Source organism: Tachypleus tridentatus, chromosome 10 (assembly GCF_004210375.1).
Source record: "Tachypleus tridentatus isolate NWPU-2018 chromosome 10, ASM421037v1, whole genome shotgun sequence".
Classification (NCBI taxonomy): domain Eukaryota; kingdom Metazoa; phylum Arthropoda; class Merostomata; order Xiphosura; family Limulidae; genus Tachypleus; species Tachypleus tridentatus.
In genome coordinates, this window is record NC_134834.1 from 51,076,421 (window position 1) to 51,194,243 (window position 117,823).

A 117,823-nucleotide genomic window follows, 5' to 3' on the forward strand; every position below is an offset into this window, starting at 1 on the left:
ATTTCCATCATTTACTTTTTCAGATAAAATATAATACGCAAATAAAGCAAGTCGCAAAATATTTCCGAAAGAGAAAATTGAAAAATATTGATATTCCGTAAAAAAACGACAAAACACAGGATAGTGAATAACACAACAGCATAACAGAAGGAACCGTTTGGTCAGTTTAAGATGTCCTGTCTAGTAAACAAACTAAATCCAAAAAACAAAACACCTCATCCTTCAATGTTTATCAAACTTCCCCTTAAATTAATTGGATCCAGCTCATCTGAAAACAACCTGTTCCATAGGTCCACCACTGTGTTAGAAAAATAAAGGTATCTTAGCTCAAGGTGATTTATTCGATGCCGAAACTTACATTCGTGTTTCTTAGTCTTACCATTCTTATCATTAAATGTGGAAAACAAAATAATAATGTATCTACTCTGTCAGTTTCTTAAACAAACCGTAGGAAAATGAACCATCAAATCCTATATTACTCAATACTTTTACCTTTAAATATCAATAAAACCTAATATTTTTAAGAATCGTAAAAAACGATAGATTGAAAAAAGACACGGTTATCATTAAACAACAAACCAAAACGGGCAGAGAATTTTTAAAAAAATGTAACAAGAAACTTTATGCTTTTTTAATATCAAATATAAAGGAGAAACTACAGTTATATTTTTCGTAGGGCATTACTTAAAGCTATTGATTTTTTATTTAGTTTCTTAGAGCTTTCTAGAATTAGAAAAGTGAACGTGAATACTATTCCAACCACACTATATCTGTTTATACTTTATCGACGACGCGTTTTACTCAGTCCAGAGATTTTCAGGCCGGCCTAATACTAATGAAGTATTAGAAACATAACTGTTGTCAATATTTGCTGTGTTGCAAAAGGCGTTCACACCATATCAATTGAAGAGAAGCTTCCACTTTACTAAACTAATAAAACAATATTGAAAAGGAAAACTCTTTCCTTTAAGTTTATTCAGTGATAATAGTAGTTATGTAAAGATAAGCTGCTATCTCCGAAATAATAACAAAGTGAAAAGAAACTTTTTTTCAGCGATAATATTAAAAGTATAAACTATATTAATTTACTTCTGTGGTACATACTGAAGTCTTGACTCGTAATCCGAGTGTCGCGGGTTCGAATCCCTGTTGCACCAAACATACTCACCCTTCTAGCTGTGAAGGCGTTATAATGTGATGTTCAATCTCACTATTCGTTGGTAAAAGAGTAGCCCAAGAGTTGGCAGTGGGTGGTGATGACTAGCTGCCTTCCCTCTAGTCTTACACTGCTAAATTAGGGACGGCTAGCGCAGAATGCCCTCGAGTAGCTTTGCGCGAAATTCAAAAACATACATATTTATTCTAGAAATAAACGTCCTTATAAGAATCAAACCTAGTTTTTAAAGTTAGTTAAATGAAAAAGAAAATCGACAATTATAATAGGTAGTATAAGGTTGAGTTAAAAAAAACTACATTTTTTATGTTTAAGAATAGCACAAAGAAAGGAAAAAACATTTATACTTAATAATAACTAAATCCTAAACAGTAGCAACAGTATAGATAAGAGAAGCTATAATCTTCGACCCAACTACTAAAATACAAATAAAATTTTATTTTCCAAAATAGCAGCAACTACGAAAGGAAAACTATTTCTTTGAAGTTAACCACAAGTCTAAGCAATGGGCTATCTGTGCTTTGCCAACCACGAATACTAAAACCCGGTTTCTAACATTTTAAGTCCACAGACATACACCATTACGCCTGTGGGGAGCGAGGAAAACTGAAACTATTAACTTTACTAGTTACAACGACAATGAAAACGTTTTTTAATTAGAACAACAACGATGAAAAGACCAATCATTATTTGAGAAACTGATATCTTTTTTATAGTAATATCAACAGAACAGAAAACCAGTCATACTCACTAAATCCGAGTGATGAATCAATGTATTCTAATCGCCGTAAATAGGAAGGGACATACTATTAGTTGTATGGATTACTTGGTTAGTTTTTAGTTTGATCTATACAGGTAGTTCGCTTTAATCAGAAATTAATAATTGAGACAACAGTTGAAAATGGCAATATGATTTTATTAATAAAATAAAATGATATGTTCAATAATAATTATAAATTTAATGATAGATACAAACATACGACAGAAATCTTTATCTTGTTTAAAACCAACATTGGAGAGAGAGAAGCAGTAACTTTAATAAACAGCAACATGGGCGAAAAAAAAATCTGTCGTTTTCAAGAAAGGAAACGAATACGAAAGAAAAAAACTTTGGTTGTTATTGCCACATTGACTCCGAACGACACATTTAGTAGAACTGCCATAATTGTGAGGGATTGACATTTAAGGTTTTATTAACCTTACAACTGAAAATGTAATCTTCAGATGTGTATTATTTTCCACCCTAACATTTTTAGATCCATAATCCGGTAAGCTGAGCTCTCACCACGCCTGATCCCAAACTTTTAATTTCAGTAATAAAATAAGTAAAAAGAGGAACTGCTCTGCTCACCACGGGTATCCAAACCCGATATCTGGTGGTGTGAGTTCGCAGATATACCGTTGTGCCCCTGGGATAAAAACAACAAAACTTAGCAAGTAAAGTATTGTTTTCAAGTATAGCCCTAAAAATTAATTAACAAGAATTGAAATTTCCGGCAAAGCCACATCAAGGATTACACGCACAGACGTTCATGAACTTAAACTGATAATTTTGAGAAAAGGCAGCTAGTAAACAGTAACTACTGCTTACTCATGGGCTACTCTTGTCTGATCGTATATGTTAATTTGACTGTTACACTTATAGTGATAACTGCTACAAGAAGTCACAAACCACGAATCTTCATATTTACAATTCCAGTTTGTCCTGAAGCAGAAAGTTACGTCTTTCGAAAGCACTAGTGTTATACGTTTTTTGTAATCATTTTGCATCAAGACTTCTTGAATTTACGTGATTTTCTTATATAATAAATGCTTTTTATACAAAATGTTTCTTGCAATGTTCCAAATGTTAATTTTGACACTTGTAGAATATTAACATAGAACTTAGATTTTAATTGGTTGCCCTCGAGTTATGGATCTATCAAGAAGATAGAATACCTTTTAAAGAAAGCAAAAATCTAAAGAAGTGAATGCTGTAGTTTTGAGAGCTAAAACTATCCTCACATTCTATTCTTTCAAGGTGAATTATATAATTACAATATAGCCGAGAAACATAATTTTCCCATTTAATTGAGATTACTGCAAAGGTTATTCATAAAAGTATTGGAACTTGAGGTATTTAGATGTTGATATAATCTTGTTCAACATGGTGTAAATAAATATAAATATATATATATACTCTTCAAAACAAGAAACGCAAAAGGGATATTTTTGTTATTTTAAAGAGAAATATATGTAATAACGTTACAAGCTCAGAGTATGTGATGTTACACGTCTTAAGGCACTGATTTTCAGACCAAAATGACAATAAAAGTTGTGCACTTTGAAAACGGAGGAAAACATCGGATTTTTCGCCAAAATGCATGCGTGTTCAATAAATTTGTTTGAGAGATCTGCATGTTCTGCAACTGCAACATGTGCAAAATCCCTATAAAAGTGACGGGTTCTCGGTTTCCATAGCTCAGTGTTAAGCCACCGACACGCAATACAGTTATGCCAAGACTGACTGAAGCACAACGCAACAACGCCATTGGTCGCTTGGAAGTAGGCTAATCTCGATCAGATGTTGCCAGAGCTGTGAATGTCCACCCAAGCACCATCACAAGGCTATGGAATCGTCACCAACAACATGGATCAACTCGTGACTGTCCACGATCTGGCAGACCTCGTGTGACCACGCCCGCACAAAATCGCAACATCCGGTTACGTCACCTTCGGGATAGGCCACCACTGCGACGTCTACCGCCTCAACCATACCAGGGCTGCGTAGGATTTCCGATTAGACCGTATGCAACCGTCGACGTTATTCTTAGGCCCCGTGTGCAACCCATCATGTTGAACGTCGTTGACGTTTTTCAACATGACAACGCCAGTTCTCACACAGCCCAGCTCACCACTGTCTTCTTGAGACACCACAACATCAACGCTTTTCCCTGGCTCTCTAGATCACCAGATTTAAACCCCATCGAACATCCTTGGGACGAGTTGGACCGACGTCTGCGACGGCGACAACATCAACCGCAGACTCTACCTCAGCTTGCAGCAGCTTTGCAGGCTGAGTGGACAGCCATTTTACAGGATGTGATTCGTCATCTCATTGCTTCCATGGGCAGGAGATGCCAAGCAGTTATTGATGATCACGGGGGGCATACTCGTTATTGACGTTGAGTGACGTTAAACTTCACCTAGTGAGCGTGGACTTCGCCTTTATAGACTTTGGATGTTCAGCAGTGAATGTACAAAGTTTCACACATGTCATACAGAACTACCCGGAATATACTTGTTAACAATTTGTCTCATATTTTGCCTTTTGCGTTTCTTTTTTTTTTTGAATATATATATATATATATATGTATGTATTTTATAGTACGAATTGCTAAATCACTGCAATACAAAAACATGGTATTTCATGAGGAACTCAAGTGCAAAATCGTTTTTAATGACAAAAATTCCAATAGAATAAAGAAGATTTCAATTTTTGAATAAAAAATCGCTTTAAAAATTATTTCCACGTTGAAGTAAAACGTACAGTTGGAAAAGGAATTTTGAGATACAGTACTACTGAACAAAATAAATATATTTTCAGTCGTGATAAAGTAAACTGTTTGTGTATTTATTGTGTAACAAAAACAGGTCCATTTCGGATCAAATGTTTTTAAAAGGTGTTCAGTCTGAAGCAATTATCAAGTTCTTACAAACAAGTAAAAATGTTTTGAAAGTTTGTGCAGGCTCACGTGAAAGATACATTATCTTATATAACCTGTTGCTTTAAAACTAAACCGCCTTTAGCTTCAGTGTAGAAATTCAAATGATCTGGATTGAAAAGCTGGAAAATCGAATTTTTTTTAACTCTTTTTCTGTGTCTGGGACGTGTATTTCTCAGTGCACATGGGCTCTCACACTGAAATTGGGACACGCGTTTCCCTTTTTCATTCAAAATGGCCGCAGGTCATGTATGGAAGTGAAATGAGTTGGAAAGTATTTATTGGCATCCTACCAAGTACTGATACATGGTTTACTTTAATGTTTTCCACTCAACCTTTGAGTAACCAACATGATGCTTATGTGGATTGTGCCACAACTGCGTACCAGCCGAGCCCACAGCCGATCGGCGAGCAGTAATCCTAATTACCATATAAATATGCCTGTTGCGCCTGACCCAGATAGCTCATAAAATAAGTGAAAGTGAGTCAAGTAATGTTCACATGTGTGAAGATGAAACGTCAGTGATAAAGAAGGATGCTAGCTATATGTCTAGTGATAATAATGAAGATGATGAATCTGGACACGGAAGGAAAAGGCGTAAGCAGAGTCAACAGTAGGGAACATTTGTCCCAGCGCTGTGTGAGGGATGACTCCCTGGGAAATATACGTCCCAACTGTAGTGAATTATTATTTTTTAAACATCGCACAAAATTGCACAAGGGTTATCTGTGCTATCTGCCCCTAATTTAGTAGCGAAAGACGAAAGGAAAGGCTGCTAGTCATCGTCGCCTACCACCAACTTTTGGTATTGACCGTCATATCATAACGCCCCAACAACTGAAAGGGTAAGCATGTTTAGTGTTACGAGGGATTTGAACCCACTACTTTTAGAATGCGAGTCTTGTGAATAAATTAAAACTTGCGTACGCCAAGTAGTATTTTAAAACACTCATATTGTTGTTATTCTAAGTCATTGGTTGTCTTTAATATGGTAATCTGGAATATGTTAGTGCTGGACAAAAAAGAAAAATACTGAATATTTGATAATTTGTGATCATTCCAAATTTTATGTGTAGTAGCCACGTGTACAATCAAACCATTATTTTACATTTCCAATATACTTACTGCCTGTAAAATAAAAAAAAAATCATTATATTAGTGTTGTTTCTATTACTGTTATTTACATACATGTAGTTAAATTATTTTTTATAGTTATCTAAATACTTTTTACTTCGGAAAGCTAAACTTCTTTTTGCTTATTTTCTTCTATGTATATAAACAAATAATTTTAAATGGATTTCGTATTAAAAAAGGTTTCTAGAAAAAAGGGAATATATATAAAAATACGTTTGATATTGTCTGTTTTAGATGTTAATAAAGTTTCGTTATGTTGCATTTTTCGTTTTGGTATATGGAATTAATTTTATAAGAAAACGACTCAAGTTAATGATGGTTAGTAGTTATCTCAATTTGTCACAAAGATATGCAAGAGGCTTGGTTTGTTTTGAATTTCGCGCAATGTTACACGAGGACTATTTGCGCTAGCCGTCCTTAATTTAATAGTGTAAGACTAGAGCTAGTCATCACCATTCACCGCCAACTCTTGGGCTACTCTTTTATCAACAAATAGTGGAATTGACTAAACATTATTGCATCCCCACGTCTGAAAGGACGAGCATGTTTGGTGTGACGGAGATCCGAACCCCCGACCCTCAGATTACGAGTCGAGTGCTTTAGCTACCTGGTCATGCTGGGCCACAAAGGGCTTTGAGGTTAAGAAAAGAGGAAGTCAAAGCACACTTTCTTTAAATTTTATAAATGCTTTATTTTATATTTTAAATTTTTGTTTGACTTTCGAGAAATTAGTACTTTACTGGGCTTTTCACGAATAGATATTTTTGATCCACCTTTTAAGATTATTAATCCCCTTTTATTTTTGACGTAGAAATCAGTATTCAGATTTCAGACTAGAATTTTGGCAAAAAACTAATTTTTATAAATGATGCAGTTTCCTTTATTTACTTGAACCGTTTTATTTTAATTGTGTCTTTGGTTTCTAACTACGAACACAGAAATATCTGTGAGCACACATTGTTTTTTATGGACTGTTCTTCTGTGGAAGGAAGATGGAGTACTCAGCATAATTAGTGAGGTAATTAACATTTTTAACCTTATGCGACACGAAAGGTAGCAGCCTGTCAGACTTAATTTCAAATTATTGACCAAAGAGAGGGCAACCAATTAGCAGCACTCACAATCACTGAAACTCTGAAATGAATAGCGTAATTGACTGTCACCTTTATAACATGTTTAACAAGTTCGCTGCCACGTGTCCCACTGATGGGTCGCAATTTGCTTTTAGTTATGGAGCGATTGGTACGCTATGGGGGGGATACAGTCAATCATGTTGCAAAAACAAATTTCTCTTGTGGCATATGAGTTTGGAACATTGTGACTGCTCCCTGAATGATAAATGTTTTATACTTAAGGTATTGTGTGACAGAGAGCATTTAAGGTTAAACAATACGATGAATGTTCAGCGGCGTCTCAACGTGATATTTATACTTTCGGATATACTGCTTAGTATTATAAGAATTAAGCCACAGCCAGTTCACTGATAAAAAATCAATATATGTTTCTGCAGACATCTCAGATTTCGCACAGGCTTAATTCAGAACCTCCCAACCCCTAAAAATACGAAATTAATTTTCGTTACAGTTCGATAAAAATAATTAAATTTTCTTAAGTAACTCGTGCGTTTGTCAACAATATTTCGTTTCAGCTTTATAACTAAGAAGGCTTAAAACAAACATAGATACTAAAGATTGCGTGAAGATGACAAAAATATAAGACTAGTTTTGAAGTAAAGACTGACTTGAGATAAGGGTATATTCCGTCGTCATGCGTGTTTAACAGTGTTGTAAACTAGGTTCTGTCTGTTGTGAACCAAGAAATCCCGTAGAAAGAAGATGTAGAAGTGGAAGATACCACGGTGTGAGATTTAGAGTATGCAGCTTATATATTATTTCTTTTAGTATTTACCATAGTATTAGCCACTTTCTCGTTAGTTCACTTTTAAAGCTAAGATATTCGGTTTAAAACTAAGTTCGCCGTTGTCAAAGTGGACGAATATTACGAGGAATAAGATAGATGAGGAGGAGAGATTGAAATTTGAAAATGAAAGGATTTGAAAAATTAAAACAGTTTTGTGTACTTAGAATGTGAGGTAAGATAAAACACGAAGATGGTAGTGATTCAAAATGGTGGTTGGCAGGAGCAGGAGTTGCGTATAATAACTTGAGTGAGGTATACTGCGTATAACTTATAGACCCAGATCATAGTACATAAAATTACCTAAATATTATAGGAGCTTTAGGGAGATGAAAGCTGTACATAAATAAAATAGCAGATTGGGTGGTTTTGGTGATAGGTGCTAAGACAAATTTTATGAAGAAACTGACAAAAAAGAATGACAAAGGAAGAGATATGAAGAATGAGTGGATAAATGAGATTGGATGAACTGCTACAGAAAAAAAGTGGTAAGGACATGCAACGATAGGCGGAAAAATGACAATTATATAGAAAGTGGTCATGAGGAAGACTAAGAAAGAGATGAAAAGATGCTATGGATATGGCGAGAAATAAATTAACAAGGACAAGACTACTCAGAGACGAAAACGTACCACCAAACCATTGGAAGCGTACAAATAAGAATCATGAACAGCACCAAACTTTATCGTAGGAAGAGTCATAAGAGCATGGTAATTTATACAACAAACACAGTTCTTAGAATGCTCTAATTTTGGAATTTAGATTTCGCTGACTCAAAGAGTGGTATAAACACCACAAATCAAAACAGTATTTAGTTTAACATGTGCTTTCAAAATAGTTGTGTTTACAAAAAAAATCATGTTGCATGCCAGTGCTTCGTTAATAATAATCTAAAGCGCTGATTTTCAAATGCATGTAAGGAGCTGTTGATTTTTTGATCACATTTTGATTCAAGCTCAATACTTTTCTAATATTCTGATGCTATGATTAACTAACGTGATGCGAGACTACCTGCAATCGATATTTGTTTGTAAAAATCCTGCCAACAGAAGATCAAATTACGAACAGTTATTAGCATACGTACAATTCTGGGTTTTCATGATCTCATCATTCTTCTTGATATTGGTTAGATAAACTAGTATGTTTCTATGGCAAATTCTACGTCATTAATACATGTTCTGACGTTACTTATAGCAGCTATTCTCTGTGCAACTATGGGTCGCAATAAGTAATAGGGTGGGTCACTAAATAAGACATATTCAAATATAAACAAATTTTTAAAATTATTTGTCTAATATCCTAAAAAAAATTATGAAGAGCAAAACAAAAATATAGATTTTATTAAAATATTTTATAAATGAAAGTACGACCCCGCAAAGTTTCCGATTTCTTGATAGTACATGGCATGGCTTGATTGCCAGGATGCTCGACTCGCAACCTGCAGATTGCTAGCTCGCATCCTTTCACCAAATATGTTCGCTCAAGAGTTAGTTGTGGGTGGTGTTGACTAGCTGCTTTCTTTCTAGTTTATCACTTCTAAATTAGAAACAGTTAATGCAGATGAATAGGAAAAGCTTGGTGACTCCTGATCTATAGTAGCAAATATCTTTGATAATTCTTTATTCTTTTAGAGTTTCGGTGAAAGAAAATATAAATTAACATACAGTTTTCTTTTTAAGGATGATTTGATTTCGTTCACTGAGAATTTTGTATTTTGGGAGATCTGAGATTTATTTTTTTTCTGTGTATATTTATGTAAAATTAAGAAAAAGAGTTGATTATTCTTAATTTATATGAATTTTTGGTTGGTTTTGGTAAAATTTAAGGTCCGGATATGAGTAGTTAAAATTTAGTGAAACAGGTAGTTTATGTTTGGAACTTTTATATGTATTTAACAAATCAGGAAGGTAGGTGCGTTTAAAATAGGACTTCTGTCAGGTCTTATCGGCTGAGGTTAATCAAAATAAGTAAGGAGATAGCAAGGTGGGTAGGAAGACAGGTAACATTTAACATGAGATTTCTTTAAGTGTTTATCAGCTGAGGTTAACCCAGACAAACAGGAAGGTACGTATATTTAATATGGAATCTCTGTAACTGTTTAACAGCTGGGGTAAACCAAGAGCAGCAGGTAGGTAGATAACATTTAATACAAGCTAAGTATCCGTCCTTTGTCCGGGTTATGAACTTTACAAAATGTCGGGATGGATGCTATGATAAATAACACAAAAATCCGAATTTAACATAATTTATTTATAACATACCACATTATTACAGTTTTCATTATTACCTCACCAAAGTTTGAAGAACTTAATATGCATATACTTAAACACATGGTATTCACTGTGCGATGTTCAGGGTGACTTTGTATGAAGAAGTAGCTGAAAAATAAGTGTTGTTGAAAGTGGGTAATAGTATGATTAATTAACTGACGATCATTAGCAACAGAAGCGTCTTACGGGCCGAAATTAAAAGGTCACAGGTTAAAATATAAGTCAATATAAGTGAATATAAGTCAAATAACGGCTCTCCGAAACAGCTGCTATTGTGACTGTTGGAATAAAAGTTCAGCTGAGTTTATGTATTATTACAATAGTGTCGGCTATTTTTTTACTGCGATCCTCCATAGAGAGTACTAGTGCATTGTCTGAGATATATAAGACGTTTGTGTGGCTCTCACACTCTGTATGTATATCGTGCTGTATATAGAAAATTTAATTGTGTTTTGTACGTGTGTTTAAGGATGTAGCGCCACCTATGAATGCAGTTAATGTTAACTTATGTCAAAGATAATAAATGCTCAATAGCAGTAATAATACGGAATGGAAAGGTGTGTAAGCCACCATTAACCTGCCCTTTTTTTGTTTCAAACTATCATTCCACAAAGTTTGGATGAGATGGGCTCAACGACCTAAGAATAGTTGGATTACAAACAGACAGACACCCACACAGAGATATTTGTGGTTTATGTATGGGATTTCTGAAAGTGTTTATGAGCCGAGTTTATTCAAGACAAACAGAAAAGTAGGTATATTTTATGAGATTTCTGTAAGTGTTCATCAGCTGAAAGTAACAAAGAAAAGCAAACACTGCAGTGAGCTTCTATACCAGTTTGTAACCTAAGGAAAATATGAGCCAATATTTAATGACTGGTGATTTTAAAGTAATGCATGAATATAAATAATATTTCTTCCTTTATATCAGATTACATCAATATAAATCAAGATTGCTGATTGGTGAAGCAGTCTAGATTATTTAAGAAAAGAATAAACACTTAATTTAGTCATATTAAGGTCTTTACGAACTGATGGATTTAGTGTATAGAACAAGTAATTTGAGATAGCAACAATGTTAGAATAAGTCAAACGCTTAGTTTTATAATTTTTCTATAGATTGAAAATTTTACACAATGAGTTATGTTAATGTAACTATTTATTGGTGTTTCTTTTACAATTCAGCTATGTTCTGTAGTCGTTACTTGTATTGAAATTTCATCATTATTGATAAGTTAATGTGGTACTTGAGTGTCTACTAAATACTGCAATGAATTTTTGCAAATAAGTATTCTATCCCAGAATAAACTATTACTTGCGACGTTTATTAACGACTTCCTCTCTATGTACAAAGTTTTTATACACTGATATTAACTGAGTTTTGAGAAACTGACATGAATGCGATTCATCTCATATGATTTTGCTCTTTATTCTAGTTTTTAGAATCTTGAAAAATCCTCTGCTTATACCTTTACGAACGTATTCTTGTATGTCATTTAAGTGCCATCAAACCACATATCAATCACATTAAAATTAAATTACTGCTTAATAATAATCGACTTAATTCATTAAAACTATGCAAAACTTTCCCTTAACCCTGTTTTTAGCCTTTTCCAGTTATCTTAAACAGACTAAGCTACTAGAGATGCAAATTCTAAACTATAATGATTAACAGATAACTGAATTATGGTTAGAAGAAAAACGTAAATCATGATTCATACTTTCTGAGTTGTAAGATCTTAAAGAAACAGAAAATATTGTTTTTAATTTCGGATGCCGAAACCAACCAGTCAGCAATTTTCTAGATGAATAGAATCCCCTTTCCTGTTATTACGTGTAATGGAAATCTGCTTAAGTTAGGTTTGTAACAGATACTAAGTTATAACCTTAGTTGATATTATTCATATCAACTTTCCAGTGGCTGACTGCTCGTGGGAGCTCTTCAGGTGTTTGATAGGTTGAAACAGTGAGACACATTCTTATGAAGAATATTTAATGAGAAGAATAGACGGTTATTTACTACGACACGCAACAATTGTCTTAAATAACGGAGATCAAGCCATACTTATGTGACCTGCATATGTAGGAGAGAAACGTGTAACCAGAAAGTGTATATTTTCTATAACACTGTAATGTCAGTAACTAAGTGTTAATGTATTAGTTTGTATTCAATACTTTCAAATTCGTGACAAAATGAACATGAACTTTAACCGCTGTAGAATGTTCTAATGCCATATTATTTAAAGTAACAATAACTCTCGCAGTTGTTTCATCACCACCAATATTTCTTTGCTACATCATACGAGTTATTGCCCTATATCATTAATCTATATTCCATCTAGAGCATTTCTAACTTGGAAAGCCTCCACGTATAAGTGTTTAGGCTGTTCACAAAACAATAATTTTTTTAGCCATATTATTAACATTCGTTAAACCCAGAATGTTTACAATAAAAACACTATTCTTTTTTTTTCAGCAGTATCCACAAAAATATACGGAAATTACTTTTATAAATCATTATCTTCCATTAAATCTAAGACTTTTCAAATCATGAAAGGTTTTTCAAGTACAAGCGTTCCTACTTTCCACACAAATTTCAAATATATTCTCATTTACATCATTAACCTTTCATAAAATTAAGAATATTCCTAATACTTATAAACTATCTTGCATGTAATTCACAAAAGAAAAGTATTTTTTTCTTTCCAGAGGGCGTTAACTTTAGTCAAATTTAGGATATGTATGATTAGTAAAGTTTTCCTAAAGTAAATCGACATTTTGTTGTTCTCACACACAAATATAAAAGAAGTACATTAGTTTCCAGGACTATTATTCTGCCATCAAATACAGGACTTGTATGTCATTGACATCCTTTTACATGGAAATTCATGTTTAGTCTACAGAATCGAAGAAATTCACTCTCTTCTCAGATTGTTACCCTTCGTCACGTCGAAAACGTTCCACACCAGATATATCGTTCTCGAATAATATTTTTGTTTAACGACAAAAGCAGAGACGTCATTGAGAAAGTAAATATTAATTGGTGATCGATCTTCTAATAGTTTTTTTTTTCTTCCAGCTAATACAGAAAGTTTTCGTTCATTAATTCTAGTTAAACGTGTGTAAGCATGCGCACACGTTTCTATTGCTGGTAATTTTAACGTATATAAAAAACAATTCCAGTGGTGTCCGACCACAGAAACTTTCATGGTAAAAATGCGTCGAGTGTAACACAGTAAATTAACAGTAAAGCTATAAATTGACGTTTCAGTGTTGATATCCCCATATTGGGGCGAGCATTTTATACACCCAAAAATATTGTAAAATACAAAATAAATAAAAAAATGGAAATTTAAAGACAAGGAAACAAGACTGAAGATATCGCAAATATTATTTACTCAAACTACAAATTCCTATTTTGGCCCCATGTTTGGCTATAATTATATTTAGTGTAGTCCAATTAGGAACTTATGGTTTGGGCAAATAACTTCTACAGTATCTCCAGCCTTGTTTTCTTACTTTTTGATTATGCTTATTTACAGGTTTTTAATTTTTTCCGTTTTTTATTTATCTAGTTTGCTAGCTTTTTTTAAAACTAAGAGCAAAGGATTACTTGATATAGTAGCTAATTTTATACACTGGAATAATAAGAAATATAACTAGTAGACAGTTAGTGCTGTTCATGATGATTTACTATAGCTATTGACTATTTGACCTCATTAGTTTGAGATTAAAAATGTTAAACTGCAGCTGAAAAGTGTAATGGAGGTTTGTCTGAAAGTATAGTTAGCATTTACATTTCTGCGTTACGATACTGTGTGTATATATATATATAATGCATACTATGGACAAATATATGCCAAGACTAAGACTCAAATCTAACTTAGGGCGTGTAAAAGTTTACTATTAGAAAAACATCGTTTTCAAATGAAACATAGCTTGAAATACAGCTTCGTGTCTTTTAAGGTAATTATTTTACAAGTATGTATAATAAAATTTAATATGTGTATTGATTTCTTTCACTCCTTCATTCCACGTATAATAAAGGGGATGGCTCCCTGAAGTCATCGATTGTATAATGTACAAAGCATTAAGTATTTACATGTCACATTCATTAATGTTCATCTATTATTGACTGGTAGTTTCTATTTCACCTTGTATTTATCCTTTCAAAAGAAACATTAGATGTTTGTAAAAAAGCCAACTTCAAGGGGTAATGATAACATCGTTTACACAAGAATTATGATGTGTTTTTTTTCAGCTTACGCAAAATATAGAAGAAAAAAATAGACAAATATGCTATTTAGTATTTCAGAAAAGATTTTGGGGCGATATAGTGAGTCGTTTTTGCTGTAATCTCGCAAGAGAATAATAATAAAAAGGAAAATTACAAACGGGCTGTTTTAAGCGGGTTTTCTTCTCTTTGTAAGTCTAAGAGGCGTGCATTTTTATATGTGTTTAGTCTTGGCAGTCAATTCTAAGGATTTTAAAGAGTTGTTTATATTGAATCTTTACTGCTTAAGGTGGATTTAGGGTTTCGTGTTATTCCTTGCAATTCCTATTATGAACCAATATCATTGTTCATGATAAATAAAGCCACAATTATAGATTAATATCGTGAACGCAAAAAAAGGTTTTATATCACGTATTACTTTTGACGAGTAGTCTAATTAAACTTCATAAAAGTTGTTGCATGTCAATAACATGAAGTCGGAATGCGATTAAAAAACGGGATTTTCCTGTACATTCTAATACTGTTTCATATCAGTTCTTTTATTTTTTATTCTTTTGCATATACCAATGGGCCCGGGATGGCCAAGCGTGTTAAGGCGTGCGACTCGTAATCTGAGGGTCGCGGGTTCGCATCCCCGTCGCGCCAAACATGCTCGCCCTTTCAGCCGTGGGGGCGTTATAATGTAACGGTCAATCCAACTATTCGTTGGTAAAAGAGTAGCCCAAGAGTTGGCGGTGGGTGGTGATGACTTGTTGCCTTCCCTCTAGTCTTACACTGCTAAATTAGGGACGGCTAGCGCAGATAGCCATTGAGTAGTTTTTTGCTAAATTCAAAAACCAAACCAAACCAAGTACCTTCTGTTGCCAATCAGATCGCCTGTCGTATACTGCTTTAAAAAGCAAAGTATTTTTTCTCGAAAACAATAAGGACTAACAATTAAATCCGGATATTTACAGACATTTGATTCTTACATTTGTCGAAAATGAGTAAGTTTACCTGTTAAAATAAATGATTGTAATTATTGTGCAGTTTTAAAGTATGACTGATTAAACTATTTAAAACAGGACTGTAATAATAACAAAACAAAATTTTTGCTTGCTCAAGAACATGTTACAAGTCTGATAAAATACGTAAAACTAAAACACGAAATGCTCCTTCTGCCACACAATTCTTTTGATTCTTACATATTAACGATATGCAAAAATAAAGTATTTTCGCTGAAAAAAATAAAAAAGCCATACCTGTTATAACGTTTAAAACTCCTTTCTGGCAAAAAATGAGGAATGTTTCTTGTTTTTGATATAACTCACTGCACGTGGGAAATTAAAAGATGAATCCAGTGCTCTTTATATAGTTACATCTTTCTCCAACTTGATATAATAAAACATAGCTTGAACTTGGCATTGTTTCTAAGTAAAATCAATATAACCAGATACAATTTTGAACCTAAAATTATGTCATGTGAGCACCGTTAGGTGTGAAGTCTAACATAGCGTTATTCCAAAGGTTAAATGTCTCAGCAGTATGAACACTTTTAGCTAAAGTCTCAACCTTATCAACAGTATCGTATAAAGTTTAAAATCAGAATTAATTCTAAGGTTGCATTGATACTTCGAACAAATATGCATAAGATTGTAATGTTTGCGTTTGGCAAATTTTGGGTTTGGCAAAATCATTCTATCGGATATAAATAAGAGACATAAAAGCACAAAACTTCGGTTGTTTCTATGGTTGCATTTCATTCAGTGTATACATAAGAATAGAAGCCTAAATCAAACATTGCTTCTATATTTACATTTCTATAGAAAAAAATATTTTTCATATTTGAATGCTACTTTTACAACTTTCATTGACGCACATCTACCTATAGTGATTCCTTTTCTTTTCAAGTTGTTTTTTTTTGCGACGGCTACTCGTGATTATTTCCTAAAATGGAAAATCAGTTGTGCTGCAATCTAGTCCTACGTCTTAACCTTACAGAATTGAGAAGTCAACCGTTGTTGCTATTCTATTTTCTCAGAAATTAGACTGAAGAACGACTTGTTCCCAGGCGTACTACAAGAGCATCCGGTTTCTACAGCTTATAACATTTTCTAATAAATAAAACATATAGCAGAGGAGGCCGTTCATCCGGGCAACCTATTTTTTGTTTTGCCTGTGTATGAGCGATAGTTCAGATAAGTGATTTATGTACTGAGTCTGTGGGACAAGAGCTTTCTTAGGCGTATTAATGAATTATTCACAGTGATCTACGCAACGTGTACCACGCAGTTTATTTCTTTTTTGATATCTGGTTTGCTTCCTCTCAATGCTCCTTTGATATTGTAGTTTCTATCATTTGTACAAATATGGAAATTGTTTTTACACGTATGGCTTCAGTTTTTCTTACTTAAAGTATATGATACTTTTTGTCCAAGTTTAGTGGGAAGTGTAGGTTGCTCGAATATTACATATGAAGTGTAAACACTTTGTTGTTCAGCCAATCACTATACAAATGTTTCCGATGATCAAAGAAATGTCATATGTACCACTTTCCGCTAGGTGGTAGAGACAGCACGCATGCTCGTGCGTGAGTGGACCAAGAGAACCGCATGCTAGCTGCTGCGGCATGCACACACCAGGACATGGTACTGGCTGGTATCGTGCGTGGGCGAAACTGGGATGAGCTTATTAGCTCCCTTTTGACCTCTCTAGAAAAACCCTAAAGTTATTAGCTGCATAATTCCCAAGATATAAAGAACAAATGAACGATAAACGAGAAATAAATTTTGTTCTTTTGATAAATTAGCAAAACTTTTTATCTCAGACGACCACACCACACAATTTTGAGTTCGGCACTAAGAGTATAAATAAACTGAACTCAGTAGAACAAATTCTTAAGTCCAGCGCATCCTAAATCTTCCAACCCTGATCTTAGCTTTCTTCACCTGTGGTTGTCCGATTGACGCAGGCGCACTAGCATCAGCCTTCAGCACCTGCCAGTAGAAGCGGGACGTGGTATGTTTCATTGACAAACGGACGCCTGTGTCGGCCGTAGCGTGCACAGAGCAAAGCTTACAAACCGTAAGTATTCGACAGTGTTTCAATAACCAGCCAGATGAGGAGAGCGTCACTATGGGCAATCTGTCCGTCGCTGCTGCTGATACTCGCTCTGAGACCAAGCAAGGCTGAGCATTCTACTGTTGACCTCAGTCGGACTCGAACTAACCTCCCTTCATCTGTCAGACAAGAGCGCAGGAGCCTCCAACCATTTCTGGGGCCATGGCAGACTGAACAAGTTTCTCACCCTTGGTTTCCACATAATGTTGGCTACAGACAACGGAGAAAATCAAATGATAAACTCTTTATCAGAGATAGACGAGAGTCTCGACAGTACGACGTACCGCAGATTGGTGAGTATACGCAAGTCGAGTATTTTTTGTTATAGATTAAATAAAGTACACCCTGAATATACTTCTATAATTGTCTGTGCAGTGAATGAAAAGTAATATTAAACATGAAGATGATTGTTAGTTTCTCCCTGTAAAAGTGTTGTTTCCCTATAGCTATGTATTTCTACAAAGTAGCCTATTTTTATATATATATATTGGAAAACTACTGTAGCTATACTTAGCTATTTAGTTACGCTTTTCTTACATTTACAAGCAGTAGGGCTCACTTGTAATTAATTCTCTATGTATGAATAACGTTTACACAATCAAAGTAAAAGTTTGATGCTGGGGTCACAGTAACATAGAAACGTTTGTCTATTGCGTGTTATTCATTAAAACTATCTTATTGATGTTGCAGTAAGATAAACCGCGGTTTTCTCTCGTCTCATTTTCTGTACAAACACTTACGTTATACCACAACAATGATAATGCATTTTTCAGTACACACACACATTCGCTGCATTTATATTACGATGCTTGCTTCTCAACCAGTTAACTAAAAACATACACTTTACGATGTTTGCTTCTCAACCAGCTAACTAGAAACATACACTTTACGATGTTTGCTTCTCAACCAGCTAACTAGAAACATACACTTTACGATGTTTGCTTCTCAACCAGCTAACTAGAAATATACACTTTACGATGTTTGCTTCTCAACCAGCTAACTAGAAACATACACTTTACGATGCTTGCTTCTCAACCAGCTAACTAGAAACATACACTTTACGATGCTTGCTTTTCAACCAGCTAACTAGAAACATACACTTTACGATGCTTGCTTCTCAACCAGCTAACTAGAAACATACACTTTAATACATAACAGTACGATATGCTGTTTCTAACACTTAATGTGGAAGAAAGTTCAACAAAGCAGAATGTTTCAGTATTATAAATATAATTTTTTTTGGGATAATATCCAGCTTATTGGCGTTATTAGAAAAATATCCTATTGTTTTACTTTAATAATCAATGCGTGTGTTACATGGCTTCTATCCTGATACGTGTAATATACAACTATCCTCTATCAAGCCTTAGACCATTAAAACAGCAACCATATTGTGAACAGCAGAATGACGTTTTCCATTATTATTAAATTAAACTTCATACTAAAGAGCAATTATTGATGTTTCTATCCGACGTAAACAATTAAACGTAACTCGAGATCTAAAGTGTAATATTTTTGGTCTTTACTCTCATAACTAGGTATCCGGTAAAGTTCTAGAAAAAAGAGAGATAGAAATGTGCTTAACGATAATATCAACTGTACGTATTTATACTTTTATTGCTAATGTTTTTAAACAGCTAAAAACTGTTGATTTTGTAAACAGTTGATAACTTCAAAACAAAGTAAAGGTGCTGTTGTTCCTGTTCATTTACAAACTGGGCTAAGTTTCAGAATACCTGCTGTGAAAGAAGAGAATAACTTATTTCAGAAACGAACGTTTCGAATCTCTCAATGTCTTCTTCACTTGAGCTAAAATGTGAATACAAAGGGTAATGATAAATTTATAAATCCGGGTACTTACGTTTATATGTGCACGCTTAGCACAACTGGTAAAGTCAGGAGGTATTTATTTCAACACATTATACTTTCTCGTCATTTTATTGAGATGTGACGTCGTTAAGGTTTGAAACTGACATCAAAAATCTATATGGTTACATAAAACGCGCAAAATATTTGGTCTATTGAAGCTACGTGTTATTTATAACCTTGCTTTGCAACCTATAAGCACCTAAAAACTAAATTATTGTATTCAACGTCTGTTTTAAGGCTGCTCTATGACACGTTGTCATTAAAATCTTAAGTATCTGATAACATCGCTGGCTCACTGCTTATATACAGCGAATCTATAGAGGAAAAACTAGCGCTTTTTCTAGCATACTGAAAGTTATTGTCTAAGCACTACTGTATAACACAGTAGCTGGAAACAGCAATTCACTTACGACACAGTTATTACTATACTGCTACTATTAAATATGATTTTATGAAACAAAACACCCTTACTGCGTGTTGTTACTACCTAACTAATGTTATAGAACATTCTTTTGCGGCCAGGTGGTTAGGGCGCTCGACTCGCAATATAAGGACCACGGGGTCGAATCTCCATCACGTCAAACATGCTCGCCTTTCAGCTGTGGAGGCGTTATAATAACGGTCAATCCCACTATTCGTTGACAAAAGAGTATCCCAAGAGTTGGCGGTGGGTGGTGATGACTAGCTGCTTTCCCTCTAGTCTAAATTAGGGACGGCTAGCGCAGATAGCCCTCGTGTCGCTTTACGCGAAATTCAAAAACAAACAATTCTTGTTTATAATAAGTTAGTTGAAACACTTATATTTCTAATTATTTAGCATACGTTACTTCCTTCGCGCTTGTCACAAAGTTGTATCAATTATAGAAGTGCCACTAAATTCACACACACATATATCTTTGTTACTACTATTTAACTGATATTGTGAATCAATTAATTTAAACTTTCTAACACTTCTTGGGTAGCTACAAATCAACCCGCTAAGTGCCGCACTACAACAACAACCAAAGCATGAATAACGTACTTATAGTAAAAGAGATATAAGCGTGAAAAGAGACACAGACGGTTTGTATGCTTGGATAGTTCAGTTGATAGAGCAAAGCCGTATTAGTCAAAGATCCGGAGTTCAAGCCAGAGTTTATTTTCACTTATCGGTTTTTTAGCTTAATATTGATAGGAAATGGCTTATTTCATATAGTTAGTACTATTGTGTTACCATAAAACATTATTGTTTATAGAAAGTCACCTAACAAATATATCTACTACTCTAGCGTTATTATGAGACATTACAGAAAGTCACCTACCCTATACAGTTACGAAAACTACACAACTTACAATGCAACGTTAATTGAAAGTCGTCTATTATATACAATTACTATCTCAGCACTGCTAGAAAACATTATTACTCTAGTGCTAATATAATCATTATTACTTATAAGAACTTGCCGAGTCACTACAATTACTACATTGGCGCTTCAATAAAAAGTTAAGGTTTAATGGGAAGTTACCTATCATATCTTGTCACCATCTTAGTGTACTATAGAACATTACTGTTTATAAGAAGTCACCTATCACAGGACGCTACTAGCTTAATCTTAATATAGACATTATTATTCGTGTAAAGTAACCTATTTCATAATGTTACCATCTTAGCGCAACAACAGAATATTAATGTTCATAGAAAATCGTCTACTCTATATACTTTGTACATTATCGCTGCTATAAAACCTTACAGTCGACAGAAAGTCACAACCACATATTCTAACTACTTTGGCACTACTATAGAACATTATTGTTGATAGGAAGTCACCTACCACAAACAATTATTGCTATAACGCTGGCTTATAACATTAGTACCAACAGAAAGATATTGTAGCGCAATCAGAGCTTTGTTGCTTGCAGGAAGTCACGTATATCTACAGTTACCGGCGATACGCCACTCTTAAAAAAATGCTATTGATAGGAAGTTATCTAGTACTATAGTTGTAATCCTTGTGATACAACAGAACGTTACTGTTCATAGAAAATAAACTATTATATACACTATTAACTTCATGCTGCTAATAATATTGCTATTGATAGGAAGTCATTTATTACTCACATATTCTACTGCAAAACATTAAAGTTTACAGAAGTTCGCTTATCACATATAGTTACTGTCTTAGAGCTGTTACAGAATATTACTCCTGATAGAAGTTCACTTATCACATATAGTTACTGTCTTTGAGCTGTTACAGAATATTACTCCTGATAGAAGTTCACTTATCGCATATAGTTACTGTTTTAGAGCTGTTACAGAATATTACTCCTGATAGAAGTTCACTTACCGCATATAATTACCGTCTTAGAGCTGCTATAGAATATTATCGTTTATTGAAAGACGTAGAAAATGCAGTTACTGCCAAAGCGCTACAACAGAATGTTACTGTTGACAGAAAGTCGCTTACTTCACTCAATTAATACTTTAGAGCTACTATAGAACTATACTTTTGATACAAAATCACCTATCATTTGTAGTTATTAGTTTAACTATTGAATATTACTGTTTTTTGAAAATATACTCCCACATATAGTTACTAGTTCAACTATTGAATATTACAGTTTATTGAAAGCCTACTCCCATAGATAGTTTATTACTGTTTATTGAAAGTCTTCTCCCATATATAGTTATCAGTTCAACTTTTGAACATTACCGTTAAGAAGTGTCTATCAGATACATTAACTACATTGCGTACTCTTGAAAATTATTGTTATGAGCTGTGTGATACATACAGTTACTATGGTACTCTTGAGTATTACTGTTATAAAGTGTCTACAACATACAGTTACTAGCTTATCCTTGAACATTACTGTTAGAAAGTGCTCACTCGATACAGTTACAATCTTAGTTAGCGCTGCTAGAGTACATAAGTGTTGGTAAAAGTAATCTCCTACATTCAACTAGTAACTCCGCGCTACTCTAAGTCATTACTACTAATAGGAAGTCAACTACTTCGTATAGTTACTACTTAAGCGTTTCTATGGAACATTAATGCTGAAACGAAGTCACTTACCACATGCAATTACTAGTTAATGCTACAGTAGGTCACCACTGTTAAAAGAAAGTTCCTACTTATTGTAACAAGCTTGTTGAGTGCTACTTCACGAGCATCTTAGTGTTATCAGTCTGGGATTTTGTTTCGTGAACAGAGTTACAGTCACAATTACCCTAAATAATTCACATTTATCATAGCCATTATAGTTGAATTGTCACTTGTACTAACAAGCATGCACACCTTTTATACTGTAAACTTACTAAAAAAAATAAACGAATATGTAAGCCTTTTATTTATCATTACACAATACACACCTATCAGTCCGTCTAAGTGCCTGCTTTCTTATACAAGGATATATGTAACTGTTTGTGTGTTTTAATACTTTTCTCTCTGTGCAGTAGGTATCACTTTATATTTGTTGTGTGGTTTATTAAGTACGAAACAAATTAGCCAGAAAGCCGTCATTCTGTCAATGTTCAAGGAACGTTTACTTTTCTTTGAGCAGCTGACTCTAACAGAAAGAGGTATATTTTCTAATAAGTAACAAATATTTTTCGTCTTTCTGAGTGTCATGTGAATCAGTTTTCTAAAAATATCAGATAACAAGGTAATTTAAAGTAAGCAGACGGTTTGTGTAGGGTAAGTCTCGAAAAATAATTAACAACGACAGAACGTTTTCTACTTGTAGAACGCAATAAAACTGTAGTTTATTGGTATCTTTCAAATTAATTTCAAACTTAATTTTCAGCTATATCTACCTTTCAGAAACATCAAATTGATTAATCTAAGAGAAAAAAAAATCCAGAAAAATCAAGATACAGGTACAACTAAAAGAATAACGCGTATAGTAAGTAATACAGTGACTAGATAATTTGATCACATTGATATATGACATTTAAGTGCTTCAATAAAGCGATGTTGTTTATTCAACATGAATACAACGTCAACGTTTGATACCATAATCACACCGTCAAAACTATATAAAATTGTAGTCAAAGTTTAGCACAATAATTCCAATTATCCGACCAACACTAAAAATAGTTAAATTTTAAACTCAGTATTCCAGTTGTGCAACTAAATAAACTCATAACAAAGGCTTAACAAAATAATACAATTGCTTATCCGACAGATCTAAATTTTTCAGCGATGATATAGTTTTATTTGAAATTAACAATGAGTAAATGTTGAAAGCAGTAATCCTATTGTCAAGTTGAACAAATCGTGAATTTCAACACTTTAGTCCACTTGCTTATCGAAGGTAAACACATAAATAGTGTTTAACACAACGATCTTGCAAAATGAATACTTGGTTGTCTATCCAAGATCGTTAGTGTTTAATGTGACAAAACAGTTGCCTGTTGAACATGCAACAATTTTCAGTGTTTACACAATTATCATATGGTCTGTTCACAAGAATAAAAAACCGTCTGTAACACATTTTTATTCATTCTGTCCGAGCAAGTAGTTAATACAATAATTCAGTTTTTTTTCTCCGAAATAAACAGAGTCTAGGTTATGACTGGTACAGTTATCAAGTCGTTTATTCATAACGGACCCATAGTACTATATTATACACTAACAAGAAAGCTTAATAGTTTTTAATGTGATGATTCTGTAGTTTTCCCAACATGGACGCATCAATGTTTAAAACAATAATTGCTAGTCTATAGAACATTAATGCGTAGTTATTTTATGAGACAATGCTCCAACAATCTGTTAAAAATTAATTTCTACCCAATGTTTAATCGAGATTTAGTCTTTTGATAATCATAACTGCATGAGGAATGTTTAACACAAAAATCTAGTTATTTTTACAACACTAATATGTTGGTAGTGTTTAAGACGTTGATTTAGTTGTCTCTTCAATGTGAAGTTTAATTACCATTCAACACAGTGGTGCAGCTGTTAATGTACAATGAACACATATTAAATGTTCAAAAAATGTTCTTTTCTGCCCAACGATAATGTGTAGCCCACGTTTCATGATATATTGTTGTATTATATATCAATTATGAAAAAAACAACAATGTCTGTTTAACACGAGGGTTAAATTGTTTATCCATTGCGAATATATCAGCAGTAGTTTTAGCAGAGTAATTCAATAACATTTTAAATTAATTCTGCTATAATTGAATAGTTTTTGTTTTGTTTGGTTTGGTTTGGTTTTGAATTTCACGAGGGCTATCTGCGCTAGCCGTCCCTAATTTTGAAGTGTAAGACTAGAGGAAAGATAGTTAGTCATCACCACTGCTAACTCTTTGGCTACTCTTTTACCAATAAAAAATGGGATTGACCGTCACATTATAACGCTGAAAGGGCGAGTATGTTTGGTATGAGGGGATTCAAACCCGTGATCCTCAGATTACGAATCGAGCGCCTTAACCACCTGGCCATGCTGAGCCATAACTGAGTGAAATATTAGTTTTTATAAGCTATTAAATCGCATAAGATGTCCTTCTTCCTTCCTGGCAAATATATATATAAGTTTTAGTGATCTATAAAAACTATATTAACCAGTCTTATCAAACTGCTTTTTTAGTTTATAATAACTATTAATCAACAGAATTTTACCTATGACTTCTCATCTATAGTTAAATTCAATAACCCTCAGACATTTTCATTATGATATCAATTTATAAATGGAAAATTGAGATAATAGAAAAAGAAACTGATGCTCATCAGTAATGATCTTACGTATGAAGAACTTGAACTAAGAATAAGCGAGATGTAGATTAAAACTTTAAAGTAAAATAAACGAAGTAACTGTTTTACAGCATCAAAGTCAATGAAGAAGAAAAAACGCAAAGCTAGTACTCAAACCCATTAAAAGTGCGTTACAGTATTAATGTATATGTGTGTTTTTCAAAGACCACCGACGGGAATCGAGCCCTTGATTTCAGCGTTGTAAATATGTAGACTTACCGCTATACCAGCAGGGGACCAGTATTAAAGTTAAATAAACTAGGAAATCGATCCTAAACCATAATTGGGCTGTCTGAACATTAGCCGTCGTTAATTTTGGGCTGATGGGCTACACAGGACGCGGCTAGTTATCATCACTCATCACCAGCTTTTGAGTTGTCCTTTTCTGACCTACTAGATTTGACAGTATTTCCAATATGTGGAACGCGTTTTTGCTGCAATGGATCGCGAACCATATAGCCTCAGATTCATAATCTAATCACTCTACCAATGGACTGAGTTCAATCTACGAACATCCAAATAAAATCAACAAGATGTTATATTGTTTAGCTACCATAAACATAGAAGTTTTTTACAGTAATTATGATGAAAGGAGTAATTATTTCTAACGGAAAAACATACATTTCCCTATCTTCACTGATAATATGTTGTGTTTTAGCTAATTTTCTCTAAAACATCTTGGGGAAGCTGATTACAACGGAAAATATTCACCCTAACATCCTTTTCTTTTGAACATATAACTTTAAATGGCCAAACTGTATTATATAGCAGTCAGTCAATAGAAAGATGTTCGTAATCAGTATTGCCGTCTTTTTTGGCCCCTGTGGATAATGTCGTATAGTATTGACATGTGATTGCTATGTAGCGAGCGTTCATAGCGAGCGAACACGTTCATTTCATTCATGGGCGACATCTTCTGACGTCAGAAGCAAGCCAAAAAAAGAAAAAGTAAGGATGTTAGGAAGCTAGTAAGTGACTGGGGAGTTTTGTTATTTAGTTGTAAAAGTTGGTAAAAGAAGTTCACGAAAAAGATGGAGTCTCTAAAAAGTAAAGCATACCGTCAGAATACGTAGTTGGAATAGTAGTTCTAGCTATTTGCGGTCTCCCGCTAGTACAGCGGTAAGTCTACGAATTTTTAACGCTATAATCAGGGGTTCGATTCCCCTCGGTGGACTCAGCAGATAGCCTGATGCGGATTTGCTATAAGAAAACACATCTATTTTTGTTTGGCAACATCGGTATATCTAGACTTAATACGTAGACTTAAACGTATATTTGAATACGTTAAATAAATTTATAAAATGAATAAGTTGTTTAATTGCAATACAAAGTATTGCTATGAAAGCTACTTTTTCAATAAAACAGTATTTGTTTGTGATTTTGCAGCAACCAATAGCTATATCTTAAGAATAGGACTGAAATCTATAAGAAATCACTTTAAAAACTTATGTTTACTTTGAACTGCTACACGCTTATGTAAGCTTGAAACGTCGTTGAGATTAAATATTCTACTATGAAGCTTTGAAATTTTACACCAAGTTAGCTATTATTTTTAATAGCAACATTATATTAATCGTTTTCAATAGTCTGCTTTAAAATATTAGAAAAACCCACATTATTATAATAAAGGTCAAATAGAAAACGAAACAAAAGATTATTGTCCTCGTCAAAATCTGATGAATAAAAATTGTTAAATACTGTAATATATAAATATTTGGTCACCTTTATATCTATATATTATATTCTGAATGAAATGTTGCTATAATAACAATTATGCTCAGTCTTTCAACGATACTGCTGCAAAAATAACCATGATGACTTATAACAACGGTGTTACGTAGAATGTTATATCAATAGAGTTACAATATCATACTATAATGGAACTCTTGCTTATATAATACTAGAAAAACTTATTTATTACGCAGTGTGCAGCCCCCAACTTTGCGAAATTTTTATTCTGTTGAATATAGATTTGCAATAGTGGTCACGATTTTCCCATTTTGCCTCCGTTTCTCGTCACGGAGAACATTATTTTTCTTAATTCTAAGGTGCAGATTGACGTCATGAATACGTCACACGCGGATCTAATGCACTGGCACCACGAGTAATTAAAAATAGTCTTTCTAATATGAAATAGTAGAACTGATCTTCCAAATAATAGCTTCTAGACTAAATAGGTAAGCCTAGAAACGCCATTACGACTAATTGAAACTCACCCTTACAAAAAATGTGAAGGTTTTGAATCCAAAACAAACATTATTTTCTTTTATTATGTAATTAGAAACACGTAAATCTTCTCGTAGTAATAGCACTACATGTTAGTTGACTATATACTTCTGGTAAGGTTGCTCAATCAGATATCAGCCTTGTTCTCTTAATGTGACAACATTCTTATATACTATCGAAACAATAGTGATACAAATAAATTCACGGTGAATTGTTTTACAAAAATGCTACTAAAATATTTACAAAAGTCCATTGTTGATTGTACATAGTGAAATAGTATTATTTTATTAAATTCTACGCGCTAAAACTACGATGAAAAATAAAATAAAAGGAAATATATTGTTAAGATCAAAGTTGCACAGCAGACTTTCTGTTTTCCGACGTTACAAGTGTTATGTACTATAATTTAGTACATAAATTATAAATTTATAACTTATAACCATAATAACAATACTATGGTTCCAATAACAATAAATATGTACTATATAAATAAATTATGTACTATAATTTAGTACATAAATTATAAATTTATAATTTATAACCATAATAACAATACTATGGTTCCAATAACAATAAATATATTGTTAAGATCAAAGTTGCACAGCAGACTTTCTGTTTTCCGACGTTACAATATAATTTATTTTGGACAAGTCTCCAATTTATTACGTTATTACGTTTACACATTACTACTTCAAATAACCAAAATTTTAACTTGAAATTAGTAGTTAATCAAATGTTAATATGTATGAAATTATGTTATTAGTCAACAAGACTGATACTCACAATTTCCTTTTTTAACACAAATGTATTTTAATACACTAACATAAAACAACACTATTTAAAATAACAGTTATTACTAATAGTTATTACAAATAATGTTTTATATGTAAGAGTTTTACAAACTACACTGTATCTTCTCTCTAGTTTACAACTGCGGGTTTTGTCGATGATTTGAGTTCACGCCGAGCGAATTAATTTCGAACTGATATTGTTGTACCTCGCTTAACCCAGCTAGGTTTGACTGGCCTCACATCACTATAAGTTTACTTCTTACTGATAAAGATATTTAACGTTCTCGTAGAAATACTAACGTTCAAAGTTATTCGCTGAAGTTGAACGGTTTGTAATGTTCGAAATCTATAACATTTCTGGTCAAATTTTGTAGTTTTCCGATTAATAGTTGTTAATCACAATTATAGCTTCCTAGTGTACAGACTGTAGCTGTCCAATAATATTCTCCTTTACTGTCTTGTGGCTGGCTGCTTTTTATACAAGTCACGCGAGACTCTAGAACCTTCACCTCGCGACAATACTGTCAATAACTAGTGTTACATACACATCTAGTACATTGTTGATTCTTACGTACACGAACATTCTACAACTTTTGGGAACAGACAGATCTTGCGCAACACATACACAAGAATATAACATCACATACAAAAAAAAAACTATACAGAAGCAAGCTTGGGTACTAAATTGAGTAAATTCGTTATATAAGCTATGTTATCTACTGGATCAAATAGCTGGTGTGTGTTATTAAACTCAAAGATGCACAAAAAGGCTATCTGTGCTTTTTTCACCAGGAGTATCGAAACCTGGTTTATAGAGATATAACTCCTCAGACATACTGCTGTGCCACTTCGGAGCAAAGAGGCAAGTAAAAATATATAACTAAATTATTAATTTACTAGTTTTTAAACAAATTTGGTTATTATTATTTGGAATTAAGCACAAAGCAACACAATGGGCTATCTGTGCTTTGCTCACCACGAGTATCGAAACCCGGTTTTTAGATATACCGCTGTGCCACTAATAAAACACATTTTGGGATAAAATAAAAATCAATCCGAAAACAAATGGATCATTTAACACTAAGAGGAAGATTGTAATTATTTCCGCATTTATTACAATTATTAAAATTCTAGAGTTATACTATATACACAACATGTTTTATAGCATACGGAGAACATGATTATTTTTTTATAAACAGCTAGTGAGAAACATTAGATAAAATAACACAGTTATTGTGAGAAATGGCTGGACAGAGTTGCTGATGGGAACATCGTTTTTAGTTTATGCATCATATGAACAATTATTAATGGGTGTATCATAAGAGGCACATTCTAATAGATTTTTCATCTCCTACAAAGCAAATATCAAAGTTATTCACAAGCTCTTAACATTAGTTTTTTATTCCTAAACACAAATGGAGAAAATAATTATTCTTTTAAAGAAATTTCATGAAACAACGATGCTACAAACAAAATTGTTATGGATTTAAAGTCATTCTTCTCGTGTGTTTTTTAATCACTCAAGAACTTATTTGACTGAAAACATAGTGTTAATACTAAACTATATAAAAGAATGTATAATCACTTAAATCACGTGTGAGCTTGTTTTTAAAGCCCAGAAATCGTGCTAATCATTTGTTCAGAAAAAGTATTTACTTTGGCATTTTCTCTTACTATGATTACAGAACATCTCTGGTTCCTTCTTTATACGATTATGACTTACGTAATGCTGTTGTAATCGCTTTCTTTAACTTAACAAGCAAGTACTAACTTAAATAAGTTATGCTATCATTAGTTTGTTGTTTTTTTTGTAGCATGTGTGTATATTTCTTATAGCAAAGTTACATTGCGCTCTCTGCAGTGTCTACCGAGGGGAATCGAACCCCTTATTGCAATATTGTAGACTTACCGCTGTACTAGCGGGGATTCTTTGAAGTACCTCGTTAAAACGGAATTGTTTAGCAAATACTGTAGATATGAAAATAATTATTGTTTAAACAGGTACTGTTGTCTACCTAGTACTGTGGTTCCGAAGAGGTATTGTATAGTCATGAAAATAATTATTGTTTAAACAAGTACTGTTGTCTACCTAGTACTGTGGTTCCGAAGAAGTATTGTATAGTCATGAAAATAATTATTGTTTAAACAAGTACTGTTGTCTAACTAGTGCTGTGGTTCCTAATAAGTATTGTTTAGCAAGTACTGTAGTTATGAAAATAATTATTGTTTAAATAAGTACAGTTGTCTAGCTAGTACTGTGACTCCGAAGAAGTATTGTTTAGCAAGTACTGATATTTTAAACGATATATTATATGTATGGTGTTTACAGATCGGGCTTCACATTTATTGTTAAAAAATAATTAGAAATAATATTTTACAGAGTGCTGTAAATACACACCTGATAATAATTAACTAGGGGGAAATCTCATGCTTCGAATAAAAAAAATGTTTTTGATTGTGATATTTTCTATGTGAATGCACAGAGTTTACGAAATGTAAAGACAGTGCTATGTATTTAAAGTAATTAAAGCTGTTAAGCGACTTGTCCGTAATACTCACGTAAAGGATTAAATATTTACAATTATAAATAAATCTGATGATCCCAAAAGGTGTTTCAATGACTGCAAAGTAAACCTAAGTATAGCCTACTATTTCACAAAACGTGACAGCCACCAAAAACCTCTAATACAAAAAAACATTTTGTGCTGATTGGTTTGATAAAAAAATACAAACTGATCAACTTATCTAGTAAGAAACATTGATCTAGCAACACTTTCAAACCCTGGGTATCGGGGCAAGCACTGAAACTCAACAGGATGAAGATTGTTTTTTTTTTAATTTCGCTCTAAGTTACATAAGGGCTATCTGTGATAGCTGTTCCTAATTTGGTAGTGTAAGACTAGATGAAAGGCAGCTACATGATCATCATCACCAACTCTTTTACCATCGAATAGTGGGATTGGCCGTGAGTTTATAACGCCTTTACGGCTGAAAAAGCGAGCATGTTTGGTGAGACGAAGATTCGAACCCCCGACCCTGACATTGCGAGTCGACTGCCTTAATCACCTGGACATGTTAAGTCCCAGGGTGAAGGTACTGGTACTCTAAAGTGTTTATTAACAAACAAAGAAGTTCACACATAAACACTTCCTCTGAGATGGAAGCTCTGAGGAATGACAGATCTGTTACTCAAGTACCTTTCCTATAGCATTACATAGTACTATTTACACATGTGGTGACGTCATCTGTCCTTCTCTATTCCTATTTTTACTTTTGCACAGTTTAATGAACTTTAAAAAGACTTCCATGCTCGCAAGTTACTCTCTTACTTATAAAGAAATTATTACTAGGCGTGTTATAATTTTACCACTACTTTTCATTAAAAGGCATTTATGCTTCATAATAAAACAGAATAAAGTTCTGCTATAATAAAATTAAAATTTGTTGCCATAGACACCTATATCTGAATAAAAACCAACATTTTTAAGCCATCTCTTTCGTAATCATCTTTTTCAGGATAACAAGTTAGTTACTCCTTTAAATATTACTAATTGTTCAGAAGGAGTACAATCCTTTTCTGTTTCGTGCAATATATTTTGTTTTCTACACCAATCCAAGATTTAAACGTGTAATTTGTAAGCGAAGAGCATTATTTTATGTGGAAAGTTAAATTCCACCCAAGTCAAGGTGGTACAAAGAAGTTAGTGTGTAGTTTCGTTGTAAGTGTAAAACTAAGACCACTTTAGATACGTTAAAGTCATACTTCTAGAAAGAAAGGTGTTAAAAGTTTAGTAGTAATACTAACTTTATTAATTCTTTTCCATACAAATACAAACCAGACAGAATTAGATAGAGTGTATATCATAAGTACAGTAATACTTATAGTAGGAATGGGCGAGATGTGGAATATGTGCAATACACATTAAAATTCCAAACACATTGGAAACAGCATGTAAACAAAAGCACTTTATAAACACTTTATACACACTACTGAGCAGTAAAGAAACCAACTGCATGGTAACAAGTCAAGAAAGCACTTGAAAAAGGCGGTAGAATAAAAAATATAAAACCACAAATTTGTTAACCTGACTATCTGTATGACTGACTGACTAATGTTATTGAAAATGCGCAACTGTATTCTGCCTTCGCCTTATGCAAAACTAAATGCACATGATTGAATTAAGCTATCTTGGATAAAAGCATTTATCGTAGTTTTACTTATAATCTTGGTATTAACAAGTACTAAGAATAACTATTTTGCAACACTATTTACAACCTCATTCACACTTATAGCCATATTCTATGATTATGAGTTTGCTCTGTGAGTTGCCAAGTAACGACCCGCCCTTATGTCACTTGCAAGTGAACAATTTCTCACGCGCATACGCTACGTGATCAGCCTGCAGTTGCATGAGATAGATTAAAAAAACACTTGAACTACTTAGGTTCTCTAGATCTAATTTCTATCTATGATATAACCTGTGAAAACAAAGTTTTCAGTTCTATACACCTAATTTGAGGGTTCTATGTTAAGTAAAGCAATTTTATTATAGCAGCTAATACCTAAGACGTAAATCTATTAAGTGAGGACGAACGTTACCACTGCCGAAGTCTGGCACAGCTTTACTCAAATAATCTGGACTGAAAATAAGAACGATAAGTTGTATAATTTAGTTTCGCATTGTTTTCAAATTAAGTTTCACCTAGTAACATCTGAAGTTATACTTGAAACAGTGTGATTTCTAAAATATGCCTTTTAAGGAAACAAAATGAGAGAAAATAAAAAAATGTTATATTGATAATCTTGAAAAGGGAACAATACTACTAGAATAAAGATAATGTTATAAACATTATATATATATATACCTTTCATTTAGTTTGAACTAAAAATTATCGTGTTAAAAAACACTTAAAGTAGAAACGGGCTGAACGAGGGCCACATTCGCTTTTATGTTGTACCATGTCATTAACCGCTAGGTGTTTTAATGTTATCCCCTCATTCCTACCAGGTTTTGTTATGTTGCACCATGTCATTAACCGCTAGATGTTTTAATGTTATCCCCTCATTCCTACAAGGTTTTGTTACTTTTGTTACTCCCATTCCTACTTTCTAATTTTTTTTATTTAAACATTGTTTATTATTCTTACTTGCACATTGTTTCACATTCCCCTAATATGCTCTTCCGAATGCTGAAATATATGTACACTGTGTTCTCTCCCTCTCTTAACACGCTCTCCTCGTGATTAACTAAACATAAGGGCGTTTTCACTCAACTCTCTTTCCTAATTAATGACATTTAAAAAATTTCTCTTTTCCTTTATATATATACACTATTCTCCTACCTGATCTCTTTTATTCTTTTCTATCATATGTTCCTGAATGAAAGCATTAGTTTTAATTAGATTAGTTTCAGAACAGCTCATTCGTTTTACGAACTGGTTATTAAGTGTTCATCAACTCCCATCTCCTTCCTTTTATTGTAGAAAAAATATTTTATTGAACTTAAAAGCGGTAGACTCACGACATAAGCTTGTAGAATAACTGTGTTAGCGAAAACTTTCGCTTAGTAACAGCAATATTTAAGTTTACTCGCGTTTTTCTACACACAAAAATACATAGATGTGAACATGTTTACGTACAATCACCCAGATATACTAATCGGTTCATTGAACTTCAATAACAGCATATAGAATCATACGAACAAGAGAAAATCCATTTGGAAGGCACGTATCGTTAGAAGATTTACATGGTAAATATACAGATGGAGTTTCAGTATAACCATTTCTTATTCCAAACGAGAAACAGTATTTCCACTTTATTCGAGAATTTATAATAATAAATAGATTTAGACTTGCAATAAATATTTGAATTTTAACAATGAAGTAAAAACCTAAACACATTTATTCAAAAATAAAGAAATGAGAAGATAAAACATAACTCATCCTGATCAGTTAGAATCCATAAAAACTCAACACAAAGAAATCCTCATTTGAACAAATATGAAGTTACAGTCACTTCGCGAGAGTTTTGGACAAAAATCATCTCCGTGAAAACAAATAGAAAACATCTTTTAAAAGATAAAAGTTATTGATGTAGATGTTATATTAGTTGGCTGATTAAACATCTTTTCAATAGACAAACCAAATATCAACGAAAACCACACTTAATCCAAACATAACTTTCAAATAAATTTTGTTTAGTACATACGTACTTGCATGTTAGTTGTTTCAGCATTAGATGTCTCATAATATGGAGTTTTGTTTTTTGTACTTGCTTAAATTGATACAATTTTTGTTCTAATCCAGTAAGCGCATTCAAACACACACACATATATATATATGATTTCTTGCTATTACATTTTAAGCTGTATTTTTAAATGCGTTCATTATTCATGTAAAGTGTGTATTCGAGGACCTGATATATTTAAATACACATTACATTTGTATAAATGTTTTTACTGTTTACCAAATATGATATTTTAGGATACACATTAGCATTTTCTATATTATAGCTTTTTACGTTCAGCTTTGTAGACGTTTCTGTTTGCATTATACAGGGTGTTTAAGAAGTCTGGACTTACAGGAAAATTAGACGTTATATACTTAAAGTTAATAAAACAACAACAGATTTCTAATGTCAGTTGTATATATATTTCAAGAAAGAAAATACTCTGATGGCACAGTATACCAAAAAGTGATATATGTTTAGCTGTCAATGGCATGAAATTCCAATAATAAATAAATTACAAATAAATTGTGTATTTTTACCTATGGGTCCAGACTTCTGGGACACTCTCTAATGTATATATTTATGTTCATAGTTTTCTTAATAACAAATTTCAGCGTAAAATTTGCAAATAAGTTTGACGTATTTGTAATATTTATCTCATTTTCTCAGGGCCCGGCATGGCCAGGTGATTAAGGCATTAGATTCGTAATCCGAGGGTCGCGGGTTCGAATCCACGTCACATGAAACATGCTCGTCCTTTCAGCCGTGGGGGCGTTATAATGTTACGGTCAATCACACTATGCGTTGGTAAAAGAGTAGCCCAAGAGTGGGCGGTGGGTGGTGATGACTAGCTGCCTTCCTTCTAGTCTTACACTGCAAAACTAGGGACGGCTAGCGTAGATAGCCCTGGTCTTGCTTTGCAAAATTCAAACTAAACTTAAACGTAATTATAAAGCATTGTTATTGATAGAAACTCAGATATAACATTCAGTTACTACCAAAACGATACTAAGGAACATTAATACTGAAAAACAAACAAACAAATGCTTCAAACATTTACAACTGAAACATTATTATTGAATACTGCTGTTATAACTGAGCATAGAGGAGATTTCCCATCAAGAGCGATGCTGTGAGTAGCGATATTGTAGTAATTATAAGTAGCGTGTGATTTCTTAGCAGCAGTAATGTTTCATAGTAAAGTGGAGTTATTAACTCTATTTAAAAGGGTGAGTTTTACCAACACTTGTTTCTTTGATGGTGCTAAGGTAGTAAAGAAATGTGGTGAGGGACTTCTTGGAAACAGTAAAGTTTTATAGTATCAATAAGATAACAACTACGTGTTGTAGTAACTTCTCATCAACAGTAATGTTCGCTTAAAAACTTTACTAAATTAATATAATAATACCTTGGCTGACAATCACGGAATTATTTAGTGTAATTGTGACTGTAACTGTTCATTAAACAAAATCCCAGTCTGAACGACACTAAGATGCGCATAAAGTGACACTCGACACTCAATATCTCTACTAACTGAATACAGTAATACCTTGGCTAACATTCACAGCATGTAACATGCTTGATTAAAACTATTACTTTAAGACAAACGACATCATCCAATATTATATAATTTTGCTATTAAATCAACCAGGATTATGAGTTGATCAATTATTGACAGAAATACTAACGTCAATGATAGGAACCACCGATAGCACTCTTCAATTGGCATACACGTAGTCTAATTTGGGTCTCTGGTCACGATGCTCGTGACGTGAACTAAGACTTAATAAACGCTGGTAATACAGCCACGTCTACAACATTTATCTATCTTTTTGACATATATAACCGTAATGAATAGAATATAATTTTGAATCAATATATTATAAAAGTTTGGTAGAAAGCGAGAAGTAATAAAATGCATTGCGGATTTCCAGTCAGAGTTGCGTCAAAATAGTATTTCAGGTCTGTGAATGCTTGGCACAAGGCACTGCATAAAAGACACATCTACAATTACCTACCTATTTAATGTAATAGAGCCATAATTTATGAGCGCTTCTCTCAGAATCAATATATTACAATCAGTATATTACAAATCAACATATTACATTCAATATTTTTACTGCTATTTACTCTGCTATTTTTACTCATAATAGTAAACTATACACAGGAACTATACCTAACCAAAGTACAGTTTCCAAGGCAATTATTAAATTTGTTGAAAATTCAGCTTTAACATGCTATCGTTCTTTATTTTTAGTTATACTTAAAATAGTGCTCCAGATATTAAAAATATTAAATTATATTTATTATGTCAATTATCAAGAGAATATTTATAAAATTTTAATTGCTACCCGTTTAATTAACAGTAAAAAACAGAAATAATTATAACAATAAACAATCTTCTTGTAAATTGATTTAACAAAAAAGATGAGAAAAAATAGCAGAGTAATATATTACAATCAACATATTACACTCAATATATAACAAAAAAGATGAGTAAAAATAGCAGAGTAATATATTACAATCAACATATTACACTCAATATATAACAAAAAAGATGAGTAAAAATAGCAGAGTAATATATTACAATCAACATATTACACTCAATATATTACTCTGCTATTTTTACTCATCTTTTTTGTTAAATCAATTAACAAGAAGATTGTTTATTGTTATAATTATTTCTGTTTTTTACTGTTAATTAAACGGGTAGCAATTAAAATTTTATAAATATTCTCTTGATAATTGACATAATAAATATAATTTAATATTTTTAATATCTGGAGCACTATTTTAAGTATAACTAAAAATAAAGAACGATAGCATGTTAAAGCTGAATTTTCAACAAATTTAATAATTGCCTTGGAAACTGTACTTTGGTTAGGTATAGTTCCTGTGTGGTTGCCATATTTTTAAACACTTTAGTTTTTGAGTAAAAAATTAAACAAAATATGCGGGTCCTCGAATTCAGTTTCTTCTCGGTCGTTTGGCTGTTTCCGTGACGTTTTACAACTATGACGTAATAGTTGCCAAACAAGCTTCGTTGCACGCCGACCATTTTATTCCTTTCAGTGCTGGTGTTTTATGTAAATTTATTGGTGCTTTTATCGGATTACATACTTTTAATCAGTTTGACACCTTGTCGTATGAGAGACAACAAACGCACTCTCTCCTGGTTGGCATCTGCTTGCATAAACCACACCTACACCTTGCACAAACATACGGATATGTCATATAAATTATACATTTATGGTAAATATTAAATTAGCTATTCAGACCGCTACATCTAGTTTGATTTTATAGACAGAATTATGATGTATAATTGAAATTCATTTTGTTACGAGTCATAAATACCCGGTACAATGATTGTGGAAGGGCCGAGTATTAGTTAGCATAGTCGGCAAAGTATAAACAAATAAAATCCAGTCTGTGATACCAATAATTTATAAACACCAGACAGATTTCGAGATGCTTAAAATTGCACGTGAAATAATACAGACCATATTTGTTGTCATGAATTAGGCTTACCATTCTTCCACTGGAGGTTTGACCGACTCACAACAGGCCTGGGCGCTATCAGTATCACTCACAGTTTCGCTACTCTCGCTCGTGGAACTGTCCTCATCACTAGAACTTGTCAGATCTGTGTCAAAAGTAACTGTTCTAGGTTCGTTCAGAGTAGGTTCGAATTGATATGGTGCTACTCGACACTGTTCAGAACACAAAGTCAAAACAGACTCTGCCTCTGTTTCTCCGTATGCACTGGCCATATTTATTTACATTCAACGCACTGGCGTTGGAGGTTTGTTTGGCAACTATTACGTCACAGTACTTTTCTAGCGGCAAACATAGAAACTAAAACGTTCGGATTGCCGCTCGGAAAGGGCTCTTTCTGCACCAAGTTCTGTTTCATTTATTGGTACATATTTTTTATAAAAAATGTGAACCTGCAAAATTAATCAGTATGAGTAGTTCTTTTTACTGCAAAGTTTTCTTTTTCTGTAAAATTCTCTTTAACGTTTTATATATAAAGGATAAAACTAATACACATCATTTACAAGAAATGAAATAATTCAATACATTATTTTGTTTCTTCTAATTTAAGCACTAAATTACACAATGGGCTACCTGTGCTAGGGGAGGGACAATACGTTATTAGTCTCTGCGTGTGTGTGTGTGTGTTTTTTTATAGTAAGGCTACATTGGTCTATCTGCGGAGTCCATCGAGCTGAATCGAACCCCTGATTTTAGCGTTGTAAATCCGTAGACTTACCTCTTTACCAGTGGAAGATATACGTTATTAGAAGGCACTTATAAAACTATTATTTATCTTTCTGTTTTAGGGCTATTGATTTTATTTTTCTATGGGTTTTATTTAAAGCAAATAAATAGATAGTATGAGACGACATAATTAGTTCATAATAATGTAAGAATTATAAATTAATTATTCATTCCTGTTCGTGTAGTACTTATTAGATAAAAAAATTTAAATAGTTAGAGATAATGAAATTTATTTTCGAGAGTATTTGACATATTTCCAGTTTTAATGTTTGATTTCTGATACAGATTAAGCTTACTTGCTGAATATTACAATAATATTAAAATCACCAAATGTAATTGCTAAAAACAAACAGCTGACCAAGATGCTAATAACTTTACATTAACACCTCCTTCATCTCTAGTTATTAAGGCTTCTAGTTTATTCATACGAGAAAGTAAAGTTCTTTTTCTTGAGGGTTTGAGCTTGCTCGTTTCTTGTAGTTTCTTTGGGTTGCGGGGTAAGCTGCTGCTCTCTTTCACTTTTAGGCCCGGCATGGTCAGGTGGGTTAAGGCGTTCGACTCGTAATCTGAGGGTCGTGGGTTTGAATCCAGGTCGCACCAAACATGCTCGCCCTTTCAGCCGTGGGGGCGTTATAATGTAACGGTCAATCCCACTATTCACTGGTAAAAGAGTAGCCCAAGAGTTGGCGGTGGGTGGTGATGACTAGCTGCCTTCCCTCTAGTCTTACACTGCTAAATTAGGGACGGCTAGCGCAGATAGCCATTGAGTAGCTTTGCGCGAAATAAAAAAAAAAAAAAAAACTTTCGCTTTTGCAACATTTTTCGGGAAAAGGTGTTGTTTTATTGACTACTTGTGTCATCCGGGTTACGTTAAATTCAGCCCATGCTCATCGATCATTCACATGTAATATAAATTTTATTTTTAATATATTTAAAAGGTGTGACGATAGAGCAACTTTTTTGCTTCTCTTTCACTCTTCACATAATTTATATATATCTTACAGTAATCCAAAACAAAATAAAATAACGCTGAAGGAGTTTGTTAGTTTTAGGTTTTGTAAAAAGCGTAATATAGTTTTAAGAAAATTCATTTGTTTTACTGTGAATTCAATAATGTAGCGCCTTCACTGGTAGACTCATGACTAAGGATACGAAAGAAACTCCTATAACTCCCTGAAAAAGTAATTGTATCGAAGCCAACACCTTACAAACTTTAAGCAAGAACTAAAAATTATTGGCTTCTTTCATGAGAAAGAATTACGAATAATCTGGAATAATAATTATTACATTCGACCACTTATGCCAAGAAGTCTCTCGCCATAGTCTAAGACTCTTGACTTTAGAATATGAGACTAGTTTACAGCAGAAGGTCTACGGTAAGTTTGTTACGATCAAAACCTGAGTAATGGGAGCTATAACAGTTGCTACCAGAATGAACACAATCGACAATGAAACGTAATGGGAGTAGACGTGTTGTCCTTAACCGACAGCTTTAACAGATTCCTTGATTTATGCAAAGGAATTTGACGTCATTACATTGTTTATATTTCATTACTGTTTTAGCAGTCATATATACTATGGACCGAGTTTAGTTCAGCTGTTATTTAGCTTGCCAATTGTTCGCGTCTCTTTATCACAGAAAATGATCGCGTTACGCGCTTTGGGTTGTGGGTGCATTATAATAGTGACAGTTAATTCTCTCTATTCGTCAGGCAAGAGCAGCCCCAAATTTGGCGTCAGGTGCTTTGGCTAATTGTCTTTCCTTTAGTATACTTTTCAAAAGTAGAGAATGCTAACATACATGGATCTTAAGTAGTTTTGTACAAGTACTCAAAAACAAACCATACGTTGTTTGAAAAAGAAAATTTATTGATTCGTTAGAAATATTTTATGACGATGTTTTAGCCACAGTTTCTGAGTTTGTATTGTGTCTTGAAATGCACGTGTGCGTTTGTTTTTAGGCTGTATTTACAGAAAGATTATTTTTGCTTACTTATAGAGTGAAATAAATTTGTAATTCTAGCGTTTTTATATAATGCCGTTATCAGGGGAAACAAATCAATACTATTGTGTTTATAGAAGTTTAATTATAAATACTCGATGAAACTATCCCAACTTTTACTAAACTTTATTTATGTTGTTTTCCATTATTATTCAGGTAGAAGTGTTTGTTTGTTTGTCTTTTGTCAGACAATCTACTTACCGCGAGTGCTGAAACCCAATTTTTAGTGCTATGAGCCCTTAGACTTATCTGTCAGTCACTGGAGGGTGGGAAAAATGTTACAACTTTGTACTGAAAGTTGTTTTTTATTATGATCTACAACTACATTATTACTTTAACTATTAATACTCAAGAAAGAATACCTCAACCATAAACTAAACGTTCTTTCAATTACTATCCATTACTGTTGATAAACGAATGTCACAACTTTAGATTAAACGTTCTTTTTATTACTATTCATTAATACTCAAGAACGAAGCTCACGAGTTTAAACTAAGCCTTTCATCTATTACTACTTAAGAACGAGTGTCACGACTTTATAGTAAACGTTCTTTTTATTACTAGTCAAAATTATTCATGAATAACTAAGGAAAAATTAAAAGAGGAAGGGAAATAAAATATTGAAAGTAAACCTTAAAGTTAGAGTTGGGTGAGCCGTTGTTGTTAAGAAAAAAACTGCACAAAAGTCTATCTGTGCTCTGCCCACCACGGTTTCTTGCCGTAGAAGTCTGAACACTTACCACTGTGCCACTGGAGGGCGGGGCTAATGTATGAGAAACAGTTAAGTTTTTTACTTAAAAAGTTAAAGAAGTTAATTTATTCCATGTTTAACTTTAGTCATGATTATTCAAAATGATTTTGCAATATATGATTTGACGTAAAGTATTTAGAATGATATCTCTGTAGACTTTTCACATCACATTATATCAAATCTGAAATCCGAATTAAAAAACAGAACTAAGTGAATTTACCACTCACGAATAGCAGAAACAATAAATTATTTAAAATTTCATTTAAATATTCATAGTATACATTTGTTGTTAACTCATTTGCTGGAGCAACCCTCTCAATTACATCTGTTTAAGTTAGCTTATAAAATGAAACAACAATATTATATCTGTAAAGTTCAAGTTAGGTGACGATGTTTATAATTTTTATGGAGTTTTTACTGTAATACTTGGAATTCAAAGCTAAGGATTTTAAGATGTTCAATAGAAACTTTGCAGGGTTATAAAGTGGGAATCCAATGTAATTAGTGATTGTAGAAAAAATGTGTGAGGCTTTTGAATATTTTGATAAACCATAAAATTGTGAGGGAATGAATGGCTGGATATCTGCTCATACTGCAGTATCGTATTTTCTTTTTGGTGTTTAGCCCTTAAAATACTAAAATCAGGTGTTCGATTCCCCTCGGTGGGCTGAGCAGATAGCCCGATGTGGCTTTGCTATAAGAAAAAACACAAACACAAAACACAAACCCTTAAAATAATTTATTCAGTTGTTTCTCTATAACTGCAGTAAGATCTTTCCTAAAGAAACAAAAGGAGTTTTATCAAATATTATTTTACTTTATTTTCATAGTCCGATCTGTTCATTATTACTTTACTATTATTTTTATCTGACAGAATAATAATAATAGGAATGTCTCCAAGAAGAGTTCTAATTACCTTTTATGTTGTTATGCAATTGTTAAGCTTTATGTTGTTTATTTCTTAAATTTGTTTAAAATATCTTGTTTCTCAAGACAAATAATTAACATTGTCTTCATTTAACTTGCTGGCCACTAACTGAATGGTAGTACTCATTGTCTTCATTTAACTTGCTGGCCACTAATTGAATGGTAATACTCATGTAAGAATCTGTTGTTGTTTTTTAATTTAAAAAAAAACATATTATATTTTCAGCCAAGCGATAATAGGTACTGTTTAGATCGAGTCAATAATTTATCACATAGTATTATAACAGCTTCTTTATCATTATGAATTTCACTATGTTTTGCCACTCGTTACATTTCTTGCAATAGATTATTAAAATTGCTTTTGTTTGGTAGTGTCAAATTAATACCAGCTGTAATACTCAAGATATCTTGAACGCTTTTATTGTCAGGAAAAGAAGAAGTAGAACTAAAAATTCGCTTAACTTCAGATATGTTTACTGAAGATTGTTTGTTTTCTTGAAATTATTAGAGTGTATGTGTGTTTTATTTACAGCAAAGCTGCACTGGGCTATCCGCTGTGTCCACCAAAGGGAATCGAGCTTCTGATTTTATCGTTGTAAATCCGTATACTTGCCGCTGTCCCAGCAGAGAATGAATTGATTAGAAACATATTCTATTAGAATATAATTTTTTGCATGTTTTTTTTTAATATTTAGGCACCAGTATGATTAAATTTCCCCTTCGACTGATCATAATCTACACGGGCTCCTCGCTTTACAACATTACAAAATTTCTTTCGAATATCTTAAATCCTACAGCACACAATTCCAAGTAATATATCGAAAAATCCCTGAATTTTATAGATATTTTCACAATTTAAACTTGAAAGAGTTTAACCAGCTTTAATACCATCTCGTTGTTACAAATATCGTTGTGAGAGAAAGTACAGATATCCAATATTTGTGTCTTAATATTACTAACATTAACGCAGTTCTGTAATCAATATCAAAGTTTTTCTTATATTTGGACTAGCTTACTAACAAATTTTAAAAGGCGATACTTTCATCTTCTTAAAGAAAAAAATCAAATTATATAGCTATGATACCATCCTATGTAAATCATCAATTAGTATTGACAAGAGTTTCCGAACTTTTACCCTTTATTAGATTATAGTTTCTTTTCCAACGACTATTACTTGGTTACTATTGCAAATATCTCAAAATACAATTTTTAAAACATCATAAAATCATCCAGATCTGTGAGTCAGTTATCCAGAAGACAACATTGTATGGACGTATAGTCTATCAAAATTTGAAGCCTTTATTAAATATTTTTTATTTTGTCTCCGCAAAGACCACATTCACAGAATGAGTATTATAATTGATTATTGATCAATGATGTTCTAATTGTGAAGTAAAAACCTATGAACGTCGTATTAGATATTATCAGCTGTATACTTTATTATATTAAATACTTGTTTTATTTTTAATTACGGGCAAAGCTACACAAAGGCTGTCTACACTAGCCGTAGGATGTTTAGCAGCACAGCATGGTTAGGTGGTTAAGGCACTCGATGTGCAATCCGAGGGTCGCGGGTTCGAATCCCTGCCACACATAACGCCCCCTCACCTTTTCAGCTGGAGTGCGTTATAATGGTGCGATTAATCCCACTATGCGTTGGTAAAAGAGTGGCCGAAGAGTTAACAGTGGGTGGTGATGACAAGCTGCTTTCCCTCCAGTTTTACACTGCTAAAGTATAGACAGCTAACGCAGATAGCCTTCGTGTAGCTTTGCGCGAAATTAAACGCAAACAAACAGACCAAACCCTAACCTAGCAGTGTAAGACTAGAAGGAAAGTAGCTAGTCATCACTACCCACCGCCAAATCTTGGGCTACTCTTTTACCAACGCATAGTGGGATTGGCTGTCACATTATAATGCCCCTACGGCTGAAAGGGTGGGCATGTTTGGTGTGACGGGGATTCGAACTCGTGACCCTCGGATTACGAGTCGAGTGCCTTAACCACCTGGTTATGCCGGGCCACTAAATACTTACTTGAGCTTTGCGCGAAAGCTCAAAACAAACCAAATCAATACTAAATAGTTGCTCGCTTTATTGTGTACAAATACTTAATAATTTCTACATTGTTAAAGTGGAAAAAATATTTATCGAGCAACAACTACTGTTAATTCCAGGAAAAATATTTTCCAAATTTGTAACTTTTGAATTTCCAACTAGAAAACAACAACAAAAAAACAGTAAACTTGGTTAGGCATTCATAACGCGTAATGTAAAACTCAATCGAATGACATTAATTTAAATAAATTATTGATTTTGTTTTATTTTTCAATTTACCAAATATTGATTAAGTATAGCGCGTTTTCAATTTTTGGTAAGTTAACTATAATATACTTTAAAATTTTAATTTTTACACAGTCACTATAAGAATGGTCAAATGGCATGGCTTTAAGATTTGATTAAACTGAAACTTCTTGCATTTAAAAGTTTTCGTAAGTAGGCAAAAACTTCAAAGTTTTGTATTAATTTGTTAAATACCTTTATATTGGCCCGGCATGGCCAGGTTGGTTAAGGCGTTCGACTCGTAATTTGCGGGTCGCGGATTCGAATCCTCATCTCACCAAACATGCTCGCCCTTTCAGCCGTGGAGGTGTTATAATGTAACGATCAATCCTACTATTCCTTGGCAAATGAGTAGTCCAGGAGTTGGCGATGGGTGGTGATAACTAGCTACCTTCCCTCCAGTCTTACACTGCTAAATTAGGGATGGCTAGAGCAGATAGCTCTCTAGTAGTTTCGCGAGATATTTAAAAACAAACAAAACTTTTATACTTTTGTAGAAAGAAGTTTGTTTATATTAAGGTATAATAATATATGAGAAAAGCTTTCGATAAATATAAGTATTTTTTATCTGTAACATTTTTCTGTTCTTCAATATCACAAATAGGTGTAACAAACTTTAATTTAAAATTAGTCTTACGTTGTTACTAAAATAATAAGCGATGAGCACAAGCCAGGGACTAAAATCTTTTCATTTATTTAAAACAACCAAGAGATGGCGCTTGTATGCTAATTGAATGTAACTGACCTTGCATTTTGGTTTGAATTCACATAATTTGTGAATCTTCCAGTAAATCAAACACTCAACTGTGGTTGTCACTGGTTGTTTCGGAGGAGGAATCTCACAGCTTATTTGGTGAGAAGTCTTTCTAACATCAGAATCGTTAAACAGAATAAGCATTATATGTGGTAAAATGTTTGCAAAGAATATGTCTTGATATTATCAAAATTAAAACAGTTCATTAGGTAATATCAATGTCTTGCTCCACTAATACTTTGAATAGTTTATCAGTACTTTTTGATGTGTGATATTTTCATCTTCTTGCAAACATTAAGTAGTTTTATTTAATTGGTTGCTCAATAATATGAATATTACTTATTATTTCAAAACGTAATTTAGAATAGCTCTTGTAACAGTATCAGTTACATAATCAAAAAATGTAATAAATTACATAATACAATGAGAGCGAGAAATTATTTCTATCTATTTCATGTAAAAGGAATTAAATACCTTAATATTTTCCTTTTTAATATTTTCTAATGCATAATCTCTGAAGAAAAAAAACGCTAAAAGAATGCCCATAAACTAACAGTGTTTTTAACCATCATCTTAAAAAGCTTCATAGTTGAAAGGGTGCATATGTTTGGCGACAGGTATCAATCTCGCGACCAGTTGATTGTGAGTCAAGCACAATAACCACTAGAGCCATTGTTAATTTAACACTAGTCTTAATTTACTCGGAACGATATGCACAAATATTGCTAATTCTAGAGTAATTAAAAGCACGGTGTAATGCAGTTAAGAACATTTGTACTTAATTCTAAACAGCAACGAAATTACTTATTAAAAGGAATATAACCTACACAGGGTCCGGTATGGTCGAATGGTTAGGGCGCTCGACTCGTAATCTGAGGGTTGCGGGTTTGCTTCCCCTTCAACTCATGTAAAACATGCTCGTCCCCTCAGCTGTAAGCGTGTTATAATGTTACAGTCAATCCCATTATTCATTAACAAAACAGTAACTCAAGTGTTGGCGATGGGCGGTGATGACCAGCTGCCTTTTCTCTAGTCTTACGCTGCTAAATTAGGGACGGTGAGCGCAGATAGCCCTCTTGTAACTTTGCGCTTCTCCAGTTTGGTGCTTTTATGTCGACGTAAAACGATGATTTTTCTATTTTGTTTTGTAAATAACTTACTTATACCGAAGATAAGAAACTGTCCTGGTATTTAATTGACCAGAACCTAGGTTAGTATTTTAGCGATTACCTTCAAAAATAATGTGATTTACATTTTAAAACGCCCTTTAGTGATGGGTGAACTTGTAACATGTTTGTACTTTTATTTAAGTAATATCTATTTTGTTTGTGAAAACATTTATTTTTAGTGTTGGGCCCGGCATGACCAAGTGTGTTAAGGCGTTTGACTCGTAATCCGAGAGTCGCGGGTTCGAATCCAGGTCGCACCAAACATGCTCGCCCTCCCAGCCGTGGAGGCGTTATAATGTGACGGTCAATCCCACTATTCGGTGGTAAAAGAGTAGTCCAAGAGTTGGCGGTGGGTGGTGATGACTAGCTGCCTTCCCTCTAGTCTTCCACTGCTAAATTAGGGACGACTAGCACAGATAGCTCTCGAGTAGATTTGCGCGAAATTCAAAAACAAACAAACAATTTCTAGTGTTCAATATTTCTAACAAGTATGCTTGTGATTCGTGTTCAGATGCAAGAGATTTTTGAATTTTGACCATTTACGAAAACACATCTTCCTAAACATGTACAAGATGTTTATCTGTATTATTATCTCAGGAAAACTTGATTAAATATATATTTCTGTGCTACTTAGAAACTCAATGGTGTCATGTACAAAATATGGTTATAAAATACTATTATACGGTATTTTGTCCAATTATTTTGTTTTGTCTCTTACTATTTTCTTGTATTTTTGCTTTTAAAAATGTTCCCCGCTGATACAGCGATAAGTCTACGGATTTACAACGCTAAAATCAAGGGTTCGATTCCCCTCGGTAGACTCAGCAGACAGCTTTACTATAAGAGAACACACACGCTTTTAAAAACAATGTTAACTAATGAATACATTTTGTATTGTTCTGGAAATTATCGTTTTGTGTCTTTCATCAGACGACGAGTTTCTACAAACTACCGACTTAACTCCTGATGTTAAGGATTTAAAGTTATTATTGATTTCGTTAAACGTGTTATTCCTGTGGTATATATAGAAAAGTGTCATTTAGTAGCCGCTAAAGTAACTAGCATCATTAGATTAAGTGAGGGTAGGCGGAAACTGAAGTGTGAGTTTAACGTTTTTCGGATGTAATGGATGAATCAAGAAGGATTTGTGTTACGCATCAGAAAAATCACACACAAAAGAGAATAACCTTGTTTGTATGAACATGAATTTTAGCTACGCTTAGAAGTCATAGAGAAATTAACAAGAAAATCGTGTGTGTATTGATCTAACAGATTTTAGGTTATATCAGAAATCATAGAAGGGAACAAAAGTTAACTGTATGTTAGTATGTTAGGCTAAGATACTTTTAATTCAGCGCTAGAAATCAGAGAAATGAAAAGTAGCTGTGTTCATCCCACAGAGAATTAAGTTACGCACTATAAATTAGAAAGAAAGAAAACAATAAACAGTAACTGTATGTTAGACCAACAAGGATTTAATTACGCTTTAGAAATTAGAGGAAAAATAACAATAAAATGCGTGGAAGTGTGATGTGTCTCACATATTGTTTGTTTGTTTTGAATTTCGCACAAAGCTACATGAGGGCTCTCTGTGCTAACCGTCCCTAATTTAGCAATGTAAGACTAGAGGGAAGGCAGCTAGTCATCACCACCCACCGCCAACTCTTGGGATACTCTTTTACCAACGAATAGTGAGATTGACCGTCACATTATAACGCCTCCACGGCTGGGAGGGCGAGCATGTTTGGTGCGACCGGGATTCGAACCCGCGACTCTCAGATTACGAATCAAACGCCTTAACACATTTGGCCATGCCGGACCATATTTCAAGACGTGTTTTAGAATTCAGTGAAAAACAAATTAAATATGGTAGGATCCTACTAAGATTTAAAATAACCAACAGTCAGAGTCTGGTGAACAAACAATTTTTTTTAGATAGTGCTAGATACCATAAAGCAACAAACAAACAAACAATAACTAAAGGTACGTGATAGATATCGAACAACAAGACAGTTTTAAGCATCATAGAAAAAAAGAACATTTCATGTGGGTTTTAAAAACAGAATTCTATGTATGAACCAATGGAAATATAAAGTACATGGTAAATATGATAATAACATTTTGCGTGGCAGGTTTTGCTTCTTTGTTGGAAAGCAAAGTTACGCAATAGGTTATTTTCGCTCTGACTACGAATTTTAGCATTGTTATGTCCACAAGCTCACCGCTAACCCACTGGGGGTCTTGGGAGAGAGGAACCAACAGTACTTAAAATTTAAAAAAGTTAAATAAAATCAAATTGTCGATACTTAGAAAGTAGAGAATGATTAGAGTTAAGATACTAAAAAGAGGATATAAAATAGAAATACATATTGTTATTAGTCAAACAGAGATATCAGTTTGAGGTAGAAGATATTAAAGGACAAGAAAAAATTACTTCAAATGAGCTAATCTTACTATGATGGACATAGCATATATGTCGGTATCTATGTATGTAACGAAAATCAAAACTCCTGCGCCATCTATTGAATGGCCCCAAAAACAAAAATATATCAACAATTTCACAATTTGAATATTCAAGATGTTTGCTTATTTTTTAATTTCGCGCAGAGCTACATGAATGCTATCTGCGATAGCCATACCTAATTTAGTAGTGTAAGAAGGCAGCTAGTAATCACCACTCACCGTTATGTCTTGGGCTACTCTTTTACCAATGAATAGTAGGATTGACCGTCACATTATAACGCTCCTACGGTTGAAAGAATGGTGTGACGGGAATTCTATTCCGCAACCCTCCGATTACGAGTCAAGTGCCTTAACCACTTGGCTATGCTGGACCCGAGTATTCGCCATTCAGATAATTTAAAAAATAGGTGTGATGTCTAAATCAACCATTTATTTTTAATAAAACACAAAATTTTCCCTGGGACTATAAGTGAGGGTTTGGTTAAATCTTTATTGAACTACATTTTATATGTAGTTTCGAAAAACTGGGGTTCTTAGAAAACCTTTTTTTCAATAAACTGTACCACTTTAATATATAAAATCATTAGTTTATACCAGTAGTGTGTGTGCATGTGTTTTCATATTGCCACAACGGAATATCTGCTGAGTTCATCGAGTGTACCAGTAGAAATTATGAATATTTTGAGCTCTGTGCCTTGAATTGTTAAGATGCAATGAGTTGCAAATGACTAAATAGCGTAATCCGAACACCTTTTTTGTGCTCTAATTCTTAGAAGAAAGCCTATTTTCAGTAAATTTTCACTGTTTTCTAATTTCTTTCAATGAGGAATGAATATTACAATTAGTAATTGCTGGTCCGGAACGGCCAGGTGGTTAAAGTACTCGACGCGTAATTCGAGGGTCGCGGGTTTTAATTCCCATCACACCAAACATGCTTGCTTTAACAGCCGTGTGGACATTGAAATATGACAGTCAATCCCACTATTTGTTGGTAAAAAGAGTAGCCCAAGAACTGGTGTGGATAATGATGACTAACCGCCTTCCCTTTAGTCTCACACAACTAAATTAGGGACAGCTAGCGCAGATAGTCTTCGTTTAGCTTTGCGCAAAATGAAAAACAAACAAACAAACAAAACTAGCAGTTGCTAGCACAAACAGCTGATCATGAGGCAGCCTATCTGCTAGTACAGGTTTTAAAGCGATTGAGGATACAAAGGAAAAGAATACAACAGCTTTTAGACCTATAAGAATTTAAATTGCAAATAAAGGATTAGGTAATTAAGGATCCCTGAAGCTATCGCAAAAATTTGGTATTTAAGGTCTGTGTCAGAAAATTGTTGCTAATGGAATTCAAAAATAACTTATGTAAAAAGCATATAAAAATAACAGTTGGACAATTGAATTTAAGATACAGGTTAAAGAGTTAAAAAAGTCATTTGTTATTAGACAAATAAATTTAAGATGCACATTAAAAGCAGCAAGGCCCGGCATGGCCACGTGGGTTTAGGCACTCGACTCGTAATCTGAGGGTCGCGGGTTCGACAAACCGTCACACAAAACATGCTCGCCCTTTCAGCTGGGGGGTGTTATATGTGACGGTCAATCCCAGTATTCGTTAGTAAAAGAATAACCCAAGAGTTGTCGGTGGGTGGTGATGACTAGCTGTCTTACCTTTAGTTTTACAGTACCAAATTAGGGACGGCTAGCGCAGATAGCCCTTGAGTAGCTTTGCCCGAAATTCAAAAACAAACAAATAAAAGCAGTAAAGAAAACAACATTAGGGGAAAAATAGAATTCAACAATAAATTTTATAAAATAACTATGTTAGAGTTTTTAAAGCTTCGCGTCAGAAGAAAATGCCCAGATAGCCCTCGTGTAGCTTTGCGCTAAGCTCAAAACAAAAAGGAAAAAGTAGTTGCAACTGGACTATTGTGAGATTAAGATACACGCAAGAATTCAGAAAAGTAAATGTTGTTACGGGACTAACGGATTTAGGACACGTGTCAAAAAGGAACTTTGTCACATTATCCATCAGACCCGGCATGACCAGGTGGTTAGGGCACTCGACTCGTAATCCGAGAGTCGAGGGCTCGAATTCCCGTCACACCAAACAGGCTGAGCTCTTTTATGTGTATCGGTGTTATAATTTCACGGTCAATCCCACTATTCGTTGGTAAAAGAGTAGCCCAAGAGTTGGCGGAGGGTGACGATGACTAGTTTACTTCCTTCTAGTCTTACACTACTAAATTAGGGACGGCTATCGCAGACACCCCTCGTGTAGCTTTGCGCGAAATTTAAAAAGAAACATTATCCATCAACGAAATAATTTTCAAAAATACAAAATATATTTATTTACGAGCACGTAAACTAGTTTTAACGATTAAAAAGAAACTGCTTTAAAATTAAAATATTAGAAAAGTATGTTTACACATAAAATTATGGACGAAATTAAAATAATAATAAATTAGAATACACATCTTTCGTTCAAATTATTTTGATATGTTTGAAAGTTGCACGAATGTTCAAACAAAAAACTAAATTTCTCCCATGGTAAGAAGTTACTTGGAACAGGGTTAGTTTTCTTTTGTTTCGTTAATTAAGCTAAACTGATTCGTCACTTTATAACCAGCGTTGCCTTGCGCGTTGTACATCACTAGGGATCTGTCTGTGTTAATGGACTTCGTACGCCGATGGCGTTTTCTTTCAGTTATGTTCTTATTACGATCGTTTACTTCTTTTATTCTGGTAATTTAAAAACAGGGTACTTTTCCTCCTACACCTTTTTTATGTTGCTATTGGAACTTACTGCCATTAGAGAACAGTTCATGTGTTTTTATTTTCTCTTAGCGGTGTCGTTTGCGTGTAGTTTATTTATTAAAATCTTAGGAAATGTCTAAATATGAGCAACTTAAAATACCCTGAGTTTAATTAGAATATTTTCATTACCAAACCATTGTATTTTTTGCAACCTATAAGCGATATGAAAAATTAAATTGAAATCACGATAATGTTTCAATATATATATATATATATAGATTTCGTCGCAAAATTTGGATTGTTAAAAAATGGAAAAAAACACAAACCAAGTGATTTTTATTCAAACTTTTAAATTAGGTATGAATTCAGTTTTATAAGAAAAACAATATTTTATTGTATAGCATGCATAAAAAATACAAAGAGTAATTTCGTACTTTGATAAAAGTATTTCGGCAATCAACATATTTCACACTAAACTCAACAGTTCCTAATTATTAACGATTATCATAATAAAAAAACATCTGACGATAACGGTAGAATACGTAAGTACACAATCATCAAGTGCTGAAATATAAATTTGAAATTTATGATCCATGAAATAAAACAAAATGTAGTTAAATAAAGATAACACAAATAATCTTGAAATTGCAGCTATACAACTGAACAAAAAATAAGAAAAGAGAAACTATCAACAAAAAAAAGACAAAATGATTTGGTTTGCTGAAAATCACTAGTGACAAACACAGAAGAACTAGAAATACTGCAACTAGCTCCAGGTGTGGGATCCAAGCAGGATTCTTGCAAAATTTAGAGGAAAATTTGTTCGAACAGCTCGGCAAATTTCTCGGATCTTTGCAAAAGATTTGACACAAGGACTGATAGAAGATTATCAAAAGAATAAAGATTAAGTATTTAACAAAACTTAAAGAATATGAACGTCCATGAGCGAAACCAACAAGTAAATATTTATCAAAAGCGATACGTAAAAGAAAGTGATTGTGGCTTTCCATCGAACACTTGAAGAATCTTGATGAATACTTCAATATATTTTATAGTGAGACGAATTAAAAATATAACTTTTTTCTCCATCAAAAAATCAACAATATGCTTGGAGGACAAGAGAGAAGAATTTCAAGAGAAGTTGATCATTCTAGTGTTGAACATTATAAAGGTTGTGCAGTGGTATGCACTTATTTTTCTTCCTCAGGCACTATCGACCTTTGTAGAAGGATAAATGAATATTATTAAATGTCAAAAGATTTTGCACTTTAATTTATTAATCAGTACTAGAAGGCTTAAAGGACGGAAGTTTGCATTCCAGCTGGATAATGACCATACTATGCAAAGGCTACAAAGAATTTTTGAAAAAGAAAATTATAGTTATGGATGGGTCAGCTCAGTCCCCGTACCCAAATGTTATCAAAATGTAGCAGATTGACTTGAAAGCTGCTTATCAGAAATGAAATCAAAGACGACAAGATGTGTCTTTATGTGTTGAAAAATGAGCAGAATTATGTTTGGAAATATGTCAAAACTGGTTTAAAAAACGACTACAAGATGTAAAGGGATCAAAATATTTAAATAAGAGTGTCTAAATACCTTGTAAAAATTATGAGTAGTTTTTACTTTTTTTCATGAAATTATTCTAATATAAAACTGAATCTCTATTTTAATGTAATTTTTAGTATTTTAATAGAGCAATTATAGATAGTAGAAATTATTTTGTTTCTGCTGTGTTTCGTTTTTCAACTGTCCAAATACTTTTACCAGAGAGTATGTGTATATACATTATCAAATATTACTAAACTATTGTGCACCAAATTTAGATATTAGAAACAAAAAACATAAGATAATATACATTTTTAATGTTCTAAATGAATAATATTAATGCTCATATAATTCGTGATAACGGAAAACTGAGACTGCATGGTATTCGCACCTTCGCATTTGCAAACCAATGAACAAGCATTGCGACTGATCTATATTATGTGTATATATATATATTTAACTCTTGTTCCTTTAAATTAATTCGATGGAAAGCTGCGATTCTTCTCCAATGACGTTTCATTTTCTATTGTTTCACTTGACATGTTCAACAATAGTTGTAACTAATGTATTTTCCTTGATTGACAATAATACTAATATTTTTGAAGTACATTAAGCTGGAGTTATAGTTTCCCGAGCGTATCTGTGTGTGATTGTAAATAAACAACCTGAAAAACCAAATAATGGGATTAAGATATATATTTTATTATTAGGATATATATTTTAGAATTTTTATTAAACAATTTATTGATTCTAAAAGGTTTATCATACATACTTCGTCAGTTTTTGGCGTTTGAAATCATAACTTTAAATATTATATATATATAAATATATATTTATATAGATAGATATCGTTTCATATACGTTTTTGTATCCCACCGATATGTTACACAAGCTCTGGTGTTAACAAAATGATGCAATAGGGAATGGATTCTGAAAAATATCAGATATGTTACAGACTTAAAGTCTAAGAAACAAACTGATAGGAATGTAAAAACAAATTTGCAATTTAGCATAGTTTTATTATAAATATTAAGGTTACTGGTTTCAATGCTTTGACAGCTTTTGGCGTTTAAAACCGCAAATTTAAAAATGATATATTGTCGTAATTTTTAACAAAATCGCATACTTATTTTTATATTTTTGGGTCCTTCAGTCAGAAAATTATGTTAACATTAATAATTTTCTACGTAGTTATAACCAAAAACAGCAGAAAAAATAGCTAATACAAATACATTCTGTAAAGATATTGACCTCTTATTTATGTATAATATGCATATAACTTATTTGAACGTTTCTTCAAATTCTTAAAATACATATTAGTTAATTTTACAATGAACATTTATTAACTGGTTTTGAGGGTCGAACTTATCAATCAATTTTTTTTTCTTCACCTTCCTCTTCTGTTTTGGGTTTTACTAAAATCTGACCAATAAATTAACACCGCCTACATCTCCGGGCCTACAAGTATAGCCTGAAGTTGAACATATCTTTCCGATTTTGATCTAATTTTAGTAAATAAAATTTAGTTGTTTTATTTTCAAAATATAAAAGCACATCATTACATGGTCATACCAATAAACAAGTGGCACCTGTTTAGCTTCCACGCAAAAGTTGCTAAAATACTGGATATGTTTCCGATGTTCTTTGTAAATTAGGCCTAAATGAATTAACGAGACTTCACTGAGCTGCAAACAAATAGTCGTCTGCAAAGTTTTGTCGCGGCGTTTGAATACACGGCAATGGCCTTGACAAGCGGACAACATCATTACGATTTGTCATCAACTTTTCGAGGCAACATTGAAACTAGTTAATACCACGCGATCTTTCTTGGCGAAGCACTGCAAACAAATTTTAGTTTGGGTTAGAACAATATTTTATTTAGATGGTTTGTTAATTCACATTTGGCATTACGTAACATCTTTTGTATGTCATGGCTAATAAGCTACATGATTCTTGGTGAGGAGAACCCACATGAAATAAAAATGTATCTCAGAACGGCTGGTATGGGTATTAACACTTTTACTGATAAGCAAATAACAATGTTTCTATCTTCCTAAGTCATCATCAGGCTCTTTGTTAATCTGAGGATGGTCTAGGAAGATCGAAACGTTGTTCTCTGCTTGTCAATAAAAGTGTTAACGCCCATGCTAGCAGTTCTGAGATACAATATACATGATCATCTAGTCTAATTATTGATTAATTATTGTTTGGTTATTACTAGACAATAATACTAACAAGTTTATGTCCTTCGTTTTGGACGTAATCCAAGAGGAATCACAGATAAAGATTTAGCACACTAGTCTTTTCATCAGGAAGAACCAGAATATAATCTTGGTCACTAATCGTCACAAAACACCACCCTTCTCAGGCCTTTACCAAAGTAGGCAGTAGACAAAAAGGAGAAAATACGATACAAAATAGTTCCTAATTAGTTTCTAGTAAAAAACAATAGTAAGCAATTGATAATTAGGCTTAGGTGATTACATAAACTAATAACCATTGACAACGAGATTCATGTTGTTTTATTTCTGTTTATTGGTATTACTAAAATACCTTAGATATTAATCTTCATAGGATGTTGAAAATGTCTAGTCCTGTTGATGGTTAACACTCTTTAGTTAGAGTTTTGTTCGTATTTTATATAAGGTTATAAAGTAGAATTAGCTAATCTCGAATAGTCATTACTCTTCAAATGTATTTAATATTTTCCGGACGGCTGTGAAGTTAGATAGATAGAAATTAGATCATTTTTTGTAGATTAAAAGTCGATGTATTACCTGTTGTCACACAATTGTATTCTTTATTTTCAAGCGAGTTTATCTATTTTCTTGTTAAACTATTGTATTTGTAACCAAAAATATTTGTTTGGTCATTGTGAAGCAGACTTCTTTGTGGTACTTGGTAGTTGTTACAGTGTTGCAAGTATTTGTTTTCATTATTTAGTGTTTATTTTCTGACAGAGTACCGCAGTTTGGTTGACGTAGAAAGCTGTTTGTTACAAAATATTTGTTTTTCAGAGTATTATACTAGTCTGTTCAGTCTGGCAAAAACAAATTGAATAGTTTTAATTTTTATACAGTTTCAGTTGGGTTTTTTTGTACTGATGTCTTGGTAGACCATTGTATTTGTTGATTGTTTAAAAAATCTGCATTCATTTGTTATAAAAGAATTTGTTTTTTTTATTTTGCACAAAGCTACACGAGGGATATCTGCGCTAGCCATCCCTAATTTAGCAGTGTAAGACTAGAAGAAAGGCAGTTACTCATAACACCCACCACCAACTCTTGGGCTACTCTTTTACCACTGAAATAGTGGGATTGACCGTAACATTATAACGCCCCCATGGTTGAAAGGGTGGGCATGTTTGGTGCAACGGAGATTAGAACCCGCGACCCTCGTATTACGAGTCGAGCGCCTTAAACACTTGGCTATGCCGAGCCACGTATTTGTTTGTTAACATACATTTCTTTGTTTATAGATATAATATTTCATCTTTATCAGACACCTGCTTTTCTGTGTTGTGATATCATTGTGTTCGTTTGCTTTCAGCAAGCTAATTCTTTTTCCAGTGTAAAATTGATTATTGTATGTCTGTTGGTTTTTGTTTGTTTTCAGAATACTGTATTTAGTTCTTCTCAGTCAATTTTGTTTCTATAAAGATTGTATTTGTCATCAGACTCCTCCTTTCGGTTGAAGTTGTTTGTTTGCGTGTTATTGTATTTGATTATCCTAAAACAGTTTTATTTCTTTGTTGGTAGATAATTGTATTTAGTTGTTTTCAACCAATTTTATTTGTTCGTGTACAGAATACTGTGTTTATTCTCAGACGATTATATCTGGTTGGTGCCAGAGTATTAAATTCACATCTTTGGTTAGCATCTAGTATTCGATTTAATGGCTTTAATTAAATCCAGATTTTTAACGGATGAAGCAAAGCAGCTGTTTTAATTTGATATCACCAAATTTGCACAGAAGAAAAAGCTATGGCTTTAAATGCAATTATTTCTTATACACCAAAATGACAAGAAACGGAAGTTGTAACAGTACAAACTGAATTATTATTTATATTGTTGTTTTATTTCATATAAATATATTTGTTTATATTCCCCCTCCACTATTGTTTAATAGTGACCTCGTATTTTCTCCCATTTTATTCATGCATAGGACTGCACTAAACAGAATTCGAATCTAGAATAGTTATGGACTCGTGGAAATCAAGAAATATTTTTGCGTTTTTTTAGTTCGAAATCGAAGTTTGTTTTTGGGATTTTAATGGCGGATTCAGCACTTCATGTTTTATCAGAAATGAAGCGTTGCTGCTACACATCACGTTACTAATTTCGCGCCATTTTATTTTTCTTCTTTCTCTCAATTCACCCAATCAGTGCGCGTGTTTAGACTCAGACGGGACCAAGATGGTCAGTTCAGGCAGTACTATCAAGTGGCTATTGACATCATTTGATCGTTAGCATACACTCGTTGATGTGAAAGTAAATAAATATGGCCCCAGTTTCCTAGTATAATCATTAAAGTTATTATAGTGATGGGTAGATTAGAGCTATTCCGAAACAACATCCATGGCCTATTGATATTTCAGTAGTTATTTGTACTTTAATTTCGATCATTACAAAAATACTCTTAAGCTATAGTTTTTAGTCTACTATTTTAATAATTGCACACATTGAAGTTTGACTTTAATATATGTTATGTAATAAAGTTTGATAATGAATCATTTATTTTTAATGTAAAACCACATAACCGACTTAAAATGTATTCTATACCTTATCTCTAGCAATGTATTTGTTTGTGTTTTCTTATAGCAAAGCCATATCGGGCTATCTGCTTACCCACCGATGGGAATCGAACTCCTGATTTTAGAGTTGTTAAGTCCGTAGATTTACCGCTGTACTAGCGGAGGGCATATGTTTATCGGACCTGGCTCCTAGATGTGAAAATATTTGTTGAGGCCTGGTTTAGTCTGTGTACGGTCTCATCTCTTTCAAGTAATTGCTGTTTGATTCCTTGTCGAAAGAAAAATCGTGAAGAAAAATTTAATTCGCACTTAAAAAAAAAGTGCTGAGTAAACAGGAAAGTTAGGTAACTAAATCTTGTTCAGTGGAGTCAGGTAGTTTTTCTTACAGTCATAGTTTTTTAGAAGGATTTGAAGAGATTAGGTTTGCCTTAAAAATACTAATATTTTGAATAAGAGTGGGGGAAATTGTCTCTGTTGCTGATGCATTTTAAGTGGTACTAAAAATTGATTTAGACTTCGATAAAACTTCTTTCGTGCGACTTTTAGCACAGAATGTTATATAAATAAAACGTATTACTACAAAATGTTTGTCACGAAATCAACACATTTAGTATAGTTATGAAGATTATCATAGTATTAAGTATTAAGTTTTCAATTTTTTGATTTTTATCTCGAAACGGAGAACCATATTTTTTCAGTTGTTGAATAATTATCTGCAAGATAATTTTATATCTTTTATTTAATAGTCTTGTGTGATCGAGCTATTGTGCATTTTTTATAATTGCTGGCTTCACTCTCTTGTTTCAAATTAATTATTCCGTCTGCATCGCACATGTAAGTAAGTAACCAAGTAATCCGGTTTCAAAAAGAAAAACAAATCCAGGAAAAAGAAGTATCGTTTTACGTGGGTCTGAAAAAAATGCAGTCTTGTAATCATATTTCTACGTATGTCATTTCATGTCTGAAGGCATATACGATGTCAATTTCACGGTTCGTTGTTCTCTAGTATAGTGTAATCTCTGTCGGTGTACATCTGTTGTTATGTTGCCGAGCAACGTTTTGGTCACAAAGTTTAACAACCACACAAATTATACAAAGCAAATAAACTTAACAGTTTAACCTTAGTATCGTTCCGTTTTATTCAAGAAGATATTTATATCCATCGTTAAAGTGTGTTGATATAGTAGGAGCCTCGAAGTGATATTGTAACTACTAATAAACCATAATAAATATAAAATAACAAACAACATTATTCATACGTCATAGTTACTACAACGAATTTATCTCAACATAAGATAACAAGGAACAATGTTATTGATAACGTACACGTACCATTTATAATTAATCATAATATGAAGCAAGTAATAACGTTATTTAAGTGTATGTTGTTTTGTTTTTTGTCCCCAGTGGGACAGTGGTAAGTTTACAGAGGTCTGATTCTTCACGGGGGAAATAGCGAATAACTCAATATGACTTTGGTCTCGTACAAATTACAAGCGTTTGGTTGCTAACAGTTTTCTATCCCATTGTTAAATGTATGTGTAATATCAATAATTTATACTAGCATAAAATAAGTGATGATGCTTTCATTAAGTCATTACACAGTACCAATAATTTATTGTAGTGTTAGCGTGACAGAATATGGATCTATGTGTTCATCATTGAATCCAGTTACAGCCACAAACTAAATAAAAATTGTTCTTCGCATTTTGTTACTTGGATTAGTTGAAAGAATGTCTGTCAAATCGCATTACTCCGTCAAATAAGAGCGGTCCAAGAATTGGCAATGGATGCTGTTGATTAGCTACTTTTTCTTTAATCTTTGAGTTCCAAATTAGGGGCAACTTGTGCAGATATCCCTTGAGTCACATTGCGCGAATATCACAGACACACAAACAGTTATTCCGATAAAGAATAACGCTATTAAGAAGCTATACGTATTGCGAGAAATATGTTAGCATAAGATAGACTGAAGTAACGATCATGTTAGGTTATGTTTATATCAGAAAATTTAAGTATAACTTCTCTTACAGTAAAAATAGCTGAGAGTTTAATGTGGCTAAGTAGTTGCCAGTTCTGTTACCTTGCAAATGATGATGTACCACTAGAATATTCTGTTTGTGTTAAGAAAAATACATCGTCAAGGATTCTTATTTATACAAACTTGTGCAAATTGCGAATGTGATCTGTGTGATGAGGAGATAGGTGATCAGACGTTCTGTAATAGTTATATATTATAAACGAAAACTCTGTCATGAACCCTAGATATCGTGAAATCTGATTATTTGCAACACAATTTTATACAGGAAAAGAAAAATTTGGGTTTATATAGCTTACATTAAATACAGTTTTATAAAAAAGGTGTACCATATACTCAACACAACTCTATAGAAGGAATTCAATTGTAAACGTGGCTTCATGTGATCCATGCGAAACACTGGAAAAGGAAAGTGAATGAATGCGTCTAATTACGATAAATGTCAAGGCCCGGCATGGCCAGGTGGGTTAAGGCGTTCGACTCGTAATATGAGGGCCGCGGGTTCGAATCCCGGTCGCACCAAACATGCTCGCCCTTTCAGCCGTGTGGGCGTTATAATGTGACGGTCAATCCCACTATTCGTTGGTAAAAGAGTAGCCCAAGAGTTGGCGGTGGGTGATGATGACTAGCTGCCTTCCCTCTAGTCTTACACTGCTAAATTAGGGACAGCTGGCGCAGATAGCCCTCGAGTAGCTTTCTGCGAAATTCAAAAAACAAACAGACAAATGTCATGAATGACCAACAATTTTGTCTTGTTTGGTACTGATTTTGAAAAACAAAATTAAAACTATTATTTTTAAAAAGAATGTAGCTACGGTTTCTTAAAAAAATCAAAAATAGCCAGATAACGTGAAGAGGAAAGGTTGAAAGCAAAATATATATATACGGATATGTATGTATATATATATATATGCTTCTGGTTTGTTTTGTAATTTCTGGTAGTTACACAAAGATAATCACCACGCAATCAATCATGATTTTGAACTACTCGCTAATTCTTACCACCATCTATTGGATTATTTTAATCTAATAGTGGGATAAAACACTTATAACCCATCTACAGCTTCAAAGAACAAAACGTGAGAGGACATGAGCCATAAACCTTTGAACTAACAGTCCGGGCCTGTTAAACACTAGGCAATATAACACTGAAAACAGTTATGGAAAGATACAAGTGATACAATGCGTAAAAATGCATCTTTAGTACAATCCGTTATTGCAAAGTAGAATAATTACGAAATAAAAGTGATTATTATTATTTTGTATTTACTTTAAACATATATGTACATCTTGTTTTTATGTAACAATAATATTATCATTGTACGATTGTAGAATATTGTTACAAATGTCCTGCATTATTCCCCACATTCTCAATTTCGGAATAAGCCCATATGGCCTTAAAAACACTCATATTGGGAACTTGTGCAGGGCAAACCATGGTTACCAGAGTCATATCGTCCCTCTTTCTTCAAAGTGTCGTTTCACATTTACTATACACTTGGGATCATTGTTGTGCTGGAAGGTGTCTCTTTACCCAATACGTTTTGTTCAAGATAGAATAATGTGATGGATAATAACCTGTAGTACCTTTCAACAGTCAAGATGCCATCAGTTTCGTGTGAATCGCCAGCACTGTTGTTGAGATACCCACAGTAATATGGTCCACCAGCATGCTTCACTGTAAATCTTGTATGTAATACCGTTCTGATCTTTGTTGATTGTTGCTAAATAAGTTGAACTTAGATTTATTTACATAGGTCGTCCTCTTCCCACCTTTTATATTCCATTGTTTGGGGTTCTGTTGCCAATTTCAACCTCGTGGTTTGGTATTTTTTCTTAGGTATTATTTTTGTAGCAACTTTACTTCCAATTAAGCTGTTTATTGCTGAAGTGTGTCTTATTCCTAGATATTTTAGCAGCTTTACTTTTAATTAAGCTGTTTATTTTTGAAGTGTATCTTACTCCTAGTTATTATTTTTAGCAGCTTTACTTCCAATCAAGCTGTTTATTCCTGAAGTGTATTTTACTATTCTGGACGTAACATTCACACCTTTACCTACAGCTGTAAATCATTTTCAATGAATTTCGTGTATTATGTACTTAGCATATCTCGAGTTGCTTGCTATCACTTTTGAAGAATTTTGGGCTTTCTATCGAAACCACTTACATTGTAAATTAGCAACAGTATTAGTTTCACATACCCTCTTCAAAGTTTCTTCACAACTCCTACCGAAACATGAAATTTCGCGTCATTAATCACAAAATTTGATTTCTGAACATTTGTCTTGTAAAATTTCTGTCCTGGCAGTCACGACACATTCATTACAGTGTTAACACGACTGCTTATGCTTTTATAACATTATGCTAGCGTAGCACTCTGTCTGGTTGACGTTATCACAATGTAAACTATCAACACATGACCGTAAACGACGCAGATCATTTTCATACAATAAGTAGGAAGTAGTCCCATAATATTTGCATTTTACATCCATTACATTTGCTGTTTCCATAATTATTTCCAATATCGTGCATATATCTATGATATTGTTTCTCAATATATGTCATGAACGAATTACGTTATGTATGTAATTTCGACAAATCTAGCTCTTAATTTTACATTTAGGAACACTTATTTTTTTACAATACTTACTTAATATATCACATAAACTTTAACAGTGTTAAGTGTTTAATTTTTCCCTTTGCCTTAAAATAAATAACTACTTACTGTATCACAGAAACTTTACGAGTCTCTAATGTTTATTTCTTTTCATTCCATTAAGTCATTTTACACTTGTTTTTACCCTAGAAGATCTTTTCTGCAAGTGGTCGTAATAAAATTTAAAGGTTAAACTTTCATTCGACTGTCTTCTTGGGTTCACACGTTTAATTGTTCTGTCTCGTCAATATGATCATGGAAATTATCAGAAACCATTTACTGTATTAATGATCTAATTAGGAAACGAACCTTAGCAACAGTTCTACGAAATATTATACTGTACAATGAATTGTAAACAATGATTTCGTTGTCCTAATAATTATAAAATTCTGCAAATAACCTTAATTAGTATTAATTAACGTTGCCTTTTTTCTTTTTTGTATATTTCCTTGAATTTCTGGGTTTGTTGTTTTAAATCTACCAGCCGGTGTTGCATAGTTACCCCTCCTACAGCTCGTTTCAGTTGCCACGTGGTTACAACTTGTCGGCCGGCTGCTATAATTTAATTTCCGGGTTAAGGTTTAATGAAGATTAATTTAGGAAATATAGATTAGTAAAGTTTGAGTAGCGGCGTCAACATGTTATAAAGAGAGCTATTGAACTGCCAATGCTTCTAGCAACAGACCTTTAATACAGTTGCATGTGTATTGACACCTAGAAACGTAACATCAATAATTTCCCACAAACATTGACTTGTTGCTAAAAGTAATACACGATGAACTATAAATTGTTTTGTTTAAAACAGAAATAGGGGTCAAACGTTATGTGACTGAAATACAGGAAAACACTATTGATGGTTATTACAAGAAGTTTGAATAGGAAGGTCAAACCATAGCTCGTGACCCGTTGCAAAATATCGTATTCTGTACTTTGAGACCGTGGGTGACGATTAAATCTAGCTGGTTTTCAGTCAAACAAGATCAGAACATTTTTGAAACAAAGAATAAAAAATTACATTTGTTGGTTAGTTTTACTATTGAAGTAATAGTTTTTATATTGTTTCTGAAAGTACAATTTTCTGTAACTGTGTTATCTAAGCAGTATTGTTAAATATAGCTGTATACGTTTGTTAATTGCATCTTCGAAGTAACAGCCTTTCACATAATTTTATTTCTGCATTTTAAAAACTTTTTGTTCTGCAGCTAAATGGGTTTTATCATTTTAGTTTTTATATATTTCGAAATATGCTTGCCTTTGAATTTATGTTTCATTCAAACGTGTACTTGTTTTTGTTTTTTGACTAAGTTCAGGGCATCACCATATCACTCGAGATCATATGAAACAGAATTGGTCAGTAACAATGGAAGGTTAACTTAAACCGAAGGCTCATAAATACTGAAAGATACATACAAATAAATATTAAATAAATCAAAGCTAAGGTATAATATATACTGCGAAACTAAAAATTGTTTATATATTATGTTTCATGTTACTCATGATACATGATTTTATTACTTCCAACATGACTAGAGCCGAATTTCATTCTGTACTTATTGATCACTCCACATATATAGGTAATTGTATTATGTGCTGCTACAGCATTTGGTCAAGGCTTAATCTCATAACAGATGGATGTGATCTCATGCAAACATCTTCAACTGCTGACCACAAGCTATTGCAGATACTATAAAGCAATTCAGATCAAGCAATCTATTTTCATGCCCTGTTATTGATGGGGAGGAAAGGGGTGTAAGCCTCGCAACACGAGCCATAATTTTGTGTAGATATGTCAACAAACTTTAGCAGGCCTCTGTGTGCAATTTTCTGTAACACGTCGTCTCAAAGATGGCAAACGTCTAAAACAACACCATTATGACCTTTAAAATCACCTAACGCTGGGATACAGATCTGTATAGATTCCTCAACACGTTGGTAATAGAGAAGAAGATGAAAACCACCTCACGAAGAGAACCCGCTTGACCTTTAACTGTTCAAGTATTGCGTTCTTTTTTCATTACAAATAAATCACAATTACTTACTTTTGATCTGCTATCAGAGATGTGTTTTTCAAAATAATTTTATTTTTTTGCAAATGTAACATAACCATTACTTTAAACGTTGGTTTAGTAAGTTACTTTTCGCCTTCATGGTGTTATTTATTAAAATGTAACTTTTGTCATACACTTTAGGAAATAAAAGTTAAGTACATTGATAGAGAAGATCGGTAACAAACAGGAATAAATAGTTAACTTTTAACTAGTTATCGAAAGTGGCAAGGAAGTTAAACGTTTGAAAGTTGTTGTTTAGGGTATAAATGGTTAACAAAGATAAACGAAGAGTAAACCAATTAATTAACTGTGATTGCACGGTATTTCACTATCTGGTAAACATAACTAAAAGGTTAAACAATTAACAAAAATGGTTGAAGGGTTAACTAGTTGAAGAGATGACTAAAGAATTAACATGTTGAAACCATGACTAAGAGTAAACCAATTACAAAGAAAGGTGAAGAATATACCAGTTAACAAGGATGGCTGAAGAATCAAGCAACTTACAAAGATGGTCAAGGAGTAAACCAGTTCACAAAAATGGTCGAAAAGTTAACAAGCCGAAAACTAAAGAGGATTTAAGGTCAAAGGTCGTTAAGAAATGAAGTACTTTTCAAATACTGCTGAAAACTTAAGGAGTTGACAAAAGCTGTTAAACATCTGGACACCTGTAAGTGTATGGTATAGGGAAAAGTCTAAACTTCTTGAGATAATATACCATAACAGGAAACTTTTTGGTTTGTTTGGGAGCGACAAGGACAGTGGTTGTTCAAGTTTCACTAATTTAGGAAAATAATGAGCCCAATGTTGAGACTAAGTTCAATAATTAGCGTAGAACTACAGTCCTATCTATATTTACTTCGTGTTGAGTTTGTCACAAATCGACTGGAAGAAATATCTGTTACGGGTTTCATTAACAAAATTTAATAAACCTGTATTGTATTGAATGGAGAAATGCTTTTACTTAAAGTATGAGACAAAAATAACATTTTGTAAAAAAAATTATATTAGAAGCAAGACACTGCTTTAAGAGTTGACCTTTGACTCATTCTTTGAATATCACATTATGGGCTCTTCAAACATTATACATAATGATATATCTAATACCGGTAACAGAGAAGTTTATACAACCGAACATTAACACACTGTAAATCATTACTTGTTAGGTTGGTAACATACAAACAAACATTCCGTACTGTTGATACAGAGTAATTCCGTATTTTACTAACAATCTTGCTCTTTACCAGGGGCACATGTCGTTTTTCTTTTAGGAGAACAACAGCTGTTCCAAGTCATTACTTGCGCACAAGGACCCCAGATATTAACTACTTCAGTATCAGTTACTCAGGCATTGGTGTATGAGATGTTACGTGGCAAGTAGCAGGTGAACACAGCTGATTTGAATAAATGGTATATTTATACCTGTTTAGATAGACATCGTATTGTGACACTAGCATAAAGACGTCACAAGCAGCTTAAGTAGCAAGTGATTAGTTTCCTATTTTATCGTAAAAAATAGCTGAAACCTCCTAAGGTATTAGAAAAGGTATTTCAAAATCCTTAACCCGTATACAGTAAATTAAGAAATGGATTTTTAAGTTAATGTTTCATTTGGAAATAATTTGGATTTGCTAAGAGAAGAGTACAATATTTTATAAATAAGAAGGGTAAAATAACTATTTCAATATGCAGGCATTCGCTAGTTGTGTACATTGTTTTATATATGTACTGAATTACAAGTAACTAGCAAATGTTTTAGAAGTAGCTAAATTAGAATTCGCAAACATCTACTAACAGTTCAGAATCATTCGTCTTTTTAAGACGATCTCTTAACACATCAAACTATAAACTGCTTGAAAATGTGCCTTAACATGTCACACGTCGCAGTTTGTAAGTTATAACGATCGATTTATTAGCTTAAATAGTGTGTTGATACAACTTTTAGAGTAACTGAGCACCATGTGAATAATACTCAAACATACTTGTTTAAAATATAACAACAACAAATACAACGTTTACGGTGGTGCAGAACAGTTTCTTAATGAAAGGAGATACACACTTGCAAATTGGTTGAGCTCTTACTAGCCTAAAATAGGTCAGTGTTGGAAAACATTATCCAAATAAAACCTTATTTCAATATAAGGTTAAAGAAATAAGAAAAAAAAGAATAATTTTCAGAGATATAATGTCTTCACCTTCAATTAATTAACAGCCATGAACACTTCTAATGGTCAGTACAGCCCTTTGACGTTGGTACAAACCATAGATGAACTAAACACTTCTAGTAATCAGTACAGTCTCGGCATGGCCAGTTGGTTAAAACACTCGACTAATAGTCTGAGGATCGTGGGTTCAAATCCCTGTCAGACCAAACATGCTAGCCTTTTCAGCCAGGGAAGTGTTATAATGATATAGTCAATCCAACTATTCGTTGGTTAAAGATTAGCCCAGCAGTTGGCTGTGGGTGGTGGTGACTAGCTGCCTTTCCTCTAGTCTTATACTGCTAAACTAGAGACGGCTAACACAGATAGCCCTCGTGTAGCTTTGTGCAAAATTTAAAACAATTATACAAACAGTACATACAGTGTATGAACCCAGTATGTATACTTTGAGTGGTCAGCACAGGCCTATAATGTCAGTAAATACCGTGTATTAACCACTATTTGAAGCTCATTTTGTGGTACATGTCTTTCACCACCAAAGAATATTTATCAAAAATGTCAAATGGATGACGCAGAGGTGAAATTCAGCCAGAAAACTAATGGTATACTAGCTATTACCTTAGAAATAAACATTCTGAGAACTTCTTTATTTTTAATACTCTAGAGACACTGGTAAACTAGAAGATGTGACATGTGAATTTGTCATTGTAGTGTGGTTCCGTATTCACATCTTAGAATGACATTATTTTGTATAAAAATAACAACAAATTTTAAGGCCAATAACAGTGTGATTACTACTTACAAAATATACGACATTAATTAGTTTGATACTTTCTTATCACAAAGATACAGACTACGCAATATTCAATACCTGTACATTATGCTACATTTAAATTATCCTTCAAGTAATCTATATGCAAATCAAATACAGCAACTCACAAAACATTACATATTAAAATAATTTCGAGACTAAAGTTGTATCTGGTATAAAATGCACCAATTTTAAAAATGTAACACATTTGCATCATTTATGATGTATGGTCACTGTAAGTAGCAAATGTGCAGCGCATCTGAAACCCTCGAAACCTGAGATGCGCAATTTGTTTAGCTCAAACAGCGCAATACGTAAACATAAAGAGCGTCACGCTTTGACCTTTCCGTGTTCTGTGAAAAGATTACAACAGCAAGTAGAGAGTGAACCACTGGGACACTTCCAAGCTTGTCTCAGCAGGGTTCTTCTAGGGATCAAGCAACCGTCTTCAATAGAACACTTCTGAACCAGTGCGTGTGGAGGAAGAGGTTTATATCTGCTTCATTGCTTTATCAATTTTCCCATCAATAACTTCGGAAAGACTGAATATGTAGTTGGGAAGACGAAAGTACAGAAAACTTTACAGTTCTTTTCTTGGAGAAAGCCACGGAGAAAGTAACATTAAGTGTATCGTGTGGATACGAAAGCTAACGCAGAAAATACTTCTAAATATATACCACGAACGTATGTTATTACAGCATTAAATGTTCCAAAACATTTTGTATAGAAATAAACATTGAGAAAAATTGTTTTCCCAAGACAACATAATTGGTTTCTAAAGACCATTTCTAACGTGATTTGTCACTTTTTCTTAGTTTATTATTAACATGTTTCCCACGACTTTTCAAGTTTTCTCAGCTACCAACATATTTTTAGATAAGTTATTAACATTTATTTTTGATACACTACCAGGAAGCTTTTCCATATCATCACCGTGATGTTCCCAAACCTATTACTTGGAAATATTTCTACATCATTACTTGGTTGTTTTCCAATACATTACTAGAGTCATTCTGTAAGTATTCCCAATACATTACTAGAGAGTCTTTCTGTAAGTATCCCCAGTACATTACTAGTGAGTCATTCTGTAAGTATTTCCAATACATTACTAGAGAGTCATTCTGTAAGTATTCCCAATACATTGCTAAGAAATTCTCCCTCATTATTCCACGCATTGCTATGAATCCGAATGCCCATGGTTTGCTTCTCGTTACCACAAAATCCCAATCCCCTCTTTTTGAGCCGTGGTTGTGTTATAAGAATGACAGTAAAATCCCTTTATTCCGTCAGTTAAGAGTAGCTCAAGAGTTTGTGGTAGGCGCTCTTAAAAGTTAGAACGGATAATGTAAGGACCGCTGAAGTAATTTAACGCAAATAACAGTTTCCCCACCAAAACAAGTTTTCTCTAAAATATTACAAACTTGAATACATATATTCTCATATTTTTCCACATAAGTTTCTCCACGGTACTTTACAAATAGTTTTTCCAATACGTTACAAACAGTATCTTCCCTTATTGTTCCATATACCTCCTCCCTAAATATTACAAGGGATTCTTCCAATATCCTTACCAGCACGTTTTTCCAATACATTAAAAAACATTTTTTCCTCCATTCATTATTTATAGCGTGGTTTAACAAATAAAAGCGAGTACTCGTTACTACTTCATAACAAATATACTTTATCAATAAATTACAAGTACGCTTTCTCAATTCATTGCTATAACTTTTTATAGCACTTTCATAACATGTTAATCTAATTCATAGCGTTAGTTTTATTCACCAGTGTACGTCTTATGAAGGTTGTTTAACTGCAACGGTTATTATAAACTTTTGTTTTCCTCCAATATTACACAATAGGGAATAAAGTCTTTCGTGTTAATCAAAACTTAAGTAAGCCTTTATACGAATACAAATTTGAAGAAGAAAATTTTACATGATTACGTCAAGTCAACTCTATGTTCCTTTATGGTATGTTTATACTGTCTAACTTGCATTAAAACAAACAGATTATCCTTCATTCCCTTATTCATGTCCCTCTAGTACAACGGTAAGTCTACGGATTTAAAACTCTAAAATAAGTGGTTCTATTCCCTTACGTAGACTCAACAGATAGCCCGACGTAGCTTTTCTATATGCAAACACACGCACACACTCATTCCCTTATTCAACATGCTATTTAAATGCATGCATTTCCAACGACGTAGGTAGGTGATAAAAATCGTTCTTTCAAATTTACTGGTTCACTTTGTCAAAACATGGCTCTTTGTGAATGACTATGCTTTTTTGATTGATACAAATATACTGGTATACTTTGTCGAAACATGACTCTTTGTGAACGACTATACTTTTTAATTGACACAAATTCACTGGTTTACTTTGTCGAAACATGACTCTTTGTGAACGACTATACTTTTTAATTGACACAAATTCACTGGTTTACTTTGTCGAAACATGACTCTTTGTGAACGACTATACTTTTTTTATTGATACAAATTCACTGGTTTACTTTGTCGAAACATGACTCTTTGTGAACGACTATACTTTTTTAATTGATACTAATTTACTGGTTTACTTTGTCGAAACATGACTCTTTGTGAACGACTATACTTTTTTGATTGATACAAATTCACTGGTTTACTTTGTCGAAACATGACTATTTGTGAAATACTATAATTTTTTTAACTGACACAAATCTCCTATCTTACTTTGTCGAAACATGGCTCTTTGTGAACGACTATACTTTTTTGATTGATACAAATTCACTGGTATACTTTGTCGAATCATGACTCTTTGTGAACGACTATACTTTTTTAATTGATACTAATTTACTGGTTTACTTTGTCGAAACATGACTATTTGTGAACGACTATACTTTTTTAACTGACACAAATCTCCTATCTTACTTTGTCGAAACATGACTCTTTGTGAACGACTATACTTTTTTGATTGATACAAATTCACTGGTTTACTTTGTCGAAACATGACTATTTGTGAAATACTATAATTTTTTTAACTGACACAAATCTCCTATCTTACTTTGTCGAAACATGGCTCTTTGTGAACGACTATACTTTTTTGATTGATACAAATTCACTGGTTTACTTTGTCGAAACATGACTCTTTGTGAACGACTATACTTTTTTAATTGATACTAATTTACTGGTTTACTTTGTCGAAACATGACTATTTGTGAACGACTATACTTTTTTAACTGACACAAATCTCCTATCTTACTTGACTTTGAACGTACTTTTTGAAACATTGACTGGTTTACTTTGTCGAAACATGACTCTTTGTGAATTACTATACTTTTTTGATTGATACATATTTACTGGTTTACTTTGTCAAAAGATGACTCTTTGTGAATGACAATACTTTTTTAATTGATATTAATTTACTGGTTTACTTTGTCGAAACATGACTCTTTTTGAACGACTATACCTTTTTAATTGATACTAATTCCCTGGTTTACTTTGTCGAAACATGACTCTTTGTGAACGGCTATACTTTTTTAATTGATACTAATTTACTGGTTTACTTTGTCGAAACATGACTATTTGTGAACGACTATACTTTTTTAACTGACACAAATCTCCTATCTTACTTTGTCGAAACATGACTCTTTGTGAACGACTATACTTTTTTGATTGATACAAATTCACTGGTATACTTTGTCGAAACACGACTCTTTGTTCACGACTATACTTTTTTGATTGATACAAATTCACTGGTATACTTTGTCGAAACATGACTCTTTGTGAACGACTATACTTTTTTAATTGATACTAATTTACTGGTTTACTTTGTCGAAACATGACTATTTGTGAACGACTATACTTTTTTAACTGACACAAATCTCCTATCTTACTTTGTCGAAACATGGCTCTTTGTGAATTACTATACTTTTCTAATTGATACACATTTACTGGTTTACTTTGTCAAAACATGACTATTTGTGAAATACTATAATTTTTTTAAATGATACGAATCTACTGGCTTACTTTGTCGAAACATGACTGTTTGTGAATAGCTATACTTTTTTGATTGATACAAATTTACTGGTTTACTTTGTCGAAACATGACTCTTTGTGAATTACTATACTTTTTTGATTGATACATATTTACTGGTTTACTTTGTCAAAAGATGACTCTTTGTGAATGACAATACTTTTTTAATTGATATTAATTTACTGGTTTACTTTGTCGAAACATGACTCTTTTTGAACGACTATACCTTTTTAATTGATACTAATTCCCTGGTTTACTTTGTCGAAACATGACTCTTTGTGAACGGCTATACTTTTTTAATTGACACTAATTCACTGGTTTACTTTGTCGAAACATGACTCTTTTTAAACGACTATACGTTTTTAATTGATATTAATTTACTGGTTTACTTTGTCGAAATATGACTCTTTGTGAACGACTATACTTTTTTAATTGATACTAATTTACTGGTTTACTTTGTCGAAACATGACTCTTTGTGAATGACTATACTTTTCTAATTGATACACGTTTACTGGTTCACTTTGTCAAAACATGACTGTTTGTGAAATACTATAATTTTTTTAAGTGATGCGATCTACTGGTTCACTTTGTCAAAACATGACTGTTTGTGAAATACTATAATTTTTTTAAGTGATACGAATCTACTGGCTTACTTTGTCGAAACATGACTGTTTGTGAATTACTATAATTTTTTTAACTGATGCGAATCTACTGGCTTACTTTGTCGAAACATGACTGTTTGTAAATAGCTATACATTTTAATTGATAAAGGAGATATCAGGCAGATATGGAATTACTTTACAATTTTTATATCGGCGATTTTTCTACTGGATTTATTAGTAAGCCAAAATGAGCTGATATTCGTTCGAAATCTGGTCAACCTGAGCTCCCATTACACTTTTGTGAACATAGTGTTTAGTAACTGCATTATTGGATGAAATTTTGTTTTTAATGTAGATTATACTTTTATTTTTGAAACACAACTTATTTCTATTGGTAGTTTTGTTTTCTTTGAGCTATTTTAAAGAGTTTCAGCGTTAAACTTCTTCCAACTTTAAGCGCAGCCAAAATCAAAAGCATTCTAGTCATTTTATATGTTTTCAAATGTATACATGAAGATGTAAAGTAATGCACACAGTTATCACAGTATAGTAATAAAGTACCAACATAAGTAACCTCCTAGAATACCAATGGGTTTTTCTTTTCAAGTCTTTACACAGACCTAGATAATAAATAACTACATAGACAATACTGGGCCAATCGCTTGTTGTCGTGGCAACCGTTACCAAGACAACCAGTGTTCATCTTATCCAAAATGTCGTTCACTACTTTATAAAATTTACAAATTTAAGCTGATAAAAAGTTTTATAAACATTTGTACGGACTTTAGCGAAATATTATAAACCTGTGCAAACATTCACCTAATGTGCAAATTTTTATTAATAGCTATAACACAAATAACTTAAATAAAAAAATACTCAGCAAACAGCTAGTCACACCAGAGACTTTCATTAAAAGAATGAACAATAAAAACTGCTGTATGTGATACAATTCTTTAAAAGAAATCTCTAAATTTTCTTTAACCTTTATAATACAGTGCGAAACTATAGTTGAACACCCATTGTAGAGAAGTTTCTGCATGTTTAACTGGATTGTTACAACATGCACGAAACCACGATGTCTTCTCGGCTTTTATGACAAAGATAAATTCAAAGATTGAAATGGGTCTTATACGAGGTCATTATAGTACTTCAGAATCTAATGTATTCAGATTTTTCTTTATGTCTTTAGATAGGTTTAAGTTTCAGTGCAAGTTTTTGTTTGATTTCTTTGATGAAACAAAAATAGAATAGGCTCTATCATTTATCCGTCAACAATAAATTATAATCACCAAAATTACTTCTGCCACCTATTTCAATGTTGTTGGTTTTTAGTGTCAGCATCTCAGAAACTTTTGTTATAATGAAAATAAATTTCAACATCAGAAAATGTGCGAAGCATAGAGCATTAGTAGTAACAATTTGTATAAGTGTGATATGAGATAAATGGAAATGCATTTCTGTGTTATTATTGATAGCTCAACGTATTACCTTATATGACGTTGCGTGTTCTCTTTAACTTTGTTAATGGGGTGCATTGAAAACAAATGCACGAAGGGAAACATTAATTCAGGATTACTCTTTTTTTTTAACGAAGATCCAACCAAATATTTTAAGGCTTAAATCCGCTTTGATGTCGCTTGTAGGATAAAAAGCATTTTGTATTCTTAGCGTGAAAATTGTAGCACTATTAATGTTATTTAAAATATCCATTTAAGTAAAAATAAGAGAAACTAGTTGCTCAGTATTTTATCTAAGATACAAGTAATATTAAAAATAAAACCAAACCAGATGCCATTTGTCCAAAGGAACAAACTATAGGTACTCAATGTGAGCATTTAGTACAAACTGTTAAGCAAGAGAAAAATGGGTAAGACCAAATAAGAAAAACTGGCATATGTGGTAAACGTGCTGGGCTGTGGTTCAGAATGTCCATGGTTTCATGTTCTGTTACTGTAAAAGCAAAACAATAATAACTTACGCTCTGCAATTTTTAGGTTATGGGTGTGTTATATGAGTGGCAGTCAAATCTCACGATTCGATTAGAGCGATTCCGGTTTTTATGATAGGTGTTATTAACTAATTCCCTTCTATCTAGTTCAAAATTAGGTAGAGCTAAGCTGGCATTTTCGTAGCTTTGCGCGAATATCCGAACAGACAGATATGTATGTGATTAAAGAAAGCCCAATATAAATAGACCTAATGAGGGAAGCAAGAAGGAAACACGGCTTAACGCCACAGAAAGAAAAATATGCGCCTAAACAAATACACAAAACTTCGTTATATAGCAAGAATGGAAGGTACTGACAAGTGTAGTTTTACTATAATTTGATGTCAAAATATTCCACGATTACAAATGTGATATTGTTTTGCTAAATAGTGAAAAGGATCGTTCGTTCCCTCTTTGTAATCCGTTGGCCAAGGTGTATCCTATGCAATTATAAAACATAACTGAATAGCTAATTGTTACGTTTCACTAATAATTGTTTTTATTCCACCAGTAACTGTTTTATGTTTCATCAATAACTGTTTTATGCTTGAGCAGTAATTTTGTTTGTTCTAACAACACTTTTTGAAGACGTGATCACACACAGACCCAGATCGTAAAATTTAGAAAATAATTTATTTTTTACATATTTTTCACGATGTACAGTGAACTATTTGCTCTGTTCTATCGCGGGGATTAAACCTCAGAATTTAGAGGTTTAAGCTCTCAGTTCTACGGCTAAAATGGTCCGGCATGGCCATGGCGTTTAAGACACTCGACTCGTAATTCCAGAGTCGCGGGTTCTAATCCTCGTCGCACCAAACTTGCTCGCTCTTTCAGCCGTGGGGGCGTTATAATGTGATGGTCAATTCCACTATTCGTTGGTAAAAGAGTAGCTTAAGAGTTGGCGGTGGGTGGTGATTTCTAGCTGCCTTCCCTCTAGTCTTACACTGATAAAGTATGGACGGCTAGCACAGATATCTCTCGTGTAGCTTTGAGCGAAATTCAAAAACAAAACAAACCTACCGCTAAACCTTCAGAGGATACAAAGAATTGTTATTGTTTATAGGTAATCAATTGCTAAACAACCACGTTTAAAGTTTTTAAGATGATTTCTTTGACGTCAGTTAAGTTTCAAATACCATTATGTTCGATGCTTTTAATTATAACGTTAGTTTTTTGCAGCTTTCACCTTTAAGATGCATTAAAATAGGAATCCGTTTTAACAACCTTTGCCTCTTGTTTATATCAAATAATTCTGCTCACATACACAATTAATAATCTTATGTATTTTATTTCAAAGATAATATAATAAACGATAAATAGGAGTAATTGAAAGTTATAACACTTTATTTATTTGTTTACGGACTTACACGCTAAAATCCTGGGTTCGATTCCTGTTAGTGAACGCCGTGCAGGTAGCTCTTTGTGTAACTTGGGGTTAAAACAACAAAAACAGACATTATAGTTACCATCGTTACCTCGCACACTGTTTGTTTGTCTTGTTTATACCTAAAGACAAACATGACTTTACAAACATCTTAATTACACAATATCTACACATTTATTTAACTCTCAATCAGTAGGTTTGTTTGTGTTGGAATTTCGCACAAAGCTACTCGAGGGCTATCTGTGCTAGCCGTCCCTAATTTATCAGTGTAAGACTAGAGGGAAGGCAGCTAGTCATCACCACCCACCGCCAACTCTTGGGCTACTCTTTTACCAACGAATAGTGGGATTGACCGTCACATTATACACCCCCACGGCTGCGAGGGCGAGCATGTTTAGCGCGACGCGGGCGCGAACCCGCGACCCTCGGATCACGAGTCGCACGCCTTACGCGCTTAGCCATGCCAGGCCCTCAATCAGTAGGAGAAGGCTGTTTGTATAACAAACATAAGTATTATTTCAAAGTAGAATTTTCTGTGATCACTTTTAATTATTTCAAGATCACAAAAAAAGACAAGTTAAGATTACGAGCGCAAATAACCATTATAAGTTACATAAATATGAACCTTTTCCGCTAATTTCTTTCAGTAATTTCCTTTCTTCTATGGTTGTCTATTTTTTAAAACATGCCAGGGTAATATTTATCATCATCCGCTTTTAAAATTAAAAAGTATTTACTTTCCCCCTTTATTACTAAAAACAAGCCACAAACTAATTAGTCATTTGTATATTATAGCGTTGAATAGGTTTCTTTAGTGTGTTAGGCTGGTTAACAGTCATTTTTTATTATATTTTTTTGTTTTGTTTATTCCTACAGAGGCGCTGCGGTCAGTTATCTCTAAGGTAATTCTCTACAGGGAACAAAGAACCTGCTCATCTAATTACTACAACCTTTAGTTATTTGTTGACTAGATAAAATACTGACTCCATTAACTGCTACAGGAGAAAGTTTTAACTCTCCAAGTATACATAAATTTGCTACTTGGCAAAAGATACAAAATGTTGGCGTTGGAACCAAAACTCACAACCACCTACAGTGGACTTGAATCACTTTAATAGCACGTATTAGCTTCGTAAGATTTAAGTTTGTTTTGGATATTCGCGCAAGATTGGTACCTAACCCCATTAAATTGTGAATTACAACGTTAAAGTTAAAAGTTTATATTAAATTAAGATAACGATTCCAGCCGTAATAGTTAAGTGTGTTACCGAATTAAAATGTTTCTTTGTTTTTGTTTGTTTCAGAATTCTTGCGCAAATTACACAAAGAGCTATTTACGCTAATCTTTCTTAATTTTAAACTTACAGATCAGAAAGTTTAAGACTTAAAAAACGTAAACACAAGAATAACAATGATAAGAGAATATAATGGTAACACATAAAATCTTAAGACTTGGATTGAGACCACAAGCTTAAGCGGGAAAATGAATTTCAATTTGAGAGATCTAAGGGGGATCACCTAGTTTTTTGGAGTGCTTTATTGTGACCAAACAATAGGATTTGACAGTGGCTCTTATATCGTTCTCACATTTACAAAGTTCGAACTCACTTGTTTTTTTCAGTAGCTAAACGTAAGCCATGAACCTTCAGATTCAAAATATGGTTTGGTTTGGTTTGAATTTCGCGCAAAGCTACACACGGGCTATCTGCGCTAGCCGTCTCTAATTTATCAGTGTAAGACTAGAGAGAAGGCAGCTAGTCATCATCACTCACCGCCAACTTTTGGGCTACTCTTTTACCAACGAATAATGGGATTGATCGAGCATTATAATGATCCCACGGCTGAAAGGGCGAGCATGTTTGGTGTGATGGGAATTCAAAATATGAGCAGCTAATATTAAACCTCGCCTTGCTTATAAATATTTAGATAAACTGGGAAAATACTTAAGCTTGGAACTAAGCTTCTAAAATTATGATTTATTGTGCTTTAGTTTTCTTAACTAATCACTTTAAGTGTTAAGGGTTTTTATTTGAAGTTACCCAGCATTATTTGTTAGGATGAATCAGTTAGTTTTAATCAATATTTAGCCTTTTTTACTAATCAACGACGAATAACATTAGATGGCGCTGCTTCCCAATATCTAGGCCAACCGTTGGTATGTGTGTGTGTTTTTGTTTTTTTTTTCTTATAGCAAAGCCACATCGGGCTATCTGCTCAGCCCACCGATGGGAATCGAACCCCTGATTTTAGCGTTGTAAATCCGAAGACATACCGCTGTACTAGCGGGGGGCCCGTAGGTATGAGAGAAAAATAAATCATCGACGAAAATCTATCTATTTACGTGGGCGAGAGAGCGACAAAAGGACAAATAAAACGCAGAATTCATGAGTATAATCGCACAATTCAAAATAAAATGTTAAAACAAAGTTATGAATTTATTGCCATTAAACATTAACAGAGGCAATTATGCTTACTGAAAAAAAAAATATTTGTCAGTTCAACTCTTACTTATAGTTAATAAAAAATGTATACTTTTTCTGCTAGTTTCAGTAATTCACTAAATTTATTGGAAGTTTGCAAACTCCACGAGATAATTCAAAACATGAGTTTTTATCCAAGGAAAATGTCACCAAAACTACAAGTGAACATGAGATCGGCGATGGGCCTAATAAAGATTCACCCATTTCATATTAATGAAAATTTCTTACCTGATTACAAGTTTGCGCTTGCGAAAATCAATTAGGTACTTGCGTTCACATAATTATTTCTTTGCTTGAGAGATAGAAATCTATGTATTCACAAAATGTTTCATTGTTTTTTTAATAGAACAATGTAATGTAGTCTTTTCAGCACGGTAGTTTCATTGTTCTAACCACTCGCAGCCCTCTACAACAGTATGTCGTATGTTACTAAGTCAATCAACACTAAAAGTACGTCATATAAGGGACATCTAACGTTACAATTTGTACTGTTTTGACGCCAATAGAACGTGTGCATGCCATGAATCACGAAAAGAATTATGCAATCTGTAGGCTACAACACAGCATGACACTTAAACTTCAAAAACAACGAATAAAAATGCTTGTTACTCTTAATTTTGCTTTTATTTGCTCTAGAAACGGAACACTTTGTGGATCCTGCACAAGTACTTCCCCAGTATACGAAATATATGACAACAATTACTTTAAACTAACTTAAATATTTCCTTTACATCTCACTTAGGCCCGGCATGTCCAAAAGCGTTAAGGCGTTCGACTCGTAATCCGAGGGTCGCAGGTTCAAATCCCGGTCACACCAAACATGCTCGCTCTTTCAGCCGTGGGGGCGTTATAATGTGACGGTCAATGCCACTATTCGTTGGTAAAAGAGTAGCCCAAGAGTTGGCGGTGGGTGGTGATGACTAGCAGCCTTCCCTCTAGTATTACACTGCTAAATTAGGGACGGCTAGCGCAGATAGCCCTCGAGTAGCTTTGCGCGAAATTCAAAAACAAAACAAACAAACATCTCACTCGACTGGTGTTTAAAAAAGAGAGAAAGAAAACAGTAAAGTAACCTAGCAACTGACGTACAATAGGAAACTGTAAAAGATTTAAACACTTATGTTACGTTACCAGGTTTAAAATCTTCAAATAATAAACTTTGGTAATCATTCGAAGTATTATTTCTTTTTCGCCGCGCAGCGAGCAGTGGAATTACACTATGTGCTACGACTCCGGAGAATTACATGGAAATCGTGGGCTCTCCATGATTATTTCATTCGCTGCATCAATGTAAGAAAAAAATAAACAGTCTTGGAGTTTTCTTATAAGATACGAAAATAACGTCCAATCCATTGTAATTCTAAATCATCTTAGACCATCAGACGAACTTCTGTTTATTATAATGTCAGTAAATCCATTTATTCGATGAAAACAGACACACCAAAATAAATATACATTATTGAGAAAGACAGTTCAACAGTATGAAGGTTGGTTAATATATAACCGAGATGATACAGTTTTAAAAGATATAAATATCTAAAGGCAGAAGTCCACACATCTAAGTAATAAGAGTCAGAAGGAGTCTCGATGCGAAAAGAAACTACAATTTTACCTGAAGTCGAAAAATGGAACTAAATATGAGCATAATCGTTCCGTGGTACCTTTACAACTCAACTTTTGTCTACAGGTTTTTTTTTTAATGCTCCAAGAAAAGAAAATGGATGATTGTTTGTTTGTTTTGGGAATTTCGCACAAAGCTACTCGAGGGCTATCTGTGCTAGCCGTCCCTAATTTAGCAGTGTAAGACTAGAGGGAAGGCAGCTAGTCATCACCACCCACCGCCAACTCTTGGGCTACTCTTTACCAACGAATAGTGGGATTGACCGTCACATTATACACCCCCACGGCTGGGAGGGCGAGCATGTTTAGCGCGACGCGGGCGCGAACCCGCGACCCTCGGATTACGAGTCGCACGCCTTACGCGCTAGGCCATGCCGGGCCGAAAATGGATGAAATATAATTACATCCACTAAACTGGTATTATGGCGTTATTGTGGTGAAAACGGTATAATGCTGACAGTTATTGTTTGTTTGTTTTTTGAATTTCGCGCAAAACTACTCGAGGGTTATCTGCGCTAGCCGTCCCTAATTTAGCAGTGTAAGACTAGAGGGAAGGCAGCTAGTCATCACTACCCACCGCCAACTCTTGGGCTACTCTTTTAACAACAAATAGTGGAATTGACCGTCACATTATAACGCCCCCACGGCTAAAAGGGCGAGCATGTTTGGCGCAACGGGGATGCGAACCCGCGACCATCGAATTACGAGTCGCACGCCTTAACCCACCTGGCCATGCCGGGCCAGTCTGTTGTTGTTATAAGCACTGTCGTTATAACATTATTATTATTGTTATGATAAGTACTGGAATTATAGTGTTATTATGGTATACACTGGTATTACGGTATTATTTTGGTAAGAAGCGGTATAATGGCGTTATTAAGATGAGCAACGGTATCATTGTGTTATTTTGGTAAAAGCTGGTATTATATAGATACAGTTGTGAAAGAGATAAATATATATACAACAGAATATTATGTATTTATTTTTAAAAAATGAATGCGAACCTACCCAGATGCTGCTTGCTCTTTTCCACAGAACAGGTTTGCTGAGCACGAAAATTTCCACGAATAACGATGTCAATTTCAATAATTTCCAACTTGAATTTAATTTTGGCTTTTTTAATTCATTTGAGCTGAGGAAATCATTTATTTCTATGTCTGGAATAGTTTTATTTCAGAAATTTCAGAATCACAGAAACACATTAATATCTGTATACTAACCCAAAGTTGCAATAAGAAGTTTAAAAAAACAACTAGACTATCAAAGGTTACCTTCAACTAGGTTGTATATAGTCGTGCAGTTTTATAATAGAATCTATAATAATAATAACATACTAATGGTAAGTAAACAGTATTTATCCACATTTCCAAAAAGCTACTAGTAAAAGGCTTAGCGAAATCTTTTAAAATGAAAAACTTGTCAGTTGCTCCAAGTTCGTTGCAGTTCGGTATCTTGTTGTGACTGGAGATACAGAATCTGTTTAACGATGGTTGTATAAAAGGTTTAGAACTCTTGTATAAAGGAGAAAGTTTCATTCTGTAAGAAAACAAACAAACCAACATGAACAAGGATGCCTGTGCTCGAGAATAAACAAGCTCCTTTGACATTTTACATATGAAAGATCACGTGATCAAGTTGAAGCTGAATTGGAGAAAATAATGGATTGACAATGCTTGTTGATAGTTTAGGTAAAATAATATTTTGTTTACTCTACCGATGACCTACATTTTGCTTTTGTTAAATACACTTTTCTTTACCTCTTAAAACAACCACTCCGAAAATTGGCAAATGCACTAAAATACTTCCTATTAATCGTTATTTATAAATTACTCCAGCCTGATGAAAATGTAGAAAACACTTCTAACGTAAGGACAGTGAAATAAGTCCTTAAATGGACATGAGGCCCGGCATGGCCAGGTGGGTTAAGGCGTGCGACTCGTAATTTGAGAGTCGCGGGTTCGCATCCGCGTCGCGCCAAACATGTTCGCCCTTTCAGCTGTGGGGGCGTTATAATGTGACGGTCAGTCCCACTATTCGTTGGTAAAAGAGTAGCGGTGGGTGGTGATGGCTAGCTGCCTTCCCTCTAGACTTACACTGCTAAATTAGGGACGGCTAGCACAGATAGCTCTTAAGTAGCTTTGCGCGAAATTCAAAAACAGCAACAAAATGAACATGATTTACTGTGGGTTTACACATTTCAGCTACATTAAAAACGTTCGAATTTCCTTAGTTTTTAAAAATTATTCTTACGCCCTCTTTATCTCTTTAGCTTCTATAAAACTGGTGATAACAATTTGACTAACTAACTTCAAGAGAAATATAGTTGTCTGGCTCTTCAAGTCTGTAATAATGCAGGAGTTCTCGGAACGAAAATCAAATATAATGTTAAACAAGGTGACGATGTGTGGGTAAGTCTTATTCTAAAGACATTTATTTTTGATCAAAATAAAATATATAAATAATTAGATCATCACGTGCTCATAGATTTTTCTATGAGCTTTTCTAGCCCATTCTGAGAAACCTGCATAAACCATACAATTTTTTTTTAAAAAACGGAAGTTTGGTGATAGTTGTTTTCGAAGAGTAAAATAAAGATATTCAAACATATTGTTTCATGTAAGATCTGCTGCCATAGAAAACTTGTTTTCCAGTTCAATAGAGATGAGCATCTATATTTAGCCACGCCTTTAAATCAGACACAAAGGATTAACTGTGTCCCTCTATTAATGATGCTTACCGCCTTTCTTTTAAAGTTCATGTTACAGTTCGACCTTTATGAAGATTTATAAAAAGAGAGATATATTACACGAACTGTTTAATGGAACTATTTATCATTTAGCTATAATAGTTAGTAACACCTGCAAAATTAATTATTTGATTAAGAAATAGGCATTTATGAAAGAAGTGAAAGGCGTCTACAAAATATTTCCCGTAACTGATAAGTAAAAGAACAAAAGTCGAGCACTATTCCTTCATTTGTATTTTTACTGGTACTCCGTTTTATAAAAAAATATTAGAAAATTATATGAAATATTAAAGAGTTTGTAAGTGAGACTAGAGGATATATTATCAACTGGCAGAAGAAATTAAACTATAGCAAAATTTCAAAGAATGGAAACGTTGTCTTTCGGGCGAATTTTCAGAAATTAGTTTTTTTTTAAGTAAAAACTTCTTTTACGTTGTCAGTTTCACGACTAGAAAATAAGTTGCGAAATCCTCGCGCAATCGAATTGGAAATTAACCCTACGCAATGGGATTTCGTCAGACTCGTCAATTAGGAAGAGCAGTCGGCTTCGTCATAAATTGCCTACTTCTCTTGAATTACGTACACAAATCGGAGAATTTGGAGTCCGTGTATGTTGAATAGTGATGGTGTTTATAAGACACATTCTACACTCAGGCAAATACCGGTGGGAATAAAAACTTCGAAAGAAGTTAGAATAATAATCGAATTTTTCAAGACGACAAACTTGAGCACAGAGCATTTGAATGTATTGGCGCTGTTATTTTCACCACCATCATCAAGAGTGACAGTTGAAAAGTATTTGTATTTCTTTTTGCCGTTGTTGGTAAGTTACTCTAAATCTAATAACACAAAGATTTCAAGTAACGTGTTAATAATATATGTTATCATTAGAGAATTTTGCTTATTATCTGGCTTTAAAAAATCTGAAGAACCGTTTAAAAGATGGTAGTAAATTTTGTTTCTAAGATGTGAGGTCGTTGACAGAGATGTTAGGTTACTGCAGGTTAAACGTAGTCAGTCCTTATAAATTGAAATGAACATTAAAATATGTTCCTCCGATATGACTTGCCTTTTAACAACGATTTTATTTGTAAGATTTGCATCAACAAATCTATTTCAAACAAATGTATGGTTAGGCAAAAGGCAAACGTTTCAAAATCGACATTGGAATATCAAGTTGACCGTAACACGAATACTTCATACGTACTGTTCACCATCTCAGTAATAAACAAAGATTAATGAAAGATATGTATTTGAATATTACCATGCATAAAGATAAAAATAAATGGTATTTATCATGTGTTAAAACGCAAAAATTGTAACTGATAAAAATACATAAGTTTTCACTGTACCATCGCGGAACTGTTACGATGGTTTCTAGTAATTCTCGTTACATGTTTTTACATTGTTGTACTTGGAGAATTCATCGAAAGTTAGAGTTATTGCATAATAACATTTTGTTTTTTGCTTTTATGCTTCTAGATATACTAATTAATATTGCGTTGAAGAGCTAGTCGAGTTAAAATTACAGTGTCAGTTAAACCACCAAAGGTAAACTCATCACTATCATGTTAAGGAGAAAGACATGTTAAGATAATGAAACATAAGACTGTAAATCATGCAACACTAAATAAATTTGATTATCATTATGTTCAGTAGAGTGCCAAATTGAAATAATATTAGCATTTGAGTCATGTTAATTTATATAAAATTATTACTATTACGTTCCAGAGTAAGACAACTCATGTTATTCTAGACAAACTGATTAATATTTGTTGTTCAACGTCAAAGTATCGATAAGATGAACCATAACTGTCATGGATCGTGGTCTTATGTGTAGGTCAATTTGTCATGATTCATTAGAGTACTTCAGTTTACTGGAAAATTTACAAGGTAATCAAGTGAACAAATTTGAGACAAGTCTATTACATAACATTATACAAATGAAACGTCCAGAAGATTTCTTTTAGGCAGTATATCTGAAATTCTGTGTTTCGTAACACCGATTTGTTCTGTTTCTGACATTTTAAAATGTTATTTTCCATTGTTTGTTCCTGATGTTTGAATAGAGTTACAATGCTTATCTGTGATTGCTGTACCTAATTTTGAATTTATAACCGAGAAAAAAAAGACATCTAGTGAAGTATTACCCTCCACAAATTATTGGTGACAACTTACGACTGATCGAATAGTAGGATTTGACTGACACTCTTATGATGTGGCTCGGTATGGCTAGGTAACTAGGGCGCTGGACTAACAATGTGAGTTTCGTTGGTTCTAATCCCCGTGACACCAAACATACACGCCCTTTCAGCTATGGAGGAGTTATAATGTAACCATGAATTCCACTATTTTCTTGTAAAAGAATAGCCCAAAAATTGGCGGTGGATGGTGACTACTAGCCGCCTTCCCTTTAGTCTTACACTGCTAAATTAGGTCGGCTAGCGCAGACCTTGTGTAGCTTTGAATGAAATTCAAAAGAAACTTATAATGGCATCTACATCCCAAAGTGCGAAGCAAAATTTTGTAGCAACGAGACGCGAGCTACAAACCTTCAAATTCACAATCCGGCAAGTTAATCACTAGACTTCACCAGTTTCCAGTGTCCATTAACGTATATCATTTATATATAGTATTGTTAGGCTTGCCGAGCTTTAGTAAGAAAGCTTTATATTATTATTATTATCTAACGGTTCGATCGAAAACGCTAAACTGATTGATTAACTAACCATTTGCTCGTAACTTGGTTTACTGATATAGGTCCAATTTCTGTACTGCTGCATTAGATAAAATGATCTACCTCTTTTGATACAATAGTGTTGTCCATAGATTCCATCGAGTTTATATTGTGTCTTTAGTGAAGCTTCAGATTTATATACATTTCAGTTACTACATTTCCTGAAAGAAAAACAAACTTTATATCTGATTTTGGTTGTGGCATTCTTCACTTGAGTGCCCTTAATTTCTCCCGCAAATCGTTTCCTCTCTGAGCTTACCAGAAATGGCATCAGTTAGCAGAAGATGCCATTACTTGGCTCATCACGTGATCATTGGATAGTAAGTCTACTAGGGGACCAAACAACAATCTAGACAGCAGAAATCAAAGCTATATAGTATAGTTTTCTGATTTACTAAGAATTGCAACGGGTCAGTTAAGTGTTACATCTACAGTTAACTATTAACATCTAAACTTATATAATACACTCCTTTAGCAGTGAAACACAAGAAGGCGAGGAAACCTTGCGTGCATAAAATGACGAAAGGGCGGCAGTACGCACGTGAAACACAAATATTTGCCCAGCTTCCCGCAACTTGCAGTAACCCTATTATCTCTTGTATGAGTTAAGAAGGAGCGTTAGTTCTTGGATTCTAATCAGACGTTATTGACTCGTGATGCATATACAACGTAGAATATTTCTAAGTGCTGCACAGGATAGTTTTTCTTGTTTCGTGTTTTTCTTGGCAGATTAAGTTTTCTTTTCACTCTCTTGAGCCAAGTTTTTGAGTCATCTGATTTTAACTTGTGAAACGCTTCGACACTTCGACCGTAGTTCTAATAAAATACCTAGCTTGTAAAATATTTCGATACCTCCCAATGTTCTACCAATATAAATTACAGCAGTCTGTTTTACTTTGGGCCCGGCATGATCAAGCGTGTTAAGGCGTTCGACACGTCATCCGAAGGTCGGGGGTTTGAATCCCGGTCGCACCAAACATGCTTGCCCTTTCTCAGCTGTGGGGGCGTTATAATGTGACGGTCAATCCCACTATTCGTTGGTAAAAGAGTAGCCCAAGAGTTGGCGGTGGGTGGTGATGACTAGCTGCCTTTCCTCTAGCCTTACACTGCTAACTTAGAGACGACGAGCGCAGATAGCCCTCGAGTAGCTTTGCGCGAAATGCGAAACAAACAAACTGTTTTACTTTGTATATCTGTATTAAATAATTTTATATTCTAATCGAAGATACGCAACACTTTGTTTCTTTTCCATACATTTTGAATGCTTTACAGTATTTTAATAAATTACATTAATATTCTGATCCATTCAATGTTGAAATTGGATACTTTTCGATATTTTCATACATAACTCGCGATCGCCTGATGCATTTGTTTTTATATTGTATGTCTATTTGTACTTTGAGATAAGTAATGGCATTTTCCTGAATTTATTGTCCATGGTGAATACTTTTCGATAACGTAGAATAATTTTCGAACTTTCCACTGCTTAACATTAGATGTTTATTCCTCCTGTATTCATTTTAAACAGCTTACAACACGTAATTCCATTTATAACGCAAGATAATTTATGATACTGTGTCTCATTTATTGTTCACACTAAATATTTGCTATATTGTAAGATGAGCAATGACATTTTGTACGATTTATTGTTCATACTGAATATATGCTATGTTTCAAGATGATTCGTAATAGTTTTCTTAACTTATTGATTTCTTAAATCTTATTTGGAACAATTCTATATCTTGGTGTATTTTTTCTAAAACCGTGTTTTGTTTGGTTATTACCTGAAAAGTATTTCAGTAGTACTCCATCTAATAACTTTGAGTTTAGATAGATATCAGAGCTTCGTCAAACTCAAACAAAATATATTATAAACGTACCAATGTATTCGCATGAAGACAAAAAACAAATTAGTGTATAAGTTACGTCTGAATATATTTCAGTTACTAAACACTGGGGCCCGGCATGGCCAAGCGCGTTAAGGCGTGTGACTCGTAATCTGAGGGTCGCGGGTTCGCATCCGCGTCGCACCAAACATGCTCGCCCTCCCAGCCGTGAGGGCGTTATAATGTGACGGTCAATCCCACTATTCGTTGGTAAAAGAGTAGCCCAAGAGTTGGCGGTGGGTGGTGATGACTAGTTGTCTTCCCTCTAGTCTTACACTGCTAAATTAGGGACGGCTAGCACAGATAGCCCTCGAGTAGCTTTGTGCGAAATTCCAAAACAAACAAACAAACTAAACACTGTAATCGTTATGTACCAGACTTAACTTTCATAATGTTTTATTTCTTGTGAGATTTAATGCATTTTTCGTTAACAGAAAATGGTATTTTATTTTCTATTAAGGATTGCGCGTTTAGAATTAGCGTGACCAAACTGTATATTTAAGGATTCATTGTTCACGTTCCGCTTACTCCAAAACGACCTCCTTATTTTGGATTCGATGTGTTCTGTGACTGTGGAAGTGTAATCCCAAAATTCAGTCAGAAGAGAGTTGCGCAGTGGTTGTCGTTGGGTGCTGTTGAATAACCGCTTTCCCTCTAATCTGTTAGTTCAAAATTAAGAAGAAAACTATGTAAAAATAGTCCTTGTGTAGTTTTATAGGAAATTTTAAATGCAACGACGAAATTTTACAAATATTACAAAACGAAAATACCTTAACTGTGAGCTAGATTTTTTTTGTTCTCAAGCACGAAACTATACATTAAGCTATTCATGCTGTGCTCACAGTAGACTTGAAACCTGATCATTAACATGGTAAGCCCTCAGACTTGTCTCTGAGCCATCGAGGGCATATGAGCTAGTAAAAACGTGTTAATTAAGTATTTTTGTCAACAAATATTATGCTTTTCTAGTTCATTCTTGTGAAAAGTTTAACAGAACTTACTTGCAAATAAGCCTAATAAATGACAAGGTAAACATATAGTACTTTAAACCTAACATGAATTTTATTGTTTAAACGCTATTTGTAAACAAAACATTAAATTTTACATAACTAAATGAAATTTAACGTTTTTTAACAACAGAGTGCCCAACAGCTGAAGACGGAACAGACAGATTTGCATGCCCCACCCCTGACAGAATGAGTCGATACCGGTGCATAGATGATCATGAACTGTGCGATGGTTTCATTGATTGTCCTCAAGGGGAAGATGAAGATAGGCAAGCCTGTATGTTTTATAAAACGGTAAGCTATTAAATAGTACGTTTTTATAAACTTTAATACCTCCCGTTATGTAAACCAGGGGGAGTAGCATTGTATTAGCAAGTGAATTAGGCTTAATGGTAATTGAACCTAGTTAATGTTATTTCTTTATGAGTAGTTCTATTTTCTTGGATCGATCAAACGGAAATTTGCCCAAAAGACTGAGAACATATTTAAAGTGAAACAAATAATAATAATAATAACATGTTACGTGTTCATTATTTGTTGCATAAACCTTTTTTCTCACTGCAGTTAAATTTGTTAAATCACCTACATTTATTACTGTTTTTTCTCAGTTATTTATTTTAAACTCTCCCAGCTTTACTTATTGTTTCATATGGCAAATATTTTGTGTATAATAATCTCTTCATAGGATGTAATCTATTATTATAGTTCGTGAATAATGCCTCTAGTAATCACAAGACCCGGCATGGCCGGGTGGGTTAAGGCGTGCGACTCTAATCTGAGGGTCGCGGGTTCGCATCCCCGTCGCACCAAACATGCTCGTCCTTTCAGCCGTGGGGGCGTTATAATGTTACGGTCAATCCCACTATTCGTTGGTAAAAAAAGTAGCCCAAGAGTTGGCGGTGGGTGATGATGACTAGCTGCCTTCCTTCCCTCTAGTCTTACACTGCTAAATTAGGGACGGCTAGCGCAGATAGCCCTCGTGTAGCTTTGCGCGAAATGCAAAAAAGAAACAAACATCTAATAATCACATTGTATATCTTTTGGTTAGAAAGATCATTTTTGAAAATATACAGATGTTTTTCCACTTTTGACAGCATAAAGATGTTTGTAATAACAATTATATAACAATCATTGACATTTTGCGTGCAACCCTAGTTTGCTTAAAACATAGTTTTAAATTCTCTCTTTCCTATTTTGTTTTAGTTCTTGGGTCGCTTTTTTTCTAATTATTTTGAGATAACTGAGTGAAACATTACAGTAGTTAAGGTTTCCATCCTGTGTTTGGCATTTTTAAAATTATTTCTAATTATTACGGAGGATATCTCTTCTACTTTTAATTGAATCAATTTTTGTGTCGTCTTCTGTGGTTAATGTTACTTTTTGGTTTTCGTGGACAAAAAAGTTAAATTTTTGGAAATAAAAGTTCTACCACAGGTTCGTCGTATAAACGCTAGAAGGAGAGACATGGAACATTTATGAGATCAAAGTCAACTTGTTCATCAGTGTACTTATTTTGTATGGCTCTTTATCCTAGTAGTGATATCCTGCCGACATTTTCTAATATCCTCTATTTGTAACTATTCTCTTTTCAAACTAGGCCCGCAATCAGTGGCTTTATACTCCTAAGAACGAGTTTTGACACCTGCGAGAGGAATAGCACAGGTTGTCAGTTAAGGTTAACTAAGAGCCGCAATGACCAACTGGCCACAACATTTTAATGCTTTTTCCAGATCTATGATCCATTTCCAGTATTTTTCCTCTATCTCTTTTGTTCTTTCCAGTTCATAGCATATCGAGTTAAGCCTAGTCCGAATTGCCACAAATGGTCAAAGTTTGGTAGAAATTATTGTGGTTGCTACCGGTAACATCGTGATCGTCGAACGAACCAAACTGTTGAATGGAATCTAAATTCTATGATTTTTATATCTTACGAACATTTCTCACAGTGTAACTCATATTATAGTTAAAAGATATTCTATTATGTTAAACCTTACTTTTAACATTCATCGAAACAAAATCTGTTATCAACCGATAAGTACGGATCTTAGTTTACTTTGTGTTTCTTTGATACTTACATCATGTCCATATGATACCTTTTTACACACGTTGCGTAATATCATTTTCAATATTCAGTTTATTTACAACCGGGATTTTTTTTTCACTGTTAGTTTTGGTTTTTTCAATAGTGCTCATTTCTTTACACTTCTTGTACCATGAATAATTATTTTAAATTTAACATATACTTTCCTCTATTAGATAGTTGTGGTTTTCCTGCGTTTTGATTATTTTCAATTAAGTTATTCGCATTTATACTGTTCGTTTTCCTTCATTTTCGTCTATTTATCTGTATTTTTTTGTCTCTTTAGCTAAGTAGTTTACTTTACTATAATGATGATTAAAAAAAAACAATTGATAAGAATCTAGCGAGGCGGACGGGGAAGGTATAACTTATATAGTGCTGATTCCTTTTAACAAATTGCATTTTATTGAAACCCTAAAAATATAGATTATGTGATGCTTGGTAATTACTATTTTTTGTTCTATAATAACAATATTCAATTGGTTGTAGCAGTAATGTAGTGTTCCTAGCACTATACTTAATTAAACTGTAATAAGACTCAACTGATGATTGTGCTTATTGATTTGTTTTTTTGTTTTGAATTTAGCGCAAAGCTGCACGAGGGCTATCTACGCTAGCCGTCCTTAATTTTGCAGTGTAAGGCTAAAGGGAAGGCAGCTAGTTACCACCACCCACCGAAACTCTTGAGCTATTCTTTTACAAACAAATAGTGGGATTGTCCATCACATTATATTGCCCCAACGGCTGAAAGGGCAAGCATGTTCGGTGCGGCTGGAATTCAAAATCGCGACCCTCAGATTACGAGTTGAGTGCCTTATCCATCTGGCCATGCCGAGTCGGTTGTGCTTATTTACTCTTTTAATTTGGTGTCGGAAAACAAAGACAAACATCGTCGTATTTTAAGGCTAAAAGATGGCACATGATGTAAATAAATAAACGCGCATCATTTACTTTATTCTCACATAGTTTTACTGTTTTTACTCAAATATTCAATATTGATTTTAGTTCTTAATTAAAAAAGTAACTGGAAGGGAGGTTATAGATTATAGATAATACAATATAATATAATATAATGTAATATAATATTCTGGCGTTTTATAGTTTAAAACGAAAGAAAACACACACACGCGTCGGAGATGATATTTTTTGGCTGATTTACTTCTTATAACAGGACACAATATAAAATACACTGACTCTTATTTTGCGTTCCTTTACCGGTCATATTTCATTAATCCCTGTCACATCAAACATGCTCATTCTTTCCGCCGTTGGGGCGTTATAATGTCACGGTCAATCCCACTATTTGTTGGTAAAAGAGTAGCCCCAGGGTTGGCGGTGGTTGGTGATGACTAGCTGCTTCTCTCTAGTCTTACACTGCTAAATCAGGGACGGCTAGCGCAGATAGCCCTCGTGTACCTTTGCGCGAAATTAAAAAACAAACCAAATCAAATCCTATTTCAACATTCCATAGAGTATCTCAATAGTAAACAGTGGATGTCGTGATTAATTGTTTTGCCTTTTGTATATCAGATCAAGATTATAAAAAGCTAACATTGTGTAAGTTTTCTCTATTATCAGAAATAAACAAATGTTTATATTTCACAGAACAGTCAGCATTTACTGCGGCGACGACTCGCTTAAAAATTTGTAATCAATGGTTACTGAACTAATCAATATGACTGATGGAGCGAAACAGAATAAATGTTAAGAATTTCAGTGTTTTTAGGGTGGAAAATATATTTTTTTGCATGTAAGACTAAGAAACCGATTTTTAACACACATTTGAAAACAACAACAACAATAAAAGACATTATATGAATATTTTGCAATTTTAGAATAAGATAGTTTTATATTAAAACACACAGGATATGTTCAACATTGAAGTCATGAAAAGGCCAATTTATCTGATTATCTATTGTGGATAAATATTTATAGATGTGTTAATATAATGTACACATAAGAATCATGTTGTCGTTTCTTGATAATTCACAAACTACTACGGTAGCAAATTATATCATGAGCTCTCAGTTGTAAAACTAAACAGGTTAAATGTTACATAGTGTGCTAAGACAGTCACGTCTGCGAATAAATTTGTTCTCTAAAAATAACTGTAGCATAACATAGCTAATGTTGCTATGGTTACGTTTGTTTGTTTTTTACGCGACCTCTCTTTTGCGAAAACGTGCATATCCTAGTTATTTATTAACTGATTGAAAGTAATTTATGCATTAGAAATACCTGTTATTTTAATATATTTTTACTTTTTCCTAAAGCCAATGTTACTGTGGTAACGAGTCGTTTCTTCTCTCTTCTCCGAATTTTTCAAGCTCTGAAATATCTACCATATTATTTCGTACCTTTTACTTCGCACCTGTATTGCTTTCTTATGCTATTTATTTTCTAAGACCTTTTTATTTATGTTGGGTGACGTATTTCCTGCGTACACAAAGAAAAAGTTCCACTTTTTCAAAGTTGATTCATTTTTTGAAGTTTTTTTACACTTATTTATATTTACTACTCTTAAAAAACATAACAGAATAGAAAGTTTCAGGATTATAACGTTTTTAAATACTGTAAATTGATAAAGGCTTACAATGTTTTGTAACTGAACAAGAAGAATACCAGGCTTTTTTGTTTATATGTGTCAGGAAGGCAGAAACGTTTGTTACAGAAGATTACAAGCATTTCTAAATGGTCTTTCTTCAAGTAACTTTTATTTCGATGAAAAAATAGCCTAGAAGTTATAAAACTACCAAGAACTGGACAGGTTTAGTTGAGCTTAGTGGATAAATTTCCCCTTGTCGAATAACACAGTCTGGTTGTCAGTAAATCTAAATCCCGATGAATGCTTCCAGTATTAGTGTTTACCACGATTAGTGTGTAACCAAAGAAATAAATGTATGCAACATTATAATGCAACGCTTAGAAATTATCTGTAGTTTTGCAATTGCTACCATCTTATTTTCTGATCCCAGTCTATATATTTCTTATTCTGTAGAGTTGCTGATACTGTTGACTCACGTGTACAAAATATCTCTAAACTGATTACTGGCTTTGTGCTGTTCAAAAAGTAGTATCCGGATAACTACTGGCTTTATGTTTTCTGTTGCTAGAAGGTATCTCTGAAATGTTTGCCGGTTTTATGCTATTTTCAGAAGATATGATCTGAATTGTTCTTTAGGCTGCTTCTCTTCTAGAAGATATCACTAACACATTTACCAGCTTTACACAGTTTCCTGGTGGCATTTACTGGTTTCGTCTATTTCTAGTATAATATATATTTCTATTATAATATTTTTGGAAGATATGCTCAACGCTATTGTAGGTTTACCCTGTTTAGTAAAGGTAGCTTTGACCTGGTTTCTGGTTTTAGTATGTTTCTAGGAAGTAAAGCAGCTTATCTCATTGCTAGTACCTTTCTAGGTTTATGGAGTAATATCTGGCTACAATACAGGTTTTATCCTCTTTCGAAATATGATCTTTGATCTTATTAGTTTCTGTTATGTTTTTTTACCCTTCTGCCAGGAAGTACCTTCGATCTGGTTACTGGTTTTACGCTGTTTCTAAAAGATATTTCTGATATGGGTACGAACTCTACTTTGTCTTTGAGAGGTATCTTTGACTTGGGAAATGTTTTTATCCTATTTCCATGAGGTATCTTTAACCCATTTATCGGCTTTAATTTTTCTAGGAAATGTATGTGACACATCGTTTCATGATCTAGCCTGTTCTTAAGTTGAATTGCTCCTTTTCTGGATTGTATTTGACTCGGTTACTGACTTTACTTTACTTTAAGGAAGGATATTTTACCAAGTTCTTGTTTGAATTCCAAAAACTGTGAAATATTAAAATTCAATAGGCTTAATATTGATAGTAAATACCTCTACGAGTCAAGATATCTCTTTCTTCACATTCCTGTTAAGTTATTTGTTAGATATTTAAGCTCAGAGGTTTGTAAACATAGCATTGCAGTTCTATGTTTTATCTCATACAAGTAATTGATCAAAAGTGTCAAATATGAGAATAACATTTCCAAGCCTAGCTTGTGGCTAGATTATCAGTTTATTCTTTATCTTAAAGATAAGCTGGTTATATCCTTTATCCATTTTAGTTACATAATTTGTTTTAGATCGTATCTTTTATTATCTAACTACTGGGTTTACCCCTTTTTTAGGAAGAATTTTAGTCAAGATTATCCGTTTTACCGTACTAGTGATGGGATTTTTGTATCTAGCTATGGCTTTGCTCTGTTTCTTGAGGTTATCTTTGTCCTCGTTATGCATTTTACTAAGCTTCTTGAACTTATATTTATTCCCTCTCTCGAAATGAAGGTATTAATGACCACATTATTGGTTTTATTGTATTATAACTACATATCTCTGACCCGTAGTTACCAGCTTCACTTTCTTAACCTGAAGATGACCAAGGAAGGTCGAAACGTTGTTCTCTCCTTATCAATAAAAGTGTCAATACCCATACCAGCCGTTCAGAGATACATTTCTAGCTTCACTTTGTTTTATAATAGTGTTTCTTACCAGGTTACCGGTTTTAGCATTTTTTTATAAGCTGGTAACAGGTTTTATTCTGTTTTCAGAACGTATATCTGACTTGGTTTCCTGAGGAGAATTGACTGGTTTTTTTTTTTGCGGATCCTGTTCATACTATTTATATCTGATCGGGTTAGCAGTATTACCCATATTCTACGAAAAACACGTCTTTGACTTTGTGTCTAGGTTTAACCTTTTTTTTAGGAGACGCCACTGACTTTTGTTTAAAGGTTATATATTAATTTTATTTGTCGTTATACTTTATTTATTAAAAGTCTATATGGCTTATTATTGATAACTTATAACACATTTTTGTTTAAATTTTGTAACCAAGACGTAGACGTGTCTACATAGTTGAAGGTCGCTTATTATATTTTATCAACTTTTTTATTATTATAATCTCTTTTAAAGAAACAATTTTCCACTTTTTTAGCTGTATCAGAGACATTTCCAATGTTTCTACAAACCACTTCTGATCTGGTTATCTGTATTAATATTCAGATCTAATTGTAATCTGTTTTGAAATATCATCATTTATATACGCTAGGTCACAAACTTGAAATTTACTGAGACCCAACATTTGTCTATTTTTAAGTTTCTTTGTTCTCGTTGGAACCACAGTTCATCTGATCATCTACTGTATCTTAGTGTTGTTTATATTTGTTATTTTCTGAAAGCCACTTCCCTTTCACCTCTTTCTTTAGACCCGGCATGGCCAAGAGCGTAAGGCGCGCGACTGGTAATCCGAGGGTCGCGGGTTCGTGCCCGCGTCGCGCCAAACATGCTCGCCCTCCCAGCCGTGGGGGCGTTATAATGTGACGATCAATTCCATTTTTCGTTGGTAAAAGAGTAGCCCAAGAGTTGGCGGTGGGTGGTGATGACTAGCTTCCTTCCCTCTAGTCTTACACTGCTAAATTAGGGACGGCTAGCACAGATAGCCCTCGAGTAGCTTTGTGCGAAATTCCAAAACAAACAAATCACCTCTTTCTTCAAAAAATACCGTACTTTTTGAACGTATTCTAACATAAATACAGATCTACTTTTTCACTGATAAGTACTTCACCTTGTTTACAAAATTAATTGTACTTTTCAAGTTGTATTACTGTTTTATCCACTTGCTGGGAGGCTCTGCTGATCAGCTTGTCTTGTTTTGCGACAGGTGGTGTGACAGGTCGTATTATGAATTTTGCGGAATTATGTAGACTCGCGACAGGTTTAAATTTAGTTTAATTTTGGAGGTTTTTCAGAAAAAATAAGTTATTTCAATTTTCTTAAGTCTACTTCAAGGATTAAATGACACACATCAAAAACAATGTCACATGTTACACGTCTACTAATTATAAGTAAAACATTAATAAAATTTAGTAGAAGTAGTAGAATTTGGAAATTCGCACACAGCTACTCGAGGGCTATCTGTGCTAGTCGTCCCTAATTTAGCAGTGTAAGACTAGAGGGAAGGCAGCTAGTCATCACCACCCACCGCCAACTCTTGGGCTACTCTTTTACCAACGAATAGTGGGATTGACCGACACATTATAACGCCCCCACGGCTGGGAGGGCGAGCATGTTTGGCGCGACGCGGGCGCGAACCCGTGACCCTCGGATTACGACTCGTACGCCTTAACTCACCTGGCCATGTCGGGCCCATAAAATTTAGAAATTATGTTCTTACTAAATGTGGAAAGGTTTCTTATAATTATATTTTATGTGGCCCTACATGCTGTTTGAGAATTTATCTGTATTTTTTCTTACCTTATATACTCATGTTGTTGTTCCATTTTGCTTATCTAATTACCTCAAAATAAAAGAGCAACTATTTTCTAGCAATTAACTTAGATTTGTGATGTGAGCACCTTCTGTAGGTGTTTTACAGTGCAATATACAATTTAACACAAAACTTACTTTCACATGTGCAATAAAGTAATGGTTTTATAAGTAGTTATATTTAATTCTAGAAATATATAGCATGACTTTTATGTGTTTTACATAATACGTACTGTAACTTTACAATAACTGTAGGATACACTCTACCATATGAAGTATGATTCTGTTACAATTTCAATCACTTTGCAGTATCTAGTATGATTTTCTATATATTTCAGGCATTTTAATATAAAGTGTTGTTTTATAATAAAGAGGGAAACAAAATACGTGTTCCACACATATACATATAGTCATATATTAGTATATTTATTAATTTATGTATTTGTAAAATTGCCTGGATATTTATATGTAATCTACTGAAGTTAAACGGTTCGCAATGTTTGAAATCTATAAACGTTCTCAGTCAAATATCTGTAGTTTCCCGATTAATAAACATTAATCACAGTTATAGCTTCCGAGATTTATATTATACCAACTGTAGCAAACCAACAATACAAACTACCTTTTGTAATCATCAGGTGAAATTCTCGAAACTTCAGCTGGCAACAATACTGGCAATCAATGGTATTTACTTACACACATAGTACATTGTTGATTATTACACTTTAAAATTTTTTATAACTTTCTGAATAAGCGGGAATTTCGCCATACACATTTAACAGTATAAGTTACACACATTTCTAAACATATATTTAATTGAAACAAACATCATTATTAAAATCAATATATCACAGTAAATTCGTTACAAGCACAGCAAAAGATTGATAACTTATTTTGTTTTCCAAAGATCATTTTCATTACGAATTATTAATTTTAAAACTTGCATGTTGCATGTATAAGATATGCCATAATTATTTTGTTTTATTTAACGTGTCTTGCGTATGTGCCTAACAGACACAGCTCGCATAAAGTGCTTTCAACTTTTATTGAAGCCACTTACAAAAATGTGTACAAGCGTTCTATGGTATGGGAACATTTATAAATAATACATTCACGAATCAAATGACAAGTGATTCTAAAAGTTAATAAAATAGGGAAATAAGTAAAAAAAAGAAAGAGAATTATGCAAGTGAAAAACCAAAATGTAATTTAATGAGTAATCACGTAATAAATTAGCTAATATAAAAGATGAATTATTAATTATTTAAATAAACATTTATTTACAAAATGAGTAAAGGGACAGGAAAATGTAAGACTGGTGTAATTAGAAAGCAATTAGAGGAACCCTAAAAACCGTAAAAAGGTGCAATTTGTAATTTTCAATTGATGCTACATCAGCAGAAGTGGAATCGACGGAAATGTTTGAATCTGTAACGAATGAACATGTTCGTAGGCTCATAAACAATGAAGCAATTTGTCATTATTTGAGTTCTGAAGTCTAAAACGATCTAATACAAATGCATTAAGGAAAGTTTAAGGTAATTACAACTAATAATGCAGTATATTCCTAACGTAAATGATTAGCAGATGAACTAGCGTCTTACATATTTCTTGTAAAAACAAATCTAGTCGACATTCGAATGCAGAGCTTAAATCTTTCTTCTATATAGAGAGAACATTATTTAGGCAAATATTCTAATTACGTGTAGAGAAAAAAAAGTAAAACTAACCAATAATAATATTATTAACTTTATAAAATTGGCTGCGGAGAAACTAGTTTTGAAGACGCATGAAAAGTGCTAAAAAACTGGCATAAGAATTTTTATGAGTTGCGTGTTAGACGAAGAAATCGCCTTGCTATACACGAAACTGAGGATAAGCCAACCATTTCTGGACAGCAAAGATTCAAAACCGATTTTTTTTTTACGTTGTAACAGACAGTGCTTTAATATATAATATTGAGATAGATTTCATTACCTCCATGAATTTATGTCGATTTTTTAAATTCCTACGTGACGTTAAAGCATTTAAAAATGTAGAAGACAATGAATTAGAGAAATCGTGCATGCATATAGATGTAGCGTTAACAAGTGCCAACTAAGTTAGTTCAAATGTTGACGGAACTAATTGAATGATTGAATTTCGAAGCCTATGGACACGTGGCAGTACTGAAACACTGCTCTTTATTTACAAAATGATTTAATAACAGTAGTCAAATATCCAATGTGTCTACTTCTCTCAGAGTGCTACTTAAAACACCAGTTACTGTTGCTTCTGCGGAAAGGTCAGATGCTTTGAAAAGCTTAAAAGGTTGCCAATGATTTCTATTAAAAGGGCTTTTTTCAAGAAGGTTAAATTTCCAGAAGTATAGCGATGATTTTTTTAAGAAGAGTTGCTAAAAGGGAAATTTTAATGACTACATAAAAATGTGTGTAAATTCCAAAAAAAATATGTTTGTGAGTAGGTAACACAATCGTCCCACTTTTACATCGAATGTATGTATTGAAAGGTACCTACAATTTTGTTCTGACAGCCCTGACAATGAACATGTTATAGAAAGTGACAGTCCATCTTGTTACCCAGTTTAAAGAACAGTGGAACTTCATTGTGTTGCTCACTGTACGTGTATCCTCCCACTGAACAGTAGTTTGTTTTTAATAGTTTCTGTTAAGTGAAAAACTATGCAATAAAATATTGTGTTGTGTCCATATTTTTTAACATGAGAAGCCTTCCCGGAATGTAGGTTAACATTAGGAACAGATATATCCGAGTAACAGTTTTCTTACCTGACCACTTAGCTCACCTTTCACACAAGGTAAGATTCAGGTTGAAAATTCCAAGCATATACTACAAAAAAATGTATTACTGGTTCAAAGCTCCGGTTTTTCATGTTCTTAATATAATAAAAAAGTAAATATAAAGTAGATAAATATGAAAAAGAAATAAATTAAAAGTAATAAAAACAACAGCATATAGATGTATATGTACTTTTATAACCATATCAAAACGTTTCACATTAACAACACAAAACCGTTTAAAGAAAAAAAAACATTTGTTTATCCCAGGTGGTCGTTTGGTACCTAACTTAAAAATCAATTTATTTCAGTTTATTTTTACTTCTGTCTTGCTGAATGGTACATTTTTATTGCAAATATTCATATAGTCAGAGTATTGGCGTTTGAGTTAAAAGTTTTTACTTCTGTCTTGCTGAATGGTACATTTTTATTGCAAATATTCATATAGTCAGAGTATTGGCGTTTGAGTTAAAAGTTTTTGTTGATGTCAAGGAAAAAAAGGCACAACTTTTTGTGGAGGTTACAGGTATAATCTAAAGCTGGGCTAAAGTTCTGCAGAAATTGTAGCATTATTATGTAGAATATAGACCTTTGAAGAAATTCCTAAGATAACATCAATGAATATTAGGTACGTTAGGGTTTCGGCTCCATTAAAGAATGCAAGATTCTGTTCTTTCAAATAGCAACAAAAAGGTTTCTATAGGTAGGCCCTGTTTTTGTTCCCATGACAGCTCTTTTAGTTTGCTAATATTGTGAGCCAGCGAATTGCGATTGCACAAACTTCAGTGCATTTTATATGATGTTCGGCATCAGTGGTGAATCTGATGGTATGTCGATAAATACGTTGGCATTGTTGGTCAAGAAACTGACGGTACACTGAGTTATATGTTAGAAATTCTGGCTCAACAAATTTCTTATTTATTTCCATTATTGAGTGACGGTAGTTTTAATAAACTTTTAATTAACTTTTCTTTCTCACGTGATTGCTTTTCATAATGTTTGATTACAAGAGTCATACAGGATTTGCAGTTGATCATTATACTTTGAGATTTCATGTCGCAACTTTTCATCAGGCTTCTAGAACACTTATTGAGTTTAGATTGTATGGATACATGTAAAGCATAGTTGATTTGAAGGTTTTGATGCAATTTAAGAGGAAATCCAAAAGATGTGAGATTTCTGTTTTAGACCAGTCTTAATAAAGGTGATGCAGCTACATTGTTTTGTCTTGACCAGAAAAGGTTTAGAGCAATATAGAAGGCATCGTTGAAAGGTTTTTGTAAAATCTGTGACAAAGTTTTCGTAAGATGTTGACAAACTTACTGGATTCGTTACTGTAGTAGTAATAATTAAGTTTTCGAGAGAAATTGAACCACACAACGTTAGAATATTAATACAATAAAATAAAATTACTTTAAAACAAAAATACTGTTGTAATAAACATAAGTTTTATCTAGGTTGTACAAAAAACTAGTAATAGAAAGCAAGTAATGATGGATAAATATATTAATGTCAAGTGGCACAGCGATGTGTCCACGGATTTATAACAAGAAAATGCGGATTTCGATACCTATGGTAGAAAGAGCACAAATAGCCTTTTGTGTAGCCTTGTGCTTAATTACAAAGAAGCTACCATTATCCGCTTCTCAGAAAATATATAGTTCAAGCGAATAAGTTGTGAGTACACAAGTAATTTGTTTCTATATGAGCCTCGGTTTATACAAATAATCTTGTCCTATTTTCATGTTTACATAAAGTTTATTAACGTAAGGCTATTTTGTTTTGTTTTTCAAGTATCCTGTATTACTAGCTACACCTTAGCCAACTTGTTTGGCCTTCTTATGACATTTTAATATTAAAAGATGACTCTTCGCCCGTTGAGTCCTTTTCCTGACAAAAGGGCATGATGGATTAGAAATGTGTGCCATCAGTCTTATTTAGATCACTGTCAATGTTGTCTGGGATGCAATTCTAAACACGTATTGATGCTCCAATATATTTAACTGTAGATATTATACTTTGACTATGATATGTTCTCATCGAACTTGAATTCATCTGTAAAGAGCTTTGTTCATTTCACTGTTTGTTGTCTAAAGTTATTTTGAACTTTTAATTTGCTTATATCCTCTGACCAGATATTTTCGGAGAGCTATCTACATATCCATTAAGACTACTTCTGTTTTCCAGATAATATTGAAATTTGTATTTATAGCACAATAGGTAACAAGGTATGTATTCACCCGTCGTCTATCTTGCGAAGAGATACTTAAAACTACGCCTCCCGCTAGTACAGCGGTAAGTGTATGGATTTACAACGCTAAAATCAGAGGTTCGATTTCCTGGTGTGGCTTTGTTATAAGTAAACCACACACAAGAAAACAGACACTTAAAACTACTTTTACAGAGTTGTGATTTTTCTGCCTCCATCACTTCTGTTATTAACAATGTCAGTGTCACGTACCCCACTTCAATGTCTTGCATAAAGTTTTTACAAAAACATGAAGTCCTGCCGCATTTGTTTCCTTGGAATATTCTTGACCATTCAGAACTTCGATTTCAACACTCTTGTAATGCAGTATTTTAGTTTCGCTAGCTTATTGACTTTCTTACTTCGAATACGTTGATAGCCTGTACTTTTGTAGGTTCTTCATTGCTATGGGTCCCCGCTAGTGCAGCGGTATGTCTCCGGATTTACAACGCTAAAATAAGGGGTTCGATTCCCCTCGGTGGGCTGAGCAGATAGCCATTTGTGGCTTTGCTATAAGAAAAACACACACATTCATTGCTATGGAAGTTTTTAATTAGTAAAATGACAACCAATCTGCTGCATTTAATTTTCACACAACAAAGGTGCGATATTCTCATAGTTTCTGTAGTTATTTTTAATATTGCATATTTCTCGAGTGATATCCTATATCATTAGTATGTAACTGTACGCTTTCGTCTTTTATTAATGTGTTCGAATATTAGAAAATGTAACTTTTAGTTCACGGATATTAGCTACATTTATTTTCAAATTGCCTCTCTCTTATTAAATTTTCAGTACTATTAAAACAACAAGGAAATCGTTTGGTGATAGCCTTGAAAATTTATGTTTGGTTTAAAACAGTTTTCCCATCTATCTTGAGCGCTTCAATTGAAGAAACATTGTGAGGAGCCCGACGACATAGCCAGGGGGTTATATCACTGAGCTCGCAATCTGAGGGTCGCAAGTTCGAATCCCCATTACACCAATTATGCTCTCCCTTTGAGCCGTGAGATCGTTATAGCGTACAGTCAATGCCATTATTCTTTGGTAAAGGAGTTGGCGGTGGACGATAATGACTAGCTGTCTCCCATTTAGTCTTGCACTGCTAAATCAAGGACAGCTAGGGCTATCCTCGTGTAGCTTTTGAAATAATTCAGTTTTTATTTATAAGTGTTAAATATGGCTGCAGTATGCTTAACAGAGGAAACTATAAAACATGGACTAGTATATTCACTCATTGTACTTGTGTGGACACAAAGCCTATAAAATATCGCAATATTGTCGAACTGCCTACATGTTTGCAGAATTATTTAGATTAAACCTGAATTCAGTCACTGAGAACTTATGTTTTACCATCCCATTCGAATAGAAATGAAATTTTTTAATGATTTATTTAAAGTTTCGTCTATCTTCACTATGCAGTTTATATTTGTTTTTTCTTCCTTTGTCACAAGAGAAGAAACGTATATTTTATTCATTTGAATAACCTTTATAGAAGATGCAATGTTAAGTACAAGGAAAGGCTAGTGAGTTCACAAGAGATTTTAAGAAGATTCATGAATAATTCTATTTCTGCGGTCTTACATCTCTGTCACTATCCTTTTCTTTGAATAATATTCAGTCTTTTCTTTCAAGACACGAGATCTCAGGACCATCTTTAGTATTTTTGTTGATACATCATGGAAGGTAAACAAATCTAATCATATTTTCACATATATTACATCATAAACAAAGCAAAGATTTCGACTTTAAACTTTTACGAACTAGTAACTTAGTTTTTCTACTTGTGAGCAAAAAAAAATAGTTTCACATGATTTTTGAGCTGTGAGCCAAATTTTGCTCTAATAATAACTAAATTAGTGTTATTGAGGTTTTTGTTGTTCATTGGTATGAATTAGTACGTTTTTAAAGTGTAGTTTTGATTTTGTTATTTTAATGGTGGGAATTAATGTTTTTCAGTTCAGTTATCTATTTAGTACTGTGAATTAGTGTTTTTCAGGAATGGCTACTTAGTTAACACTGAGAATTAGTGTTTTTCAGTTCAGTTATCTATTTAGTACTGTGAATTAGTGTTTTCAGGAATGGCTACTTAGTTAGCACTGAGAATTAGTGCTTTTCAGTTCAGTTATCTATTTAGTACTGTGAATTAGTGTTTTTCAGGAATGGCTACTTAGTTAGCACTGAGAATTAGTGTTTTTAAGTTCAGTTATCTATTTAGTACTGTGAAGTAGTGTTTTTCAGGAATGGCTACTTAGTTAGCACTGAGAATTAGTGTTTTTCAGTTCAGTTATCTATTTAGTACTGTGAATTAGTGTTTTCAGGAATGGCTACTTAGTTAACACTGAGAATTAGTGTTTTTCAGTTCAGTTATCTATTTAGTACTGTGAATTAGTGTTTTCAGGAATGGCTACTTAGTTAGCACTGAGAATTAGTCTTTTTCAGTTCAGTTATCTATTTAGTACTGTGAATTAGTGTTTTTCAGGAATGGCTACTTAGTTAGCACTGAGAATTAGTGTTTTTCAGTTCAGTTATCTATTTATTACTGTGAATTAGTGTTTTTCAGGAATGGCTACTTAGTTAGCACTGAGAATTAGTGTTTTTCAGTTCAGTTATCTATTTAGTACCGTGAATTAGTGTTTTTCAGGAATGGCTACTTAGTTAGCACTGAGAAATAGTGTTTTTCAGGCATGGCTATCTAGCACTGGGAATTAGTATTTTTCAGGTATGATTATCTGTTTAGTACTGTGACTTAGTTTTTTTTTTAGGTGTGGTTACCTATTTAGTTCTTTGAATTACTGTTTTTCAGGTTTAAATTAGTATTTGCTACTTAATGACAAAATTAATATTTGTGAAATGTGAACCAGACCTTGATATTAAATAATACGAGTTGGTGTTTTTAAGTGTTAACCAAGCTATGTTAAATAATATAATGATACAAGTTGGTGATTTTGTTTTGAACTTCACGCAGAGCTACTCGAGGGTTATCTGCGCTAGCCGTGCTTAATTTAGCAGGGTAAGACTAGAAAGAAGGCAGCTAGCCATCACCACCCACCGTCAAGTCTTGGGCTACTCTTGTCATATTATAACGCCCCCACGGCTGAAAGAGCGACCATGTTTAGCGTGACGGGATTCGAACCCGCGTCCCTCGGATTACGAGTCGAGTGCTTTAACCACCTGACCATGATTGTTATGGATTGTGAATGGAAGATATTTATTAAATTTGTAATTTTGAATAACGAATCGAACATTAATGTCATATGATACAAAACTGTGTTTTTGAAGGATGAACTATACTGTATTATTCAATAATTCTATGTTGTTGTTTTTTCAAACACAAATTAACGTTAATTTCTTAATTCTACAAGTTATTATTTCTGGATAAGCCTTTGCATACCTTTACTAATCATTTACAACTACCAAACTTATATTCTAGTTTCATTTTTTGTGGAACCGAGCACAGTACCTGTAATTAGCATGTTGATAATATATCCGAACTTTTGTGGTTCTTGTTCCATTCCTGCCAAAATTAAATGATAATCGCGTCCCGCACTTTGAAGCCGTAGTTGCATTATAAAAGTGACAGTCTCGTTCCACTGTTTGGTCTGACAAGAGTAGCCCAAGTAAAGGCAGTGTGTAGTGTTGACTATCTGCCTTCTTCTAGTCTGTCACTTCGGCTAACGCAGAAAATCCTCATATACATTCGCGCGAAAATCAACAAACAAAAACTCGGTATGACATCCAAGTATTTATTCAAATAAATTACTTATTATTAATTAGAACTAAATACAAAAAATTAGAATTAAGAGGTTAAATGTTCAAGAAGAGACAACAAAACTTATATGATTAAAAACTGCTAACACGATTTGGGTGTATATGTTTATTTTAGTTTCTTTCTTTGAAATTAAGCACAAAGCTACATAATGTGCTATTTGTGCTCTGCCCACCAAGGGTATCGAAATCCGATTTCTAACGTGGTAAGTCCGCAGGCATATCAGTGTGTCACAGAGGAAAGTGGGTATTTCGGTTGGATAAAACAATTTAGGTTCCCCGATGAGACAGCGACAAGGGTTCGGATTCATAGCACTAAAATCAGGGGTTCGATTCCCTCTACGGACACAGAAGATAGGCCAAAGTGGGTTTGCTTTAGCAACACATACCAATTTAAGACGATTTCCCGAACAATACGAAAATACAACTGATATTTTTATACTTTTTCACAAATCTCAGACTATGTTTACTCATGAACATTAGAGGTTAAGAAATACAAAAAGGAAATTTATTTAAAAGCGTTAGGGATTAGAAACTTGAGGCATATAATGTACTTTACAACACCAGGCTTTTAGAAAGATGACGTATGTAAAAAAAAAATTAACATCAGATATTTAAGGAGATTAAATATGGAACTTGTCGAGATTGAATAGACATAATAAAGTAGTAAAATAACATTATAGATTGGAATGATTTCCTGAATCCAAAGCTGCACTAACAACTTTAAACATGTAGATGAGAATCTAAACAGCTTATTTCAATTTGAGCAGTTTGCTTTATTCACTTCCATCTAGACGAAAATAGTTAAACAAATATTAGAATAACATACATAGAAACCCACATCAAACTACGCACACGCCTCAAGCAAACTGTTTTCATATATATCTAATATTCGAGAAAGGTTTTAAAATAATCCAGTTTGGGAACCGAAAATTACAACAAACATTTCTGACATCACAAAAGATTTGAAATAATTCTTACCTTACGTGGCTATAAGGAGAAATTGTTTGTTATTAAGCACAAAACTACAAAATGGGCTATTTGTGATCTGCCCGAGTATCGAAACACTTTTCGATCGGTATAAGTCCGTAGACTGTGCCCCTGGGGGATTATATAAAAATTAGCAATACATTTCTGAGGATTAGCAGTTTGTTTATGAGTTCTTGTTTATTCATACATTCCTGTCCCCCAGTGACACAGAGGCACGTCTGTGGACTCACAACGCTAAAATCCGGGTTTCGATACCCGTGGTGGGCAGAACACCGATAGCCCATTGTGTAGCTTTGTGCTTAATTCCAATCAAACCAAAACCATACGTTCCTATTAATTTTCTTTTCATTTTTTTGTTAATTTAAGAAGCAAAGTTATTTTGTTTGAAACCAAATAGAAATTACTTTTATTTCTATTAGAACTATAATACAAACTACATAGTCAATAAGGGGAATAGAAAAAGTCGTTTACACAGTCTCTGAGGTTTATTATTTGTTAATTTATCCGTTATGTAAAATTTATAATAACCTAGAGAAATTCTTTCAAAACTGTTAGAGGTTTTAATTTGTGGCTTAATAAAATGTTAAACCTTTTTTCTTAGTTTTGAGACGCTTTACTGGTAATTCGTTTAGCTAACCTATTCAGTTGGAGAACAGTATAAATTTTTATGTGCTTTAGATTTAAAAAAACTACAAAATTCAAGTTCGTAGTAGAAGTTCACTAAGTTATTTATATCTGATAAATATAATATAATGCTTTGATAACATTTTTTTTTCAGATGAAAGCTCATCTAGACGTGTTGGCTGACGCTTTGTTAAGATGGGCAAGAGGGCGCTTTTGAAGAACAACTTTAATCTGGAAACTAAGGCCAAAGTCCATTCGTGAGGGTGTTTCCACAACACTGCTTATATCCGAGCCCTTCCTTTTTAGTTTTAGCTACAGTTTTATGTTTAATAACTAAAATTTTAAAAATTGTCGTCGCTATTTTTTTTCAAGTTACTGAAAATCTTAAAATAATTAACTGTTATAAAAGATTCTTCTGTAATGTATTACGGCTACTAACTTATAATTTTTGTTCTTGTCAAATTCTTCTTCCATTTTGTTTAAAACGTTTGTTTATTTTAGGCTTACCATAAACTATATGTTGTTTCTTTCAAGATGAACTTTCCACCAATTGGAAATTTTCGAAACAAAAAACAAAAAAAAACACAATCATCCAAAGATTTTTTAAAACGCTTTACAACCGTGTCTAATTGCGCTTCTTGTTATATTTGTTTCTGTATAAGAACCTTATTTGTCTGTTTCTTAAACTGAATATTCAAGAAAGATAACATATACTAATGCTAATAACAAAAGCTTACCACTCGATTTGGTTACGCGCTTTGTAAATAAATAAATATATATATATACATAAAGGGAGTCATTCATAAATGTGCTGTTTGTTTCGTAAAATCTGATTCATAAAGAATGCCTATATGTGATCAGTTGTTGAAAATTATTAGGGGTCTTTTCTTCTGATTATGCCGACTATTTATCGCTCGCTTAGTGGCTGTTAGTTAACCTCTTAGTAACTGGACGCTAGATACATTAATGTTTAAGCGCAAACATTTTATTAGTTTTGCCCAAGGGTGCTACCGACCGTGTTAGTATTAACAATATTTTTTTGTTTCAGGAAAACCCATACATTGTTGTCAAATATATTTGTTATTGTGGCACGTTGTCTGTGGAGGAATTTATTATCTTTAACTTTAAACACATCCATATTTACAATCAATAATGTTGTAAATTCGAACAAGATAAAAGATAATTAAAAAAGTTTAATCAGATTACAATCAATTATATACAAATATATGTATATATGTGTGTGTGTGTGTATATATATACATATACTAAATATACTGAAAAGGCTAGCTATCACAAAGCTGGTTTATTCGTGCCCCTAATTACTATGTCAGTCACAGTTGTGGTAATAACTGTATTATTGCTTGGCCATTGTGTGAAATATAAATATAAAATGTAATATGAATGTATAATTGTGTGTTTCTTAGCAACAAAACAGCCTTCACGTTAAGCAGCTGTTACCATGACGACGGCCTGTGTTTGGACATTGAGATCCACTCTTACTGTCGTTACGCGAACTTCCGATTCTGGTTTTATTTTTCTCAGTAAGACTGAATGCCACTTAGATACTGCTAAACCTTGAGAAATTACAATGAAACATTTAATGTTAATCATAGCTATTAATTCCGTTATCCTTCCAAAATTACAGGCACTGTACAAAAAAAACGTATAAACTGATTCTATGCTATTAACCTTCCAACAGTATCATTTACTACGTAAAGACAAAAGATATTTAAAATATAATGAAATTTCTATTTTCATTTAATAGCATTCACTCTGAATAGAAACTTGATTTTTAATGTGTTGTCATTTTTTTTTCTCCTCATAGCCAAATGATAATTTTTCAAGTGTGGTATGAACATATAGATATGTGTGTGTACGTTATGAAAGGAGGGTTAAACTTTAGCAAACTGAGATCTCATTCCCCGCTTTCATTTAAATAATAATTAAGCATAGATGTCAAGTGCCAGATACCAATCCAGAACTTTCCCAAGTTCTTTTAAAGTTCAATGGAAATGATATATATGTATATATGTGTATACGGAAAAACGGCTCTGGTCTGGTTGAAAATTATATGGCTGTTAGGTAGAGCCACCTTCGTTTTGAAGGTAAAAGAAATTTGAAACTCGTGAGGTTGATAGCAATATATATAACAATATACATATTGTTGTCAACTTCATTATTAAGACTGCTAACTAAACATATCTTTATGTGTTCACATTAATTAATAACGTCGAAAAAGATAACCATTTTAAAATATAGCTTAATGAAAGTATTAATGTTAAACCTTATTATTGAAATATTGTTATATAATTAAGTTATAACAATTGTTGCCATCTGAGATTGCAGATGACTAAACATATTTTGCCTCTTCTGTGCCAGTTTATTGGTTATCTACTAAAATTATTACTTGAAACAGTGTTAGATTTTATTGTAAAATATAATTTAGATTTACTATTTATTCTCAATCCACTTTTAGAAGCAAACCAGTATTGTTGAGAAAACAGTGTCTTATTTGTTATTATTTGTTCCTTTAAATTCACAATTGATTTTCTACTTTGACAAGTATAAATAGGACATAAACGAGAGCAATTCCGGGCAATATTATGAAATACATAAATCCTTTTCACATATTTTCTTCGGATTATATTTGTATAATATTATATCATGTAAGAGACATCAATTTATCACACAAGTAAAGGTTGTGAAGAATTAAAAATTCGAGGGCTTTTTAACAGAAATAGAGAAGTTCATGATTTTGTTATGTTAAGAAATAAGGGCACTCTGTACCTAGGAAGTCACAGAGGTTCGTGTGTACTGAGAAACACCAAATATTGTGTGTAAATGCAAATAATCGTGGTTTGTGGTTGAAAGTCATTACTATGCGCTTGGTTATAGGAAGATATTAGGGACTCTGCATGGGTGGATTGAATCAATAGTTCTTTATGAACGATAACAATAACATTTATCCACAAATCTACTTTTAGTCATAAAACTCATAAACGTAGGAAGATTGAAGGAGTCAGTACACAATTAAAAGAAGGCATGTAAAAAGGATTAGCAGCTTTGTTAATGAAAAAAAATAAGAGATTTCTTGTAGATGACAAGAAAGAAATGTCTTACATGTGTAGAATAACTCAGGGTGTCTGGAATTTTTAATAGGCATTCAATTTAGTGTTTATATATATATATGCGTGTGTGTGTGGCTTTATTTTTATTATTGTTATTTATCTATTCTTTTCGATAGCTTCCTTTGAGATCCAAAATTTTATAAACTAATAACGAAAGTAACTGCTAATTCGCAAAATTGTTTCGTTAATTCAGATAAATTAAACTACAGCTTTGTTAACTTGCTCGAATTTAAGTCGATAGAATGTAGCAGTAATATTGTATTTATTATTATTATTATACACTACTTAATACTCGTTGAAGGTGTTTACTTTGTTCGCTAAACATCTTAAAAATGTATTAAATAAATGTTTCTGTGTTGTTAAGGCCTGTATAGATACAAATTATATCGGTTATTGTGGCGTTGAGTTCTTCATCTTTGTGCACGTGGTTATTTGTAGTTAACACTCGGCTGTAGAGTCATTAATCAAAATTCAAGTCATTGTTTTCTCCACACTACTGGAATGTGAGAATTATTATTTTAAAGAACGTACTACGTATTGCACTGATAAGCCCTTGAATTAAAACTTTTGCCTTCTTTATAAAACCTCTAACAAACTTTAAAAAGAAATCTGTTGGAAGACCCTTTAATCAATACAAAGCTTAAAAGAAATACAATACCATATTAATTAGCTGATGTTGTTCAAAGCTTAGAATTGATATGTACATAGTGCATTCCACATTTATTAGAACTCTTCCACAGTTTTACATCGATTATGTACGAGTGCCATCCCTGGAATACAAATCTCAAAGCTACTACTGTATTTTCAAGTGATAAATAAATATATATTTTTTTTCTCTGGCAACATGATATATTGTCTCTGTTGATTTTTTGGCGTATTCACGTATTATTTAAATGTAAATGTTTTGTGTCGTTTTTCGTTACGTTTCTTTCCTACACGATCTTCGAAAGCAATGCATTCAAGCTGATGTTTTCTCCTAATGGATATTAATTTCCATTATAAAACAATCCTTGTTATCGACCTAGCTTAGTCAATTATCTAACAGTCCTTATCATTGGTTTTAAAAAAGTAATATTGTTCGAAACTGTTTCCTACTCGTTCGTTAAATGTTTTGTCGGCCAAGGTGATCTTGTGTGTTTTAATGACATATTTCTAAGTGAGCTTACATTTCACAACTTTTAAAGTTATACCCTCGTGAGTTAACGGCAAATGTACGAACTCACAACACTAGAAATCGGGATTATATTTCCTGGAGTAGACAGAGCACAGACAGACTATTATGTAGCTTTACACATAAACAAACATATTAAGTTGAACAGGGTTGTGAAGTGTCATCTGTCGTAAATAACACGCATCACCAATATTAAAATCGTATGCATTTGTATACTCTTCAATGGATTAAATAATCAAACACAAAACTCTCGGGCCTGAAATCGTGAATATTATTATTTTTAGATAAGAAATTTATTTTTAAAAAAACTTTATGTGAAATAGAATTCAAAGAAAAAACTATAGAAAACATTCATTTTATTTTACAATTGGTTATTTCATGAGAAAGACGTAAAACTGTCAATATATAGTTGAGTACGTTATATTTTGAATATGCAAATCAACTAGTTACCTGACAATCACGGCTGATAACGTTCAGGCGGAACAGCACGTATCAGAGTAACATTTTAACATTGTTTTGAAGGTTCGTTAATGTCATCGAAACCTGGTGCTCTGAGGAAGTGTATGTAACAGTATATTCATACACTCATATCACGCATATGTATGTGTTCAGATCTTTGATTTAGAATTTTCAAGACATTGATTATAATTAATCTTACGTAAACATAGTCTTAAGGTTTGTCATCTCTTTGGTAAACACTAATCTCAGCATTTTTTGGGTTTCACATTGGTCTGTTGGTTTTGGTGACTACTTGAGCTGGTCTTGCAAAATTACTGACAAGGCCAACCAAATGCAAAAATAGATCTTCAACCATGTTATTCAACTGAAGTGATAACACATTTTGATTTGTTTCATGAAAAACCAGCAGCAGTCTAGTCTTTTTGTTTTCACACCCGTGTCGACTTACACTTCAGTTTAAGAAATTACTATATTATTTCCCTTAAATTCTGTATATTTTTTATTTTTGGCCAATAATTATTTTATAAAGCCAGAATACAACATAGTCAGTTGCCCAAGTGCTGATGTTGGTTTTAATAGTGTTAGATCTCAAATTTTAACTGTTCAGAAAATTAATTACTAAAAATGTTAATTGTTTCTGATCAAACGTAACACAACAAAGAATTATGGATTTTATCTTAACATGTAGATCCTACTTGAGTCAAAAGTCTCATTGCATCTGAATAGCAGTATGCTGGGTCCACGTGCACTTACCGTTACACTTTAACACAATTTTGGCATCAATTCTGTAAAATATTTCTCATTGTCATTGGTGCTTTTTAGAAACCCATGTGAAACTCGAGCCACACTCTGTTTTATTGGTTTAGTGCAAGTGATTTTTAGTGAACCATCATAGTTTGGTATAGTTATAAAGAAAAGTTACTCATCATAAATCATGTATATTTTGGAAAGTATTGTGTTTTGTTTCCATCACGTCTGGTACTGAGGCAACTTGCTGAGCACAAAAGGAGAGACATTATGAAAACAATGACGGATGACTAAGTACAGTTCCTCAAACCAACACTGTGTTAAAGACAAATGAACATTTCACTCTTTATTGTAACCTCACAAACATTTTTGATGAGCATACAACGTCTTAACTCTCAAATTTGGCTGGAGCAAGACCATATATATTTATACTATGTAAATCATTTAAACCTACAATATCTCATTTAAAGACAATTCCTTAAGATCTCCAGTTAACTACACGAAATTTAAGTCCAACATGGAATCACATGAAGAGTTTGTTCTAAAAGTGCAATCTCTTTATTATTTTTTTTCATATTTATACTTTATCAGTGCCTTCTGCTTAAGAAAAAATATTTAATTCCATAATACTACCCCATCGACAATTTCTAATATACAACCCCATTAACTCGTTAACGCGAAATTATGAAGGTTCTCTGTTGACTGGTGTACACTTTCAAGTCTATAATATCAATTAATCAAGACTACTTGCTAACTACAGAGCCTATTAACTCTTAAACTTGACCTCATTGATACATCGCTGAATACAAGTCTTTTTATTCTTTAGTGCGACCTTATTAACATATACTAGAGTTTTAAATAAAACTTACTACTACTACCTCAATTATCTGATTCCTCTCCTACAATTGTACTTACCGCGGTGGTTTTTGAACTACCTTAATTGATCCATAGCTCCAGTAATTCACTGTAGAATATAGGTAATGGTGTAGAAACCATGTTTCTCCATGTTGAACAGATGTTTAAGGGTACGACTGCTTCCAGTAAGCTCGGAATAGTTCACGAGTTTCTATTATTCAATACCACTTTGTCTTCCAGACTTCAACCTGACACCTTACACGAAAGACGATTAGTTACATTATATTCCTTATGCCAGATAAGGAGTGCACTCCAGGTGGGATTCGCCTCATAGGTGCTATACAGCCATCACTAAAATAATTCATCATCACCTGATCTTATAATTCTTCATGTACAATAAACATCTGACGCCTCTGGAATCTGTGGGAATAAGCCCAGACAGGAAGTGTAGAGAGTGAACAGAAAGTGAAACCACTAAAAACTCTGTTAAACTTCTATCGTAAAGTTTCATCTGTCATCATAACCAGTCACAATGTTACCTACCCAAAGATAGTGAAATAACTGGTTGAGTATTCATGGTCTCATGGCAGCAATATTTTGCTTCCAATAAGTAACAGAAGGATAGAGCTGGAAGCAATGAAGTTAGCTCCTCTCTGAATCGTTGAAAGCAACGAACTTCAAATAGACAATGTCACCAACATAATATTTGCAAGTGCCTCACAGATGGTTGATCATCAGAAGGATGGCAGAAAGCAAAGTAACTACATATTAAAACTATAATCAGGATATTAATAGTAAAACTAAACGAGGAAGATGGTAAGTTCACAGGAAAACCTCCTTTATCAAATCCGGTGCAACTTTATTGGAATGATATCAACCTCCTACGTACTAAAAAGGTGGAAGCAGCAATTGGGGAACATCTTCACCACCATTTAGATGGAATGAGACTATTGAGAATGAAAGAATCTGGTGGTATAACTAAAAAAAAAAAAATCTGTAAGAATCAGTATACGGCCAGAATGCTTGTGGGAACATCAGTAAATATAATTTATCTATCTTCTTGGAGGTAGCCAATCTCCACAGAAGTGATTGGCACAATCGCCGAATTTGTTATCTTATATTCAATTTCATCTGTAAATAATATTTATCAGTTAAACATTCGTTTAAAATTACTCCCCCAGGCAACACAAAGGTCTTGTAAAAAACAGTCTTATAAGGTAAAATTAAAATAAACAATATTTCTTTTTATTTCTTACTGGGAAACTGGTGTAAAAAATTGCATATGATAATTTATGAGAGAATAATGGGTTATTGCTCTTATTAGCCAGAAATTTCGATCCACATTCTTATGACAGTTAAATGTAAATTTCATCCCCAAATTTGCCAAGCCCTTTTGAAGAACCTAATATGTTTTTGGTAGGAAAAAAAAAAAAAAGTAGAAATAGAATAGAAAAATGTTCAGGAACATTTACAGTGCAGTTTATTGTATTCTTGTGTAACACCGATATTATTGGCAAGTGCTAAACATAAAATATGATGTATCATAAGTAAACTTAAAACCAAAACCTCTCAACGTATTTTGAACACAAGTAACTTTTAATGTGTCTAGACAAAATATATTATTCCTTATTAATAACTTGTACTGGAACTTTAGCATGGTCAAGGACACAATATCTTGGTAACCTGAAGTATTGATGACTCTTTGTTAACCTGAACATGACCTAGGAAGATCGAAACGTTGTTCGCTGCTTATCAATAAAATGTTAATGTTCATACAAGCCGTCCTGAGATACACGGACAAAATTTGCACTATTTTCTGTGAAAAGAAAATTTTGATGATATAAAAAATAGAAACTCAGTGTTTTGAGAACTGCTTCTTTATTTCTGGATTTTTTTGCATACTTTTATTAACTTAGTATTATCTTCTTTCCGCTTTCTTTTGTGCTGTTATCAAAACATGGACTTTCATAATTATCATGAATTACAATAGTGGTTCATTTTGTGACCGCACAAAACAACAGAACATTCGAGCAAAAAGTACCTTTACAGCAAAGATTCAATTGAAACAACTCTTTAAAAAAAAACGTTGTTTTACTATTTTCTGATAGGTCTATACAAGTGTACAAACGCACAAAAAAGCAGTATGTTAGATGTACAAGAATAAAACAATCCGCACAAAACGGCCCAATCTTAATTCTTATGTATATTACAAACAAAAACACTCACCCCCAGCGACAGGAAAAGCGCAAGTTTATCAATCAATTTATTTCAGTAACTTTGTTGCGCTCGTGATTTCGCGCTAGTTATATCACGCACCACGTAAAATATTTCAGTCCTGCTAAAAGCGGCTCAACAATAATATTCGATAAATTTATCTTTTTACACAAGATTATTTCATATTTTGAAATATTAATGATAGTGTGATTAGTTCTTAACTATTTAGTGTAAAATAACCTGCTTGTGAAATACAATTAGACATCAACATTATTCATGCCCGTTCTCTCGTCAAAATTGAATGTCGAGCTTTTGTCTGCGTGCGCTGATTTTCATACGGGAGCCAGACAACACGGTTTGTGTGTGTATATGTTTATTATTCTCTTGCTAGCTTACAACAATGGCTTCGTACATTACGCCAAAACCTTTTGCTATAAAACTTCATAACAAACTGTAAAGGTCGTTGGAGTATTGAAAAGTCAATGTATTTCTTCTATATTTTACAAATACCAAATAGCATCATAATTGAAGTGTAAATGATGTTATCATCACCTTTTGAAGTTAATTCTCTTAGAAATATCTGGCGTTCCTTTAAATACAGGACAATTACCAAGCAATAATAAATGAACACTTAAATTATTCTAGCATGTAGATATGCAATCGGTGTCTTCAGAGAGCCAACTCATACTATGTACGAAGTGGAAACCGTATTAATTAGCAATTACCTATGTTTGTTATAATTTTAGTGTATAAGGTTAACTACCATATCAAGTCAACCTTTGCCAATAATTAGATGTAAAAAACGCCAGTAAAGATAAGTAAAAATAATCTTGAATTCAAAAACCTGCAAACTGGGATCATACTACAGAAAGTAAACAGAGCTGGATGTACTGTAAATATTATTTACTCAAACTACAGATTCCAAGGTAAGATCATGAAGCTGAAACAGGGTCTTGTAGTTTGAGTAAATAATGTATACAGTATCTACAGCCTTGTGCTTTACAATCTCTAAGTGCAGGTTTTTAAACTCCCAATTTTTCATTTATCTTGTTTTTCTCAATATGCCTGCTTTTCGTTCTGGCCATGTTTGTTCTTGTAACTTTCTGTTTTACTTTTCCAATCTGATTAATTTTCCAGTGATTGGTTCTAATCTAAACCTTGTAAAGATACTGACAATTGTGGTTAACAAGGTACTTACATATAAATTGTTTTCCTAGAACACTAAAATTTTTGTATCCTGGATTTAATAAGATGTTTTAGTATTTATAGGAATCTAAATAGAAAACTTGTTATATAACTAAACTGGTAAATTTATTAGCGACAAGTCTATTGACAATGTCACTACCACGTTCACGATAGAATTCGAATTCGGTTTCAGAAAACAAACAAAAAACAAATACTTCTCGAATGTTAGTAATTAAGTAACTGAAACCTAATATACTAATAACAATGTTTTTAAATTACTTAACTTTATTGTCATTACATGTTTGAAAAAAAATTTTTTTTTGTTCAAAGCCAATATAATGGAAATGAATGATAAACATCTTGGCACATCAGTAGTGAATTAAACACCTACACTGAAGTGTAGCTATGTTTCATACATTGCATTTAATACAAACTAATATTTATCACTAAGCAGCTGTTTATAAACAAACAGCGACATGAAGAACTTCTGTAACACTTTAATAAAATACGAAAAAAAACAAACTAATTCATCTGGAACCATAATACAGATATTGCTCCCTGTTTGATCAACATCAGATGTACACGTGAATTACGTCCTTCCTCCACTAACTAAATAAGGAGATGCAAATTATGAGAATATCTTGTATGTCCGTAGACCAGTATAGTAGAGTATTTTGTTGCTGTAAACTTTGCTGTCACTAACACTAGTTACTTCTCTAAGTATCTCTATAAAATTTTCTGCAAGTTTTCCCATGAACATACATTAATAAAGTAAAACTACAATAAACCAGAAACATAAAACTAAATATGCTATCAGTAATATCAAATTAATAAACATGACTTCAGATAGACTAACTTGAAAATTATATTAAATGAACGAATCTTAAACATTCTACAATGTTTATACGTTCACAAACCTACTAAGTCTTTATATTTTACATT

At 33.3% G+C, this 117,823-nt stretch overlaps 1 protein-coding gene across 1 annotated transcript; it reads left to right on the plus strand.

The window, feature by feature from the left end:
* The first annotated feature begins 17,065 nt into the window (after positions 1-17,065).
* Positions 17,066-111,085, plus strand: LOC143229261 (uncharacterized). The gene is made up of 3 exons (XM_076461372.1): positions 17,066-17,826; positions 88,440-88,600; positions 107,277-111,085. Exons 1-3 carry the CDS (start codon positions 17,532-17,534, stop codon positions 107,337-107,339), a joined length of 519 nt encoding a protein of 172 aa, XP_076317487.1. The 5' UTR covers positions 17,066-17,531; the 3' UTR covers positions 107,340-111,085.
* Positions 111,086-117,823: the final 6,738 nt, after the last annotated feature.

Bases quoted from the DNA above. Each gene is read 5' to 3' on its own strand.
- LOC143229261 (XM_076461372.1), top strand. From the start codon at position 17,532: ATGAGGAGAGCGTCACTATGGGCAATCTGTCCGTCGCTGCTGCTGATA. The intron at 17,827-88,439 runs GTGAGTATACGC...TTTTAACAACAG, and splicing joins GTACGACGTACCGCAGATTG to AGTGCCCAACAGCTGAAGAC. The intron at 88,601-107,276 runs GTAAGCTATTAA...TTTTTTTTTCAG, and splicing joins CCTGTATGTTTTATAAAACG to ATGAAAGCTCATCTAGACGT.